General features: G+C 36.8%; 1 protein-coding gene across 9 annotated transcripts; it reads left to right on the top strand.

Annotated features, from left to right (window-relative positions):
- Positions 1-20653: 20653 nt before the first annotated feature.
- LOC126821979 (uncharacterized) lies at positions 20654-119581 on the top strand. 9 transcript variants are annotated; one of them, XM_050550670.2, is made up of 5 exons: positions 20654-21166; positions 60603-60661; positions 101930-102301; positions 115650-115773; positions 118888-119581. In XM_050550670.2, the coding sequence occupies exons 3-5, from the start codon at positions 101955-101957 to the stop codon at positions 119482-119484; spliced, it is 1068 nt and encodes a 355-aa protein (XP_050406627.1). In that variant the 5' UTR covers positions 20654-21166; positions 60603-60661; positions 101930-101954; the 3' UTR covers positions 119485-119581. The 9 variants fall into 9 exon arrangements, with proteins under 9 accessions (XP_050406627.1, XP_050406628.1, XP_050406631.1 ...); XM_050550671.2 differs by lacking the exon at positions 20654-21166 and adding an exon at positions 35042-35392; XM_050550674.1 differs by lacking the exons at positions 20654-21166; positions 60603-60661 and adding an exon at positions 86975-87290.
- The last annotated feature ends 10110 nt before the right edge of the window (positions 119582-129691 follow it).

The following is a 129691-nucleotide window of genomic DNA, read 5'->3' as shown; positions in this document are numbered from 1 at the left end:
AATTTTTTTACGGCTGTAATAGTTGTAGAGAATTGCACGTGCCATGGCTATTTATAGTATCATACTGTCAGAAAGTTGGCCTCGACACCGCGAATGTGCACGCTTCAGTGGTAGTCTCGAACTATCAGCGGTTGACTGTATTTCTGTAATTACATATGTAATTTGGAGAATTTTTCCCAGAAGTAGCGTTTCGACATATTTTTTGTTTTAGAAATTCAAAAGGGTTGAGTTTGTGTGCGCACTAATGGGCACTGTTTCGACATCAGCAGTGTAAGCTTATTTGAAAACTGTGCTTGAAAAGCAAGAGCAATTCTTGATCTAAATGGCTCTCGGTTTTAATAAAACAAAAATCAACTGTTTCTTCGATGGAAGGATTTAAGCCAAGTTGAGCTTTAGTTCAAATCGTATTACTATTTATCTGCTATTTCAGATTTTACAATTACTAAAGTATAATAAACCCAGGTATCAACATCTCGGACGTTACCCTTAATATTCACCATTTCTTAACCTGCTTGCACCCAACAGAACATATCTATAGATTCCAAACCCTATGTTTGCACATACGTTAACTGGTAAATATTAGTTAGGGGGGTCAAGACCCTTTTCTTTACAAGACGAAGACAATGTCAACTAAATGTCGGTAGAACTTATTAAGAAGCGTATTTAATCTACATGCATTTGTGGATACATGTACATGTAGGGATTATTTGAACAGCTTATTGACCATTCTAGCCATCAGTATTATCAATGTAGATTTCGTGGCAAAGAATAGAGAAAAGCTGAGGAAGATCGACACCTTGAGTTCGGAACATGGGCAAATATTTAATCAAAGTTAGTTTATGTTCAGAAATGGGAAGAAATACTTAATTTGTCTTGTCTAAAATATTGAGTCCTTTGGAAAGGGTCATCAAAATAGTTTGTAGTGGTTACGTAATTCTTCTATAGGCACTCGCCCCAAATTTGTCAGTGAATGGCTTGATACACGCGACTATCCATTCCGTTTGCATAATTTGAACAGCCATAGTTAAAACGCAGCTATAAAAAAGACCTAGAAGTATTACTCACGCTTCTGAAATACAACAGGTTTTATTCATTGAGGTGTATCTGCGATTTTTGTGTTAATTGTTTGCAACATAGTCAAAACGTTCCCGCTGCTGCTCATCCGTTAACCGCCGTTACATTTTCAGAACAATCTTTTGACATTCTATGTAAATTTCTATTCATTACATTACAAGAAGCCATTGTGGCTTGGTGAGTAAGACGTTGGCACGCTAACCTGGAGGGCCCGAATTCGATCCCTGTTTTTACCTAGAAAGTCTGGCGTGGTTCCGACTCGTCAGTGGTGCCAGACGGAGGCCCTGGCGAGGGACAACACATGGTCGTTCGGATGGTACGAAAACCCGTGTACACATTGGCCGGCACGCAAAATAACCCTTGAAAGTTGGAATTCGATGTAAGGGTACGCCGTAGAGCCGCTGTCAGAGCAAAATTTCCCTCATATGCCGTCTTCATTAGCCCAGAACAGTAGGACGTTAAACCCCATTTAATATAATAATATTACCTAGTCTTACTTGGTATTCATTCTATCCTGTGTCTATCTCTATTTATTATAATTATTTATGGCCTATCTACATTGAATCCCCCCCTCTTATAGAGGTCTCGTGGTGATAGACTCATCTAAATTGTGAGAATAGAAACTTATTTTCTTGTCAGTAAGTTGGATGAAGTTGGTGGCAAATTAGTTTAGTGAGAAATGGACTATGTGAGTAAACACTGGTTACCCGAATGGGTTGGTCGTTTCATTGAATTAGCACCTCATCTACCCATATAAATTCATTTGTCTTGATTCAATAGAGGGCTAAAAGTATTAGAGAGTAACTATTTACTACCGACAGTAATACAATCACGCTATACGCTTATATCATTTTATTAGATTCCGGATTTAATACACGCTATATACATGAACATGTAAAATGGTATTCCAGTGTGTAAATCCCAACGAATAGCTTGCTCCAGTAAGAAGAAATTTTAATGAAAACTCATGTAATTTTGTAACAACATTCTTGATCATGAATACATTTTACAATGTACAAAATGTTTTATATTAAAGCCGCCGACAGTTGAATCTGTAAAAAGAATTCATATCTGTCCAAAAATGGAGATGATATAAACAAACCAGTTCCTCTTTTTAATACGACCTAAAGGGGGAAAGTCTTTTAACTCAATGGCATCATTTTTGACTCGTAAATTGGCACACGAATCGCGTGCCAGAGATCTTTCGAGCGCCATTTATAATGAAGCGACTCGATGAACGAGGCTAAACATACCCCACATGAGAATACTACTGGTGTTGGCTGGAATAACCAGACAGCAAAGACCGCCATTCATGTATTTCGCCGAATAAAACTGATTGGAAATTACGGTAAAAACACAAACGATTGAATGTAAATAAGATTGAATGTAAATTAGTTTATATACATTTATATTTGTGTCCATTTCTAGGTGCCAAGGAACAGTGATTTATCTCCATGAAAACTAAGATGGGCAATTATCAATAGTTGATATTTTGGCTTTTGTTTTCGTAATTAAATATTAAAGAATCAATTTTAGCGCAGTACTCTTAAGTTACTTTCACATTACAAAATACTAATAATTTGAAATAGAAAACGACTGTAACAATCCGATGATTTAAAAAAAAACCAAGTACAATGGACTAAACCAGATGTCAAATTGCAAATTCCAGTGACCGAATTCAGCCAAATTCGAGTAAAGGCTGTAATGGATATGTGATACTAGATGTTCAATTCAAAGATCGATTGCTGAAAGAAACAAAGAACACTATGTCGCTCATTCTGTTTTATTTAATTTTTTTCCAAATTTCGCTTATTAAATTTCATATTTAACTTAAGTCGTTGGCGCTTATCCAACTCAAAATCGTTTAAGAACAAAAATCCATAATATTGTGAATTAGGTACACAATTACAGAACAGTAACAAAATATAATACGCACAGCTGTCGGACTTGATCTATTTGCAACTCCAACACAAAATATTAGTGAATAAATTTTCTCTAAATCATATTAATACACAATAGTGAATGATTTTACGCTGCTAGGAAAAATCACAAAAAAGACCAAAACGAGAAGAAATCATTAATTGTTGGTTGCGTTTGAAATAGAGCGCTTCAGGTCATGTCGATTAGGAGAAGTCTTTGTGAAAAACTAACAAACATGTTTCCGAGCTTCAAGTTAATCCTCAATCGAATTAGAACAAGTGAACTAGCTAATGTCGATTGACATTACTGGCATAATCTGATTAGGGGACGTAAGTAGGTAATTTTCCTAGTTGGTGTATTCTCTTTTAAAGTTTTAACAGCTACTTACATGGATTGAGAATTGAATTAAGCCAGCCTGTAGAGACAATTACTGAACATTTGTCGTCGCTCTTAGCAATTGTTTTAAGAAAAAGCTTGGGATAAATTGAGACGGGGGTTTAAGAAAAAGCTTGGGATAAATTGAGACCGGGATATTTTATTTTAAGGATTCAAGCTTTACAAAACACATGCAACATGATTAACTTTGCAATTTTAACAGCTCGTCAGCTGGAATCGAAAGTAGTAAAATAAAACAAAACTACTCTAGCCTAGGAGATAAATCAGTGAATTTATATTACCATTCCTTCTGCAGATTGATGTGTAATGTTCGATTAAGAGAAAATTCAGCGGCAGGCTGCCTAAAGCGGCATGTTATTACTAGAAAATTTGCACGTGAATTGCGATTTATAAACGGTCTATATTTGGTTTTCAGAATCAGCTGATTTACTACATAGAGATAATTAAATTATTTAAGTCGATTTCGCATTGGAAAATGATCTATCGTCTATACGAAAAGATTAGGTAATTATAGAGACATTATACCATAGCTAAATTTGCCTATTTCAGAATGTTTTTCTGGCTTAAAATGTGTAGAAAGTTATTCACATGACAAGCCCATACTCAACTCTCTAGACAATCGGATTACTTGGATATTGAGTGGAAAAGACAATATCTTCGTTAAACGTTTATATGACCGGCCTAGTCGAAAATCCCTTCCGGTGGCTGTCGATAAATACAAAAGCCTTCTATTATATATTAAAAATCTTACTTGAATTAAAAGTAAAACAGTTTTAATTGCATCCGCTGTCTGAAACTCGCTCAAGGTAGCCATTCATAATTTCACTCAGAAGAAAGTAATTTGACTCTTTCTCTAAATCTCGCATTATGCATCTTTAAGTAGACATTGCCAGATATTCCGAAACGATGCAAACCAAAATTTAGGACGCTGTTAGCTGTGATTACCCCAATCATAGCATATCTATTTTCACACTGATTCACACCAGGGTCCAGTCTGGCTAGCTAATTGCTAATTCTTTTGCTGAAAACTTTTTAAAGATGGAATTATATCGGCTGTTACATTTAACGGGAGCCGCGTTGGCTCAGTGGGTAGGACGTTGGCTCGCTAACATGGGGGTCCCGTGTTCGATCCCTGCTTTGACCGAGAAAGTTCATCGCGATTTTCCGGCGTGGATCTGTAATGGTGATATAATTTGTGCATTTATTCATTCGCAATTAATTCATTCATTCATTTAATGTCCAATGTATTGTTTTAATAACTTATTTAAATTTCAATAGATTTCTTTTAATACCTGACGCCATTAATATTGTAACTTGGTAACCGATGGTGGACAGCCAACTCATTAATAGTATGATAAGCCTAATCCTTATTATTTCTATTATTTGTGATTACTGTATTTAATGTTTTATTGTATATACTACGTTCGTTAATTGTTTATATTTAATTTAACCCTTAGATACTAGCTTCTTTAAATACCGAATTGTACATTCATTCAAGATTCTAGGTTTCATCCCGTTTCCAGGACAGTTACTCTGCTTGTCGAACGTGCTGTTCTCCGTATATGATGTTTAATGTTTTCCCGTAATAAATAGTTTCAAGGATAGTTCCAGGCTTTAGTTATTATCGAAGATACGCACTGTTACAGATCCCTCTTGTCAGTGATGTAGGACAACGTATAGTCGTTCCGATGTGACTAAAAACCGGGGTCCCGTGTACCCTTGACAGTTGGAATTTGAAATAAGAGTAGGCCGTTGCGCCGCTGAATTTCCCTAATAGCATTTTGCATGGCGTATGCCCGTCCTTATTAGCCCAGTAAGATCAGCACAGTAGGACGTTAAACCCCATTTCATTTATTTCATATTTAACCCGTGAAGAACTATATTTATAGTTTTAAAAATCAGTTTTCTATGGAGATTTATGAAGAATTTCGATCGCCATCCCATGTATTATGAATGACTCAAAATATTTTTTTTTTGCGCTACAGATGTCAAAATTTAAAAAAAAATGAAATATGGGCGTGGTTGGTTCATGTGTAATTTGAAATTCCGTGAACTTTAATGATACTCTGACGGTAATCTGTCAACATTGTTCTGTTTGCTTTATTAACACAAAGCCCGTTCTTCATCCTTACAATAACCTTTAACTGTCACGAATATCGTTGATGAAAATTACTCCACTTTAACTAGGGGCCTCAATTCGGGATCCGGGACAAAAGAATTAAAAACGTCAAGAGTTGATCGAGGCTAATATTTTAATATCAAGACGGTCAATTGCTAGGATCACCCTGTGGAAATTTAATCATCGCTATTTGGATGATTCGTGTTACATGGTCGTAAATTTTGGGACTGTTTGGCGACGACACTACAGATTTTCTTAATTAGAAGTGACTAATTACCCAACCTTTTAACACCAATTTTTACCGCCATCTGTGCAGCCAAGCAAACACAATCGCGGTCTTCGATGGAAAAGTGTTGGGTTTAAAGAGATAAAAAAATAGATTGTTGGTTTTAGCCACGCAGATTGACAACAGCATAAACCCGCATTTTGGTCAATGAATAAATAAACCAAATGAATGAGATATAGTCATTTGATAATGTAAATTGAATAGAACAGTTTATTGGAACAAATGAACTTAATGAATGAAAAATAAATGAAATCTATAGTCATTTGATAATGTAAATTGAATAGAACAATTTATTTGAACAAATGATCTAAATGAATGAAAAATAAATGAAATCGACCTTAACAGCGGTAGACAGGTTCATGCTATGTATGCGTAAACAACGAAGAACTGTTTCTTTAAATTCGTCATATTTCAAACTAACCATTTGGATTTCGGTTGTCAAACTTTAAGTATCTTCAAATTTTCCGACTTTTTAGATTTGACTTACGCAATTCCCCAATGGAATTTCAAAATGTAAAGATTTTAATTGGGCTGTCAGCCCAGTATTTCAATTTAGATCCTCTTGTAATCAATAAATATTTTTTATGAATTAAATTTTCATGACCTATGACATTAGATTTTAGGAATTGACATCCAATAAAAAAATGAACTTATCGAATCGACAATGTGTAAATATGAATTAATTCTATATATATATAAACAATAAGGTTAACATTAGATAATCAATTCGTTTCGTTTTGTCCCCTCGTTTTTACACAGCATTTTAAGCTAACCGATAATATTGTTGATTTTGCATTACACTGCGATTGAACCAAATTCAAATCATTCGGGTCTTCCACCTGGAAAAGTTTTTATATATCGGACTATGTTATTCCCAAAAGTTATAACCCTACCATAACACTTAGTCCTGTATACTAGTAAAGGCAATTTGGTAATCAAGAAGTTTTCTTGATCTGACCACCGACTACCAACAAAATGTTTCCGGCGTGATTCCCCCTTGTGTTGTCAGTGCTGCAGGACGGGAGGAGGGCTAGCAAGGCACAGCGTCTATTCGTTCGGAAGGGACGAAAAACCGAGGTCCAGTTCGCATGCACGTCAAAGAACCCTTGACATTTGGAATTAGAAATCTGAGAAGGAAGTAGTCCCGTGGATCGGACAGAAGTTCCTCTCATGACGAATACCCGTCTTCATTATCCCGTTTGGTGCAGCAAAGTAGGATGTTAAACCCCCACGTGTGAGATTTTAGTGTAATTCAACCTAACACATGGTTATTCTGAAGATCTCATTTCATTTGATATTGAAAACGCCCTAACCCGACCCGAAGAAGTCTTTCGTACTCAGTAAAATATCCAAGGCATTATCACCTTTCATTTCTGGATGAAAAAAGCTACTTTTATAATATCACGTTATCCAGAATCACTAAATAAGGACAGTATCTAGATTTGTTTTTTAACAAAGACTTAAATGTTTATAAATCTAAATAATTAATGTGTAGTTTCTCAACACATTACAATTTCTTATACTTAGGCTTCAATATCTCGATAATTTGGGGAAAAAATTTGATTTAAGCCGATTTATTTAGGTTTTTCATGTAACACGTGTAACAATGTTTGATGAAAGCTTTCTAATTAGAATTGAGAAATGAATAATTTCCTGGCGAGGTGTCAAGGCGAGAAAATGAAAACTGACAGTTGGCTCTCTTAGCAAGTGACTTGTTTAATTGGTAAAGTTGTCAAACGGAACAAGTGTCACTCTATAACAAAGGAAATCTACTCAATGGATGACAAAATTAGACATTTGTATTACATCTAATTTAAACATGGCCTAATTTCGGAAACGTTTTTAATAAATAACCCCTTAAAAGAGATTAGACTGCGAAGACTCATAGAACATTTCTGATTTTTTTTTAGATGTCGGTGTTCCCGACGTAACTGACTGAGTTCATGTAACTCTAAATTGTAATTTGTTATCTTTAAGTTCAATTAGTTTTCTTTATAAAAGGTTCGTGCATCAGTTTATGAAACTGGTGCTGCTTATAGGTCACTGGAACATCGACAAAAATACTGCGAGTTCCAATTCAAGTGTTGACCGAGGAAGACTATATTGGGAATTTAATATCCAAAGTTCTGGAGCCAAATTCCGACACATTTCTTACAAGGATGATAGACGTTCTTTATGCTTTTCCGTATATAACCTCGTGGATTTTCTCCGAATACCTAGGATTACTCCAACTTACAATACAAAGACCAAGGAAAATACATGCAATGAAATAGGGTTTAACTTCCTACTGTTCTGCTTGGAACTGGGCTAATGAAGACGGGCATCCACCATACAGTGTGCTATGAGGGAAATTTTGCTTGGACAGCGGCACTACGGCCTACTCTTATATCGAATTCAAAATGGAAAGGGATCTTTTAAGTGCACGCCAATGTATACACGGGGCCTCGGGTTTTTTGTCCCATCCGAACGACTAGATAGCTGTCCTTGTCAGACCCTCCGTCCTGCTTCACTGACAAGGGGGAACCACGCCGGAAAATCTGGATGAACTTTCTCAGCCAACGCCGGGATGGAACATGCAGGGATCGAATACCCAACCTCCAGGCTACCGAGCAAGCGTCTTACCCCATTAGCCAATGTGACCCCCAAAGACCAAGGAACCCAAAGCACATTAGAGAAATCAGCGGCCAAACATAGCATAGAAATAAACATTTATTATGTTCTATTTTTTATTGATTCATGTATATCATTGAAACAGTTTTTTCCTAGACCTAAGTTATTGCACCATTTATGAGTAGTGACAGGAATTGTTCACGAGGGTGGATATGCCCAGTTTCTAGAACATCTGGTGTCATTTCGCGTACAAAAATGTATTTATAACTCCGTCTAAATGTAAACCATTGGGCCAGTGGCTTTAAGATCATGGGGATCTTCTACGAAGTAGCTTCGACACCTGAAAGCCAGAATATAGCTTGTTTAGATTCTAAAGTCCGTTGGTTAGGCTACTCTTCCTAGACAACCTGCTACCACTCATAACATTTTGTTGTGCTTTTGAATTGAAGGTACACCTGAAAGACCAATTGTAATTAGAATAATCTGGTGCTCACATTTCGACAAAATTGGGATGAGGACTTTAAGACAATAAGATTTAAACAAAATATGCAGGACCATAAAATGCTTGCGTCTACTTTCATGAACTTAATATTCTGTTATAGTACTAAATCAGACGCTTGCCCCTGTGAGTTATAGTCTTAATTAACCAACACGACATTGAAATCTCATCCAAGTTGCTTGGATGCTGACCTCACTTTCTTCAATAGTAGGTCCAATTAACTTAACTACACGTTCTCTCCTCCATTCATTTACATACTTGTAAAACTGGTTCGCTACTGCTTTTGTCAATTACGAAGGTTCGATAAATGTAGTAATTACCATACATATAGTTCCTCACAGCACTTTATTATCGGTTGACGCTAACAACTAGTTCCAGTTCCCAGGAATAGTCTTCAAGATACGTCAAATGCACTTCTTTATTCAGAATTAAGTTCCCGATGACATATATTGATCTAGGTTAAATGTTTGAATGTGCATTTTGGGTACCAGTATTAAAGAGGCCTTCCCACGTTCTATATACTATGTCTTTAGCATTTAATTCGAAACGCTTATCTTGCCACGAAGGAAAGCGCATTAGGGCGCATTCACCCCATGCTGACACAACTTGCCGACTGCTTTTTCCGAAATATATATATATCTAATAAACACACATCCGCGATTACCAGTCCCGGGTATTGACACTTATAATATAACAATTCGTGAACAACTATGGACTGATGTCCGGCACTGGTAACAAAACAGTGAATCTCAAAACGCCTCGACATGATTATTTATGAGGTCGTCCTGATCAAACAGCTCCTCGTAATAATCTAGCTGTGCTATTTTAATCTTTTTTACATAAACAGCATCAACATAATTTGAACAAATCTGAATAAGTACCGCCCTCGCACCATAATACTAACCTGTTATTAAAATCGTACAAGCATCCAGGAGAGGGAGTCGAATTTATAGTCTTTCTTTAGCACCCCACGCATCATAACGTGTTTACAATTTTCTTGAAATCCATCAAGGGCCTCCGAATATGTCGAAAATACGTCTGGCTAAATTCTCATTGATGATCTGCTCTTACCTTGTATATAATATGGAAATCAAAATATAAAGGGAAGAAACACAGTATTATGCAGCTAGCGCTTTCAGTTCCATCGAAATATCTTCAAGCCTTTAATACATATTCTGGCCTATAATACTACCATATATGTAATTGTTATGTAATTACTAATGGAGAATATGTATTAAAGGTCTGATGATGTTCCTTTGGAACTGAAAGCGCTAGCCGCATAATACCGTGTTTCTTTCCTCAATATTTTGAATTCCATATATATACGTTGAAAAAAAGAAATAAACACGTTTATGACTAGCGTTTTCAGTTCTCTTGAACCTCTCCAGGTCATGTTGATATAACATAATGTAATATATGTTATTTGAATAATCGTGACTATGCGAAATCTGGGGTTTGAAGGATTGTGCTCTTCCTATAGGGGAACTGCTAAGAACTCCGTGTCCTGGGACCAGTGCAGCCAGAAAATAGATGTTTAAATCATGGACCTTATAATACGTATTATAAGGTCCATGATGTGATAAATGTACGCATTTAAAGATACATTACGGGAGATAAGATAAAGAGCTCGCAGTTCGCACTATAGTAGTTGAAAACTAGATAATGTAAAGGGAATTTGCTGAAAATTTCAGTCAAATTGATCCGCTCTGAACCGAGAATTTAGCGAATGAATTTTGGGCCTAGCCTCGATCATCATTACTAAAATCTCTACGATAAGGTACATAGTCTCGATTATCCATTTCTTGATTTAATCATGAATGAGCGTAGAACAGCAGATCGGATCCTAATCCAGTAAACATCGCAGGCTAGCGATGACATTGAGAGTTTTATGGTTTGGATAAGTTAATTAATAATTTAGGTAACATTTCAGGCCTAAAGAAAGGTCTGCAATAGGCAGATTTAGCTCTTGCATAATGTGTTTAATGTGTAACTGAGATCATTGTTGAAATTATTAATACGTTTTGTATCCAAGGGCTGTTTCAGAGAACGATTGACGCAATATCTATGTATATAAATTTATTTATTAGCTTATTAAGTTGTGCTTCATCTTGACGTCGGTCGCCATTTTGTTCCCAATAATAGACAAGGAGACGACACTTGGCCCCATGAAGAAGTATCTAAGAGTTGATTGACGTTGAAAAGAGACTTGATTGGCATATAGAATGTGTTCACTGGCAAAGAAGCATAAAGATTTGCAGCACTTCATCCTATCTTTAAGCTTCCAATTTACTGCCATAGTTCGTGTTGATTAATTCGCAGGTTCCCTCTTCACAAACTTACATTACCTCTCACTATACGCCATGACAGAAAGGTGTTAATTGAATTTGGTTAGTAAGACTGTAAAATGCCTGTGTTTAAAGAGACAAGATTATTATTGTCTGTATAAATGTTATGTTGACTGGCCGGGTTCAGCGTATTTTAACTCGATTTTTCACAACCGTTTATTTAAAAAAGGTGTCATCTTTCATTTAATTCAATTGTAAAGGTGAAATTGCAACTCACCAATCCTGGTCATCTGAGTGCTTGTTCAAATGGTACGTTCTTTATATCAGCTTGCATTTTCCTGCCGGAGTTGTGTCTTGCGGTTGTTGTCCATGAAAGGTTGTATCTGGACTAACGATTAATTAGTCAGTGATAAAACCCCCAATATTTTGCAAAATCAACGCATGGAAAAATAGAACAATCATTAATGGCCACACGTAGGCAAATTTGTTTTAAGTAAGTTTTCCAATGTTTAATCTACCATACTTATGAAGCTACCCACATTACTTTCCCGTCGTGTAATTTCTTAAAGACTTACTAGCACCAGTACAGTACAGAGAGATCAGCAATATAAGTTTCTTTCGACTTGACATTGCTGATAGCAATAAATTACATTTACAATAACGCCTTAGTGTTGGTCTGGGTCCTGTTTCTCGAAATCTTAACTAAACATAAAATCCAAATTTTAGTAGATACTTCAATTTTGATTGGCTAAGCACTAAAATCAATCTAATATTATCCAATCAAATTACTAAAATTTGAATTTAATCTTAGTTAAAATTTCGTGAAATAGGCCCCAGGTTAACAGCTATTGTTTTAAAGGAGAGAGAGAGAGAGAGGGAGAGATGGGGTTTAACGTCCACTCGACACAAACTAGGTCATTTCGGGACTAACACATGGTTCAATTTTATTTCAATAATTCGCTTGCGCGTAGGGATCTTTAGCAGTGGGAGGAAACCGGAAGACCCGGAGAAAATTCACGAGGTTGGACAGGCGACCCTTCTCCTTGTCACGTTACTTTAAAGGAGCTAATAGTCCGTTCAGACGCTTATTTGTAAAACAGTTCATAATCGCTAGGGGTTTTTAAGACAGCATCGTGTTGCGTTCACACGCACTATAAGCCAAACCAGTTTAACTATTCTGACCTCTTCGGTCGGAGGTTAGAGTTAACTACGCATGGAAGTGAAATGCAATGGGGTTTAACGTCCTACTGTTCTGCTCCTATACTGGGCTAATGAAGACGGGCATACGCCATACAGGGTGCTATGAGGGAAATTTTGTCCGGGCAGCGGCACTATTGCCTACTCTTATATCGAATTCCAACTGCCACTGGATCTTTTACGTGCATTCCAATATATACACGGGACCTCGGTTTTTCGTCTCATCCGAGGGACTAGACAGCTGTTCATGTCAGGCCCTCCGTCCTGCATCACTGACAAGAGGGAACCACGCCGGAAAATCTGATGAACTTTCTCGGCCAATGCAGGGATCGAACACCCGACCTCCCGGCTAGCGAGCCAGCGTCTTACCCACTTAGCCACGTGATCCCCTAACTACACATGGGTAGCTTCATATTCTTTATTCGGTTCTCGCACGCTTTCGATAACATTGGCACTGTCTTGACTCCGATATTTTCACAGGAATGTAACTTAATGCGTACTGCGCATGCTCAAACCAAACTGGAGCCGGGGTTTTTAAGTCAACCCGTTCAGGCGGCTAAGTTCAACCAGTTTAAAAAAAAAGCCTTCTCGAAGACAGGTCGCGAGCTGGGGGTTTTAAACTGGTTTATTTGCCCCACATTTGCGTCCAGAAGCTTAAGTTAAACTGGTTTAACGATCCCCGTTTGTTTTTTTTAAACCAGTTCAACTTAACGTCTGAACGGGCTATGTCTCTAATTCAATATTTTCCATAATAGTAAAAATTAAAAACACGAGTTAGAATTCAATATTGATCAATTTAAATAAATATTGATGTTTTTATCTTGCAGTGAAAGTACAAATGTATATAGGATCCTAATATCCAATATTTAAGACACAGTTAACATTTTATAATCAGTACACGAGTGTACCCTATGGTTTTGGGTGCCATTTTATAATGGACAAAAAAAACATATCCTACAACACAATGCGGACGTAATTAGTAAAGGCTGATTCACAAAAGACAAAATAATAATTTAAAAAACGTGTAGAATGCACTAAGCAGGTGTAAACGACTACCGTTCAATTTAAACTGTTCAAGTATTTCACCGAACATAATTGATTAGAAATTACAATATATTTTTCAAAAGGTTAATATAAATCTTTTTACATACATTAATAATACATTAATATGTACTTGTATAACCATTTTTGTCTATTTTAAGGTTCCAAAAATAGAACCCTACGCCCTTTAAGGTGAAATAGATAACTTCTGGGGTCTGATCGTAAAGTGAAGAAATGAAATAGGGTTCAGCGTCCCACTGACGACGAACATATTACATGCAGTGTACTGAGAAGGAATGTTGGAAGAAAGAACTGGCTCATTTTTTATACCGATCAGATGAACATCTTCTCAGATATTACAGCCGACTAAAGAGTAATCTATATTAAAACACCGAAAATATTTTCTTTGTGAAGTAACAAAAATCTTTAAAGATTGATGGATGAACACTGTACATCATCAATTCTCGACGCTCTCCGCACAGCCTCCCTAAAACTGCATGATGAAAATTGATTTAGTATCTTAAGAAAACATAAAACCTTGCAAACAAGCTCTAAAAATAACATTCAGGAGAAGAATTACAAATTAATTTAGCGAACATCGGACTTGACATGTTTTGAAAACTTGGTGTGTTGCGTTAAAAGAATCTACCACGATTCCACTGTTGGTTCATCTATAATGGTTTCAATAACACGTTTGGCACCCGTGTTGTAATTTGACTTCAATCATGGGAAAACATGAATCCTTGATGTTCCTATACATATTTAATCTGGATTCTTTAACGAATAGTTCCATACATGCCACATGTCTAACTTTGATATCCTTTTTCGGAGCAATGTCGTTAAATTTCACTCCAGGCGTGGTTAATAAAACCTTTTATATAGTATCTATGGTGTTTAAAACGATGTTCCTTTCCATACATAATATGAAATTTGGATACACATCGGCCTCTGTATGGGTGTCAGTTATGGGATTACTCCTATAAAAGCGTTGCTGTTTTCTGTGTGCATGGCGAAACTCCATTCGAAAATTATGGAATATACCACAACGGACACACTGTAATTTATTGAATCTAATCTGTTCTGGTTATTCTATTGAAGCACGGCCTCATAAAAGGTTTTTAAAGTACTGTCAACAGTAAAAACATATGTACAAACATTAATTGTGTTAAAGATACATTATGGGAGATTCGATAACGAGTTGGCAGTTCTCACTATAATAATTAAAAACTAGATAACGTAAAGCCAATTTGCTGAAAATTTCATTCAAATTGATCCACTATGAACCGAGAACTAAGCGAATAACATTTCTGCCTAGCCTCGGTCATCATTACTAAAGTCAGTACGTTAACAGCTTAGTCTCGATTATCCATTTAATTGTCTAATCGAGAAGGAAAGTTATGCAGTAAATCTGATCACAATTCACTTAAGATCGCAGGCTACGATGCCATCTAGAGTTGATTATGGTCTGGATAAGTTAATTAATGTCTAATTAATAATTTAGATAACATTTCAGGCCTAAAGAAAGACCTGCAATAGACAGATTTAGCTCTTACATAATGTATGTTTATGTTAGCTGTACACGGCAGTCCGTCAACTCTGGGTAACAGTTTAAATTATATTTGTCACAGATATAGTTTATCAAAATACGAACTGACTAATATATCTCTTAGTAAAATTTTATCTACAGTAAATAAAATCGATATCAATTCAAATTCAGACAATGACAAATTTACGGCAGACGCCATCAGAGATTTTATATCTTTATGATATAATTAATGAACTTTGTACGAACTGAATTTAACATAATGTATATATTAAGCTACCAATTATATGTTTGTATTTGAACCACGGAGCTGCTGGATTATCTTCTATTCAGTGGATTGGGCTTCTTTCTTAAATCAGATCAAGCCTATCGCTGAAGTAGCTTCCTATACAAAAATGTCGCTTCCTTAAACAAAAATTTCATACATGGAACAAATATTTGTAGTACTTATGTACCATGCTACTTTCCTAATTCATTAATTTACATGTGCCGGAAATTTGTCTAGAAAAGTGTGTTGGGATAGGGGGCGGAGAAAACCCACGAAGTTTGTCGAGGGGCGACCCTAATCCTTTTCATTTACAAGCCTACAATTGAACTTATGGGTTACAGGCGCCATCCATTCTCTAAAGCCGTGAACTAATAGCCCGTTAAGGCGCTTAAGTTTAAAACCCCTAGCTCCCGACTTGTCTTCGAGGTGGCTTTGTATTTTAAACTGGTTCATCATGGCCGTCTGAACGGGTTGGCTTTAAACCCCCGGCTCCAGCTCACTTTGGACTAGCGCAGTAATCAATAAGTTACATTCCTGGCAAAATGGCAGCGTCATGCAGTGTCAGTGTTATCGAAAGCGGCAATTAAAAATAATCGAGGGGTGAATTGGGCACATAAGGAAACACCCTTTCTCATTTCTGTGTGGGGAGAGGATGTCACCCATATCTTATTTCAAAGTAACACCATTTGAGAATATAATGCCGTCACATGTACAGGCTACATGCAAAATTTCCTTTCCAGAATCGATATTTTTTTTGATTCGACACACGTAAGCATTTTACATAAATCCCCATTTTCTCATATTCTAGTATTTTATATTTTTATCAATCAGTAAAATAGGTACAAAAGTCAGCAGATGTGTGCAAGAACCGAATAGAGAATATGAAGCTACCCATGCGCAATTAATTCTAACCCCCGACCGAAGAGGTCAGAATTGTTAAAACTGGTTTGGATTATAGTATGCGTGAAGGCAACACGGTCCTGTCTTAAAAACCCCTGCGATTTTGAACTGGTTTAAAATTAAGCGTCTGAACGGGGCATTACGTTGGGAAGAGAGTGGTTGAAAACATCAAACAAATAGTGATATAACCAGCCAACGACGTTTTAATGAATTATTTTATTGGTTTTGTTACATACTAAATTTAATATCTCTCTCTTACTGTACAGTACTGAACATTTTTTCCGACTGATAGGAAATGTCACTGGCAACACAGGGCCCGCATTAACGGAAATCAGCGACAGTGATTGGGTTTTAATTCACGGCGGTAAATTCCGATATGTTGATCGAGGAGCATAACAGCGACGTTAAAACGCCAACACAAGAGAGATGTTGTACACACGCCAATGGCTGTATCTTTGTCTATATGTTCAATAATTTTCATTGTAAATCTTTTAATAATAAGCTTAATTTTATATTCGGCTTACGTCATTGTTTGCGGGACAGTCTAAATATATTGGAAATTCTACGTCATCTTTTATTTCTTTATGTATAAGCTAAATCGTAACTTTCTGCTTTTTCTTTTTAAAAGAACATGAATTACCCCAAGAAGGTCTTTTGGCTTTTCAAGGATACGAATTTTCTTTTAAATTGATGCTGCGATCATGTGTTGAGATTTATTAGTTTACAAACCGTCTATTTTAGGAGAGTATACAGACATTGTTGGCTGTTTTCGTTTGGTTGATATTTAGTTAAATGTCTTAATAGATCACTCATTGTGGTCTGTGGCATCGGTTCTTACGTGACGAATATATATTTAACTACAAAATATGTCAAATTCTTTTATATATTCCCTATTTTATGGGCTTTTCTCTCCTTTTTGTCCAAAAATGTATAATGAAATCGAAAAAAGCTTTATAGTACTATGTAAAGTTAATTATTATTCATTCCTTTCCATGTGTATAATTTACTAAATGAACAAACAATCTTTTCTGCCGTAAATAGTAACTTTCAGCATTTTCTATTTATACGACCGTAAATTATACGCCAAGACGGTAATCATATAAATAAGCTTATATAGAATAAATTGCACATATAATTGGTGGAATTAAGCTGTTTCAGGATGGTAATAAATACTGTGAATAGTTGTTTGTGGTGGGTTATGGTATTATATAACACAGCGGAACAACAAATACGCGGTATTAAACACAGGAAGCCCACGGCAAATCATATTTTCTCCCGATACCTGAAAGGTTTCAGGACAATAGAGAAGACCAACTGACCACTCTGGAAATCGATACTGGACATAAAGGGAAGCTATTACGCGAGCTTGTTAATCATTTTGACTATTACGGCTTCTCTGACCTATGGTCAATAGCCTTAAAGCCACCGAAATCGGAAAGGCTAAAAGCCAAGTAACCTCATGCATTCTTCTCTCGGCGTCAGTGGTCACTTAATCAAACGAACACGAGTTAAGTAAAGCTCTCGGAACATTCTAAGAGGTGTTATAAAATATGTCCTCGTGATTGAAAATGGCAAGCAAAGTAGGATTTCATCTGACGCGGGTTGATAGGCCTACTAATTTAGTCACAATTTGGTTACATGTGGATTTAGCAAGTATTCATATTTTCACTATTTTTGTGTTTATGGCTCCGTGACGTTTTACATACTATTTTTGTCTTTATGGCTCCGTGACGTTTTACAAACTTCCGTCCGTCGGATTTTTATCAGACAAATAAAAATGGATTGGAGTTATAATATTTAAAGTGGCCAATTGCCCTGTGCCATAATGTCTACTTTTGTTTATTTGAGAATATTTTATAGGGAGTTTACAGATAATGCGAGAAACGTCCATTATGACCAAGATGCTATAGATTGGGATAAGAACATGGAACTCATTGGCTTCACCCCCAAATTAACCCCAAGACAACAGCTAATAGTTGTCATACAGTTAAGTCTGTCCAAAATGCAAATAAAGTGAGTTTAACTCCAAGAGTATTTAAAGTAAAATTGTAGACTGCATTTCTTTCCTTCAAAGGCTGAACAAATATGATAAGATTCTGGGATAAGCGATGTTCATTTAATGTTCTTAAACACGATTTCGTAACAAAGGGCACGACTCGATGAGTTATTGTCAAAAACTGGCAACAATGGCAAGTCATGTTTCATCCAAGCTGAACTATCTATTAAAATTCAGAAAAGATATAATGATAATTGTGACCTTTGAGCTGTTAAGAATATTTCGTAATCAGGGGGAATAACTCTGAAAGTTATTGTCAAAATATTTCGTAATCAAGGAGAATAACTCTGAAAGTTTTTGTCAGGGATTGGTAAGTTGTGGACAATATACGACAACGTTAAAATGTGGGTGCATAAATCCCAAAAAGCTGGCCAGGTGGCTGTATTCCATTGTAGTTAACACTAACAAAATCTTACTCGTGTCGATGGAAGACCCATGAACTGAAGTTCAGCGATTTACGCCAACCAAACATCACAACTTAATCCAAAGTGATACGATTGACTAATTGGCCTCAAGTTTGGGATTTGACACCTACATCGAAATGTACCTTATTATAAACTACAAAATCACGACATTTAATACCCAGCAAAAGCCGATTTGCCACCTCTATGTTAAAGTAAACTACCACTAAGGTATCTGATATCACCTTATGCTAAAGTTGCACCATGTTTCTAAGCCATAGGCAACACTAAATTTAAAATGTGAGACATAATATTATATCTAAGTATAAAAATATGATAAAGCATTGCATGGCCATTGCAAGAAGATATAATAGAAATCAGCCAGCAACACAGACAGGAAAGATTCTTTACAAAATATAGACAAGACAGTGTTGACACACAGAACAGCCGATTTAAAATAAAACTCAAGGTACCACCACTCCAGTGGGTGGTGCAAACTGTTAGTATATTCTTTCTCACCTAGTGTAATTCACTCCTACCCCGATACCAAACCTTATAAATAACCGCGTAAAAGCAAAGTACTAAACCAAAGAATTGGCTGTTAGTGCTGAACGCTATTCTCAATATCTACCAACATGGATATTATTATCGTCTGTGCATGTCTGTCTTCACATTATTAAATGAGAAAACCCTGCCACCCCACCCTTCCAAGAACACCCACCGCTTTCACACTAGTCACTTTACTTAGCTCACTCCAATTGTCTTTGAATTTAGGAACCAACAAACAATGCATGTAGGGTTTCCCCCAGTCTTTTAATTCTTATAATCAGTAAAAACGAACGTGATGCTTTATCCTTTAATGGCCGTTAAGTGACCGGTCTCTTTGAAGTGAGTTATCCCCTCCATCATCTTTATGATGCATCGCTACTGTATGGTTCTAGTTAAGATTCATTATAATGCCTATGATCGGTTAATGAGACATCTGATCGACTTACAGAACGATTATAAACTATGTATGTAATGGTGATTTATTTGATGGCTTTGTTGCTCATTAATAACTTGTATCAACCATTATTGATGAAGGGTATTAAAAGACATCATTAATTGTGTGGGAATATTGTAAAGATTATAATACCTTGTATGTAAAGCTGATTTATGAGATGGTTTTCTTGATTATTAATTATTCAAAAAAAGTAGATGGGAAACAGTGCCTGATAATTTCTATTGATAATTTTAATTTTCAAACACTCTCCAATACTAATAAGAATCTTTGGACTGCGAAGTAGTCTAGGGGGCCTCTAAAGAAGTAAATGTTCTCACGTAGTTTGTGGACTCTTTTGCTCATGATATACTACAAGAAACATATTTACAGTCAGTTTATAAACAATATTCTCACCCACGGAACTCTCTAGAGATACCATTGGCTGTGTACTCGCGCCCGCACCTCGCTACCATGCTGAGTTAATACAATTAGAACCAAACTACATTTTGTTTGATGAAAGATCAAGTCTCTTTAGACTGACGAGTGGATTGTTAATCCTTGATGATGCTCAATTAAGTTAACCCGGCTAAAATAAATATTTAATTTTTTTAAATGATAAAGTAATTAGCTTTTATAAATAAACACGGCATTCACTTTGCGGAGCATTGGTTTTTCCATTCTAACTTATTAATGAACAAATTTCATGGGCTGGTGGCTTGCTATTTGCTCTAAAACCGGAGTGCATTAGTAACACAATAAGATCATACGGTGAGTGAAAAAAGTAAAAGAGGCCTCGACTCCTTGAACGAGTAAACTAGAATACTAACCATCAAATAATCGAAGAAAAGCTGGTCTGTCACGTGATTATTGCAATTACCCCCCGAACGTTTCCTCGCGGTCGTGTTGAGAGCAATGGACAACTCGCGTTATTCCTCCTCACCGCACAGGAGGCAAAAAGAACGGGGAGAAATGAGGAACCGATGACACGCGGGTATCGGCAATACCACAGTAAAGCTTAGAGGTATTAGAGATTACACTGGTCGTGGATATCTGCCTGTGTGAAATGGAATAGAATCAGTTCTGCGGAGATCGATCGTAGTGGCGTTTACAGTCCAGTAACGTTATGGTTTCACTATCATTATTTTTTCTCCAACAGATAGTTGGCCAGTGTAATATGACCAGCGTATTATAAGATGACTGAGAAGATACTGAATTAAATTCCTTCACATGTGTTATTGTGATGAAGTAGGGCGGGTTTTAGTCTTTGCATGTGCACAAATCAACTGAAATTTGTACAAAGTTATTCTTACAGTGAAGAGTGTCATCCGATTTACCTTACAACGTAAGACAGATTGTTGTTGTTATTTACTAAAGTGTGAGGAGAGTCGTGAAACCCAACTATCCACGGCGGGGGTTCCTTTGAACTCTTATATCATTTAGCTGACGCCAGTGTCAACTACAGTAATCTTGAGGAATGAAATGTACGTTTTTCCGGACATTGATAGGTGTTTTGATGAACTAATATTAAAAGAACTGTAATCAGATGCGTCAAACAATATCTTGGAATATATATTTGAGATCTTCTGAAGGTAAGTTCTAACATACCAATTTATGTTTGCTGTTCTGCCATGGGCATTTCAATGCAGTGTCATGAGGATACCCACTCCCAGATGTAAACAAAGTGTCCACCCAGTTTTCTAGTTGGTCAATTTATATAGTACTTTTCGACTACAAATAGGAAGATCAATTGAATTTTCTTCACCCCGGGTTTGACAAATTACTTCCTTGACTGCAACATGTAATCTAAAGTATTTAAAGGGGTACACACCACGTTTACTTTAGGGATTTAATGGTGACCATGCGTATTTACCAGGCCTTTTTGGGACGTACAGCGATGCGTTTTAAGACACCATTGTTTGTTGACGGAGCTGTAATGGTCATCCCGGGCATGTTTAAGCCACCGAGGGCTTTCCTTGTTTGTTTGCCGCTGGGAGGGGAGGTCATTTGAGACATGCATAAATTTTTTCTAAATATTTTTCAATGTGCCTTGCAAGGGTGATTTAAATGTTTTTTTCAAATTCAAAACAAAATGTCAATTTTTTATACTTTTTTAAAACCATTTGATATCTAGTTTAAAGACACGATTTAAATCAAGAATCACTGCATCAATTCTGACCTTTTCAATATGGTTTTCATCTTTTAAAAAAGATTGCGTTATTTTCTCTGGCATCTTTATCTCGTCAACTGGTAAATTCCTGACTTTAATCTCCTGGTCTTATCAATGACAGCACTGACTACATGCCTAGAAACTGCAAGTTACTTTATAAAACCACTCTCTACGTTTTGTGAATGTAAATGAAGGCATAAAATCGATTAGTATCAGGCTTATCGATGCGGAAAGTGACCAAGTTAACATCAGTCACACATTAAAAGTGATTTAACTAGATTTACTTTTATCAATAAACTTAACTTGGTATCAAGCATCAGATTGACGACTGTGAATGATGATCGTAAGTAGCAGTAGTTGACGGTAAACATGCAATTTACCGTTATAAATGTTCCTATACCCCCGGGAAGGATTATTGAACATATTTTTACACTCTGGTTTAATTTGAACCGATTCATTTGAACAGATTTATCATGCTTAGTTTAACTTAGATAACATATCGTTAATGAACAACCACACAGAATTAATGGAACAATTTTATAAATAAACAAAAACGAATGTAAAAATCTCGACATGTCATTTTCGGTCAGTTGTATCCAGTTGGAATCTATCTATTGCTGTATTCTGCTAGAAGCGATGGGTGTCATGCGAACACAAGTAGCGTTCTAGATAACTGTGCATAGGAAATTAGTTTGCTAGAGCCTGGGTTGCATACTGCCACTTCTTATTTGGGGAGATAAACTGTTGTAGTACAGTTTTGTTGATTCACTGAACTAGTAACTCTTCTAGTTACTAATAACTCATCTTTTACCCAGTAGCATTCGACTTTTGAAATACATGTATGTCCAAACCATTGGGCCGGTTAGCTGTAAGGTGACGGGGGTGTCGTACACGAGATGGGAAAAACAATGATAGTACTATCCATAGCTAAGAATTCTTTGTTGGCGAGATGGACTGGAAGTCCGCGCTATCCTAAGATCCTTTGTAGATGGGAACTGTCTATTAGTTGTAAAATGAAAACACGCAATCGAACGATTGTAAGGAAAAACGCAATAAACGGTATCAGATGTTCGGTTAACATAGACCTTGTAGACAATATATGTCCACCATGTAGCTGTGATTCTAAACGGTTAATAGCAAGAATTCGTAATGAATTTAGAACGCTGAATAATATATGTACGTCAAAGGCAATTTGTCAGACGAAAATGCACCTTTTTCTTTTATAGAAAAGTTAAAATTTAAAGAAAAAAATAATTATGAAATATTTACCATCATACTAGAAATTATTGAAAAGTAAGATGGACATTCAGACAATAACAATAAACTATACAGACGTAGTATTTCTATAGATTCAATAACAGTTTGTCTCTTCTGTCACCTTTATCATGTTGACGCCACCTGATGCCATGGATCAATTAGAACATCTTCAGTTAACTACACATATCCTTCCATTCCTTCCAGCTACACATAAGTTAATTTTACCGTTCAACATATTCTCCTTGTAAATATTTAATGAGATGTAACACTTTTTATATCGAGTAGTTACGTCCAGACGTGTACTATGACAATGGTTAAGATATCCACAATGAAACTGTAGATGGAAAATATTGCGAAACCGACGCGGTCAGGTCATTTCATAAATAACATGTGATAATTTGTTTTAGGGTTTCGTATATTTTATTATAATATATTATATAGCCTATGCCATAGCAAATTAAATATTGAACATGTGTTCTATTGGGAGTAGGAACTATAAATGTGCTACTTTCTGTTGGTAATATATCTGAACTTCCAAGAAAATAATTACGAGCTGGCGAGTACTAATGTAATGAGTTTCGGGTAAACTGTTTTAAAACATCCGTAACTTGTCGGACGTCACCTCGCGCTATGTCTGATGATTACTGCGCTACGTTATGTGGTATATCCTACCTTGCCGCCATATTCGAATGAAGGGTTGATCAAATATTAATACTATAGTTATTTCATTTGTTACAGATTTAATAAACATCTTATTATGGCGTTTTATTTTTCCTGTTCGTTATCATATTATTGCTTTAGCTTCGAATATAAACATAACTAAAACTCTATTATTTGTTTTCTTAATATCTTGATTATCAAAGAAGGAAATCAAGAAACAAAACAAAAAAGTAGTAAGATTTTTTAATAAACCGAATACATATACAGTATATGTAATTTAAAGAAAACCAACCAGTTCATTATAGAACCACAGAAAAGGATTAATTAATAAAAGAATATAAAAGGACATGCACTTGACCATATAAGTGTCGGTCAGATTGGATTGCCACCGCACAACATTATTTTTATTTAGGTGATCCAGACCCGTGCCATCTGTTGTGAGGGCGGTAGAGAAGACTATCAATAGATAGGATTCTGCGAGGTTAAGTGCGATCTAGTGTTTTGGATTATTACTGTCAATCAGTGTAAATATAATAGAGCACAGTAGTGCGCCCTGTAGAACCCCTAGAGGCCATTTATAACAAATAAACAAACTAAATCAATGTTTATTTTCCATCACTTTCATTTATCTCCTTCATAAGCCAATAATTGGACCAACGTTTACTCTAAAAACTATAAATAACTGGTGATAATCAGTAGGAATTAGTATTTAATAGACTTGCTGGATTGTTTGGATTTGAGGATTTAAGTCCGTGAAAAGAGAAAATAAATGAAGCGGATTTATTTACTTTATGAGCATGATGTCCAATGTTTGTATAGACTAAACCTGTAAATATAAATATGTCCAGCTCTTTATAGTCGATAAGCAGACATAGTTATCACTAATTAGATCAGGAGAACAATATCAACAACATAGCTCAGACTGACCTCAGGTCAACCTTCACTCCAGGCTATTCCGGGCTCCATGGGTTGTTGAATAAAAAATGGATCAAAATTTATGTTGTTTGTTGTGCTTATCTGTTGATTAGAGCCAATTCTCAATTTAATGATGTTGCAAACGAATAATGGAAGCGTTTGAGGCTATATACTCATTATCGGGTGTAACCCTGAAAGAGTCAAGAAATGTTTCCAAGCGCAGATTTATAGATCGGGAAAAAAGTTTATGTAAACTTCTGTTCTTTAATTCCTGTTTTGTTTCTTTTCTCTTCTTAATGTTTGTTGTAAAATCTAAATCATTGTTGTTTGAGAAATGTTAAGACGGATAACATCAAGTTTATGTGACTATAAATAAACTCTGGCTATCATTAATTGTCTGGAAAAAATATTAAATCCTCTACTAATTTATAAAATTTACAGGCTTTGAAATGCTAAAGCCCCATTAAAACATATTTATAGGCTTGTAAACCTGGTGCTTTTTCTTAAGACGACAGAATATTAAAAACACAAGGAGGAAGATAAGACGGTCGGTGATGAAAAACCTCCAATTTAGCGCCACCTTTAATAGCTAATTATACACCTCGATAGCGACGCCATATTTGGTTGATCATAAGAAGAAGATGGTGACAGAAGTTTTAAAAGATTTATTTGTCTGGTGAATAAGAACGGGGACGTGTACGATATATTTTACGGTTCCCCTGAGTAGTCGTGTAATTGAAAACAGTAACACTATCATTGGTTAAACATAGGTAATGTCACGGTTTACGTCTCCGCCAGATTACTGTCTGATAGACGCGACACCTGGTGAACAAGAAAAAAGATGTTTTTTATTTTCTTAAATTAATTGAAGTTTATACGTTATTCTTTTTATCTTATCGTTAAATCTTGGCCATGGTCTATCAATGGTTTTACAGTCAGGATAATGTCTTTTAGCCGTCTTTCTTTTATTTCTGCCATCTAGAGATAAAAAAGTGATGTCGTGTTAGTGATACTAGCTACAAGACAGATTGAATTGTCCTACGACGGGATTAATATATGATTCAATTTTATTTCAATAATTCGCTTCTGCGTAGGGGTATTCGGTAGTGGATGGAACCCACAGACTACCCACCAGGTCGGACAGACAACCCCACTCCTTGTCACGTTCACGTTTGTGATCGAAACCAGCCTCTTGACTCAAATGTCGACCGTATGATCTAAAGCGCACTTGTTAGACACGTTGATGTCATGAAAATATAATATGAATACACGCGATATAACTTTAATAGGTATAAAATGCATAACGTATTTAAAATATTATGGCACAGTTTGGAAGTAACAATAAATATAATGCATGTCAATACTGTTGGCATATTTGTGCTGTGACAACACGCGAATTGAATTCAAAGTCGCCCAAGGAAAACATTCAGGGTGTTGCTAATGGCTACAGATCTTACACCAGAATAGCGAGAGTGAGAGAGAGAAATGGGGTTTAACGTCCACTCGACACAATCTAAGTCATTTCGGGACTAACATATGGTTTAATTTTATTTCAATAATTTAGCAGTGGGAGGAAACCGGAGGACCCGGAGAAAACACCAGAATAGCGCCTAGTCGTTTGGATGGAATGACATGTGGTTTTGCGCACGGACGCCTGTATTGTGGAAAATCTTTTTTCAAAAATAACATCAAGATGTGACTAAGTATAATGTTTAACGTCTATTAAGTTTACATTCGTAAGAGAGATTCAGGGGCAAATAACTCGACTGGAACCTATTCTTTATCAGCAGATATGCCTCTAAAAGATAATATATCAAGGTGAGGAACACACTGACAACGGAAGTCTACTATCTTACATTCCGTCAACCAGTCACAATACTCACTGATTCTCTCTAGCTAGTTTACGTTATTAAATAATGATAATCTCCATCAAGGTGTTTAACAAATGGAGTCTTCTTTAAATCAAATGTATGGTAATTAGCACCCAAATCCCAGATTATTACTAGGTAGATCATATAATAATAATACCAGAAGTCCTGTTTTATATAGAAATGAAATAGAGTTTAACGCCCTACTGTTCTGCTCGGACTGGGTTGATGATCGAAGACGGGCATACGCCAGTTTGCTATGAGGGAAATTTTGCCCGGACAGCGGCACTACAACTGCCAAGGGATCTTTTACGTGCACACCGATGTGTACACATTATCTCGGTTTTTCGTACCATACGCTGTCCTGCTCCAATGACAAAGGGGAACCCTGCCGGGAAATCTGGATGAACTTTCTCGAACACCCGACCTCTAGATTAGCGAGCCAGCGTCTTATCCGCCTAGCCACCGTGGATCCATGATTTTATATAATGGTAGCTCTGCGACTTTTGCATACAAATGAGAAGTGACACCATTCTTAATTATGCAATCTTAATTAGCGCTATATAAATCCAGGGAAGTTTCCATAAAACAATTTATATTTCAAGAGTTGAAGTAGAAATGATTGATAAGTAAAACTTTCAATTTTGTACAATCCATCATTTAGCTAATAAGGTGTGGAGTTCAGAATTATATATTTCCCCAAAGTATAATCCAGTTTCTGTGGCATGGAATAATAATTTCTAAACGATCTTGGATAAAACAGATTTTGCTATCTTGCTACTTTTCAAATTTCGGTTCTATATCAGTCGCGGTACATATACTAGACTCTCTGGATGCATTCACGTGCATAAGAGTATTCATCAGAGGACCCTCAAGGGAGATACAAAATATACGATCTTGGTAAAAAGTTCGACAATAACTCACCATCCGCCTATTGAAATAAGTTTACGTGGTAGCCAAAAACCTCAGTCATACGTTGATATATAGCGAGATGATAAAGTGCTTGTTAACGCATCTCAAATCCCAAAAGCATCACACTGTAAATTCTTTCTATCTAATTCTTTATTCAAGGATGCAGTTGAGCTTATTGGGCAAATATAAAGTCAATCAACAGAGGAATACTTAAACCGTTTATTCTCTTACCAATCCTTATATCTGTTTTATTTCCAATACTTTGACAATTCATGATTTATGACTTTCTTTGAAGAGGTGAACTGTTTTTATCGTAAAGTACGATTCTAAAAACAAGCGCTAGAAATTAATTAAATGAAAAACTGGATTTCATTCGGACTTATTAGTAATAAAATATTTTCTTTGTTCTCATAAAACGTTCCGTTTAATTCGACGTTTAATCTAAAACCTACCATAGCAGATTTAATTTCTCACACCATTTGTTTTAATTTGACTTTTTCCAACTGAGTGGCGATTAAAGCTCCATATGATAGTCCCTATATATCATGAAATAACACCGCGCTATTTAGCTGGATAACGCTTTGTTAGCCGTCTCACTGGATAACGGTTGCAAACAAGGCATCATCGTCCGTAACCAGTAACTTGGCTAAAGCGATCCTAATGTCGTAATGCTAAGACTTCGTTGCACTGACACCCTTTTCTAATTTTAAGAAGATCTGTGTCTTCGAATACTTAAATTACAGGAGAGCAGCGCCACACATAAAAAAAAAGAGCTATGAACCAAGAAGGTGATTAAATAGTCAAGACAAAACACAGATATTGTAAGCTATAAAAACACTTCAATTTCAGAAGATGATCCAGCGACGTCCACTGTTTACGGCTGTATAACGTTTCTAAATTCTGGCGATTAATAGTTCATAAATTCATGTTAATCAAAAATGTTTTGTACATCTAGTAAATTACTTTTTGTCCATTCAGATTTTTTGTGTTTTTTGGTTGTAATTACGTGTTCGCTGAATGAACTATTAACAAATGCCATTTATGGTTTTTTTTTGCTCAAAGATTCTATTTAAAGATATAAAGTTCTTTTGACTCCATTTATTAGTGCAAAATCAATAACATGTAAGTCTTTTTTAAACTTTCTGTAAAGCTTGTCTTTTAAACGTAAAAATGATTCCTAGTTCCCTGTGAATATAATATTGACATATTTGATTAACAAACTGCGGGAACAAACTAATTGTTAAATATAAAATAGAGCATTGTGTGAATAACACAAGAGTATTGTGTGCGATATCACCCTCGGTGGAAGCCGGCGTTAACCCCTAGCTAATAGTAGCAGAATGACACAGTTATCCCCAACCTCATTCACACCGCAACGAGTTAGTAGTAACACTTGAATAGGATTTGGTGACAATAACGACCCATTGCGGCTGAACAAAATACCGTTTCGAAGAATTCAAAGACTGAATGAATTGAATGCAATGGGTTAACGTCATAGTTTTCTACTCCATCCGGGATAATGCATACGGGCATACGACGTCTGCCCGGACAGCGGCGCTATCGTCTACACTTATTTCGAATTCTATGTGTCAAGGGTTCTTTTACGGGCATGCATACGTGTACACGGGGCCTCGGTTTTCCGTCCCAACCGAATGACTAGAAGCTGTTCCTTACCAGGTCTTCGGCCCTGTACGACTAACAAGTAAAAACCACGCCGGAAAGTCCGAAGAACTTTCTCGGCCAACACCGGAAGTGAACTTGGGACCTCCAGGTTAGTAAGGCAGTGTCATACAGCGGATTCTGTAAACTTAATATGAAATAGGTTATTATTTTGTTATACGAAACGCCATTTGAACAATTGTATGTTATTGGGGTAAACAAGTTGACTTCAAGCAGAAACAACGTTTTTTTAATATCTGTGAAGTAAATTTTAAGGGGGGGGGGGATTTAAACGAGTATATTTGTATGTATATTTACATAGATCATACTCTTGTGGTTAACGCTCTTAATCACATTAAAATGATTACACGATTGCATAATAAAATTCGCTAAGATTTCATAATCTATTAGGATCCGTTTTGTTGTCTTTAACTTGTTTAGTGCAGACACGTTTCACGTTCTAACGCCGAAGACCAAATATGACGTAATGTGAGAGATGAATGAGTTAATGATACCCGACAAGTTGTCCCTCTAGTATTACCTACAGACGGTGCAGAGGATGTTGGTGCAACGTCATATTATTCCACGTGGTATTAATTAGTACGTGTTAATTAGCTTAAAAGATTAATGATTTTGTCTACGCGTCTTCATCAATTAAACTTGATGTCTCAAGGTTATGCTTCTTTTATTTTTTGGAAGATTCTATACTACCTTAAAGGCACAAAATATCAGTCAAAAATCTGCACCATTTTAATGTACATACGGCTGTTGTCGTGTCACCAAGCACATCTGCGTGTAAAAAAGACCTTCAAGAACTTAAATTTATTATATTTGAATGAGTTTTGTTACAAAATGTTTTTGGGGGGTTTTGTTTAAGAACTTTTGATTGTGTATAAACATGTATGACCGCTGTTCTCTCCATTGTCTAATAGATTGTATAAATTACCCTTTGAAGCACACTGTCCATCTGGTCAAAAGTATCTGGCTATTCATGAATCAAAGTTTGTGGATCAACGATGGTAGGATACACAAGGCATGGTATGCGCACCAGTTCCAGAACGTCCCTGATACCACTTCTAATTTATTGGGGAAGTTCACAAAGATTGCGTAGTGTTCTTGTATTTTGATCGATAATTTAACTACCGCAGTGATGAAGATTTAGATAGGCTCATCCTATATCAAGGCTCATCCTATATCAAACAATTGATAGGATTTGATAAATTTTCATTGATTTTTTTTTATAAGGCCACGAAAAGACAAGATCAAGAGACTAGTTGACAGTAATACAGTTTTGACTCGATTTACAGGGAATTAGAAGTCTTTGATACTGTATGAATGTTCCTTTTGATTATTTCATTTGGTTGGCATAATATACTTACTCTGTCTAATTCTGTTATGACTGGAAGCCATTGCTTTCGTAATATTATTACGACTTACGTCCATCTATCGGTGGGGCCAGACAGGATATTGATGAGCTTTTAAACTGGTCAAGCGGTCAGTTTTCTCATTTAGCCATGTGTTGTCTGGGTATTATAACCAGTTTGTCGAGCCATGAACCGCGTGTACATCAGTTAGTCTGGAAAATAGTATTGAACCGCTTTCGCTTCTCCATAATTTGTTGGTATACACTTGGCACTTATAAGCATCGACGTTTAATATTGACTACATTCTTTAGACACTTGAGTTAATATCTTTAATCTAGTAGTTACACGATATAAACCATAAAATTTAATATTTTTCAATAAATAAATATAAAAGCGGCATGTGTAGAGTTAATAGAGCTACTCAGAACCTAATACCTTTTTTACAATTTTATAAAATTTTATGTAGAAATTAAAGTAATTATCGATAATGTTAAATCGTCTTCCCTCTAATTACGGGGGATCACGTGGCTAAGTGGGTAAGACGCTGGCTCGCTAGCCTGGAGGTCGGGTGTTCGATCCCTGCATTGGCCTAGAAAGTTCATCCAGATTTTCCGGCGTGGTTTCCCCTTGTCAGTGATGCAGGACGGAGGGCCTGACAAGGACAGCTGTCTAGTCGTTCGGATGGGACGAAAAACCGAGGTCCCGTGTACACATTGGCGTGCACTTAAAAGATCCCTTGGCAGTTGGAATTCGATATAAGAGTAGGCCGTAGCGCCGCTGCCCGGGCAAAATTTCTCTCATAGCACACTGTATGGTGTATGCCTGTCTTCATTAGCCCAGGTTAGGAGCAGAACAGTAGGACGTTAAAATCCATTTCATTTCCCTCTAATTACAATTTTTCCAGCCCGGCTCTGCGGTTGGCTTAGAACCCGATTTGGTTAAGTTTTACTTAGCCCGACTGGGCTAATGAAGACAGGACATTTTTGCACGGGCTAATGAAGACGGGACATTTTTGCAAGTGATTAAAACCGGAAAATATATAAATACCATATATAAATTGAGCAATAGGTTGAACCAGAATTATTACAAACGTCGGGTAAAACAGATACCAGTCCTCGAACCGTAACTCGACGCAGATTGTCAAATCAAAAAATCACAGACTGGTGGTGTCTGGTTACTCTTTCAACAGAGCAAGGTGTCGGGCCGTCACTCAAGGTCTTCAGTTTATTTACACGGTCAGTTAATTTAGTGGTCAATTGGTCATCTGGTGAAAGAGGTCACTACTCGTTGAGCGGTCGTCCTTTGATAATAACTTCCGAATGGCGGGTGTTCTCGCTCTCGTTGATAATGCAGCCAGTTTTATTTTTACTGTGAGCTTTATATCAGTACTATGTACTAAACTGGTGTAAGTCGCCCGTACTTTAACCTTAAAATAAGGATTTTTTTTTAAACAGCAATAAGTACGAAATTGACTCCGAATTTAAACCAGGTCATTTCCGGACTAACATGTACAATTTTATTTCACTAATTCGCTTGTGTGAGGAACCGGAAAAAATCCGCGAGGTTGGGAAGGTAACCCAACTCCATGTCACATACAAGCATGGGGGCAAAAACTCACAATTTGACTTAATGCTATTATTTGCATGATGGATATGTGGCCCCTTTCCGAAATAAACATTATTATTAGTATTCTAAAGAATGGACCTACCGATAGCACAGATTCTGTCGAAATAGATTTACAAAATACATAGCTATTAACCCCCTACATTAAAAGGTCACACAGAAGCCGAACTAGCTTGTTAGTGAGTGTCAGAATGGTTAGGGGTAGCATATTGGTCTTTTAAAGAAGCAATTTACACAGTAGGATACCCAGGCCACCAACTACCTCATGCTATATAGTCGTTACTCGGTTCTTCACAGTGATTATTAACTCGCTACAAATTGGCCAATTTTCTAGATCACAGGAACAAATATTGTTGAAGGCTACTCAGTAGGATTTTTGTTCTAATCCGTCACCATCAGTGTCTCTATTTGTTGATCACAGCTGAGATACAAAACACAACATCATGAACGTTCCTATGACCGTGGGCAGTGGGTGTTGCCTTCTATGGATGAAACCCCGTGATGAACTGGTAATCCGTTCCGGTTGCTGAATTTCTAGTGTCATGTCTTATTATAATAATGGAACCGAATTCACTATAGCAGTAGATAGCTTATGAATGGGGTTTAACGTCTTACTTTTCTGCTCCAGTCGGGTTTATGAACACGGGCTTACATCATGCAGTATGCCGTGGGGGGAATTTTGGCCAGACATCAATTGAATAACAAGGGTTATTTTACATGCACCCCACGTGCAGGGGACCCCTGATTTTCGTAACATCCTAACGACTAGACGTTGTTCCATACACCACTGACAAGTGGACACCACATCGTAAAATCCCGAGGAACTTTCTCAGCCAACACCGGGGTCCAATCCGAGATCTCAAGGCTACCGAGTCAGCGCCTTACTCATTCCGCCACCGCGGCTCGCAGATAGCTTAGATCGCGGATTTATTAAAAAAAAAAACAACAAAAACTGGTAACTGTATGCCGCTTAAAAATCAAATTGCAGTGAAATTCAGAACATACTCAATTCTTGTGGTCATTATCAAGAAGAAAACAAACCATATCTTCCAAAGCAACGGGTTAATGTAAAGAGCAAACATGATACAAGCGAGTGGGGCTTCCCAAGATTAGATGTTTTCAATTATATGATCGTAAATAATTTCAGATTTTCAACAGCATGGTCTCGTGTAATTGATGAACTGTTGTCATCTTAATCTACTCATTAGACCAGAGATAGCTTGTTAGATGCTCGTTAAAAAGATAAGAAACCTGCCCTCAAGAGTGTTTAATGTGTGTTTTAATTTATGGGCTGAACAACTGATTCTCCGTGCCAAACCATCCTGAATAATCTTAATTATATTTCAGGAGAATCGCGAAGATATATGGGATTTTCTATTTGTACGCTCTGAAATTTAAATTCCTAGCGTGATATTGGTTATCAATTCATAATGTTTTTTCTCTGTTTTATCTAATTTCCCTTTTCCTTCTTTAGAATTCTTGTGAGGTTTTAATATAGCCATTGGATGCATCTTTCAGTTCTGTTCGGTCCTTTTAACGCCCGCTACCAAAAAAGTGACATCTCCGACAACACCTTTTCGTAAAAGTCCCCCCCCCCCTTTAATAGTAAAAGGCATCAAATTCTGTAGATCACTACACATATCTTAATGTAAAAAACATGTACAGAACACGTCTCTTTGTGTATACAGTATGTTTAAAACAGGGTGGGTGGGTTACTGGTCAAAGAGAACATTTTAAGCATTATTGGGATCAACTGCATGAAGGGCTTGAGTCTCTCTTTACAAACAAACAAAAACAGTAGTGTAACTACATCTGAGGAAAGAGGTGGCCGTCAAACCCCTTATCAGTTTTAACAGACATGAACAGTGGTCACCACAGGGGACACCATTCAGATCCTTACCCTTTCGTGCTGACCATGCCAGGGGTCAGATGTAACCAGAGACACGTGTTTACAAGTGGTCAGTGAAAGTCCAGTGATGCAGTCAAGGGTTTCGTGGTCAGTTGAAAGTGAGCAGTGGTCAGGTTAAGATGAGCGATCTTTGTGTTGTACATGTTGGTATGTGTGTAAAGCTTCTGTTTGACATTTGTGGGATACTTGTTTTCCTCGTGGTGTTAGTCTGTTAAATGATACGTTAAGATATCACAAAGGTTTTCCTGATATCTAGATACATATTGTAAATGGAGATATTTACAAGCAGTATGTTGTGAAAATTATATTGACAGTGTTTAAAAACATCCTGAACTATTCGTAACTGTTATATGCGGTCTCGTCAGTTTTCATGATATCTAGAAACATGTTGTCAATGGATGTTGTGAGAATTATTAATGGCAGTGTTTAAAACATTTTGAACTATTCTGCACAGTTATATGCTGTGTCTTCGATTGATGATCGATTTAAAATAAAGTGCTACTAAAGTGCATAAGCTGTCACGCAGATGTAATTTCGTTGTACCTTCTTTTACTAATAATCAAGAAACATACGAAATTTAGATTTATATTTCCAAGAACCCATGTTAAATGATAAGAAAAGAAAACGATCATTGTACAATAAATATCAACGTAATCCATTTACGATTCTTTACAGATACATGTTTTATACATAATTACATCAGTTAATAATGATTATCTCTGCAAACTTGTCTTAAACATAGAATCAACTTCATAAACTGTGTATAAGTAGGATGCTATTTCATTGCTATATAGAATCCCAACTGCGATCTTTGTAATTCAAGCGAAAGATTTATAGACATGCAATCAGGAGGTTAGTTTAATATTTCATGAGGATAATTTCAAGTTTCAGAATTTTTAAACTATTCACAGCAAGATTGCTCTTCCACAGTGGTAACGGACATGGCCATGATTGAAAAACACGTTTCATTTAGCTACATAAATTTCTGAAATAAAGAAATGGATTATTGGAACAAATTTAAACTTTCTGCTCGCTTATAAATTAATTATTAAGGAATGTTCTAACTATAAGAAATTTGTTAATTCGTCGGTGTGCATCGATTGAACTTTCTCCTTATTTTTAAAGAGTTAAATATTCTGGCACTCGGGAATTTTTCTCCTTCTGAGTTGATAATTCGCTGTAATAACAAGAGCTAGAGGAGTGTTACATTGATGATAACTACAATAACACGACTGCTGTGGGATTCTGTTCATTCGTGTGTTGGACAGAGAAATGTTAGGAATCTGTGAAAATAACTTCAGACATTAATCGTTTATCTTACAAAATTATTGAATGCTTGCTTACAATGAGTCGTGTAGTTTGTTATTAAACACGCTGAAACAATGTACACGATTCAAATAAGTCAGAAACACTTATATACGTGATCATCGTCTGAAGGGAGTCCTGTTAATGTATTCTGGATCTAGTTTCCTATATAACAGGTAAGTACCTTAATTTTGATTTATCTGTGAACATCTCGATTATCGTTCTAAGTTGACTCCAAACCTGGAGACCTGCGTTTAAAGAAGCGTTTCTTAAATATTTTCCCTATTTAAAAAAAAAACAAGCGCTGAAAAATGTTCGGCTCGACTTAAGAATTTGTTCACTACTCATAATGAAATGAAATGAAATGGGGTTTAACGTCCTACTGTTCTGATCCGAACTGGACTAATGAAGAAGGGCATACGTTATACAGTGTGCTATGGGGGGGGGGGGATTTTGCCCGGACAGTGTCACTACGGCCTACTCTTATATCGAATTCCAACTACCAAGGGATCTTTTACGTGGACGCCAATGTGTACACTGGACCTCTGTTTTCGTCCCATCCGAACGACCAGGCAGCTGTTCTTTTCATGCACTCCGTCCTGCATCACTGACAAGGGGAAACCACGCCGGAAAATACTCATATTTGAGGTATTGCACATGATGTGAACACACCCAGCTATAGTATAGTGTTAAACACGTTTTATGTGATAGTGATTTAGATGATTAAAAAAGAAATTTGGATTAGATATCCTGGGCGCTCAGAGGCTTTAATATACCAACTATAAACAATACTTGACAAAAATATGGAAGGCAATTAATGACAATTCCAACAGAGAAACTTTTCTGTTGAAACACAAAGAAATATGTATTCTAGGGCCTTTAAGCATTATACAAGTTTTGTTCTAATTTCTCACAGCAGTATGTTTAAATGTATCTAAATCTTGGTATCTTACAAGTTGTGATTTCGATACATACAGGTTTAAATAGTCTATCTTGCTGAGGCAACCCATCTCTTAAAGCTATTAAACTGGAAAAATAGTTAACTTTCTTAATGTAAGACATAAACATTTACCAGTTTTAATTACTAATTAGTAGCAATAAATCACATTTTAATGACCCCATATCGAGATGCCCATTTGCGTGACAGGGCGTTTAAAATTGGGTTAATCGTTAGGTCCCAGTATGTGTTGATGCAATCCTCGTTAGGGTTTGAGTATGACGGATCTTTCTGTTTATTTATTTATTTATCCGACATTTCCTCCTCTTCGTATTACACGTCATTGGATATCCCCTCCTCCACTCATTGTGTTACCCTCAATTTTCATTTATCTCGTACGAGCCGTGGCGCCGCTGTCCGGGCAAAATTTCCCTCATTGCACGTTGCATGGCGCAAGTCCTTCTTCACTAGCCCAGTTGGTGCAGAACAGTAGGACGTTAAACCCCCATTTCGAAAGACCAATCGGGTCCATTATCGCGTGTGTGTGGGGTGAGGGCGTGGTTAAACAAATACATGGAACCGGAGTGGTATCATAATCCTGCAGAGCATCAGTTTTTCTAAATGATACATTTTAACTTTGCCTATTAGCCAGTTTTGGAATGTTCTTAGCTAATTTACAAGTTTGTCTTTTGTGTATCTTTGACATTTTTAGTGACATGGCTAAAGTGTAAACGCTTCCTAAACCACTATAATGTGACGTCATGGTAAAATTTAATATATTTTATATAAGTTTACCTGAAGACACATTGATATAAAACATAGACTACCTGACAAGTAAAAACCTTGTAAATGTATTCGATATTTCGATAACCTGATGTCCTAAAATACATACATATGCATCCGTCACCATGGTGTGAACAAGTCGATGTAGAACTTTCTCTGTTCCAGCATGTTGGTATATGGATCGGCACAGCAGGTGCTCGCTTTTGCTCTTGTTTTCACGTTTTATGTTTTCCGAAGAGATGTAAAACCTGTCATTGACGTAACTTCGCAATAACCTTTTGATTTGCCCAATCGTTAAAACTAACCGACTATATAAATTACAATTTCTTATTTTTTTGCTCTCTTATCGATGAACAGCATGCCAAGAATTAAATTTGTCATTGAAGAAGGGCAATTTATCCTAAGTGTTCGATTTTAAGTCTCCGGTTGATGTACATGTACAGCTCTGAAAATCAGCCAGATATTGAACGCTTATGTGGCATTATTCATTGCCTGGATGATATTTTTTTACCAGAGAGCTATGTAACCAAGGGTAGATTTATATTGTGTTTATAACGATTTATTAGTCTTGTAAAAGATAATATACAAAATCAGCAATAAATAAGAACATGTAATGAATTAGAAGATAGATGCTGAATTTTCGAAAGGCGTATAATTCAATCGTGGCTAAAAAAAAAACGAGTCTTAATGTTAGAGGAAGTTTGACATGAGAAGAAGCACGCCAATGTCTAGTCAGCCAGCACAAATTGGTTCCGCGTGACTTGGCTGATTGTATAATAATGTCAAACTAAGGGTCACCTTCTTCAGAGTTTGTCACAAGGGACATTTGCGTCTTGAAGATTTTTCTCATCGATATGAACAGTGAAATGACTACTGGAACGAAAGACTTGTTAAATGAGCATGCACAAGGGCACGCTCACACGTGTTGCTGACACTGAAGCCTTCCATGGCGACGGAAGATTACAGTTAATGCATGTTTGTTAATGGCAAACACACGACTTATATGATAGCATTATGAAGTTGGGGACGGACGAGCTGGCTTAAGGAAGGTGACACGGGATTTTAAAAACGGCTGTCTCAGTTTCCATTGGTGAATGTGCAATCTTTAATTATGTCTTTGTTCTGTGTGATTATCAAAACCAGTTCGCTATTAGTCCCCTCATGACTCATACCTTTTACACCACTCATGGGCGCAACTTTTTTCATATTCTTTCGTTTGATGCATTCTTTCAAACATTCTTTCTTAAATTTGGATGCAACAAGAATCAAAATTAAAATTGTAATTAAAAGGACACGAAACGAAATCGTGAATGATTTTAAGATCAAACGATTTTCAGAAATTATTGAACTAAAAATACAAATCTTTAAAGTCATCGTTTAAATTGAAAACTCCCAAATTATTTCAACAATGAAATATCTTAATGATCAAAGTGGCAGAATCTTGTCTGACTTGAGGCTTCAACTCGACACTTTTGGTGCCAACATTGTGGTTTTAGAAAGCAATCAAATAATCATAACACTTGTTTGCATTGCACCTTTTTACACCTAAAATACCCCTTGGGAAATTAGTTTGCTTTTTCATAGTTGATTTAATTTATACCTTTAGACAGTGATGATATTTATGGATAACGTTGACGATTTCATAATTCCCCTTTTCCCTTGCTCTTAAAGTAACTAAGTCTCTAACTCAATATCATCCAAAATCTTCGACATTGAAAACACGATTTATTTGTCGGTTTAAATCAACATTGATGTTGTGATCTTACCGGGAAAAGATGGCCTTCTGATATCCAATATTTAAGACAAAATAAACATTTTACAATTGGTACACGAATCGTGGACCATAATGCGTTTCAGCGCTATTTGTAATAAGGGACCCGAAAAACGAGGCTAGGCATATTCCACAAGTCATGTCAAACGGTGACGCTATATTCTTATCTGTAGACTGGAAAAACCAGACGCAAGAGATTGAAATTCGATTGAGAATACTGGCGTATTTCGCCGAACCTAACTGATTAAAAATTACAGTAAAAACAAACGTTTGAATGTTATCAATTTATATACATTCATATTACATTATTGTATGCGTTGCGACCCATTTGTGTCAATTTCTAGGTCCCAAATATTAGCGACTTAGCTCCTTTAAGACTCACTTGGTTCAATAAATGTATCACCATTCCATGTAAAAAAATACAATTTTTTTTTTAAATCATTACAACCTTATGATAGTCTGTAGAGCCAAATATAGCCCACGAGTAGAATAATCCGCAACACAAATCGTTTATTTGACTAATCGTGGCATCTATTTGATAACAATTTGTCTATTTACCGCTTATAACTCAGAAATCGTTGAATGGACTTGACTCCCTCGGCTATCGCGCGCATCAGATCAAACAGGTCCGCTTCAGCCATATTGACGAGAGGACATATTTTGGCGCCAATATTATTGGTAAGCAAATTAGCGAGCAGACGTTTAGTAACCTTTCAAACAATCTCTACATGGATGTATTTTATCCTCGTATTTACTGATGTCTGTTGGTCAATATTGCCTGGATAGCCAATCCATCAGCAGCACTTCTCGGTTGTTTTATATCACAAACTTTCTATGTGAACAAATAATCCCAGCACTTATATAATATGAGGTGGTGTTATCACCACTAGAGTCTTATGTCTACAAATCTCACTAACGGGAGAAGCTCATGGAAATGATAAGGATGAAGGCTATTGATCCATATAGTAATGGTGTGTCAAGTCAAATACTCTGTTGTGTGCCGATATCAAAGGTCCATCGAATCCGAGTTGTACTCTTTGGTGGAATTAATAACCCTAGACTATCAGTAGTGCTATTTTAAACACACTTTGGCGTGGAAACACCCCGTATTACGTTTAATTTTTCATACACAAATTGTGAAATTAAGCAATGCAGAGATACGAACGAAAAAGAATATTATGCACAATTAAATCACGTTATGTCGCATTTAAAGGACTCGGACATATTGTTTTCGGTAAAAACATTTCGTCAACAGTAGAAACCATTTATGTATAAAGCATGTGAAATAATATGTCTGTTGTGATCTGGTAACAATGATTCACCTTACTACATATCTATGAACAAAATTTCCTAAAAATTGTGTTTTGAACGTTGTTTATTCTGTATACAATCTAGGTCATAGGTATAATTTTATATCAGGGGTCAGGTGGCTAAGCGGGTAAGACGCTGACTCGCTAGCCTGGAGGTCGGGTGTTCGATCCCTGCATTGGCCAGATTTTCTGGCGTGGTTCCCCTTGTCAGTGATGCACAACGGAAGGCATGACATGGACAGCTGTATAGTCGTTCGGATGGGACGAAAAAACGAGGTCCCGTGAACGCATTGGCGTGCACGTAAAAGATCCCTTGACATTTGGAATTCGATATAAGAGTAGGCCATAGTGCCGCTGTCCGGGCAAAATTTCCCTCATAGCACACTGTATGGCGTATGTCCGTCTTTATTAGCCCAATTCGGAGCAGAACAGTAGGATGTTAAACCCCATTTCTTTTCATTTAAATGATTTTATTTCAATAATTCACCTGCGCGTAGGTGTCGTTTGCCTTGGGAGGGCCTGGAGGAAACCCATGAGGCTAGCATCTGCGTGGGAATTCTAGTACAATGAAGTTACTACTCGATAACACTTCTCATTTGAGGAGTTCACGTTGCTAACAAATTTAGTTGCACTTTTATCTTTCATTTGACATTTGTTCTGATACACTTAAACATTCAGACAAACAAACATACAAATTTCCGGCCAACTCTATGATTTCCTCAAAGGAAACGGAAGTGGCTCCATGTATTATTTGTTTTGTGGGTTTTTTTTATATATTTATTCTCAACAATAATTAAAGACTGGTTTGGTTTTCAAACAGCGGCAGGATCACCCCGTGATATTTTTCTTAAAAAACAAGATGGAAGAACAGATGTCAGAATGCATGCTGTATATCAAGGGGATGTAGGCTTGTCTATGACCTAAAATAAACAACACATGTGAATACCCCACTGATAAAGGCAAGAATGTGGATAAACAATAACGTTCGATATCTTCTGGATCCGAACAAAAAAGAACGAAAGGGAAAATGGAATTTTATAACACTGAGGATGTAAAGCTTCCATGCATGAGATGGATTCCCAAGCTTCGACATTGACAATAGACATTCCTTTATGTGGACATTATGTTAACCTTTAAATGGATGCTGATGAAATTTACTCCATTCCATCCATCAATTAAACAGGAATATACATATTGGAATTGACAATTTTGTAAGCGTTTAAATGTCTAAAAGAGTAGTGGTACAGGATGAAGGGCCTCGTGAGGAACAACGCATAGTCGTTCGGATGGTACGAAAAACCGAGGTCCCGTGTACACATTGGCGTGCACGTAAAAGAACCCTTGACAGTTGGAATTCGAAATAAGAGTAGGCCATAGTGCCGCTCTCCCGGCAAAATTTTCCTCACTGCATGACGTATGGCCGTCTTCACTAGCCCAGTAGGAGTAGGATGTTGAACCCCATTTCATTTCATTTTTAAATGTCTCTCCCACTATGAATTTATATATAGTTTTGTGTTACCCATGAACCTTGAAGCATAAACGTTATTTGTTCAAATTATAAACTTAAGCGCCAGGTTCATTAATGCTGGTTTTGGTGGACAGTAGAAGAGCGTTTAATGAATTTACGCCCGTCTAAAGCACGAAAGCGTTCAATTTCGACTTTGAATACTAAGACGATTTTATACTGGAATCTTATTTACAGTGTTGTATGACACATGTATGGTAAATTCCATCAAAGTCCCCGTATTGACATCTTACAAAGACTTAATGATTGGTTGAGCTGATAAAATTCCTTTTGATTCGAGTTCAACTCCCATCATCAAATTGCTTTTTGACCATGCTACGAGGTGTCAATTGACTGGGAATGTATAATTTAGCTTCTGCATCACGCTTCCTTTGATTCCGCAACAAATACATGTAGGGTGACAAAAGGGCGCATGCGTAATTAGGAACTGGAATTGATAAAGATCTGAAAATCATTCATGATAAAATCTGGGTCATGAAGTTTTTATGCATGTTGTTGACTCACTAATTAAGTGTAGCAGATTGTCTTGTTTGAAGGTCCTTTGTTAATTAACATTCCCTTACAGTTTCTTCTCTTTGCTCAAACAGCTGGTAGACGCGGCATTGTAAATGTCAACCAATACTGATTTATTCCCCGTCCCCTTCTGTGGGTCGATAATTTTTGGTCAAATTAAACGTATGGAATGGATGGAATTACTAATGATGATACTGGTCTGGTGAACAAATACCCAAACTTCATCAGAACCAGTATCAGGCCTATTGTCCGTGACCACAGAATAATTATGTATGCTACTAACGAGTCAAGTACAGATGTGTGGATGATGGTCTACATGCATTTTCCTATATTGTCACCAGTCTGGTTTAAACATGGATCTAATAATTTAAGCTATTGTCGGTTTTTGCATGCTATTGGAAGTATAAGATTAGAACTATGACATGTCATAGGATAAATGCTTTTCAGAAAGACATTAAACTTAATGACATGTCTTCTGCTTTATCCATATAGATGCTAATACTGTAACGGTTCTGGCAATGACCACCCCGAACTCCAACGGATAGAATTATGCATCTTAAACAAAGGAACACGTTTGATTTTGTTTACTCTTAAGAGGTCACAATCTAGTAGTATCATGACTATCAAGGTCGATAATTCAGCATACTTTGCCTGGTGTGTTAAATTCGCTAAATAAAAACGTGAACCATCATACACAACGTCGCAGCAGCAGTAGATGACATCATTTTTGTAATTTGTGTATGGAGTCTATAATATTTTGATTCCACATTAAGTTGGTTTGAACGTTACAGACAGTATGTAACTAACGGCTGATGTCTACGGTGGATCATAATGCACATCTTCTCATCAGCAGTAAATAAAAGAACTATTGTTAGTCCCAGATGAAATCAGTTTTGTATACAGTCCACGATATATTAATTGATTCTACGTTCAGTTGGTGTAAAACGCCACAGACAATACACTTCATACACAACTTCACACCAGCAGTCCCAGATGAAATCAGTTCTGTATAAAGTCCACAATATTTTCATTTCACGTTCAGTTGGCGCTCAGACAATATGTAAAGTCTTTGGTGATATTGTTTTAATACGGAATTTAATTAAACTGAAAGCCGATTATAATATTTATGAAAAATATTTCTTGTTTGGTTTTTAGGTTATTATCGTCTAATCACATGGATTGGAAATCCAATAAATATTTGTCACACCCTTCTTAAACTGTTGAATAAGCTAAACTATCATGGTGATCAAATATTATGACAGTCACTAGTGTTTGGAGCATCAGACAAAATATTGAACATGGCCCTTGGAGTGACACCGTTCGCAAAACTTGCAGGAACCAATTGTTTTTGTAAAATAAGATTGTTAAAAAAAAATCGATTGGAATGATCCAATTGTGCGGGATTTTAACATCTTGACACTCGTGATTTGATTGGGGTTGCTCGAGTTATGGTCGTAATGGCTCTTTGGTTAAAAACGATTTCACAAGTTTTAGGTGAAGAAATGCCTCAGCTTCGATGCCTTATGTCACCACAGCTAAAGCATTTTACACCCTTGATAAAAAGTATTGCAATGTTTTGATACCCGGGCGAAAAATTATATGCTACTTTCTAAATTGTGGTTAAAACGTGTTGACTTTGCACTTTCGATAAAGAAATTGAAATGGGGATTAAGGTCCTATTTTTCTGCTCATGCCAGACTATGAAAACGCGCTGTGAGGGCAATTTTGTTTTCCTGGACATCCGCATTTCTGCTTGCCCTTCGTGGAATTATGTTAAGGGTTCTTGTACGTGCACACCAACGACCAGGCCCTCCTGGTTAGTGAAACAGTACCATACTCACTGAGCCAATCTGGCTCCACTTTCGAGAATAGACTGTAACACAACATACATATAAATGAAATATTTATGGGTAAAAAACGTCCTGCTGTTCTGCTTCAACTGGGCTGACCAAGACGGACATACGTCATACATTGTACTATGAGGGGAATTGTGCCACGGCCTACTCATATCGAATTCCGACGACCAAGGGTTCGTTTACGTACTCGCCAAGGTGTACACGATCATCTGTTTTCGTCCCATCCGAACGACTATCCGTTGTCTCTTGGTAGACCCTCCGTCCTGCATCACTGCCAAGTGCGAACCACGCCGGAAAATCCAGATGAACTTTCTCGGACAACGCCGGGATCGAACACATCTTACTTACACGGCCACCGCGGCTTCAAGCATACATATAATACTCAACAAACTACCAGGAAAACGATGAAGCAAACACACAGAAACTTCAGAAGAAAACGGATAACTATTGAATGAATTGAAATGTTCCGGGTCCGACCGTTAAGTAAGCGTTTATGAGGAAAAGGTTTCAGATTTTACCATGTTATTTTACGATGGATACATGGCCTTTGACAAGATGATAGACGGTTGATAAACATCACACAAGATTAACTCCCTTTGTTGATATTAGTAAACACGCGTCCAGACAGAAAGATTACCTTACATAAGTTTTTAATTAGCCGAGCCTCACTAGCTTCGTATTTTTATTATTTGAAAACCAGATATTATTGACTTCTCCGATTAACCAGTCTTAATAATGTCTACTGGATTGTTCTTTTCCCCTTCATTGTCCTGGTTCCTTTCTGGTCGACAAATATTTATTAAAATAACACTGTGTATCTGTATAAAAGTTTGAGAAGTCCGAAGCAGTGGCTAGATCGTTTACACATTGTCGAAAAATAAACTTCATTAAACGACGACTTTCTTAATGATACAGTCATTTAATGTTCTAACATAAAAAGACAAATAAATTTTAAAGGATAAAAAGCTTTTAGGCAAATAAGACGTCCAAATACGATCATTCTGTGATCTAGCATTATTTTTTTTTCAATTAATATAAAACACCCTATTATATTAATCATACAAATTGGCTGTATAAGAAATGTGATATCTGCTACTGGCATCCCATGACTATCCTTAGTAGCATGAAATCCATGGTAATGCGAGCTCTGATGTTATTAATGGAATTGCCGAACAGTCATAATAGTTCGGCATTTAATTTCGTTGTGCGGTCACTGAAACAATGATAGTTCTTTCTACCATCGCACGATCTCTGGTCAGGTGAGTTTGTTATGATCGGTTATTGTAATAACCTTATTTCCAATAAGCCCAACCTTTTGTCTAATCCGTGACTAAAAGTTGTTTCTTTTCCTTTGATGATGTATTGGTAACCAACAGAAATGACTTGAATCAAATTGGAATATTTGCTGTTCTATTTATTATTTGAATAATATGTTGATGATCATTAAAACTGCCAGAACAAGATTAGATTTAAGTATTAGTAAACTGAACCCCAAGCGCTACTCGGCTTGTACTTTGGAGCGACGTTCTTCGAAAAGGCCTAAAGCTTCGCCAATGCAAGTATGATCGACATGAAACTTGACATGCTTGTTCCTTGGACAATTACACACCGATTAGATATATGACGTCACACCATATGGCACCATGCTCGGTTCCTGGTCCGCAGAACTTCGATTAAATGTTTACTCTCATCAACCTTCCATTTCTGCCGATGTTTTGGAATCGATAATTTTTAAGTTTATAATGCCAAATAAAAAAAGTTAAAGTAATGATTTCGTCGATAACTTTAAAATTATATTATATTAGAAAATAAATTATGGAATCTCGATAGTGTTATCGTGGTTTGTCTACAATAATATATGATGAAAGAATATATCTATACACATTAATCTCGACCATAATTATTATGTTCCGTGTTTTACTCTCATTTTATAGAAAAGAAAATGGTATTAATATGAAGTTGCACGAAAATGAAATTGAGATTTTTTTAATGAAATATCTTAAAATATAAGAAGTGGGATAAACCAAACTATTTGTTATGGATGTTTATTGCTTGCAGGGGATCACGTGGCTAAGTGGGTAAGACGCTAGCTCGCTAGCCTGGAGGTCGGGTGTTCGATCCCTGCATTGGCCGAGAAAGTTCATCCAGATTTTCCGGCGTGGTTCTAGTCGTTCGGATGGGACGAAAAACCGAGGTCCCGTGTACACATTGGCGTGCACGTAAAAGATCCCTTGGCAGTTGGAATTCGATATAAGAGTAGGCCGTAGTGCCGCTGTCCGGGCAAAATTTCCGTCATAGCACACTGTATGGTGTATGCCCGTCTTCATTAGCCCAGGTTAGGAGCAGAACAGTAGGACGTTAAACCCCATTTCATTTCATTTCATTTTATTTATTGCTTGCAGTGATATAACGCCTAAAACTAAATTTTAAAAAAAAACATTAGCTATTTTCAGGGAAAAAGGAGTCTGTGGTTTATGCAGACAATCGCCTCGCGCTGTCAAATAATTTAGCATGATGGTGAGACACTTGTATAGAAGTGCATTGTTCACGGTAACTGTTTAAGGAGCTTAAGCTCTAACTTAATATTTTCCATAATATTCGAAATCAAAACCACGAATTAGAATTCAATATTGGCGCATTTCAATCAATATTGATGTTGTTATCTTGCCGTAAAATTATAAGATGCCATGCAATATTTAAACCACAATGAACAGTTTATAATTAGTAAACAATTCGTGTATTCTCTGGTTTCGGGCGCCTTTTATCATGAACAAAGAAAACCATATACAAGACAGTTAGAAAATGCTGATTCACAAACGACAAAATAATAATAAAATAAACGTGTAGAAGAACTAATCAGGTGTAAACGACTGTCATTCAATTTCGACTGTTCGCGTATTTCAGCAAAGATAATTGATTAGAAATTACAATGAATAATTTTGAAATTGAATATAAATTACTTTACATACATTCATATTACATTAATATGTTCTTTTAGGCCCATATTCGTCCCTTTTAAGCTTCCAAAGAATAGAACTTTACGTCCTTTAAACTTATTCACGTCATTTAGATGTTAAGTCAGCATAACTCATCAGAACAAAAAATTAGCTATTGAATTTAGGATAATACACAATTAGTTGCACTCTTACAAAAACAACATGACATTATTCAAATTGGCAAGTTCTAACGTCATTTAAAGATTGTACACCGTCATGTTCATGCGTCAGTAAACGCATGTTGTATATTTTATTAATTTGTATCCACTAACATCGAGGTCAAGAGACTTAAAAGAAGACCTCTATATTTTATTTAATTAAACGTTTAGAGAGCTACGTATAGTTAATCATTGATGTTATCTCAAAATTCCGGACAAACCAAACACTTGTGTAGCTATTTTTCAATATTCCATTTACATTCCTAAACTTCAACTTTGAGTCTAATTGTTTAGAACAATTATTTACTAATTAGTCTAAATTAATGATTTTCCTTTAAGAGTCTTATCCCAAGTTAACCTCATCAATAATGATAACAGTTTTTATTTTAGTTCTAAGATTTCTGAAGAACTCATATTGAAAAAGTGTCTCTTGCCCAACAATTAAGGATAATTCAATATAAATATGCTATATTTCTCAAGTATTTGAAGATTTGATTAGCCAATCTAGTCAGCTACCACAAGTAGGCAAGTTCTTCAATAATTCAGCAACGGAGACACTCATAGTCTATGTTTGGGCATCTCTATAGCAACGCAGAACTCGATATACACAATTCTTTGTTTTTTTAATCTTCGACTGCCTTTGCCTTTTGTCTTTGCTAATTACGAAAAAGTTTACTTGGACTAAGTTAATGTTTTGCTTCTTAAAAAACAAATGGTGAATAGCTCTTTGTTTGCAAATCTGAATTAATCATTTTTTTCTTAACGACATTCACTGTATTGTTTATCTGCACAATATAACTGAAAAAAAACCAATAAGCCAGTGTTCGTAAAAGATATAAAAAAAACTATTTTAATTAGCAAAAATTAAATCCGCAGTTTCGTATGTCCGATAAATTGAATAGTGGTAACTTTAAAGTTATAAATATCTTACATACTCAGAAATGCTAGATATATTTGGGAAACTCGGTTCTTTTAACAGGAAAAGCTTTTTGTTTCGGAAAATAATGTTTTTCTATTAGGTTCGAAAACTGCACTGGCAGTCGGGTTTCTAATCCCGGCGAAGGTTAAAAGAACCTTGCGACTTCGTCAATCCAGATTCTCACCGACCATTGTCTATGCGTTTGCACCTGACGAAACACAGAGGCTCAGTATGAAATTTGTTAGTGCACGTTAAGTATCTATTTGCAATTCGAATGAAAATAAATTGAAATCTGCTGAAAGCGAAACGGTTTGTCTGCTGTCATTGCAAATGTAACTATAGAAAATATTACCATCGATCGAAGTAGTGTGGTAACGTCCCTTCCCTGGTGATAGATTAGAAGGGTTAAAGGACATTAAAGCGACATTATCACTCTCACCAAGTATGGTATCTTTCTGAAAACCATTAATTTGTACTTGAAAACGTCTATATTGCATCATGGTTTGCCAGATTTGTCTCAAATTTTGAACACGATTTAATTTGAGCACCCCATATGTAATTTTATAGATTATCCCCAGTCATCAAGACCCCCAAAGCATTATAATGCCTCTATTGCTGAACCATTGCTTGTGTTTGTTTTATTTTGGCCAGTAAGACTTATCTCCTTTTCAGAACGTCTGTCAAGAAGGAATGCTTCCAAACAATACTTCTTAATCGGAATATTGAGAGACGGTCCTTTCACGGATGCCTATAACATTGAAGACGACCTTTTGTGCTGCTATGTACGATAACTCGAGCAGACATTGTGATGTATTCTCTTTGAAATCAAACAAATTTGTTAAGTCCAAATCGACAATACGAACAATGGCTGGTACCTCGACATATTTAATTTATGACAGTCACATTGTATTGATCTAATCAAACTTAAATAACTCAATTTGGGGCGAAAAATTCTCCGTGACTCATTAAAATAATTTATCATGCTCGTAATTACGATTGTATTCCCCCCTCTGCGATTAACTCAATTCCGTCGTGAATTATAATTCACTTACTTGCAAATTTAAATTTACATGAATTTTAAATTCTTAAAATTTGATTTCGTCATTCTACCCAAAGCTATTAGCGATGTCAGAATATTCACTGGAGGCTAGAATTTCCAATCTCTTTGTGAATAAAGAATCCTATTACTATGACGAAATTAGAAATTAGCCGATGGAATGAAGTATATTAAAGTATATTGTTTACATCTGTTTAATATTAAAAATAATCTATACAAAATATTAATATCGTTTGCGTACCTGTGCGCTGAAAGAAATCGTGGGGGGGGGGGGGGGGGGGGTGATGGTCGAATGGTTAGCACGTGCGTGCTGTATCATAAGGTCTGAGTCAAGTGGCGAGGTTTCGAATCCCCGGTTGTACGTGAAAAGGAGTAGGGTCGCCAGTCCAGCCTCGTGGGTTTTCTCCGGGTCCTCCGGTTTCCTCCCACTGCTAAAGACCCCTACGCGCATGCGAATTATTGAAATAAAATTAAACCATATGTTATTCCCGAAATGGCCTAGGTTGTGTCGTGTGGACGTTAAACCCCATTTCTCTTTTTCTCTCTCTCTGAAAAAAAACCCCGAAAAATCCGTGCATTCTTTATCTTATATATAGGTCTCGCGTGTTCGCTTATACCGCAGGTGCTTAGACTTGATTCGTCTATCAAAGCTCGTAGATTTGCTCCGTGTTCCCCGTTGCTGAACGAATAACGACACTTATACGTAAGCAAACTATTGAACTGAACATAGACCATAGTCCCGAAATAACGTAGTTTGTGTTGAGTAAACCTTAAACCTTATGTTTATCTCTAGTGCTGGGTAAAATGTTATACAAAAAAATACGGAGGTTGCATAGAACTGATTCCAAAGGGAGATAACAGCGCATTTTATCATGTGTCATATCACAAAACTGGAGATTTGCAAAACCCGAAAGGTTTGATTAATCTGAGATTAATTCCGTGCCCTTTCTGAGTCGATTACATGACCTTTCGTTTAAATGATTGTTGTAAATTACCATGTTGACATGACCTGTACAATTCCATTTGTAATTATTTGGTTGTTGATTGATTTAAACGGTCAAGACGACACAACCTGATCTTTAAAATTCATCAGGATGTCTTTTCAAAGTTTGGGAATGGTTAGGGCATTTTGTTTAATTGGATTTAAGGATCGGGTTATCGTGAGTAACACGTATTAATCTCAGATTTTCTTTTACAGGCGACTGGTTTCTATAGCGCTTAAAAAGCTCATGCATCGTTTTGTGTTAAACCTATTCTTAACTCAATGTCCATCATCAACACCCATTGTTTATAAAGTTTAGGAGAAAGGATGGGGGTATGACATATTTGAAAACCAAATACAATATTATTATAAAGGAATGATCTCTGTCTTATAATTAGTCTCTATACTATACAGGGCTGGAACTAAATACGGGAACAACTGGTCAGGTTTCTAATAAGTTTATAGTTAGTAAACGTAACTATGTTTCTTGGGTTTATATATCTTTGAGTTGTTAAAAGTTCCCAAATCTATAGAAACCGTTACTAACTTATAAACAAACCTACCAGTTGCCTCACTACGATTACGTAAAGTGGTTAATCCCCAACAACTTAAACAATTCTAATTACTATATTGTTTAGTTGATTATCACGAGAATAGAAGTTATAATATCTAAATATGCAAATTTCAATAAAGCCTTTTCGGGTGAAAATGTACAATATAATAATATATCGTTGTGAAAGTAGGAATGGTACCGTTAAGCCCAATGATCGGAGGACAAAGGTCAGTGTTTGCTTGACCTCGTAATTTTTTTTATTTTAATAAATAATGACGAAGCTTTGTCTAATGCATGGATTTAAGTACATAAGTGGTAGAGATGTGGGTTTGGATTTCAGGAGATCTGTAAATTGTACATACCGGAATATAAGTCAACTAGTATATCATGAGAGAGAGAGGCTTAGATGGGGTTTAACGTCCACTCGACACAAACTAGGTCATTTCGGGACTAACATATGGTTCAATTGTATTTCAATAATTCGCTTGCCCATAGCGGTCTTTAGCAGTGGGATTAAATCTGAGGACCTGGAGAAAACCCACGAAGTTGGACAGGTAACCCTACTCCTTGTCACAACCGGGTTACTGAAACCACGCCAGTTGACTCAATGACAGACCTTTTGATACAACGCACAGGCGCTAACCATTCGCCCCCCCCCCCCACATATCATTATAGAAAAGGTGACATTGTGGTGCTGGATGGATCAGTTCATTATCTATTATTTGTATTTCTGATTTGTTTACAAGATAAATTCAATTTGAGTCTTTAGCCAGTACTGAGTCCTTAGTAAGTTACTTACTAAAAGTGGGATTAAATCTGAGGACCTTGAGAAAACCCACAAAGTTGGACAGGTAACCCTACTCCTTGTCACAACCGGGTTATTGAAACCACGCCAGTTGACTCAATGACAGACCTTTTGATACAACGCACAGGCGCTAACCATTCGCCCCCCCCCCCCCACATATCATTATAGAAAAGGTGACATTGTGGTGCTGGATGGATCAGTTCATTATCTATTATTTGTATTTCTGATTTGTTTACAAGATAAATTCAATTTGAGTCTTTAGCCAGTACTGAGTCCTTAGTAAGTTACTTACTAAAAGTACCGTGATCAACAACGTAACATAATTACACGAGGATTTGCATGCAGTTATAGAAAGGTCACTCAAACACCTTGATAGGTCAAAGGGCTTGACATTATACCGGCTCATCATTTAATTAGACATCTGTCAGTTGTATAAGGTTGACGTAATTTAACTCGCTTACATACTTACATTTGGGTCGGGGGATTTTTAGGTCGAATGGTCTAACAATAAAGATGCAATCGGCAAACCTCAGCAGATTCCAGTACCCAACACACCTAGCCTCGGCTTTATGACGAAGTCCGCCATTGGAACTGAACTACTTTCAAGTTTCCGGATTACCAACGGCGTTGCCCATGACGACGCATTTGAAGAATGTTTTATCATACAAATATTTCAAAGTCTGAAGCTGTTTTTCTTTCAAGTTTATCCGATTTTCTTCAAACAAGAACAACTGCACTAAAAATTATACACACGCTTGGAACGACGCAATTTTGATAACTTCTTTTTAAAAGCGGCAACTTTTCCTAATAAGTAAACCGGTGCCGCATTGCAATTGTATAGGCGTAGGGACATATCACTTACCGTCATACAGTCGAGGCTACATGTAGAGTAACGGAAACTGCCGAGGTTTGCCAAGTGTACAAAGATGTAGAACATTGGGTCCGCCATTTTGTCATGTGGCGAGGTGACGAGCGGTAGGTTCGCATTTCAACCTGGTGGAATTACTCCGGGACATGCAGTCCAGTTTTCTCCCACGGCTTCAAATTGCTACGCACAAGCATATTTTTAAAATACAATTGTGTCATATGTTAGTGGCGAGATTACCCAGTTTGTGTCGATCAGATGTTACGCCCCGCTTCTTGTTTCTTCGATTCTATATTGGGGTGAACACCCCTCTTTTAGTTACCAAAGTACATCTGAATTATTAAAATGGTTTCAAGTTACCAATTAATCTCCTTTCCAGAGTATATCGTCATCTTCTGAGTCAATTGTTTCAGGAAGTGGACCAATCTCGTGATCTAATTGCGATAGATTCGCTGATAAACCGTTAACATATTGGGACCAGACAATAAAACCAACAAAAGAAATTGCCAGCCCGTATTTAGGGGAGGGATGTGGGAGTATTAGGCCACATTTTAACAAATTAATCAAAATTGTGCTCTTTTGTAACTATTATACTCTGCCTACCAAATTGGATAAAACTTTTAACTCTATATTTTGTTTACTCCCTCACCCCAGCCCTCCCTTTACTAAAACCTGCATACGCTACTGTACATTAATGATATTGTTGGACTCCAGTGTTGTATATCGATGACCGAGCAGTAAAGTAATAAAACTAGTAGCATTTACGGTCTTCATGAACTATAAATTTATATTATCATTGAACATCCACGTTCTAAATGTCACACTGATCTGTACGAGAGACTAGTTTTTGTAGCGATAATCATTGCTATGCATGTATACCTTGTATTTGACAGGGGTGTTCTAAGTGTAAAGTTAAGGTGATGGTGTCAGTTACCACATAACGTGTTAAAATCATACGACTAGTTGTAGAATGTATGATATAGTTGTTTGTGTTTTTTACTAATCGAAATGACATGCTACCTAGTTTTAACAGGTCAACTAAAAATTAGTTACATGTAAACTAACTGTCGTTTATATTCTACCTCAGTGAACAGGATATATGAATTGTATCCTTAATGGAGGCTAAAAACCAACCCTTTCTTAGTAAAACTTCGGTTGGTAGTACTCTCGGGGGTTGGATGGCCGAATGGTTAGCGCATGCACGCTGTATCATAAGGTCTATCATTGTGTCAACTGGCGTGGTTTCGATTACCCGGTTGTACGTGATAAGGAGTAGGGTCGCCTGTCCAACCTCGTGGGTTTTCTCCGGGTCTCTCCCCCCCACTGCTAAAGACCACTACGCGCAAGCGAATTATTGAATTAAAATTGAACCATATGTTAGTCCCGAAATGACCTAGTGTGTTTTGTTTTGTGTATGCTTATATCAAATGTTTCTGGTCCGGTAGTTAGCTATGCCCGTGTTTCCCGATTGTGTATGTCTTTATAATACTTGTTTTCCATTTGTTTGCTATGTCCTTATAAAAGTTGTTTCCTTCCGGTATGTCGTTATAACGATTGCTTTCTGGTTGTTCGATATGTCGCTAGAACAACTGTTTTTGGGTTGTTTGCTGTGTCTTTATAGCTCTTCTTGTCATTTGTTTGATATGCCCGTAGTTATGGAATCTAAACATCAATGTTTTCTAAAACTATACCTGAGGGAGGGGGGGGGGGGCGAGGGTGGATGGCCGAATGGTTAGCTTGTGCGCGCTGTATCATAAGGTCTGTCATTGAGTCAGCTCACATGATTTCGATTCCCCGGTTGTAAGTGACAAGGAGTAGGTCGCCTGTCCAACCTCGTGGGTTTCTCCGGTTACCTCCCACTGCTAATGACAACTACGCCCAAGCGAATTATTAAGATAAAATTGAACCATGTGTTAGGCCCGAAATGACCTAGTTTGTGTCACACTGAGCTGAGATAATCCGGCTGTGGGTATAGTACGGCTAAATGCTAAATCACAGCCATCCTTGTTTTAGTGGGTTCATTGACGGGTGTCCCTCAGGAGGCAGGGTATGCTTATTTGTGCTAGAATACACGAAATCATTTCTCATTTTGAAAGTTCAAATAGCTAACAATATCTTTGTGTTGAGTTGAATCCCTCTTCACGTTTGGTTGCCTGGTTAAAAACGTCACCATTTAGATAACATGGAATCCGCGTGATTATAAATATAATAAGACGCTGTTGTTGACACAAAATCTCAAAGGTATTAGAAACAAGCTGTTATTATTGAAATGAATTAAAAAGTTTAAAAAAATCTTATCTGGAATCGTCGTGTAAATTAAGATTTAGACTTGTGAGAGATATAATTGGAGAGATGGACCAAATCTAACATACTATATGGAGAGAGGGGGGTTGATGGTGTCGCTGGCTAAGTGGGTAAGACGCTGGCTCGCTAGCCTGGAGGTCGGGTGTTCGATCCCTGCATTGGCCGAGAAAGTTCATTCAGATTTCTCGGCGTGGTTCCCCCTTGTCATTGATGCAGGATGGAGGGCCTGACAAGGACAATTGTCTAGTCATTCAGATGAGACGGAAAACCGAGGTCCCGTGTATACATTGGCGTGCACGTAAAATATCCCTTGACAGTTGGAATTCTATATAAATTAGGCCGTAGTGCCGCTGTCCGGGCAAAATTTCCCCTCATAGCACACTGTATGGCGTATGCCCGTCTTCATTAGCCCAGTTCGGAGCAGAACAGTGGGACGTTAAACCCCATTTCATTTCATTTCGGTGTTTAACGTCCACTCGACACAAACTGGGTCATTTCGTGACTAACACTTTTTTTCAATAATCTGATTCTGAACAGGGGCTTTTGACTGTAGGAGGAAACCGAGGGACCCGGAAAAACCCAACGAGGATGTACAGGCGACCCTGATCCTCGTCACGTATATGTTTGGGTTTTAAACTACGCCAATTAGGTTAATAACAGACCTTATGATCTAAAGCACACGCGTTATTCCACTCGACCACCCAACCCCCACTATGTGAAAAAAAACGACCTTTGTTTTCGTTGAAGCAGACAAATTTGATTATACAATATTGACACTGATGTTCGTGAAAACAGATTTATTATGATAGAATAACCAAAAAGCTATAAAAATTTAGTTTACAAATTATTGCTTTCAATAGCTCGACAAGGTTTCTTTCAGTTGACGATGTTTGGTTTGAGATATCGCCTGGAGAAACAGATTAACAAAATGTCGGTTTGTCCAAGTCGAACGTTTGATTTGCTGCGGCTGAATATTGATCGACAAGGATATTGAAAAGAGAGCGGGGGTTCTTTGATATTTGTTCTCAATCTGTGGTTAATTTTAGATTAGAGATTGTAAGATTGAAGAACAGGCATTTAAAGCTGATCATGACAGCAAAAAAAAAATCCCTTACAACAATCTGTGTTAAGTATGAAGATTTATCGCTTTCCATCACTAGCTGTCGTGACTTACATTGATGTCAATCGAGTTCAGTAGGACGAAAGAGAGTTACTCGTGTTTCAGACATTGGAGACAGTATATAGGTTTTAATCATTATGTTAAGGTACGTTAAAATCAAGGAAACTTGGCTAAATGCATCAAATATAAGGGTCTGTCAGCGCTTTAGGTCTGTCTTGGAAGAAGGAAGACGAATAAATGAGGGGGGGGGGGAGGTGGAGAGGAGTAACGTCCGCTCGACGCAAACTCTGTTTGTTATTTCATTACTAACAGATTTTACAAGTTATTTCAATAATTCATTTGCGCTTAGGGGAACCAGAAGAAACCCCATGAAGTTGGACCACACTCTTTTAATTTTATTTTCCTGGTCATTACAAATATTAAAGATTTACGACTTCAAACGCACGATACATTTAAATCTGCATCCATTTACTCTGCCCGATACAGGGGGTTGGGTTGTCTAGTGGTTTAACGCCTGCGCGTGAAACCATCAGGTCTGTCATTGTGTCAAGTGGCGTGCTTTCGATTCCTCGCTTGTATGTTACATGGAGCAGGGTCACCTGTCCAACCTCGTGGGTTTTCTCCGGGTCCTCCGGTTTCATCCCACTGCTAAACACCCCTACGCGCAAGCGAATTATTGAAATCAAAATGAACCATATGTTAGTCCCGAAATGACCTAGTTTGTGTCAGTTGACGTTACTCCCCCCCCCCTCTCTCTCTCTCTCTCTCGCGCCCTCTCTCTCCAATTCTACAAAAATACAAGTTTGAAGGCACTACTCTATTGCAGTTTGTTTTGTTTTTTGATATGTCTTTCCATATAGAAATTCCAAATCGAGAAAGAAGCACCTGCTCAGCTAGTGTGTATTAACTGGGTCGGATTAGAGTAGGCGTCATCGATGTCGGCCATGCTATAATAAAATTCCATCAATAATCTATTTGCAATCTATTTTTGAGCGAATTATTAAATATTTCTTCAAAGACAATATTGACGATGGTCCAAGTAATAAAATACCCAGGAGGAGCCTCGGTTATTACTTTAGGATAACCTACACGAGTTCTTTCATTTCCATCCTTCCATCAGTTTGTTAGTTCAAGCTGATAAGTCGCCATCATCAAGAGGAAGACTATTAGCAATTCAATTCCCTCCATATTCACCGATTTGCCTTTTCATGATTATTATCGCTTGTGGCATCGTTTGTTAAATTTGAAATAATATTGCCACTTTCGCTTTTATCTCTAAGGTCGCTTATGCCCCTGAGCAAATAAAGAAGAATTAATAATATGGCTAGCACGTGCTAGGCATGATATCAGTGAGTAATTAATAAGATATATGAGGATTATGTTTTGACGCGGATGAACTCTTGGTAAGATGTCTTGGCCTCATTACGCGACCTCTATAGTCGTGAGCGGAAGTTTTGTGTCATGGTGGTTTTGTTTCTGACACGGGTTAGGGTAGTTTATTAGCCAAACTTCATGGGCGATTAACTATTGTCAATAGAAGGCTGAGGGGCACGGTGTTCGGTTCTAATATCACCATGATTATAGCATGCCATCAACCCAATGCCGTATATAACGATAATGGACGCTGGATGCAATGATACAGACGAAGATTGTACGTCTGAGTTGAAAGAACCAGAACCTAATGTTTAAAATCAATTTACATGCATGCGACAAGTAGCACATCACGAATTCTAAAGGGTTTGTGGTGTTTCGAACATACTTAATATGTCTGAAACGGTTTTCTTCAAAGGCTTTTTTCGTCGACAATAACAGTAGCATTACTATCATCAATACTACGTCATCTTTAACTTGATTAGACAATCATCTACTAATAATCTAAAAATAAAACGGTAGGAAGTATTGCGGACCAACGTCTTTACGATGCAAAATTATGTGCATGTAACTATTTAGATCTACAGATTACAAAGTTAGGTAAAAGTAGAGTCATCTCTCATTTTAAAAATCTACACGTTGTTTCTGCCTTCATATTATATGGCATCTCTTTTATTTAGCTCATTTACCGAATTCGGACGAAATAGGAGTTCATTTTTCAAAATGGCGCCGAAACAATATGCTGATATGCACAGTAGAACACGACACATGCACTATACTAGGATAAAAACACTTATAAATGAAACGAAATGAAATGAAATGAAATGGGGTTTAACGGTCCTACTGTTCTGGGCTAATAAAGACGGGCATACGCCATACCGTGTGCTATAAGGGGAATTTTGCCCAGGTAGCGGCACTATGGCCTACTCTTATAGGGATCTTTTACGCGCATGCCAATGTATACACGGAACCTCGGTTTTTCGTCCCATCCGAACGATTAGAGAGCTGTCCTTGTCAGGCCATCCATCCTGCACCACTGACAATAAAACAATTATAAGGTCTAGAAAAATATGCAATAATGTCGAACCACTACATTTTTTTTAGCTCAATACAAAGCTGGGACGTGGTCGGATTTAAAATTAATGAAGTTGGGTTAGTATCAGTTTTCTATGATTTTTAATTCTATAATCCTTGTACATTAGGCAAAGTGCTCGAAGATGTATATACACATTTGTTCTCCTTTACTGCATTTATGTTAAAATTAGCAATACGGATGTGTCGCACATATCTCTAGATAAATATCAAGCTTAAGGGCATATATCTAAAAGTCTTATTATTGATCAAGCTTTTAGATATGTAATAACATTTATTCATCTGTATGTACATAAGTATGCAGGAAAGCCCTTGAGGCACAGTAACATTACCACTTACAATATCGCGACTGTTAAATGGCAATATTTAATGTGGATTAAGAAACTCACATGGTTATGAAGTTGGGTGAATTAATTAATTATAGGTGGTTGAATATTTCTTCGGTTAATCTAATAAATGAGCTTGTGTTTATCATGAAATGGGAAGTGTGAAACATGTAAAAGCGTGTATAATAATATGTTATTATATGAAATGAAATGGGGTTTAACGTTCTACTGTCCTGCGATATGTTATTAAATACAGAAATAAAATGAACTGGAGTTTAACGTTCTACTGTTCTGCTCTGATTGGGCTAATGAAGATTTCCATACGCTATGCGGGGAATTTTGCCCGGACAGAGGCGCTACGGTCCACTCTTATTTCGAATTCCATCTGCCAAGGATCATTTACGTGCATGCCAATATGTACACGGAATTTCGGTTTTTTGTCCCATCCGAACGACTAGACAGCCATCCTTGTCAGGCCCTCCGTCCTGCACCACTGGCAAGGGGAAACCACGCCGCCGAAAAATTCCGATAATTTTTCTCGGCCAACACAAAGAGCGAACCCACGACCTCCAGGCTAGAGAACCAGCGTTCTTACTCACTTAACCACCATGTAATTCTCAAGGCAAAGAACTAAGATAATTTGTAAATTAGCAGAGATTCGGGCCCATGTAAAACATTTGCTGTGACGGCTCTTATTCCAAACCCTGGAGTTTTACGGGTCCACAGTTTAGACGGTTACAAAGGACAGGAAGAGAGAGAGAAAGAGAGAAATGGGGTTTAACGTCCACTCGACAAAAACTAGGTCATTTCGGGTTTAATTTTATTTCAATAATTTGCTTGCGCGTAGGGGTCTTTAGCAGTGGGAGGAAACCGGGGGACCCGGAGAAAACCCATGAGGTTGGACAGGCGACCCTCCTCCTTTTCACGTACAACCGGGAATTCGAAACCACGCCAGTTGACTCAATGACAGGCCTTATGATACAGCGCGCGCGTGCTAACCATTCGGCCATCCAACACCCAAGGACAGGAAGAATTTTCACACCAACTATTCGACTATTTTTTTATATATATACTATATCAAGTCACCTTCCTTGGTTATTATACTATTGTTTACAAGTAAACAAATCGTTCCCAGTGTATTTCCTTTACACGCATTTCCTTTCATGAAAGATGATCTGTGGACATGAAGCTTTCTTATTTTTGAAATACGATACCATCGAGGAAAATTTATCACTTATAGTTGACAAAATGTGCGGGGACAAATCCCATTGTTATGAAATGTATTGTTTATGACTGTATAGAGGGGGCGTGGGAAATCTATAAGGGAAATTATAAACTCTTGAAAATGTTGGTTTATATTTTAAAGATTAATAAAAACTGCGTGTTCATGTATGGATGGTTTATGATATTAATATTTGTGGGGTCTGCTGTATAATAATGATATTCTACATGTATGTAAACACGATATGCTATTGTAGAAATAATAACCCGGAAAAGATTAACCACATTTCTCACGTTCTAAAAACTTTGTTTATTGATATATATTTAGAACCAAAAATAGAATGAAATTGGTCCCTTTTTTCAACAGTAAAAGAAAAGAATATTTGCTTCCAATCCTAAACTCTGTTTGAAAAGATGAAAATCAATTTGCTTTTGGACCGATACTCTATAGTAAGGTTTATTGAAACTCTATTTAACATTGTGGGAGATTAGATAAAGAGCTGGTAGTTATGACTATAATAATTAAAAACTAGATAATATAAAGGGGATTTACTGAAAATTTCAGTCAAATTGATCCACTCTGAACCGAGAATTTAGCGATTGAATTTTCGGCCTAGCCTCGATCATCATTACTAAAGTCGGTACAATAAAAAACACAGTCTCGATTATCCATTTCATGATTTAATCATTAATGAAAGCTGAGCTGCAAAAAGGATCCTAAAGCAGTAAATAAGGCAGGCTAGCGATGACATCAAGAATTGATTATGGTCTGGATAAGTTAATTAATTCTAATTAATAATTTTGATAACTTTTCGGACCTAAAGAAAGACCTGCAATAGGCCGATTTAGCTCTTGCATAATGTATGTTTAAACTGAAAGGTTTGGCGTACACGTGTTGATATGCCTATATATTTATTTTCAGATTTGAGGTTATAGGATAAATGTAAAACAAATATAACTGGTGATTTTGAGCAGTAAATGGTGAGTTCATTTTTCTTGTTTCACGATATCAAAAAAAACCAACCTACAAGTCACAGTTCAATCTCAGCACGTACATGGTAAATCCACATTATTCCCGGAGTTGAATCATCTGGACGGATTTATTAAGGCAGAGAGACTTCTGCGATAAAGAAATATAATGTAAATCAATGGAATAATGCCATGTATTTATATCTCATATAACGTCTGTCTGTGATACGACACCTGTAACTCTGTCGATGGTCATTAAGCTAATGATTTCTATGGATTCATCTCCAATTACCGGATTAATAAAGTCTGGTTTGTACATCTCATTTAGTTATTGCATATTACAAGGAACAATTGCCCTTGTAACATTGTATATGTAGGTACAAGGCAATTATTGAAATTGTCACAAGAAATGATTTCGTTGTAACTTTTCCAGTTGTATTAGGAGAAGCCCCTCTCTAAGCTGTAAATACAGCAATGTTAATTATTGTAAATACTCAACGTCGCTCCATAGTTATCTTAGATAATCATCATGACCCAATTATTATCGTAGATATTCCTTGTCGTCTATTCGACGTCGCTCCATTGTTATCGTAGATATGCAACGTCGCTCTAACATTATCGTAGATATCCAGCATCGCTCCATTAGTATAGTAGATCATCAACATCGCTCGTTTAACGTCTCTACATAACCATCGTTGATATTCAACATCACTGCATTATTAGATATAGATATTCTACGTAGACAACGTCGCTCTATAGTTATCATGGTTAGTACGTGCGCGCTGTATCATAAGGTCTGTTATTGAGTCAACTGGCATGGTTTCGATTAGCCGGTTGTACGTGACAAGGAGTGGGATCGTCTGTCCATCCTCGTGGGTTTTCTCCGGGTCCTCTGGTTTCCTCCCACTGCTAAAGACCCCTATGTGCAAGCGAATTATTGAAATAAAATTGGACCATGTGTTAGTCCCAAAATGACATAGTTTGTGTCGAGTGGACTTTAATCCCATCTCTCTCTCTGTAATTATTTTAAAATTTTCCTAATTTCAATGATTGTGATATTCTATTAAAATCATTCTGTTTCCCTTACTGAAATGATTAGTAATAAAACATTCCAGAGTTCAGCTACAAGATACTTGAAACACAATCCAGTGTCATTTACTTAATGAATTCAAGAGTTTATCTCCAGTTACCAGCTTAGTGGAATCAAGTATATTTGATTCCTGGTTAAGGATTACAGAAGCATATTAAAGGTCACATATCATCTATACACCGTTAAAACAATGAGTCGGCTTTAACAATATCAGTTTGTTAATTTCCATTTCCATTTTGATCATTAGAATGGTATTAATTCTACTGAAATTACGTTATTAAATGTCAGAAGTTTCATCAAAGGGGTTGTCTTTCGGTTGGAATCATTGCTCAGCAGTGGTAAATTTACGCAAGAGGGAGAAATGGGGTTTTAACATCCACACGACACAAACTAGGTCATTTCGGGACTAACATATGGTTCAATTTTATTTCCATAATTCGCTTGCGCGTAGGGGTCTTTAGCAGCGGGAGGAAACCGGGGGGCCCGGATTAAACCCACGAGGTTAGACAGGCGACCCTACTCCTTGTCACGTAGTAACTGATTAGGTATTTGGTACCATCCGAACGACTATACAGCTGTCCTTGTCAGGCCCCCACCACAGGCAAAGGGATTAATTATAAATAGATGGGTAAACTTGAAGGCGCAATTTGGGCTGAACATGCTCTTTAATTTATGCGGTTTATCGGGATAGCTTACTCTTTTTTGAGCATTCTGTTCAAGATCACTTTGAGAACTTAGAATTTTGAAATATGATCCGGAATCAGACCCAAAGATATCATGTAAATATCATTGTTGATGTAATGGTATATTATTCAAGTTGGGAAATTACATCATAATAAAAAGCTTTAGCTTTCAGACAATAAAAATACAGTTTTAACGATATCTGACGTCTTATAGTTGTATTTATTCATTACATTAAATCAGACTGAATACAGAAGTCATAATACTAGCTTGGCATCGTCTTATTGAATGATTAAATATGTACATAACAGCGTGGAAAGATCCTTTGTAGACAGTTTATTGGCATGTAGAACAGAAATAGGTAGAAATAATGTAAAGACATTATCTATCAGAATATCTGAGATATTATCGTCTTATATTATCTTAATAAATGCATTTTACGTGTCTTAGAACATTAAAAGTACCACTTGTGAAATTATTCCTTTCTATTACATAAAGGCATCACTGTGAAATCTTTTGATAACATATTCACATTTGCATACCATTTGAGGAATGATTTATTGCGCATTGAACATATAAATAGGACCATTTTGATATTGACATTTATTGACCATTCTTCTTTTGGAAAAGCTTTCTGGTAGTCCAGCGTAGTGCTATGACAGCAGAGCTCTTTACTGGACGTGAACAGTGTGTCAATAGCGCTAGCATATATTCTCTGATTGACGATGATCATGTGCATATTTTTGTACGTTTAATTTTGTGCTTGATTAACTTCTATAAATATGTGCACGATGCATAGTAAACGTGCTAGACAATTCATACAATCCTCGTCTGACAGTTAAAGAGACATGTCATTTGAATTATTTTAAATATGCTATGACTTCACTATCTTGTAAGATATAGCCATATTTGGTCACAAACATATGCGTCCCTTAAGTTGGAACACATTTTCCAGTACATGATTATGTGACCATTCTTAAAGACAAAGGGCTATTAAAAATGTGATAATATCGAACATTTCCAAACCGGCACAATGATAAATTATGACATTTGATAGTCTTCATCCGTTGATTGGTTCAAGCTATATATAGTAGGGGATATTCAGAAACAATACAAAACTGTGGAAATGCACTGCTGTTTTCATTAGAGGTAACCAGTGTATGTTAATAAAAGGCCAATTGCCTACACATGAACATAAACATTTCATATGGGCGGCTTATCTGACGGCCCCATTTCACTCGCAAAGAGATACACCGTCAAAAGTGAAAATGGACGGTTTTTTTTATTTTTGTCTTAATAATGAGTAATTGCTCCACCAGCAATTCGTCGTGGCGTGCTCCTAATCAACCGTCCAATCACGATTTGAGGCAATCTGACCCACTCCTCTTGCAGTGCCACGGCCAATTCTTGCAGTGTTGTCGGTTGACGATGACGTCGACGAACACGTCTCCCGATCAAATTAAACGTAACACACTAAAGCAAAGATACTCTAAACAGTAAATCTTATGCAAGAACCAATAGGAAAGTAAACATGGATAGGATAAACCAGCAAGCGGCAGTTTTCATCAACCCTTCCTTGAAGTGTCAAATTTGACAATGAACCCCTCCCACGTGTATGGCACTATTGCGTGTCGCACATGCAGCTCAGTGGTTCTGTTGAGGCGATACGTTCTTCATCTGTGAACATACTCTCAAAGCATGCCAAGTGTCCATGACTATTTATCATATCACAACCTGCATAGGTATTTGCATTTCAATATCCCCAACTTTTTTGAAGAGTATACTACCGGACAGTATAAGATTCACATTACTTATAGGAAGTGATAAACAAAACTCTCGCTTTATGTACAACGATAACGTACATTACTTATCAGATTTGTGTGCATTTACATAACATATGAAACCTCATTAACCCAAAATAGAGCCGTTCTTATCGGCATTTTATTGCCGTGATTTTATTTCTTCTGTAATAAGAAATAAAAACGATGTACGTGTTTTTCGTCTTAATATCGATCTACACAAAAGATGTAATAGACGTAAAAACAGTAAGAATGTCAACTTAAGAAAGATCGGAATAGCAAAATACCTATTACCTTTGCTAGAATAACTCTTAACATCCGAGCTCATTAACAAGGAACGAGGTTTCATTACTTCCAACAAATTAACTGTATATTTAGGGACTTTTATCGCTGTAAATGGAAATTAGAAATCTTTGACATTTAATAGATTTTGATAAGACAAATGGCTATTAAATAGAAGATGGTAGTCCATCTATTGTAGTAATAAAAGTCCTATTACAGACAGACAATCCTTCAAGATGGCGGCAGTTAATGTTTGTTCCGGTCAAGATGAATGGTGGTCATTACTCTATAGCTTTATTGGTATAACCCTTAGTTTGTAGCATTCAAGACAATCGGTATTGACAAAATGATAGCTTAAATATTATGTATTGCAGTCAAAGATAAATTAAATGGCTATCAGGGCGCGTGGTCGTGTGCTTCAGATTTTAAAATCTGTCATTGAGTCAAGTAGCGTTGTTTCAATCCCAAGGTTATACCTGAGAAAGAGTAATGTCCCCTTGTTTAATCTCATGGGTTTTCTCCGGGTCCCCCGGTTTCCTCCCACTGATAGAGATTCCTACTCGCAAGAGAATTATTGAAATAAAATTGTATTATGTGTTAGTCCAAATGACCTGGTCTGTGTCGAGTGGACATTTTATCACTTAACTAAGAAAGATACCCACTATCATCAACCTATTGGAGTACGTAGATATTTGATTATAAAAGATGTTGTATTTTCAATCCCAGTTGTGGGCTGGTCATTTCTTATGATCTTGTTAGTTTTAACCATTTCCTGCGATCTGGACATTTGTGTTGGGGTTAGGTCAGTAGTTAGGTCAGTTAGATCGTACTATTTCCTGCGATCTGGACATTTGTGATGGGGTTAGGTCAGTATTTAGGTCAGTTAGGTCGTACTTTTAATAATCAGTGCAGTTGCACCCAAGCGTTTCGTACGCCATATTATTATTGAAAATCTCGGAAGTCAAAACACGTCACATTGTTTTCATTTCACGACGTATGTTGATCTTGGTCTTGATGTTTGACAAATCTATGATCTCAACTTTTGTCATTTTTAAAAAAGGATGAAAACCTACTTACGCACAAGACTGGCCTGCTTCTATATTCTTACAAAACCAAGACTTTCGGATTGTGACAGCTCTATTGTGAAAACAGGAAAACCAGGAGACGGTCATGGGCATTTAATTCAATAGTTAGAGATGTGAGAAGTCATAACGATTGATAATTGAGGAAACATTATCACCTAGAGTCTAGAGTAAATATTCAATATCCTTTTTATCAGTTTGTTTTTTAGCTATAATTATATATAATAGATATAATCCGTGTTCAATGTTCAAAGACAGTCATTATCCCTTTAACTCGTATTGGCTTTATCATTCTTATAATGATAGAGGTAAGCTGATAAACTAATTAGCGATTGGTCTATAATAAGATGCACGTGCATCAATCTTTGTGATTGGTTACAATTCAATATGAATGAATGAATGAAATGGTGTTTAACTTCCTAGTTTTCTGCGCCGATCGGGATAATGAAGGCATGCATGCGACATGAGGGAAATATTGCAATTAAATTCCAACTGTCAAGGGGTCTTTTACGTGCACGCCAGGATGTACCCAGGGAGTCGTTTTATTCATCCGAACGACTAGACGATGTTCCTTGCCAGGCACTCAGTCATGCATCACTGGCAAGGAGAAACAATGCGCTGTAAAATTTCGGGGAACTTTCATTGCTTTACTCACTGCGGCGCCATCAAATATGAAAAGCAATAAAGGTGGTTATCCAAAACTATATGGATGGCTTAGCCAATAACTTTCTTATCTGTTTATGGTTAAACGAAATAAAATGGGGGGATAACCTTCTTTCTGCATCAACCGGGACAGCGGTGTTTTAGATTACTCTTCATCGCATTCCCACAATCAGGGCCTCTTTTACTTGTAATGCAATGGGTATACGGGGCGTCGGTATTTCGTTCCATCCGAATGACTAGAGGTCGTTTTTTGCCAGGCCATTGGTCCAGCACCACTGGCAAGTGGACACCACAATCGAAATCCTGACTAGTGTTAGTGCGTCACCGTCTTACTGACAGTGCTACCGTGAAAATGGCTAAAAGCGATAACGATGTAAGCATTGTCTGCATACAACCTTATTATGAGTCAGATCGGCTTCAATTTGCATATAAGTAAATTGTATACAGCTTTTACAAATAATAAATATAGAACACAAATGTCTAAATGGCTTGTTAAATGATTCTATATTCTAGACTAGTCTTCTTCTATAGATCGGAATGTTAAGGTCTTCCGCAGCATATAGAGCATAGTATACAAAACCAATAAAGATGTTCTTTAACAAGAGTTTTATTGACTCCATTCATAATAACCTGTGTCGTTACTGGTAGAAACAACTTATAGTTATTGTTCGATGAATTATGTACCGAGTAGTAAGTTGACTCGGGTTCACAAATTATTAATGGCTTAAAGCATGGATTGTAGATACATTGAACATGAGCAGGTAGGATTACATCGTTATTTTTATTTATTTTTCGGGGTGGGGGATGGGTGAACTATGTGGTTTTGTTAGATTTTATATGCATAGTTGCAGAATCTACATTTAAGATTGAAGATATAGTTTTAGTAATATTCTTTGATTTGTTTATAACACTATATTTGCCTGTAACAGATGCCGCACTCTGAAACCAACGACCAACACGTGTTTGTGTCTTTTGCTAGATTTCTCAGCGTCCATGAAACTTATACAAGTTTCCCGATGAGGATCTAACTGGACACATAGAAAAGAAATGGAATGGGGTTTAACGTCCTACGTTTCAGCGCCAACAGTGCTAATGAATATAGTATGATATGAAGGAAAATATTGTCCGACCAAGGGTACTTTTACATGCACGCCAACGTGTAAACGAGACCTCTGTTTATCGTCTCACCCTAACAACTAGATGCTGTTTTTTCTCTGGTACTCCTTCCTGCACCACTAACAAGGGGAATCACTGGGATCGAACCCCGGATCTTCTGGTTAGTCAGGAGCCAGTGCTTTACTCACGGCGCCACAGCTGCTCCCCTAGTCCCATTGAGAATTGGAGATTCGTGTATCTTTCTCAAGATACATTGTAGCATGAAAAAGGTTTTTCGAGTTACATTCTTCTAGACAAAAAAGATGGCTGGACTAAAAGTAATTCATAACCAATAAATATGTAAAATCTATAAATCTATCACCTCCTACATAATAATCCTTTCATATCTACAAACGTCTACAGCCATATTTCATATATAACTTCACTAAAACTGTCTAAGACCCAAACATTAGCATGGAATTGTAGAAATTTATTGGTCATTTTAGATAGGATGGTCTTGGGTGTCTTCAAATGTAGTGTTGTAAGTGGTCGTGCTAGAAATGTACCAGGAAGTAGGAATGAAGGGAATAAAAATTCCTTAATCCATATTCAGACGGACTTTTTGGGTATCTTAGATGTAATTCGGTGGCATGGGTTTCTAAGAATAATTATCCTATAGTCTTGACATTTTTAGAATGTTAATACATTTAAACATAGATTGGTTCATGTTCCTGAAGCAACGACCGCGAGTTTTACAACACATAGCCGTTGCTATGTACGTATGAACTTCCCAAACTTATAGGTGCGTTATATCGCTTTACTGCAGATACGTGAACAATAGCTTTGTCCAATAAGAGGTCGTGACACAAACACATTCAATCAAATAGGGCGACCTTCACGGAAGCCTTACCATTGTACGAACCTTGAACTTTGCAACTCGATTATCACAGGTAGACATTTTAGCTGGAACGCGCGAGACTTGGTATGCGCGATGATATTTTCTATCGAGGAATCTGATAGATTCCCAGCTGGGTCAGTGACAAAATATGCAGGGTATTACGTGAAGGACTTGTAGGAGTTAAAACGAGATCAAGCCTTCTGTTGAAGATGAGATTGATTGGATTCGTTTTAATGTTTCGTGAATTAGTTTGTGTCAAATTATTTTGGGGAACTAATGGAATGGGTAACAGTGTTTTGTAGTGGAAGGAGAAACCCCTTTAGAGGATATCGAGACATTAAAATGATAATCAGCACTTCTACATCCTTAATTTATACTCCCAGACCAGTCAGGGTTAGAGTTAAAAACCTCTGTGACGAACTGTCGTAATTGCAGGAAGAACCATTTAGAGGATATTGACTCATGAACATGATAATCTATACTCCCAGGCCAATTAGGGTTAGGGTTTAAACATCCGTGACCGAAACGTCGTAATAGAAGAAAGAACAGGGCTTCTAATTTATATTCCCAGACCGTAATGGAAGGGAAGAACCCTGCAGTGAATATCGAGACATAAAAATGATAATCGGGGCTTCTATGTCCTTAATTTATACTCCCAGACCAGTTGTGATATATAGATCCTTATTTCATAGATCTCGTTGTCTGCGATATCACCTCGGTGGAAGCGGACGTAAAATACAACTACCTCACAACAATAGATCTCGTCACGAAGACTAGATATACCTTGATAAGTTATCGTACAGACAGACAGGGGATTATGTTTGTATATATGTATCATTAACACCAGTTTTCTCTACTGGAAGTCTGGAATAATTTCACTCATTTTTATGGCGTCATAAGAAATCACTGTTTTATAATAGAATGCCTTATATCATCCATGATTGCCAATGAACAACCATTTTTGTCAGTTAATAAATTGGCAATCAACAGAAAGTGTAGCGAACATCCCTCCCGCCAACTCCCCCAATGCCATGTTCAGGTGAGTTTGTCTGGAGTTGGAAATAGTCCCCGTCGCCAATTACGATATCGATATTGTTCACGCGTACACTGGGTAGTTTGTCTCGCTGAAATTACTCAATCAGCTCTGTAAGCGCCGATACCACTTTGCCACCCTTGGTCGAAGTTGTTTGTGGCGATCGGTACTTATAGTTCACGGTACAAATTTTAAAGATCTGTACAGTGGGCTCCATTTGTAATAACGATAAATGTGTATACTTTATAGTTGGCTTCGGTGTAAGGTGTACTTTGTGGTGGACATGATAAAGGGTCGTTCGTACTTTGTGGTGATAAACTGATATAACTAATTTTATTTCCATTGAAATGACACCTTTAAGCGATACGGGTGTTGTTTTGTAGCGGAGAGCATGAGTAAAACAAACGATATGGTGTACATTTTGGTCAGTTGCAGTGGAGAAAAAAAACCCATAAGTTGAACTTAATGGTTGGTGGCATAAATACACATCGATGTACTTCCTGATGGATGGAATGAGTAGGAAATAGTAAGATGTAGTTTTTTGTACCGGGTGGCATGCGCATAAAATGATAAAATGTACTTTTGCAATGGATGGGTGGCATGGGTACGTAACCTTAAAGATGTTGTTTTGTGGTGGGTTGGATGGGAAAGAAATGATACAGATATACTTTGTGATTGATTGCATGGCTAAACAAACGATATACTTTTATTCCAACCATTTAGTTTTAATCTAATGCTTCATATATGTTATGGCTATTACCTTAAGTAAATATATCAAATTCTGTATAAGTGAAGACATCATTGATCATTAATACCCCATAGATATCTCATATACCTATTACTGTTATCCGGTTCAACAAGTACAAGGAAATTGATTGAATTATTATAAAAATGATTCCTAATGTTTACATATAAGATTCCTATCTCAATCATTATATATTTACGTCTGGATAACCAAACATCCTGATCTGGTGTGGCGGATATGAACGATACTAATAATATTTTAAAAGCCGTAAAACAATAGGAAAAAAATAGCGCAAACCTCTTTACAAGCCTCGCCATGTTTGCGGAGTATTGATGTTGGAATTTCAGTGTGTTGCCCCTTCATATTTATTGAAAACAAAACACAACGTCGCGCTGTGGGAGTTCGTCTGCCTAATCAATGGCGATCTTTATATTTCCTCTTCAAAAACACGAGTTTTTATTACATACTAAGTAAAATATTAATATTTAATTTCATTTAGTCTGGTTTCTAAAGGCAATAAGTCATTTCTTATAAAGGTCATCCGATTATTTTATCCAACAATTAGAAGATAATTTATTTAGATATCTTAACTTTTTTATTACTTTGTTTCTTACTGACAACAAAAAAGTATTGACCCGCGGGTTAATATATAAGATCTAATCAGAACGACCCATCCCCAAATTAGGAAACTTTAGTTTTAATCTGCCTTGCAATAACTTCAATATGTTTTAGAAAGTAACTATGATCAATTTAATTAAAAATTTATCTTTATTTCGTTTCGTCTTTAAGATTCTGATTTACTCCGCTACAAAAGATCTAACCTATATTCAGAACTACCGATGTCCGTGTTATGCATGGGAATTCAGTGATGAAATTTTAAAATTAATCAGTCGACGATTTCTTGGCGTGATTGGAACATTTGTGATTGACAGTACACAAGAATCCGGTAAACTATTTAATAGTGAATATAAAACGAACAACGAACTGAAAAACTCCTGATTTTAATCATATTGTAACTATTATAAATGTCAACACTTTCTTTTAAAATTGTAGCATTCAATAGCGTTCCGGAAACATAATATTATCCATTACATACTGACGTTATTCAATTAAACAATAGGAAGTTATGAGATTACTGAATAACAGGGACAATTTCTTTAATTCTATCCGGTATTAACCGTGTGCAATCTTTGAAGAATTGTTAGTACCTAGGTATCTTTCAAAAGGTGCGTCAGTCTATCATCTCCGCCTTTGTCTTTGTTTTTTTTTTTCAAGTCCTCCGGTTAGTCCACCACTGCTAAAGATCCCTTCACGGAAGCGAAATATTTTCCCGAAATGGCCCAGTTTGTGCTGAGTGGACGTTAGACTCTAATGCTCTGCCGTTTACCATCACGCTAATGCCTGGATGGTTTACGAAAATAAAGTTGATATCTTTGTAACAGGCTTTAATGTTAACAATTACCGGGGTGTGACTGTTACTAACATTTATCCCTTTCAATTCAAAATCCTTAAACCCGTGCCTTTAAATCCTGAATATGGAAGCAACAATCCGTCAATATGCCTTAATCATTTTCCTCATTCTAAAACATTGATTATATCGATTTGAGTTAGGATAATAAAGACTGGGAACTTCTTTTTTTGCACCAGACTACAAAATTCATGGAGTATTTAGTGACTTGCATTTACGATGCACAGACCAAAGTGTCTTTACTTTTATATAGCACTCACCAGCCAGTAATGTCGATATCTAGGGAATAAATTCAGCATGAATATTACTTTATTTATTCTATGTATTCCAAGTTTTTTTTCTTTCAGACCATCATAGACTGATTTAGCTAATTTACATGTCTAGTTCTGGTTATATGAAGTAAGATGGATAGATATATACATGTCGGTATACCATGATACTAGAACGTGGACTTCTCATACGATGAAACTACTTTTTGCGTCAATACTGTAGACACACCTACTATACGGACCATTAATTGGTGTAGGGAGCCACGTTGGCACTGTTAGTAAGGCACTTGGTCAACCAGGACGTCTCCCGGAGTTGGCCAATACAGTTCCTTGGGATTTTCCAACGTGATTTTCCCTAGCCAATGGTGCAGAACGGGGGACCTGGCAAGGAATAGCGATCTATTGTTCTCGTGGCACAAATAAAGACCGAATGTCCGTGTACACCTTGGCGTGCACGTAAAACGAACCATTGGCAGTCGAATTCGAGAAGGAATAGGCGGAACCGTCGCTGTTTGGGCAACATGTCTCCCTCATAGCAGACTGCATGGCGTATGTCCATCGTCATTGGCCCGGGTCGTGCAGAAAAGTAGGATGTTAAACCCCATTTTATTTCTAATTGATGTATGTAGAACAGGTTAAAATCACATATATATAGTCCATAATTATTTAACCTGGTTTCTGTGAAAAGCAAGATGTTTATTTTAGTCCAATATGTCGTAAAGGACTTCTTGGGTTCAGACCACTATGAAGTGTTAAATTTGATCTAATGCGAAATGTTTATTAGTTTATGGGTAACCTATTTACTACTAAAGTTGAGTTTTGGTAAATTAAGCGGAAGTTAGCACTTTTACTACTGATTTTAGTTTCATTCTTGGCTTTCTGTGTCAACAGTAGAATATAAAATCGGTTACATCTCAGCCCACAAAATAAAACAATATATGAAACCAAGTGAAATTAACAGTGTTATTGTTTGATCTAAATGACAGAGGTATAGTTATTTTAACTCTTTATCTAGTTTATTTGGCGTTGAAGTTGGGTCTGTCATTTTTGCAACGGTTAGGTGTCTGTGGATTTCCAATTGGTTTGTTCATTATTATTATTGACTGATATTCCAAAATGTCCTTGTCAATTTTACACTCATTTATTCATTAATTTCACGTTGAATAGACACTATGATTGACAACTTAAATCCGTAAATAAAACTGATCACGTTTTCACGATGCGTAAAAACCTGATGCAATCGTGTATACCATGAGTTACGTTTGTTTTAAAACACCTTTCCTTACCTCTATGCGCAAATTGCATGTTATACATTGTATGTTACGTGTACTTGAAAGATAATTATTTAATGAGGCTGTCATTAACTTTTGATGTACCGGTAGGATATGTGTGATGTACGTGCAAAATACGTGATGATGTTTTAATCAGGTCATGGTGTTTTCTGGGGTTGTTGATTGTATCTACACGTGCGTGCATATATACAATAAAACATATCTATCTGGTTTAAACTTACTTAATTATTAATATACGATTCATCAAAAAGCTCATTAATTCTCTATCATTGTTTTAATCAGAATGTAGACCTGATGTTGATGGAATCCATGTTACCTGGCGTAAGACTTAAGTCGCCACTACTAAGAAATTATATTTTTTATTTTAAAGTGGGGGGGGGGGGCGTCCACTCGACACAAACTCCAAAGTCGAGCATTTCGAGACAACTGTATTTCAGTAATTCGCTTGTGCGTGGGTGTCTTTAACAATGGGAGGAAATAAAACCTTCTAGGTTCGGAAGGGGACCCTACTCCTCGTCACGCACAATCTTGGGATCGAACTCTTGCCTCTTGTTGTTTATAGAAAGCTTGAGATAAATGGACGGAGACAAGTTACCACCAAGGCAATTTACGACATAGCCCTTATCTGTTACTACCCAGGTATGGGACGACGTTTCGGCCACAGAACTTTTTAACCCTAATCAGTTACTACCCGAATATAGTACGACTTTACCCTAATCGGTTACTACCCAGATATGTTACGACGTTTCGGACACAGAGCTTTTCAACCCTAATCAATTACTCCACGGATATAATACGACTTTACCCTAATCGGTTACGGCCCAGATATTTTACGACGTTTCGTCCGCAGAGCTTTTTAACCCTAATCTGTTCCTACCCGGGTATGGTACAAACTTAACCCTACACAGTTACCACCCAGGTATGTTACAATGTTTTGGCCACAGAGGCTTTTAACTCTAATCCGTTACTACCCAGATATAGTACGACTTGACGCAAATCAGCTACAACCCGGGTATGGTACGACTTAAGCCTAATCAGTTACTACCCGGGTATGGGAGGACGTTTTGGCCACAGGACTGTCTAACCCTAATCGTTATCACTTATCTAAACTCTATGTCCGTAACGTCGGTCTAGCCCTACGAGGTGATCCCATTATAAAATTTCCATACCATTTACCATTACATCGATTAGGGAATCATAATTGCCATTTCATTAATATATGTAAACAGCTTGCGACAAATCAAGATTTACATTCCATCGTCGTGGTAGAGAAGATTGCGATTTTCTATGTATTATTTTTTTCAGCAACTTTTACTTTGTTCTTTATAATATAACTCGTTATATCGTCTTCGTTTTATTTGCTTACACTAGTCGACATGTTACTTTAATCAACAAATTTCCTATTTTAAAATTACCATCATTTTTTAAGACCCTATTATTTTATACAATTTCGATGTTTTGCATCTATAACTGAGGACCACCCAGTTTGAATGACGACTTTTTAATTGACGAAGCTATTGTTGGTAATATCGACAAAACCCACTCTCGGAATAATATGTTGCCCAACAAATCTATCGACTTGTGTATAACACGTCAAGACAGGACCTAATCTCTTTGTCAAATATCAGAGATTGGATTGTGCTTAAACAATATTTGAGTCAATATAAAATATGATTTGACAGCAGGTTCTGCTTGCACAAGTCTTCTACTCGCCTGATTAGATTTGCTTCTACATTTTATTTTTTTACCTCCTCAAAATACAAGGTCGTGTAAGTTATGCAATTTAGGAGCTTATATCGAATATAATATAACCAAGTTTGGTTAGCAGTCGTTAGCGTTATTTTATCGTAATGACAAAATGGTGTCTTAAATTGATCAGTTGGCCAGTTTAAACTTTAGCTGTCGTAAACATCCTTGATAAAAAAAACCTTAAAATGTCCAAAGGATAAAAAGACTATAATTTACGAAAGCGAAGTAGGACTTTTTAATTAGAAGTTAATTAATTAATTCTACCAAATACAATTCAGTTTTTATAACACTAATTATTTTTCTTCGTTTATCTTCACTTTTCAGGTTTTTTTTCTTTATTTTAATTACATCAAATACCCCTTTTCACTGCTGCAGGTTGTGTTTTACGCCACGTATTGCGTAACACTGAAAAAAGCAAGATCCATAACGTAAGGCGTTAGGTCTTCCGGACACTCAACCCCGACATCGCCCACACTAAATCTGCTACATACCATATTAACTGTGCATCAATTTGCGTTTCATTAAGCATTAACTCCAGAACACGGGGGATTGAATTACACTCTTGTATATAAAAGCTTAAAGCGGAAATATATAAGATTCAAATAAAGAGCTGGTAATTCTCGCGACAACAGTTTAAAAATAGATAATGAAAAGGCAATATATTGAAAATTTCAGTCAAATTACATAATTCTGAGCGAAGTTATAAATGTTACAAATGCTTATCCATTTTTAAATTAAATTATTAAATGGCCATCTTGTTTCAATTCATTGAAAATCGCGACCTTCCGATGTTTTAGAGAGTTGATTATGGGCTTGTCATGTGAATAAATGTTTAATTAATAATTGTCCCCCGCCTTTCGAAGAAAGCAGGGGACTATTAAAATGGGTTCGTCCGTCTGTCTGTCTGTCCGTCTGTCTGTCCGTCACACTTTTTGGGACACAATAACTCTCTTCCTAATTGAGCTAGAATGTTCAAACTTGGTGTATGTGTTTATTAGGTCAATGCCTTGATGGAGTTCGAAGATGAGCATTTTCCGCTTAGGGTAAGCAGAGATAAGCAATTTGATTGGTTGATGCTTTGGGACACGATAACTCTCTTCCTAATTGGGCTAGAATGTTCAAACTTGGTGTATGTGTTGATTAGGTCAATGCCTTGATGGAGTTCGAAGATGAGCATTTTCCGCTTAGGGTAAGCAGAGATAAGCAATTTGATTGGTTGATGCTTTGGGACACGATAACTCTCTTCCTAATTGGGCTAGAATGTTCAAACTTGGTGTATGTGTTGATTAGGTCAATGCCTTGATGGAGTTCGAAGATGAGCATTTTCCGCTTAGGGTAAGCAGAGATAAGCAATTTGATTGGTTGATGCTTTGGGACACGATAACTTTTAATTGAGCTAGAATGTTCAAACTTGGTGTATGTGTTTATTAGGTCAATGCCTTGATGGAGTTCGAAGATGAGCATTTTCCGCTTAGGGTAAGCAGAGATAAGCAATTTGATTGGTTGATACTTTGGGGCACGATAACTCTCTTCCTAATTGAGCTAGAATGTTCAAACTTGGTGTATGTGTTGATTAGGTCAATGCCTTGATGGAGTTCGAAGATGAGCATTTTCCGCTTAGGGTAAGCAGAGATAAGCAATTTGATTAGATGAGCATTTTCCGCTTAGGGTAAGCAGAGATAAGCAATTTGATTGGTTGATACTTTGGGGCACGATAACTCTCTTCCTAATTGAGCTAGAATGTTCAAACTTGGTGTATGTGTTGATTAGGTCAATGCCTTGTTGGTTGATGCTTTAGGACAAGATAACTTTGATAGAGAGTGATGAAACTTAAGTGTATAGTTGATAATCAGTTTGATTGCTTGATACTTTAAAAAAAATAAATGTGCGATAAATTAATGTGTCATCTATTTATTTTGGTATTTTGGCGGGGGACATCAGCCTCACTGTTGGCTTGTTTATATAACATTTGGGGCCAAACAAAAGACCCGTGAAATGAAATGAAATGGGGTTTAACGTCCTACTGTTCTGCTCCTATGCTGGGCTTATGAAGACGGGCATACGCCATACAGTGTGCTATGAGGGAAATTTTGCCCGGGCAACGGCACTATCGCTTAATCTTATATCGAATTCCAAATGCTAAGGGATCTTTTACGTGCATTCCAATGTATACACGGGACCTCGGTTTTCCGTCTCATCCGAAGGACTAGACAGCTGTCCTTGTCAGACCTTCCGTCCTGCATCACTGACAAGGGGGAACCACGCCGGAAAATCTGGATAAACTTTCTCGGCCAATGCAGGGATCGAACACCCTACCTCAAGGCTAGCGAGCCAGCGTCTTACCCACTTAGCCACGTGATCCCCCAAAATACCCGTGAGAGGCAGATTTAACTCTTACATTATACGTTTTTAAGAAAATTATTGTGAATTAATGCTCATCTCTGTATGAAGACCGATACACAGTTTTTGGTGATAAACAGGAAGGTTCTTAAATTACCAGCATTTTATGTTTTTTACAAGATGTTATTCAGCCTTTCAATTAAACTAAATGCTCAATTATGTTTTTTATATTACAATAATTGGAATGTCGGTGTTGCATTTGGCGTCATGCATTCGGTGACATAACTTCAAAGAGAACATATTATGTTGCAGTTGAATTTGAATAACGATTATTCTGATCAGGTTTATGGATTTGTCCAATAACGCGGTATAATAACTCATCTCGATTCCGTCAAAGAAATGTTAAAAATACTAAAGTGTAATTGCTTGACTAGAAAAAGTTATGCCATTGCAATTTTTCATTTTTGTTTTTGTCGAAATTACATCCGACTGCCTAATAGTCCATAACGGGAACCAAAGGATATCAAAGCCGTCATTGAATATATCCTTTTTGCCAGGCAAACGTTGAACTTTTTTCATAATTCATAACCCAATTAAAATGTTCACGAAACGCATTCGTTTCAATGTTGTTAGTGTTTTAAGTTTGCTGTATACCGTGTGCTGTTATATTATATTATTTGAAGGAAAAGTACTACACACAAAATGACTAGTCGAAAAGGAATAGGGTCGCCTGTCCAACCTCGTGGGTTTTCTCCAGGTCGTCCGGTTTCCTGCCACTGCTAAAGACCCCTGCGCGCAAGCGAATTATTGAAATAAAATTAAACCATGTTAGTCCCGAAATGACCTAGTTTGTGTCGAGTGGAAGTTAAACCCCATTCCCCTCTCTTTCTCTCTCCAAATGGCTAGTCTAAGTGAAATGAAATGAAATGAAATGAAATGGGGTTTCACGTCCTACTGTTCTGCTCCTATACTGGGCTAATGAAGACGGGCATACGCCATACAGTGTGCTATGAGGGAAATTTTGCCCGGGCAGCGGCACTATCGCCTACTCTTTTATCGAATTCCAACTGCCAAGGGATCTTTTACGTGCATTCTAATGTATACACGGGACCTCGGTTTTTCGTCTCATCCGAAGGACTAGACAACTGTCCTTGCCAGGCCCTCCGTTCTGCACCACTGACAAGAGGAAACCACGTCGGAAGGCTAGTCTAAGAATACAAGTCCAAAAATTAGTCAAATTCAAATCGATTAATCCTAAAGTAAGTTGTGGCTGTCTAAAATTCAGATATATTGAATTCACATATGCTATCTTCATCGTCTTACAATTAATTGTCCGTTAACGTCTAAAGGATACCCCATTTCTATCTAATTGTTTAAATTCATATAAAAAGAACACCTTTCACCCCTTTTATTTGTTACATTTACTGGTGCGTTGCGGTATCAGTGTACGAAGAAGGTCCACTCGACACCGACTAGGTCATTTTGGGACTAACATATGGTTTAATTTCATTTCAGTAATTCGCTTGCGCGTAGGGGTCTTTAGCAGTGGGAGGAAACCGGGGGATCCGGATAAAACCCACAAGATTGGACAGACAACCCCACTCCTTGGCACGTACAACCGGGTAATCGAAACAACGCCAGTTGACTCAATGACAGACTTCATGATACAGCGCGCACACGCTAACCATTCGGCCATCCACCCCCCCCCCCCTCCTACGAATAAGGTAACACAGGTAAGAAATGTACATTTAACTTATACAAGTACCCATAAATATCCGAGTATTGTTAATCTTCCATCTGTGACCTTCAACGATATGGTAGTGATGTTTATTTATGAGATTGTTCAATCTTAAACATTAGAGAACCAGTGGTCGGACAAAAGACTTAAGGTGTCCCAGACATGATGAATTCACACCTGAATATAATCTTGTCTGTCGGCGTAACATATGTTTCTTATTGATTAATTACAACAATAAATAGATTAGATTTTATTAATCATAGTAACGGTACATTTGACATGGCTAATAAAGGATCATGTGTTCATGATTAAACGGATTCAGTATCCTAAAGACCACGTTGATTTTGTGTACCCAATAAAATACCAAGTCTTTCCGTCAGAGATTTTGAAATGAAATGGGGTTTAACGTCTTACTTTTCTGATCCAACCAGGCTAATGAAGACGGACATATGATACAGTGTGCCGTGGGCATACTCTTTTGGAATTCAAACTGCTAAGGGTTCTTTTATATGCACACAAACGTGTAAACGTGACCTTGGTTTTTCGTCTCATCCGAAAGACTAAACGTCGTTCCTGGCAATACCCTCCTTCCTGTGCCACTAACAAGGGAAAGCCATGCCAGAAAATCCCGAAGAACTTCTCGGCCAACACTGGGAGCGAATCCGAGGCTCTCTGGTTAGCACGCCAGTAACTAACCCACTGAGACATCGTGGTTCCACGGAGCTTTGGAGTCTTGGGATAAATACTAATAAAGCAATTAATAACGCTGTACTTACATAACACACGTCTTTAAAGGAGTATACCCTTTCTTTAGCAAACAAAGAAAGTTATACATGTATACATAGAAACATATTATTATAATACATTGAATACTTACAAAGCCAATCAATTATTCAATGTTACTGAACATAACAAACTTGTTAATCTGTGTAAGTTACATTAAATTATTAATTGCTGCCTTGAATTAAATTCAATTGTTCGCCAAGTGTTAGATATCAAAAGGTGTAAGCCGCCATGATGTTATCATTATATTATAAGTGTCTGTTTGAATTTTTTTTAGAAGATTGTGAAATCTTATACAACTGGTTCGGTTGGGTGGTAGAAGGCGCTACATTTAGAGTATATGATGCAAGTGTAGATGTTTCGGTCCCACGCTTGTACGTAACAAAGATTTGTTTCTTCATACTTAACCTCGTGGGTTTTCTCCGGGTGATATGGTTTCCTCCTCTTTTGTTGCTATACCACAAGTTAGTCCCAGGGGGAGGGTGGCCGAATGCATCATAAGTTCTGTCATTGGGTCAACTAGCGTGGTTTCGATTTCCCGGTTGTATGTGACAAGGTCTAAGGTTGACTGCCCAACCTGTTGGGTTTTGTCCGGGTCCTTTCGTTTCCTCCCACTGCTAAAGACTCCTACGCGCAAGCGGATAATTGAAATAAAATTAAACGAGTGGCGTTAAACCCCATTTCTCTGTATGTGTGTATCAGTCCCAGTTTGTAATGGGTGGATGTTAAAACTTTTATGTGTCCGATTTCGTGAATATTTTCAACTCGTGAACAGATAGAGTTTCCAGAATCTCCTTTCACTATATAATGTATTTGTAATATTTTCAAGCGAAACTCCGCTTTTGAGGTTTAAAATGTAACAGAATATGACAATTTCAAATGGTAGATATTTATGTATTCATCTGTTACAGATGTTAATCGAAAGGTTCGGAAGAAACAAATGTTATATGTTCGCAATCTTAAGACAATGAAAAAACCCCAAATAACCTTTAATACATATAAATGATAGGTTTATCACTAGGTCCAATCGTCTATCTATAAGAACAGATCATTGTTTAGACATTCGTATCTTGCAATACTCTATATACATGTGATTTTGTCTGGAATTAACTGAAAAACCTTTTAAAACCAGTAACTTCAAAGAAAGCTTTAAATTTATCCCGCCACATTATCCGTCCAACTGCAGACAAAAACTATTACCAGTAGCAAATAAATCAGCACAATGCTTAATGTGTATTACCTTCCCTTTACTTCTCTAACATATTGCTTTCTAGATTTAAAAGAGAGTCCAAGACGACAAATATAACTTCGTTTGAGGTTACGTTAGATAAAAGAAAAACATTAATAGCCATAATCGGATTACTAATAGAATTGTGGATCCGAATGATCGAATGTTACGCAATAAGTGCCGGAGTGATTGGTCATGGCAAGAACTGAACTCTTTCGTCGTGCATGTCATTTATTTCAGTAAAATATGGTGATTTTAATCAAGTCTGTACCCAGATCAGGGTCATGTCTATTGGGCGTTTCTTTAGATTCTCAGTATCTGTATCAAAGGGAAGAAGAGGAACTCACGATGAACCAAACATCTACTGCGCCCCACCCCTCACCAAAAATTAAAATTGGTAGTGCAATATTAATATAAATCGCAATATTTCGTCCTCCAATACTGTCCCAGTAAGGAGTAACGTACCTAAACGGAGCCGGTTGATGGGGTTAGTCCAGCCCGGGTGACACTCTTTGAGGTAAACTGCATTTACAAAAGGTTTTTTTTCCTGTCAGGCCAGTAAAAGGATACACGGCACCTGGCACAATTTTATTTTTCCACGCAAATACCGCTTAAATACAATCGTGGTAGTTTAGCATGTATTGCATTGTTGTTGTGGGTGGGGTGGGGCAAAATCAAGGACCAATCAGCGGGCACAAACTATAGTTACGCCACTGCCAGTGAAGATTTTTGCACTTTTCCAATTGATTAAAAGGTACACGTAACTATACATCCATACAGCGTTCCTTAGTTTGGACGGGTAATTCCCCGACCTCTAGATACATGTCGATTTGATCAGAAAATATTGACCGTTCTTTCTTCAGCAAACACGTGATCGTGCATTTCCATATTCTAGCAACCTGTTCAATTCAACTTGTCTTCTTATAACCCTTTGCTTTCTTTTCTATACGTTTTCGCATGTTTGTAGATGACCTTTACTGACCTCTTCTCGTACCAATAAATGTCTTTGATGTTTTCAGCTCTAGAAAGCTCTTCGTGTTGAAGAATCTATATTATTCTTAATACATTTTTATTAACTTTTATCCTCGCCCGTCTGTGATGTTGAACCGCGTATTGGAAATAAAGTTCATCATATTTAACCGCGAACATACCAATCAACTTGGACTGGTTTAGGTAGCAGATGGTTCTACGTTCAGTTTCATTGATTGGCACGGTTTATACAATGCTTCTTCCTGCAGTATAAAAAAACACAAGATGGTCTCCTCTTTTTTTTACACATTTGAATACTGCTATTGGTAAAACATGATTGACCAGATTCTTTTAGTTAAATACTAGGAAAAAAATGTCTGCCTTTCGATTCAATATAGCAAATGAGTTGGGGTGGGTTTTCTTTAAGTCAAGTAGTAGAAGTAAATTTAGAAAACAAAAGTAGTGATACATTTCTTTGGTCAATTCCAAACAGAAGAAGGGACACGATTAGAAAGGAGCATATTTTGTGATTAAAGGGATATTGTCACTGACCTACTTGCAGTGAACTGCATTAATAATCGAGTACTATTTTGGTTACCAACCGACAAAGAATCGCAGAGCGCTGATTTCTCTTTAAAAACAGTAGTATGGAAAATCAATTACTTCTGTTGGTTTTGGTGTGCGATAGGGTAAAAAAATAGGAATTATTTAAAATACCTTTAAAAAAAAGGTCTATATTTTTGATGGGGGGGGGGGCATTTCTGAGATCTTTGCATCCATCCCACCCCCTTTAACACCAGACCTTCAAAACCTAACCGGAAAATGGCCATTTTAGTGTCAAATTTAGTACATATTTTATTAATGTATATTTAGATGTTATATATTTATATTTTTAAAAGTGCGGATAAACGGGAAACTTGGATTGTTAAGCGGGTGGAGAACCCCACCGTTACCACGCCCATCCCATACCATATGACAAACGTTTAACAGACGATTGATACGTATTATAGAAATTGCGGATGTTAGGGTGACTTCGGTTTATATAACTTAAATAACGGCAACACTAAAACTATATTGCCTTCGCTTCGCTTGATAAACTTTTATCTTTTTATAAATCAATATAAAAGTAAGCGAGGCTAATATCTATGATAAATCTTTTAAATCGCATTAATCAACCGGCTCACCCATAATAACGCACTGACATTTAGAAATACGGAGAGGAAAATGTTGTTTAATCGTAGTTTGCCGCGTCGACTTGATCAATGACATTTTTTTCTCATATGTCATCTCTATGTAATTTATATTTGAGGGTTACGAAAGTGTAAGGTTTAAAGTGGCATTATGTAAGACTTAAATAAAGAGTTGACTTCTATCTCCATATAATAGTTAAAAAATAGATAATGAAAAGGGAATCTGTTGAAAATTTCATTCAGATTACATGTACTTCATTCTGAGATGAGTTATCGGCGTTAGAAGAACAGTGTAGTCTCGATTGTCATTGCTACCGTTGTTAAGATAATAAACAAAGACTCGATTATCCTTTTTTAAATTAAATCATTTTGACAGCTTTAAATCTGGAGTATCCGATGGCATGGAGATTTGATTATGGTCTTGGTATGTTAATAAATGTCTAATTAATAATCTATATAACATTTAAGACTAAGTAATGCATAAAGAAAGACCTGCAATAGGCAGGTTTACCTCTTGAAAAATATCCCTTTATTGTCCTACTGTTTTCTGCACCAGCTGGAGCTAATGAAGACTGGCGATTCAAAGAAAATGCAGCTTTTAAACAAGCGGTAGTGTATCGGTTGCTTTCCAGCCAAAGCACGAAAGTTCTTGCAAGTGTCGCAGACTTAAACTTCTAGTTTGTTTATTCCGTTTTCCTAAATATGATGATATATAAACGATGTATCTAAAACAAAAACATATTATGGAAAACATAAAATGGTTTTTTGGTGCTTCTCAATCTAGTACCGTGAGGGTTACCTATTAAGTTGCTTTAATGTGACAAAGACTCATCAGTCTCCACTTGATTATGAAAATATCCAACGATATATTTTAATTTAAGCTATCCTATATAGATATATTTTAATTTAAGCTATCCTATCTAGATATATTTTAATTTAAGCTATCCTATCTAGCTGTGAAACCCGTCTGCGTTTCTCCTGTGTGTGTGAAAGTCTTTAGTCGATTTAACCTTAATGTGGTTGCTAAAGCATAATGCTCTTGACATATTGAGATATTATTCTCCTCATTTTATATTCTGGGGGATCACGTGGCTAAGTGGGTAAGGCGCTGGCTCGCTAGTCTGGAGGTCGGGTGTTCGATCCCTGCATTGGCCGAGAAAGTTCATCCCAATTTTCCGGCGTGGTTTCACCTTGTCAGTGATGCAGGACGGAGGGCCTGACAAGGACAGCTGTCTAGTCGTTCGGATGGGACGAAAAACCGAGGTCCCGTGTACACATTGGCGTGCACGTAAACGATCCCTTGCCCGAGCAAAATTTCCCTCATAGCACACTGTATGGCGTATGCCCGTCTTCATTAGCCCAGGTTAGGAGCAGAACAGTAGGACGTTAAACCCCATTTCATTTTTTACATTTTATATTCTCTATTAATATAAAAAAAACATGGCATGGCCAATGCTGCACAATCAACCACATTTCTTATTATAGGACGTTAAACCCCATTTCATTGCACATTCGTCATTTATTATAGTAAAACTTCAAACGGGACTGGTGCTAAAATCACAAGATATTGAACCTAGATATTTATATATAGGGCACGTCCAGTCCATCACCTACATATGGACAAATCTTCACAGTCACTGGTATATTTGTCATCAATTAGATTAAAAAGTTGAAATGGCAATGGTGTTAAAATCACGAGATACTGAACGTAGATTATTTTATATAGGCCATATCCAGCCCAGTGCATTACCTAGTTTTGATCAAGTACAATTTTAACTCAAGGAATCAAATGATGCGTGCGTGCGTCCGTCATTTTTACCACATTCAGCATTTCACCCACCAATCAGGATCCCTTTAAACTTAATTTAAGTTGATCTTTGTGATAGCTGTGGGTTATTTAATTCTTTAAATATCTACTGTCAAAGTCGATGAATAAGAAAATTCGCGTTTTTTAAAGTAATTGTCCACATTGCATGTTGTCTAGTTCAGTAGTTGATTAAATCTGGTCTATCCAGAAGGAGAGCTGTAAACATTCCGAGTTCTAAATGAAGCGTGCTCCTGTGATCTATGTCTAGGGTTAGATCTGTAATAAAGAACTTGCTTAAATATCCCACCGGCTTGATCAGAAAGATCAAGTCTGGCCTATTGACAATCTACCCAACTATTTGTTTATTTTCTAAAGCCCCGCTGCTCCGTACTTAATATTAAATGCTACAAATGTATTTTAAAAACCTTAAATCATGAACAATTGTCTGTATTCAAAGCATGGCAAGAAAAGGCCCTTGGTTTCGTGTTGTGTCTAGCGTGATGAACGACTTAACTGACAGGTTTTCAATAACTCGGTTTGTGTGTACAATCAATTGTAGGCCGACCAAATACATTCTCGATTGCTCTGGCCTTAGATTAACGGCTTTAGAATATACTATTGTTCAGCCATCTTCGATTGTTAGGACCTGTGAATATCACTTGGAACTGTTCTATCTCATGGGTCCATAGATCATAATTCCATTGGTTACCCACCTGGAAACATTTTTCAGAACGGTTAATGTTTTTAAAATGTGTGACTCTACATAAGGTTATTGTTTTGTGTAATAATACTTGTATTTTAAAGCGCGCTGTATCATACGGTCTGTCATTGAGTCAACTGGCGGGGTTTCGATTCCCTGGTGGTACGTGACAAGGAGTAGGGTCGCCTGTCCAACCTGGTGGGTTTTCTCCTGGTCCTCCGGTTTCCTCCCACTGCTAAAGTTCCCTACGCGCAAGCGAATGATTGAAATAAAATTGAACCATGTGTTAGTCCCGAAATGACCTAGTTTGTGTCGAGAGGACGTTAAACCCCATCTCTCTCTCTCTCTCTCTCTCTCTTTGCATTGTAAAGCACAGTAAAATTACCCCCTTGACATGAAATATTGATCGGGACTTGGTAAATCTTAAAGGTTTTGATTGTAGAGTATGTTGAATGTGTCTTTTAATACGAAAAATGGGTTTCACTAAGTGAGCCTGTTAGTATTGAATTATTCCATGTTAACTGTTTTGAAATACACAGAAGTATCATTTCGAGGAGATTTTAAATATATAATACTAATAAGGGAACATGGGCATCGATATCGTCAATTATCGTTGCGTTCTGAACATAAGGATTTGACTCTTTTAAGGAATAAAAGGTATACTGATAAACTAAGCCCTAATGAGTTTGTGAGAATAAGAACTTTTAAATCGTTTCATCTGAAACTGAAGCGTGTTATATTACACTCTCCTTATATTATATTCCAAGTTATTTTCTACAAAATACCATATCTTTTAGAATCCAAAATATCACGTCAAATTAGTTACGTCGAACACGGGGCATGACATACTTACTTTTTCTAGAACAGTTTGTAACACTTCGCCTAGATGTGACAAGTTCATTTCATTCCATTTCTGTGTGGGTTCATGGCTACGTCTTTAACAAAAAAAAAACAGTTCCAAACCAGTTCAAGCATGTAGTGACAGGTTTCATGCTCCATGCAGAGTATACTTAAACCTAGTCCCTATTCCCCTACCATTATGGCCCATTATCTAGATCAAAAGTCCTAAACACTGTGGGACTTTCACAGTATATGTATTAAAACTGTCTAAACCCCGTTTGATGTGAACATGCCATAAATGAGTATCATTGCCGGGGAACTACAAACATTATGTCCTTTAGGCACAGTTCGACGTAAAGTAGGCGGAAACGCTACCTTCGTATTGCACATGTTATAACCATAGCAATAATTTAGCTTAAAATGACCAAAGTAAAGTGCTTGCGAGACGTTAAACCCAATTCCCTTCATCCATCTGTCGTTGCCTTTCTACCTGGTTCGCGATGACTGCATTTCTAATAATGATCTGTATTCAATTTTGCGTCTACTCCCTGCTAACGACCGTCTTTCCATTCATTAGAGCTGTTCTGACGACGACCACACTGACTGAAGTCTATACAGACTATCGCCAGCTTGAAATAACGGAGCGTTATGTATTATTTACTGTTGTATTTTATTATTGGCTTGCTAGCTGGTCGAAACACCAGTCAATTCAATCGTATAGTACACGCGGCTCATTTCCCAATACCACAGAACAGCGGAAAAGACTCACTATCTCAATGACATTTTATGAGTCTCTGAAGACTTTGGTGTTTTATTCCAGCCGTGTCTTAGAGAAGAGTGTTTGATGTTTTATGATGCAAAAGTCTACTGGATGTGAATAGTCTTGCTGCATCGCCTTTGGTATTAGTTTAATTAAGCTTTTTTCAAGCCGAACTTTAGACTAATCTTAACTTTGTTGAGGAGTACTAATGGGTGTACTTAATGCATTAGCCTACCTGTGAAGATCTTGAAGATGCAAATTGTCGGCGCTTTTCATGTCGTTAATGCAAATGCGGCTAATGCTTTGCTAGGATAAAGATATAACTGTAGCAATGATATTATCGTGATCCAAATCAAATAATATTATCTGATGCTATACATGGAAGTTAATGTTCTTTTATTTGATGTTCACCATAACGGGGGTATAAATTTGAGGTGCAATTAATGTGGTAACGTCTGTTGATGTCTAATACTGATTGGGATATTTGTGTTACCTCAGACAGTATATAGATATGAAACCTGTAATTAAGATATAATAAGGAATTTACCTGGCTATTACAACAGGTAAGAAAGTAATATCTAATTACATGAATATAGATAGGGTATGTTATAAAGGGAATGAGTTTCAAATTGTAATGTCATTTCGCTGTCGTGAATATTAATATATCGTATATTTGTGCCATATATATTAGAATCACATTGCTCAAAAACATCGTGGCTTATGATTTCTAGAAACTATAGAAGAAACATGGATTTACCGTATCAATGAAAATTTATATGCCAGATTACCTGTTTCCTTATTTAAACAAACTAATATTTCATATTAAGAATAACAACCTCTGAAGGTCTGATTTTCACATAAATCAGTCATCGAGTTGCGTAATGAACAGTGGGTGTTTGTGTAAGTTACAGGTTGATGTATGTATCTTACCTGTAATATATATTTACCTGTATATAGTTGTTAATGAGATTTGTGTGACGGGTAATTGATATTAACATACCTGTAGTTTATTTACACATACCTGTACAGGTAAATATTTATATTTTAACACGTGGCTGATCATCTAGGTATATAGATTGAGGCGTTATTGATATTAGTATGTATTGATAGGTATATATGATATACTATGCCTAATTACATATAACTAGCTAAGTCTACCTGGGTATATAATGGGTTTTTGTACATGTTAAGATGTTATACGCATGCATACGTTCATTAAATCCCGTGATTGGTTGATAATGACAGGGGAAGTATAAAGCATGTCAGATTGAATAAGTTATGTTTTGACGTCCATCATGACTATCGAAGCACAGCCAAGTATGGTAGGTTATATGTTTGTTATTAGTTCAATTATTTATATTTCGAAGTTTTCAAAGTACGTTAAAGATCCCCGAAACCATTCACGAACTTCAGCACAGTAAATAGAAAGTATATATTAACGAATAGTGTTAAGTCAAAAATAATCATGGTGATCAGTGTACAACCAAGTAGAGTGGGTTAGAAGTTAGTCTTGTCAATTTTCATTCTTTTGTTTTTTGAATAAAATAAAATAAAAGATTCCTAGAAAGTTTAATATATTTTATAATTTGCATTAAATAACCTTAGGATATCGACATTCAGATATAATGTTTTATGTCTTTTTTATAGTATTAATTCCATTTGTTTTAATGTTTATTTCAACGACACGTGAATTATTTACGATGTTCTCTATATGCTAATGTATTTTAAACATGATAGCGCTACAGCGTGGACACATATACAAATATACAAAGCCAATAGTGGTTGATATTGCAATAGGAGTTAAGTACAATTTTATAACAATTTTTACATTTATTACAATAAGGGTTGATGTTACAATAGGGGTTAATTTAGAATTTTATTACATTTATTACAAAAGGGGTTGTTATTACAATAGGGGTTGTAAAAAATCATGCTCATCTATAGTTGTGAAATCTTGTCTGTAATCTCAGTAAATTAATTATCTTAAGTGAGATCGGGAAAAGGAGTGTATACTCTTGTTGGTGGTTAAGTTTTTCTTGGGTGTTTATTTTCTTAGAGCAGGACAGAGCGTCTTGCAGTTGTTCGGGAAACCGAGGTCCCAGGTAGACATTGGCGTGCACGTAAAAGAACCCTTGGCAGTTGGAATTCAGTTGCTGTCCAGGACAAAATTTCTCTCGTAGCACACTGTATGGCGTATGCATTTCTTTATTGGCCCGGTGGGTGCAAAAAAGTAGGACGTTAAACCCCATTTCATTCATCAATTCATTTTTTTTCCTGGAGTGTGATCCCGATACCTCTTAGTATATGGACGGTACTGTTCACAAATTCCACGAAAATGAACTTTTTATTTAATATCATATTCGTCTAAGATGACGGTCTGGGATTTGTTGTTTGATTTTAAAATCTTTCACTGTTGATCTATGACAGCTGAAACTATATTTATAAGATAAGTATTAAATATTTTATATTTTGTTATTTGTGGTATTCCGTATATTGGATTAATATAGTCAGGATAAACACGTACCTTTAATAACTATAAACTTAGTGAACCTATAGGTGTTAGCTTTATTCATAGTTACTTTATTCGTGATAATAGAAACTCGCTAACTTTGGCTTTATGACAATATGTCCATTGAATTAATACAGTAGTACAAATGAAATTGCAATCTTGGGCTCGGCAGGCATTCAGGGAAGCCACAAAGTTATTGTTAAAGCAATCCCATAGCAATTTTTATATGTGTGGGTTTTGTACAGTTATTACAATTGATTGTGAATTGAGAGAGAGAGAGAGAGAGAGAGAGAGAGAGAGAGACAGAGAAATGGGGTTTAACGTCCACTCGACACAAACTAGGTCATATGGTTTTTAATTTTATTGCAATAATTCGCTTGCGCATAGGGGTCTTTAGCAGTGGGAGGAAACCGGGGGGCCCGGAGAAAACCCACGAGGTTGGAAATTGTGAATTGAGAACTGGGCTTTAAACTATATTTCAATCATGAATTATATCAGTAAAAACTTAAGAAATATTCAAATTTATTTATCCATAACAAAGAGTGGCTGTGAAAAAATGGTATATGTTGTATTTTTATCTGGTTAAACTTATATCAGTAAAAATCTTAACAAATATTCGAAATTATTTATCCATAACAAAGAGAGACTGTGAAAAAAAAATTGGAAAAAAAATGGTATATGTTTTATTTGGTTAAACTTTAGCATGTAAATTATGTATTATTATCACATTCGTCATTTTTATATAGATGTAAAAAACATTATTATCTATCATAGCTTTTAAATCATCTCAAAATAACTAAATCTCATAGAACAATATTTCTATATATCGACATATATCTGTTATTATAAAGTATTGGTGTCAGTTTCACTTTTCATTCTTCTGTTATATATTTATCCAGTCGTAAAATTGTATGTTTATCCAGTCGTAAAAAATATGGCAAGCTAACAATCAGTCATCGACATAAATGCCATTTTATTGTTTTATCCGCTTTGCAGTTTTTAACTTAAAGGATGTATAACACATTGGGTCGTTCTGTCTGCACCAAATGTGTAATATTTTCTTTAATTATTACAGGCTTTTCGACTATTTAGATAATCGACAGTAGCCGGTTTGACACTGTTGTTTGGAATGTTATGAATGGGTCTTAAGGGTGTCCTTCTTTTTTAAACTCAACCACTTATCATTTTGTCAGAAATAGATCTCCAATGTACGGTTGTACATTTAACATATAGCTGTCTCCGTCTCAGTTGCTAGTTCGGAATGTTTTGTTTGTTTGTTTATTATACCTTTAGTGTTAATGTGTTTGCGGTTGGTGCAGCCTAATTGTCACTCTGGTTTGGTATGTTATGGATTGGTCTTAGGGTGTCTTTCTTTTTCTTATCCAATTATCAATTGTATGGAATAGATCTCCAATATACGGTGGCGCGTTTAACGTAGCTGTCTCAATTACTAGTTTCGATGCTTTGTTTGTTTGCTTATTATACCTTTGGTGTTAATGTTTTTCCAATCGGTGCAGCCTTGTAATTTGGATTTCTTGATTAACAATTACTCAATTAACACGAGGTGTTCAACTGTAACACCTTATCTCAAGTTGTGTTGTGTGTAAATACCTTGAATTTATTCAGCTCTCTAATTGTTTATATTTTAATTAAGAACTGTCCAGTGTGTCGTCTAAATGTGGATATATATTATGTTTTACTAAAAGGAGTCGTCCTAGATCAATTTTAATGAATACTCCTAAAATACTTACATGTATCGGAAGCTCTGTGGCGCCTCCTCGCAGTATTACAAACTTTCGGTTTTCCGGTTTTCATATCTTTTTGTGATAATTTCCAAAATTCCACGCAATCCTGAAATGTCTAGATAGCTATGTCTATAAACTTGTATGATTAAGTAATAGCGTCCAAAGCGTCGCTATTGTCAAGTCATTTCTTCACACATTTTGTTTATTTTTTCATATTTTGGCATTTGATCTGAATACTGTTAAGCCAAGGTTAATAAACGGGTATCCGGTGAAATCTGGGAATGTCCCTTTACTTATTCATCGAAAGTCCTCAAGTCGGAGTAACCTTTAAGCATACGGTTATCTCAAACGTCTGTGTTTTTGTTCACCATTCAAATGATTCACACTTACTGTGCCCTTTAATCAGCGTGGCAATTTCTTTGTACATTGTATGATGTGCGTTCTTTGTGCAAACTAGTCTTTAATTATTCATGAATAGATGATAAAAGAACAATAACTTGGGCTAAAATTCTTATTCTTTAAAACTAGAGTCTATTTTATACTAGATTGTATCGTGATATCAGATTCCAAACTATTAAAAAACACGGGGAATCCCCAACTTTAGAATCCACTATGTTTAAACACGCCTCTTTTAAATCCATTTATCATCTAGCTGATCTAATGATATACGAGCGTTAATCCGGATTAGGAATAGGGATTAGCGTTATAATCCTTCTCCCCAACGCTTGTCTATCTACTTTAACACATATCGTGCGAACTCCTTTATCATGTTATCGTCCACTTGACCGCTGTGTTCGGACATGTAGCCATGTATTTATTGACCACTTTGGTCACTAGATAAGACTGACCGATCGTTCGTCATATGTTATTGGTCAGCGTAACCGGTAGTAAGTGGTATATGATAGTATACTCTGGGAGGTGAACCATAAGTCGTTTGTTAATGAACGGATAGAGATACTTGGATTGATTTGCAAGTCGATGTCTTTGGTTTGTTATTGTGGACGTATTTTAGAGGATTTATTCAACAGTGTTTCGCTATTTGTTTTTAGATGAAACAGTTTCGTTCGCTTTTATGATTTTGAAAATAACTTTGTGCATATACGTCTTGAGTTATGAAGAAGTTAAATTCATAAAGGATACTTAGAGATATCTTGTAAAATAAACCCCAAGCAGGAATAAACCTAACTCGATTTAATCAAGTAAGTACATATTTAATATATCCTGTTCGTCCCTTGTGAGGCGAGTTGACGTGGACGAGTTAGCCATGGATATTATACTTTCATGTGATAAATATTTATACATTGATTTTAGTTCGAACTAAATGATAAATGGCACCGAGTTTTCTAGGGAAAGTAAGCAAACTGTTCCTCTTTTATTATTTCTTTATTCTACTTCAGTGTGCTATTAACCATTGCTTTCAGATAGGATAATGGTTTGGAGTTTTCTAGGAAGAGTAAGCAAACCGTGTCCCTTGTGCATAAAATCTTTTACGGTGGCCATTGATTCGATGCTATGTTCTATAGTGTAGCCGCGACGCCCGAACTTCAGATCGAAAACATAACGATACATAAGCTAACGATACATGTATGTGTGGTGCGCGGAACGGGACAGGTTAAATCTTTCTAGAACATCCGACCCCACTTCTAATTTACTCGCTGTCGGACCTTTGTGAAACAGCTTGTTAAATCCTCATAGCACAACCTATAACGCTAATTGTTTCTAGGTTGATTGTATGATTCTGTATTGTGAAGCACTGAGATTGTATGTAAACAAGACTGAAATGTCAATCTTACAAGTCCCAAAAGACTCAAGTCTACATAATAAAATATCGTGATTTGTAGTATTATGGCATCGTATATGATATTGTAGTCAATGGTTTATATATTATGGTAGAAGTATGTGCGATGTATAGAGATTTGATTAGATCGTATTGATCTGGCTCGAGATCGTTATAAATAACAACTAGAGCCTTCTCTATATATTGCTAGCCTTTGTATATAACCCAACATCAATAAAGCCAAATCAGCTAAACTATGATCAGTTGGCTTAAGTAAGGAAATACTACTAGACAGAATCGTAGTAAAACCCTCATTCATGGTACAGTGGGCGGAAACTTGTTAATTCTTAATGTAGAGGTCTTAAATACTGATTCCGGTTGCATTAGCACCAGAACTAGTGAATAAGCCCCGGTGCTTTACGTTCAATTCATTGATTAATTTTCTTGCTTTTAAGGTATTTTGTAAGATAATTATACTGTGCCTCTATGACCTACAAAAGAGTGGATCAGAGGTGGTCGAATTGATCATGCATTTAAGCTAAAGGGTGATATGTGGCTAGTGCATTGTAGCTAGTTGACCGATACACAGCTTTCAGGGTTCTTTAAATGAGTAATATTTAGACCTTATAAAGGAAATAATCGTTCTGGTAACACGAATCCCGAGGTACCATGTATCTATTATCAATGTAAGAATCCCCAAAATGCTGAATTCAGGAAGAGTTGTACATATTTAGCTATAAATCGCCCGAGTCTGAAGTATACAACACCAATGTTGAATTCAGAAAGAGTTAGACATTTTAAGCTATAAATCGCCCTAGCCTGGAGTATACAATACCAATGTTGAATTCATAAAAAAAGTTGGGCATTTTAGTTATAAAGGACCAGAGCCTGAAGTATACAATACCAAGGTTGAGTTCAGAAAGAGTTGGGCATTTTAGCTATAAATAACCAGAGCCTAAAGTATCAAATGCCAATGTTTATTTCAGAAAGAGTTGGACATTTTTAGCTGTAAATCGCCAAAGCCCGATGTATACAAAATCCATGAAAGGGGGTCTGTTAACCGATATCCCTTTCAGCAAATTCCTGAGATTCGCCCAGAGTTATCGTATTTATACATTATTACAATGTAGACTAGTACCTTAATGACAATATAGCATACAGATTGATAGATGGATTTACCATGGTCTATAAAATTACTTTCTAGTTCAATATAGAACAATACTCATTATTCCCTACTTCTTTCTAGTCATGTTATCTTTTATTTTGTTTGGATTCTTGTTAACCTATTGTTATCCAATACCATTATTACTTTCTATTATGTTGTCATGGGGCCAATCAGTGCACCGTCGTATAGAAACTTTCCAAGCAGAATTCCCATGTACAAATTGCATTAATCGAACCAACAATAATTTAGTCCGGTATTATAATAAGTTTGCTTATTTTAGAATCGATCAAATGATTGTATAATTTTATAATTAATCAATGATAATTCAGTGATTATTGAATTATTGAATATTTGGTCTACTTGTGTTATTGTTATTGGTATTATGTTAGCAACATGTTGGTATTATGCTGAATATGTTTAACTGAATGTATAACCAAGTCGAATAAGCTGTGGTGACTCAGTGACCAGGAGGTTCGGGGTTTGTCTATAGAGACTAATCCCGGTATTGGTCGCAATAGTTCCCCTTGTCGGTTGCGCAGGGCACAGGGCCTGACAAGGAACGGCGTTTAGTCTTTCGGATGGAACGAAAACCGAGGATGCGTGCGCGTCAATATATCCATGATAGTTGGGATTTTAATGCTGGCCAGGCAATATTTCCCTTCTAGCACACTGTATTGTATGCCCGTCTCATTATCCCGATTGATGAAGAAAATTAGGACGTTAAAGCCCATTTCATTATAACCAAGTTGTATGCGTATTTTCAACCTTTATCGTCGTGTAATCAGCAATTTAAAGTTCTTTACTAATTAATTAATTTAATAAGGTAGGTGATAATATTACGTAAATATTTGACATTAAAGCACGTGTATGATTAATTAACCATTAATTTACATTTATCTAATATTGCCAAAGGGTATCAACTGAAATCTTGTATATGTATGTACATGTGAATGAGAACGGGTAATATTTGCAGAGGTTAATGCACTGGGCAGGGTTATGTTTATACCCCATACAACTATTCTTTTAACTGGCAAGTTTGCGTAGCTAAACACTTTTGTTGTACATACATGTACATGTATGTGTATTGTATATATACAATTTAAAATCGCCATTCTGACCTTTCCAGGTTAAATTGCTTCATTTACAAAAACTGAATGTACAAAAGGGGTACAGAGGTATGAAGGAATTTAGATATCTTATAAATTAAGTTTAAGGTGATCAGTAGAACGTGATTAATATACAATATTCTTCTCTAGCAATGGCACAGGATGGAGAGCCTGGCAAAGATTAGTGTCTAGTCGTTCGGGTGGGACGAAAAATCACGATCCCGTGTACACGGTGGCGTCCACGTACAAAACCATTTTACGGTTAAAATTCGAAAGAAGAGTTGGTCGTAGCACCGCTGCCAGGGCAGTATTTCCCTTATAGCACACAACCCGTCTTTATTAGCCGAGACGGTACGGAAAGTAGGAGATTGAACCTCTGATATATTTTATTCGTGGCTATTGTCAGCTGTATCTACGTAATAAGAGTCATTTGTTATTTACATCAAACGTATCTTATAAGGCAATATGGCCGTACTAAAATAAATGAAACAGATATCCCTTACTATATCTATAAAACAATATTACATGGGGATCCAGTTACTTAACTTTCTTTATTATCGTCTCATGAGACATCAAATTGTCCTAAGTACCATTTCCCTTACTTTTAGTACCGGGTACACATTTTCTACATATTGATGAAAAGTATTCTCCAGCGGTATATTTCTAGTAACGAAAGTGCGTTAGGCCAAACCAATCTATTTCTCAGTTTTTCGGGGTTTTCATATGATATATATGAGAGAGAGAGAGAGAGAGAGAAATGAGGTTTAACGTCCATTCGACACAAACTACGTCATTTCGGGACTAACATATGGTTCATATTTATTTCAATAATTCGCTTGCGCATATGGGTCTTTAGCAGTGGTAGGCAACCGGTGGGCCCGGAGAACACCCACGAGGTACAGACCTTGTGGTTTTGATACATAAATAGCCACTTGAATTACGTGAAAGATTTTTTGTTTAAAATTTCAAAACTTAAAAAAATTGGAACTAAAATCTATTAAATAGTGAAAAAAAGGTAATATTTTGTTTCTAAATTAGTGTTTCTTCTTGAAGAAATAAATCGATTTTTAACACGTGTTCCCGCTTGTCAGTGATGTAGGACAGGGGGGCCTGACAACGGACATCGTATAGTCGTTCGGAAGGAACAAAAAGCCGTGGTTCCGTGTACACATTGGCATGCACATAAAAGAACCCTTAATAGTTGGAGTGAGTTCGGTATAAGAGTAGGTTCTAGCGCCGCTGTCCGGGCAAACTATCCCTCATAACACATAACATGGCGTTTGCCCGTCTTCATTAGCCCAGTCGATGCAGACGTGATGACGTTAAACCCCATTTTATTTCCCGGAAAACAGAAATTCAAATTGGTGTGGCCTTATTGATTTTTATTGGTATAGTGATACTATCGCGGTAGAGTATCGAATACTATCACCAAGGCTAGTTTATTTTTATTGTGTTAAAACCTGAATCTGGAAGCTTTACTCTCAGATTGTAACGAAATCAACCAGCGAGTAATTGATCAGTTGAGAATATTGTCCGCTGATGTACTTTGACAGGCAAATTGTCAGGTTCCCCTTTAAGACTATTATTATAACTTTAGTTTTATGTAAAGGAACTGAGTAGAGGCTGAATCATTTTTTCTCTGGTTCATCGTTTTTATAACATGTGCAATTTTAGCAGTGGGAGTATCGATGGTTGGGCCATCGACCTTACTCCTTTTCACGACCTAGCTTGGAATAGAAAACAATCTACATGACTCAATGACAAACCTTATGACCTAAAGTGCACGCGTTAAACACCCCCTCCCCTTTCCCTTTGCCGAAATCAGTTATAAGCAAACTTGTGTTTGGAATATGTTCAATAGCTCGTATGTCCAATATGCGCTTTTTAATATACTGAGAATATTGAAGACAAAGCGCCACAAAAATGGACAAGTACAGGTATATCGCTATTAGTAAGTAATTACATGTCAACAAAGATTAATTACCTACACAATTAGCGGTGGTGATAATTTGGTGATAAAAATCTGACTCAAAGGTGTTGTAGGTGATAATTATAGGACCGGTGTGTTATCTGTCAATTACGTCACTGTCATTAAATTTGTGCCGTCACTAATATGTTTCCGACGCACCTCGACCAATACTTGCCAGAAGTAACACCTCAGGGACTGTCAAAGATATGTTTAGTCGTGGGTGAATAAAAAACCTGTAACCATTAGCAGTGTCTTTTTAGCAGTTGAAACCCTAAGTGTGAGTAGGCACGCTGGTGTCCGGATACATTTATCATTCGCTATATTATAAACAGACATGTAAAATTACCCTGCGCAGTTTTGACGAGACAATGACTGTATTATAATATATAGTCAAGAGGAAGTAAATTATATTTGAAATAACGTCTGAATGTCTAAACCAAACTCATCATCACATGACATTCTCCCATCATGGTAACATATACATGTAGTGTTCGTGTCGCGCTTTATATCTGATTTGGCCCGCTACCCCATTTATTGTGTTTTTTTTAAAGAAAACACAAATTACCCTGGCTTTTAAATTTCTGTATTTAAAAAGGTAGGCATACATAAAATACTATAAAGAAATATAAAATGACCTAGGTATAAAAAAAAAACTTAAATAACTATAAGAAATGCAACACTAAATCAAAGATTGATTATATAATAATATAGAAAAGTTTTTTTGTTTTTTTATTGGAAACCCCTCTGGTTGAAGGTTTCAATGAAGCAAGATAATAAATCAATTCATTGCTGATGCGAATAGGTTTTATATGAAAACAATGAACACAATAGATGTGGGTTAACTGGATCCCCATGTCCAAACCACATTCTTAGTCAACCTGGGACAGAATCTGAAACCCTTCAAAGTGTATGAAACCTTATATTATCCATTGTGATATTACATGTAGCAATACACTATAGCATAAACAAAACCGACATGCACGGATATTCAAGCTGCATCAGAATAACAATACTCGTGTATTATCTAGAAAGTCGCATGTATCTTTCTAATCATCAAACCGCCATAAATATGGTTTCGAATTCCCAATCCCTTGATATAGTCGAGGAGTACAGATAAGACTGGGCTATGGGCACACTGTGATGTAACTTAACACTGATTATATAGCGATAGTATTATCAATTATAGTTAATGTCACATGTTACATACTGTCACTATCACAGTCATCATGTCAATGTTATGACAAGTGACAATCGGCTTCAACCTGAAGCGTCATTGAATACTAGCTCAATCTGTGCAGACTAGACTTCCGTATCGTGTGAATCACAAGTGTGGCATTGTGAACTGGGATTTGATCTACGACTGGTTGCGCGTATAGTATTTATTTACTCTACTGATGATCGAGTGGAACTATTTCAATCACTGCCTCGTAGGAATGATGTTTGTTATTGATAATGTTTAGTTGGATATTTTGTATATGTTTTTTTCACCTGGCTAAAACATATAGGATGTATCAATTCAAGATTACAAAAGGTATGTCTCTGTTAATTTGTGTTCTGAGCAAACCCTGTCCTCTTCCCTTGGTGCTCATTGTCTATGGTAATCAAAGATTGGTTCTCCGGATTATTGCTTTCTGATTTTCATATCGATAGTCAACATTGTAAGCTTTTAAGACATTTGCGAATCTTCCGTCTTCGTTATATTTGGTGTCTTCTCTTTTCTGAAATCGTCAAAAATTCTTAGCTTTCTTGCTATTTATCAAAATAGTAATATACACCATAACTCTAAGCTCCAATGGTCACATTGTATTCTGCATTTGGGTTCTGATCTTATTTAATGCAATCCTACATATTGTTACGGAGGGGGGGGGGGCTGAATGGTTAGCGTGTGCGCGCTCTATCATAAAGTCTGTCATTGAGTCAACTGGCGTGGTTTCGATTCCCCAGTTGTACGTAAGAAGGAGTAGGGTCGACTGTCCATTCTCGTGGGTTTTCTCGCGAATTATTGAAATAAAATTAAACCATACGTTAGTCCCGAAATGACCTAGTTTGTGTCGAGTGGACCTTAAACCCCATTTCTCTCTCTTTCTCTCACATATTGTTACATCCGTTCATTTTGCCATTAGGTTATTATATGATGAATAATCTTAAGAAACGTGATACCTTATAATGAATGACAAGAAACCCATTTAACTGTACGATTATTGTTGAAGGTATGCGTTATATTTTTTGCGGCTTTCTAAAAAGAATCCTCAAAAGATATAACATACAGGAAAAATTCATTTTGCCATTAGGTTATTATATGATGAATAATCTTAAGAAACGTGATACCTTATAATGAATGACAAGAAACCCATTTTAACTGGACGATTATTGTTGAAGGTATGCGTTATATTTTTTGCGGCTTTCTAAAAAGAATCCTCAAAAGATATAACATACAGGAAAAATTCGCAAATTGTGCACCGATGACTTATAAGTCAAGGGTTCTGTTTGTTGAGAGCTGTAACATTGGTTAAGTATATTAAAACCACTATAGATCGTAGACAAACATTAATACAGCGAGAATAATAAGCGATGGCACGGTGAATAGAAGTTATCTTTTATATTGATTGTATAGTCAAGAACCGATACATCATATAATAGAAAAGTTCTTCAATTAATAGCAATTTGTGTTTAATGAAATCGTGTTTAAAATGGCAGGGATTAGCAAAACTGATATACCGACAGATAAAGCGTCTGTTTAGATTGTTCTGTAGCAAGCGTCGGCGACATTCGGGCACTAGGGTATTTATATAATTTTGACTATATGATGCAGATGCATTAAGCTTTCTATAGACAGACCGGTCACTGGCATGAAAATAACTGTTAATACATAAGACAATATAAACCTTTTTGTTCTAAAATATTGCCAGGAATCGGGAGTGCAATTTTCTCAGGGGATGTTATTCTAAATATTCACAAGTCCATTTACTAACTTTACATTTAAAGTACTGTATGGTTTTGTGCCATGTTTAATGTTGTTTTTGTTGTTGGTGGTGGTGGTGTGGGGCGGGGGGGGGGGGGGGTCACAGAGTTGTCTACATTGCTGTTTCGATCCCTGATTCGTACGTAACAAAGAAGTATGTTTGATTGCCTAACCACGTGGGTTTTCTCCGGATACTTCACACTGCTAAAGACCACAATCGGGAAATTTGAATTATTGAAGTAAAGATATACCATATGTTAGTCCCGAAATGGCCTATTTTGTGTTGATAGAACGTTAAACTCTCTCTCTCTCTCTCTCCCTGTGTGTGTGTGTGTGTGTGTGTGTGTGCACAGATTAATCAGCGATCATAAGGGTTTCTATGCATGTAATTGCCTGTTTACAACTTAATTTATAAATTCAACATTGCTAATAATTCAATTAAAATATAAAGCACAGAACATTGCTTTTCATAGAATTGCGTAGTGTTTAATGTATGTACATAATATATTTATAACTTGTTGTTTTTATCCATTGTGTATCCCGTATGTTTAGCATAAATGTGTATTGATTTAGAAGAACAATTCTATTCAAGTAAAGCTATGCACAATAGTCATTGATTGACACGCTTCATTCAATTACATTATACAATTTACATTTGTTTCTATTCGATTTTAACTGGAATATAAAATATGTCGTGTCAATGTGTGTTTTTATTGAAATGTTTCAACCAATATATTAATTGCCTTTACACGATTAATCACATGTCAGATATAATTCCGAACGGATAAGACAGCGGGCTAGTTCCTGGAACTGCTTTGCTGAAGTAGGGTAAATGTAGAATTTGCTTCTTTGTTTTTTAAAAATGAGCTTACTTTGATCACAATTGCAGTTCAACCAAATTTGTTTAATTTGTGTGTTCTACTTAGTATTGTGATTCCAGAATACACACTATTGTGATATGCATTTGAAACTCTTGAGCAGTCTATGTAGTTTATTTCTTTGTTTTTTAAAATTGAACTTATTTTGATCATTAATTGTTTATTTAGTGTGTACTATATACTTAGCATGGCGATTTGAGAATATACCTCAAGCAGATTGTCTGATACACATCATGGTGGTGTATTGTATCTCTTGGACAGTTCATGTAGTTACAGCAGATCGCCAGCACTGTAGTTGGAAATTTGGTGATTGGAGCATACATCATAATGTAGGTTCTTTTCTTGAACGCACCTGGATCATATACCTGTAGCTCTTCGCGACAGTCCACTTATATGTGCCCCCACAACCCTCCAGGATGTATTTATTAACATAAATAATCACTACCATTGTCGGTGATCGGAGGAAACGTCATGGACGCGATTCCTATCTGGAGCTTGTCATGTGGTACTCCTGAAGCTCCTGCGCTGTCCTCTCCACTATTGGCATTCCTTACGCATTATGTATTTTTCGTTGCTATGGATATTTTTCCAAACTGTGAATTATTATTGAATCACACCTTTAATTATCACCCGTAATTAATACTGATATTTTTTTTTACTTTTTCCAGGTTGTGATCTATAAATGAAGATTTAATGGTTACTGACGGCTACTTCACCTTCCTTCACTTCATAATGGCGGAGCATCTCGACCCCATCTTTAAGGCGTTTTGGGAGGGATTCCCGTGTCCCCCTCCTTGGAATAGTGACTTATTATTTAAAGTGAACACTACGTGCATGTCGTCGCAGGTCGGGGACAGTGTCAAGTTATTTATGGCAGAAAAATGTGGTATAGATCATGGCGGATTTAATATAGTTCCCCACCCCCCTGAGGAAAAGATTATAGTTGAAACTTGTACAACGAACTGTAAAATTGTGATAGTATTGGTTTGTTTGTCTGTTGTGTTAGCGGCAGTTGCTGGAATATTGTATTTAATTAACAGGTAAGGATCCTATACTTTTACAAAATAATAATAATAATAGACAAATGATACAATGAAAATAACTGGATCACTATGATAACACTTCTTATTAGTTTAGGGTCTTTAGGTAGCTAGCACTTAATGTGGCACTTCGCTAGTTCATCAACTTGGGTGGTGATTCTAATGATGGTCACGGGGATAGGGATGTCGTGTGGTGTAACTCCAACGCTTTAAATCATACGATCTGTCATTGACTCAAGTGACGTGGTTTCGACCCCAAGCTCGATACCCTGCCTAACCACGTGGGTTTTCTCTGGGACTTATCTCTCTCTGTTGGTCAAAATATATCGTGATAGGTGTCGTACACAAGGCATTTTTCACTTTTGTGGAAAACTGACATAGATAACACTAATTGTTATGCTTTGGTATGGTATGATCCAGAATCTGTTCAAGCACACAACAGTGCTGTTAATAACCATTGAGAACCACGTGACTTGTGATTGATTGGTACTTCTCAGATAGATTGGACTGTCAACTGACATGAGTCTCATAGTGGAGGTGGTGGGTATCGAGCGCGAGCAGGGTACTCTTTTCAAATCCCCTGACACTACTGCTTGATTGGTACGTTCCCCTGATAAAGTTCAAATACTTTTACACTTAATCTGATTAAATCCAGATATTTTTTAATTCGTTTTTCGTTTTCTTTTGGGCTATTCCTATTTTATATTTTACTGGAATCAATTTGATTAAAATCGGATGTTTTTTAAATTCGTTTTTAATTTTCTCAATTTGATTAAAACAGGAAGTTGTTTTTAATTCGTTTTTTTTCGTTTACTTTATATTCCCATTTTATATTTTACTGGAATCAATTTTAGTTAACACCTAACATCTGTGTCGTGTTCCTACTTGCGTACCGTGAAAGCCAGTGTAATTTTTCCAGTCACTCCAAAACATTGCCTATAAACACGCAATTTGCGAACTTTCCATATTACTATATCTATTAGGGGGTGAGGTGGGGTCGTGTCCGAATTTCCTCCCACTATGTTAGTCTCGAAATAAAATAGTTTGTGTTGAGTGGACGTTAAACCATATTTCTCTCTTGCACTCACTTGCAACATGCAGGCGTGCGCTTTAGATCATAAGTCCTGTCATTAAGTTACTTGGCGTAGTTTCGATCACACACTAACAGTGACAAGGAGTAAGGTTGCCTTCCTAACCTCTCGGTGTTTCTCCGAGTCATCTGGTTTCCCAGCACTATATTAGTCCCGAAATAACATAGTTTGTGTTGATTGGACGTTAAACCCCATTTATCTCTATTTCACTCACTTGCAACATGCAGGCGAAGTCATTCGCTCGAACAACATCTTATGAACTAGGGAAAGTCAGAACCGTATGCTATATTGGATTGTCGTTAGTGACAGCTATTCATGCTACTGGACATAGCATTCGTCCATGTTATTTGTCAGGGATACATCTAGTGTATGTATAATATATAGAATAATACAGTAAGCAATATAAAAGAGTAAACATGCTTTATTATTAATAACTAGGATTAACTCAACATAGACCGCAACTCTACTCTTATTGATTATTATTAAAGGTGAAAAAGCCAGACTCTGATTCTCTTTGACTAAGAATAATTAAACTAAGCTACCTGGATTATAGAAAACTATAGATAGACACAAGGTGAGACCGAATGGCGCCCGTGGAATCGCTTTCCTGGAATCAATAGAGCATCATATGTGAAGCATGACGATAATTCGTAGTAGTATCTTCTCTTAAAAGTATATATATATAGTTTATGGATTATATTGACGCTGTGTTTAATTTGAATTAGTACATGTATTGTATTGTGTCTTCCTACGGAAATAGAATAAAATTTCAGTTGTGGCGAAATATAAACGAGTGTACCATCGTAATTGACTAAGTGTGAAATGAAATGAAATGGGGTTTAACATCCCACTGTTCTGCTCCGATTTGGATAATGAAGACGGACATACTCCCATACAGTGTGGGAAATTTTTGACCGGATAGCAGCACTACGGCCAACTCTTATATCGAATTCCAACTGTCAATGGATCTTTTACGTGCACACCAATTTGTACGTTGTACGTGACAAGGAGTAGGATCGCCTGTCCAACCTCGTGGGTTTTCTCCGGGTCCTCCGGTTTCCTCCCACTGCTAAAGATCCCTACGCGCCAGCGAATTATTGAAATAAAATTAAACCATATGTTAGTCCCGAAATGACCTAGTTTGTGTCGCGTGGACTTTAAACCCCATGTCTCTCCCCCCCCCCCTCTCTCTCTCTCTCTCTCTCTCTCTCTGCGCAGACATGAAACCCTTTCGCATTCAATATAAGACGCAGTCTTTGCAAGCAAGTGTTCCGTTAAAATATATATATTAAACAAGGTCTGGGTTAACTGTAATGCGTTTATCAGAGTTCTAGTTCCTTTACACATTCTTGAAGCACTTGGGTGCATAAACAAAACTTTTCCCCGTGTGTTATATAGACAAGGACGTACTCTAATTCAACCAAGATCGATAGACAGAAAGTTTAAATTTAATCAAGTCGCTGTGATTCAATAAATGTCAATCAAAAAAATATATATAAAGCTTTGATGTTTTTAGTTCAATGGTTTTCCAGAATTTTAGATTGCCTGTATATGTGAAAAGATGCGAATTGCACTCCTTTGGAGCAGTATTTTAAAAGAAAACCATTCCCAATAGAATACATATTAATATATTTATGTCGTTATGATTGAATATACATAATAACTAACTTGTATCGAAACATTTTTTGCCGGCATTCTTTGAGAGAAACGCGGGACCTTTAGAGATGATTCAGTTTTATCCGAGCGTTATTTAGGGAATAGAGTCTCAAATAAATAATTGAATATATTTCTTTGTTTGATACTCCATGTCAAGTAGAACTTTCTTAGATTACATTTTAATGGCAATGATTATGATTCTGACAATAAAACAAGAAACATTAAGTTGTTAATGGAATGAGTCGTCAGACAGAATATTAACTTATTTGTATATACTTTATTAAATTAGAAAGAATATCGATATAACTTATGCAATAAAACCTACTCGGTGGTTTCTGGCGGAATTTCAATCCTTGATTTGTGAGTCTGTGAACTCGGCAGATGGTTGTTGATTCTTACGATTGAATATGATATCGTGCCAATTAATGTCTTAGTTGAATATGATAGTCTATTACTAATTAAAGTCTAGACTGAATATGGTAATATATAGTCTGCAACTCATTAAAGTATAGATTAAATATGACAGTCTGCCACGCATATACGTGTATATTAAATATGATAGTCTACCGCTCATTAAAGTCCAGAATGAATATGGCAGTCTACCACTCATTTCGTCTAGATTGAATATGGCAGTCAAAGGTCATTAATGTCTAGATTGAATATGATAGTTTACCGGTCATTAAAGTTAAGATTGACTAAGATAATATACCACTCATTAAAGTCTGGATTGAATATGATAGTCTACCACTCATTACAGTCTAGGCTGAATATTATAGTCTACACTGATTATCTAGACTGATTATGATAGTCTACACTGATTAAAGTCTAGACTGAATATAGTAGTCTAACACTCATTAAAGTCTAGAATGAATATGATAGTCTAGCACTCACTAAGGCTAGATTTAAGATGACAGTCTGCCACTCATTAAAGTCTAGATTCAATATGATAGTCTACCATTCCTTATGTCTATCTACATGTAGATTGTGTATGATAGTCTACACCCATTATAGTCTAGACTGATTATAGTCCAGATTGAATATAATACTGAGTCGGACCTGTCATTGTGAAAGCAATTGGTCGCAATCCATGCCAGTTTCCTAATTGCTTAAATACAATTTCGTAAACATACAACAAAAGTACCCTTAAATAATTCCTGAGAGTTTATATCCCGTGGGGCCGAGAAAGACTAAGAATACCCCACCTCGCGTAAGACACTTGTTAATCCTATAGCTACAGTTTCTGGTAGATCACGTAGTGTTTAGTACTGTTATAACTCATGAAAGGGTGTTTTAAATGAGTAGGGGATCACGGTGGCTCAGTGATTAAGACGTTTGCTCGCTAACCTGGAGGTCACATGTCCGATCCCTGATTTGGCCGAGATTTTCCACGTGGTTCCCTCTTGCCAGGGCCTGGCAAGGGACAAAGTATACTCGTTCGGATGTGACAAAAACCGAGGTCCTGTTTACACACTGGCGTGCACGTAAAAGATCCCCTGGCCGTAAACACGTTTTTATTAACCCAGTCGGAGAGGAACAGTGGGACGTTAAACCTCGTTTCATTTCATTTTAAATGATTACTGAATGTTTGCTTTGAAGTTCTGAAAAATTCAATATGAAAATGGTACTGCTTCATATGCCAGACATTAATATTTCATTCTAATGTTCATTGAGATTGTCTTTTACAGTTACATGTATTTTTCATACAGTTATATAGTAAAATATCCCCCAATTGACTTCTCGATGGTATTTTCATTTTATCTTGAGAATACCGCGAAATAAAATTGAATTAAATTGCTTGTATACTCAACATGAGACTGAAATAAAGTTGGTGTACATGTATTAATAATTTATACCATGATGCGCTTTGGGTGTCTGTGTGGGAGGTGTTTCCATCCAGACTTCTTTGAATTGCAACTATCAAATGATGCGTTACATGCATTCTCCGTTTTGTACATGAATACATGTAGGACGTCGATTTATTGTTCATAATGCAATGGCTAGAGTGAAATTAGTACCAATGGTTCTAAACGACAAGGGGGCCACGGTAGCTCATTGTGTGTGGCGCTATATTCACTAACCAAGAGGTATCGGGTTCGATACTGATGTTGGTCGAGGATGTTTCTGGGGATTTTCCAGCTCGGTCCCCCCTCGTCAGTGTTCTAGGACCGGGAACGCGACGTACAAATTGGCGTGCAAGTAAAAGAACCACCCGTGACTGTTGGAATTCGCTGCATGGGCAAACTTCCCCCATTGCAGGCTGCATGATGGTCTTTAGTAGCTCGGTTGATGCATAGAAGTAAACTGTTAAACTCCCTTGCATTTCACCTAAAGGACAATAAAATTCCATAAATACAAAATGTGAAAGCAGTATGTGAGCTATATCACTGCAACGTATTCCGGAAAGAATACGCAAACTTCACCTCATGCACGATACCCGTTACTACCTTTCATGTAAACTTGAATTTGCTTGAATAAATATGCTTTCCATTTTATTGTCCACATCAACGACATCAATGTCCAGATTGGGAACTATGCTTCACAAATCAAAGGACATTATTCTAGTAAGTTCCTTGTTTCAAAATGCACATATATCCTTTTCTCATTTGGTGTTAAGCATGTAAATAGGTTATGAGGGCTCTCCGCTTAGCAAGGAATTGACGAGGACATCAGTAAAATTCCCCTTTCTGAGTCTAGCTAAAAAAAAAAGACATGCTATACACTTGGTAATTTTTACCTCATTGAGCACACAGTAACAACCGCGACTTCCTGCTCATATATCACCAGCGACATTTGTGATGGATTATTTAATACATTTACAAAGATTCCAAACAAAATCATTCAAACCACATCGACCGAACATTTCATTCACAAATTTCTTACAAAAACCTCTTGATATTTGCAAGAAAGGCTCTTGTAATGAGGTGCTTTCATTTTGGTTCACAGAGTGCTGTCATTGTTAATATGAATTTTGTCTAATGGCCAATAAAAGGAGTCTTAGAGCCTCGTATCCGAGGTCGGTTCACCTCTCTTGTTCTCTATTACCGCTAATAGCCAATGCATGTGAAGACCTAATGCACTTCGTCTTTAAAAATTTCGACATTTATTTAATCTAAAGGTTGAGAATCTCGAAGCGTGAAGCCTATTCTCTGTATGTCTGAGTTGCACTAGATTACTGAATTCTGTTGACCGGGAAGCAATGCTTCGAAACCAGTTACTGTCTTTTTATAACACAGGACCGAAACTTTTCATTATCGCATTCGATGTATTTTCGCCTCACTGCCTCTACAATCTTGTCTTTAAAATGAATGTAATGACGTGGAAGAAATTGAGGCTCCATTTTGATTACAATCGCCAAGAATTATGTTTTTATTCTTCTACTAAAGCTCTATAAATGTAAACTTTCTGACATATTTTAGATTGGATATATCGACTGTGTTATAAAATTGCAACGGGGAATAAATCAATCCATGTTTAAATCATCCCCGGACCGTTAAATGTGGTTAGAATTAAACGACAATAAATTGATTTGAATCTTGTGTTGATGGTATTCAGGGAAGCGCGCGTATCCCAGTAGTCAGGAAGTGACGTTTTACGGGACGTCAACCGTTTGCCCGAGGGAGGCGTTTACGACTGGCCCCCAGATCAATTCACGTGATTTGATATTGTTGTTTATCGCTTGCAGTGTCTTTGTAGTTTGTGTGTCTTATCTGCAGGTTTGACTTAGTGGTTTTGTTTTGTGTGCACGGCCTTCCTGCACTTACTATTAAGGGTATGGGGGTACCTTTAGGACAAGTGAAATTTCGATGGATCCTTCCTGTTTTAACCTTCCATTATATCAAATATACTTGTTTGGGGAGATATACGTCGTGTATTATGCAGAGTAAGCTTAGTGAAATGGTGTGTGGGGGGTAGTGGGTATTAAGGGGTGTGTGGTGGTGTAAGTCTATTATTCAATCAAATAAATGGCCTGGTTGCGAGTGTACGTGACAATGAGTATCGTCGTCTTCCCAAAGTCATGGCCTTTCTTTAGCATCCCCACCCATTACCCCTCGCTAAAGACACCTGTCCCAAGTGAATTATGTTAATCCGAAATAACCTTGTTTGTGTCCAGTGGACGCTCTCTCTCTCTCTCTCTCTCTCTACCTGGTACAATTTGAAACATTCATATCTCAAGCAAGTTATGTTATATATGCTGTGAATACAACACTACCGTCTTCATTAGCCCTAATGGCGCAAGATACTATGTGCAAGGGATAAATGTCGGTTAAAATATCCATGAGTTCGGATGACTATTCCTCTGTCACGGCACTCTGCTTTATTCTCTTAGGCATCAAAAAGGTGTAGGTGGTGATGGTTCTCTCGAATTCTTCATAACATGGTTGATTCTCTCAATATAATGACAAGTCGCATACATAGAGCCATGGCAGTGAATTTTGACCTAAAATTTCTGGAGTATAGATTTATCCTTTAAATAGGTTTACCTCTCTTTTGAAGACAACGAAGCTGCTTTATATAAAGGACATTTGATAGCAAGAAATTTAATAGTTATACAGAGAAATCTTTTGACGTTTATAATCATCTGTCTTTCGTGGACAAAAAACAACGGTTGTCTTAGTTAAAGGTTGCCTAAAGCATATAATTTCACTACCATTCTATAAGTGCGGAAATTACACATTACTGTTTTACTTGATTTAACGGGAAATATCTCCCTGTTTCTCTATTTTATAAACTTGATTATATATCCCCGTAATAGCTAGAATTACAGCTTCGTATAAACATCAAAGGGAGCATGTTGTTGGTTTTTATAATTCCGGATTCGATTCTCATTATTCAAAAGCAAACCGAAAGAAAAACTTCACCATTCGATTCTTACTATAATCAAATCAAGTTCCATGAAACCTACCAGTAGTTAGTTGATTTTTGATTTGAAGAAACGCTTACTATGTGGTTAGATTGACAATCACAAAACTTTCAACTACTTCTGTAATGGCGTCTTTGCAAAGTTATGGCCGCATTCCTATACTTTGTCTAAACCGTCAATTAAGTTTGATTGCTGGTTAGAACTTATTCTCGCTTTATTTATGTATGTGGTTTTCTTCTTGAGGCAATTTTGGTTTGGGCGAAAATGATAAAGTCTGCAGAAGAATAACGGCCGAATTCTAATACTATAACGTCATTGAAAGGTCGAGAATAGCTTATATAAGAATAATATCTTTTAATGCAAGGAAAACAGCCAGAGGCATAAGGGATCCGAAGTGAACAATACTAATAGCAACAACGGATCTTTAATTTTGACGGATAGATAGAATTAAATAACTCAAAATAACTGATCGACGGCCATAATTGACTGTAAATACACATGACATCAACTGGCAATTGATAGGTTGGCTAAAATGATCGAGCCTTTAGGCAGTGATACCAGTCGATATTCTTGATAGATTTCAGTTTCCAGGTTTCTAGTTTGTTTCTAATTCAATTTAATGGAGTATCGTATGTTTATCTTGGTGCCTATAGAGGATAAAACTCAGTGAATGGAAGACCTGGGGCAATGTTATATTTTACTTAACCTGTTCCTATTCAAACAAGGGAGAGAATCGGTTAATTATATCAACTATCAATCTACAGTCAATAAAGGCTGTTTATTTTGCGTTTTTTTGCTTTATTGAATTATTGACAGAGAACAGAAATGGTCTTTTTTTCTAAGTTTGATGCATGGTACTGATAAGTAAGTTTAAGTGATCACGATTGGCCATAAGGAATGGCAGCCAATCATAAGGAATGCCAGCCAATCCAGTCGTGTTTTTTTTATTATCCTAATAACCTGTCAGCTTGAAGTTTGATTTTAGTTTAGTAGTTTGCAATAACCATTTACTGCCACTGGTGGATGATCCACCGAACTTAACAACGTAACAGGCAACCTTCCCACTGGGTCTTCATAGAGTTCATGAATTATTGTCTATCTAGATCTCAAATAGAACAGAACAAGACAAATTGATTAGCTATGTGAAATGATAAGCGGTATCGTGTATTCTATTGCTTATATCTAACTGGAACAATTATTATGGATTTCAGAATAAACGAGACGTTTAATCTCTAACAATATTAACAATAATTGATCTAAATTCTTTATTTTCATTAATAATACTGAACATTCTTCTCCCAGATGGAGCCGCGGAGGCTGATTGAGTAAGACGGTGCCTCGCTAATCCGTATTCCATCCCGGTGTTGGCTGAGAAAGATCATTGGGATGTTTCCTCGTGTTTCATTCTTGTCAGCGGTGCAGGACGGAGGGTTGGATGATAACCCGAGGTCCCGTGTTCACATTGATCTGTCCGGGTAAATGTTCCCTCATAGCACACTGTATGGCGTATGCCCGTCTTCATTAGTCCAGCAGAAGCTGAATAGCAGGACGCTAAACGCCAATTCCTTTCTTTTTCATTTCTTCTCCGAGAATTATGAGAGGTTTAATTCGCCAGGGTCCAATCAGCTGTCATAAAAGGAAAATATAACCTATTGGTCTCAGCTGAGACGATTCCATGAAACGTCTATACCTTCCTGCACACCTCCACCCCAAATTAACCCACAAGATCTCAGATCTTGCTAGTCTCCAAATATTACCCTAAAAGCTCAATCCGGATCCTCATTTTATCCAATCTGCTCCGCTACATTGACAAGTTATCTCTATATTTTATAATATATTTGGAAGATGAATAGTGCTAATTATGGTTGTCAGAGAGAGGACTTGGTCTTTGTTAGAGAAGACTAAGTAATAGGTTAGGCTGATGTATTAATTAAATAGGTCCTAGGGATAAAACATATAGTCATTGTACGACCACAATTTACTCTCCTACTGCTACCACTATAATTACATGTCAGTTTGTTTAATATCAATATAAACACATATCATTTACTTATCAACATAGTTAACTCATCTTACAAATTATATACATCAATGGTGGGATACATGAGGTATGTAGGGCTTGGTAGGTCGTACTGCTTCTCTCTACTGGAACTCTAATAAATGTTAGTTTGAGTTTATAATTGAAATGAAATGGGGTTTAACGTGCTACTGTTCTGCTCCGAACTGGGCTAATGAAGACGGGCATACGCCATACAGTGTGCTATGAGGGAAATTTTGCCTGAACAGCGGCACTACGGCCTACTCTTATATCGAATTCCAAGTGTCAAGGGATCTTTTACGTGTACGCTAATGTGTACACGGGACCTCGGTTTTTGTCCCATCCTAACGATAAGACAGCTGTCCTTGTCAGGCCCTCCGTCCTGCATCACTGACAAGGGGGAACCACGCTGGAAAATCTTGATGAACTTTCTCGGCCAATGCAGGGAAAGAAGACCCGGCCTCCTGGCTATAGCGAGCCAGCGTCTTAAAACGTCGTCACCTAACAACGTGATTTTATCTAAAACAAATGTAAATCTTAGAATGGCTGGCATTGTACACTAGGCAGGAAATAGACTGTAAATATAAATTGAGATCGATACACGAACCAGGGTGGCTTGGTGGGCATGGCCCTGGCTGACTAGATAGGAGGTCCCAAATTCGATCCCATTTCTCAGCCTGGTTACCCTTGACAGTAGTACAAGACAGAATGCTGGGCAAGTAAAAGCGTCTAGTCCGTCAGTCGGGGCGAAAAACTAAGGTCTCATGTATACCAATGACATCACATCAAAGAATCTTGGAGAATTGTAAATCGTCGGTGCCCTTTGAACATCTCTCCTTATCACAATGTATGGTGTATGCCTTTCTTTATTAACCTGTAGGGTGTAGAAAGAAAAGACGTTAAAGGGCGTATGGCTCTATTCTTTGCAACCTAAAATAGACGGAAATGGGTCTAAAAACGTATATTAATGTAATATGAATATATATAAAGTGATTCATATTCAATTTTTAAAAAAATAATATTGTTATGTATAATCAATTATGTTCGATGAAATATGTGAACTGGATTCCAGACTACACGTATTTTCATTATTATTTTGTCGTTTGTGAATCAGCCATTACTAATTACTTCCGCATTGTCTTGTAGGAGGTGTTTTTCTTTGCTCAATACAAATGGCGCCCGAAACTTTAGAATACAAGACTCGTGTACTGTTAATAAAATATCCCCTGTGTCTTAAATATTAGATATTAAGATCCCATATTAATTGAAATGGACCAATATTGAATTCCAATTCGTGTTTTTAATTTCGAATATTATGGAAAATCTTGTGGTGTTGATTCGACATTTGTGGGTGACAAGGGGTAGGATCGCTTCCTTAACTTCATCGTCTTTCTCCGAGTTCTTCTATTTCCTCCCACTGCTAAAGACCCAAAGCGAATTAATGACATAACAATCTCTCTCTCTCCCTCTATCTCTATCTCTCGTATCTTTACTTTAAAACTATTGATTAAACCTCGTTTCTTTTAAAAGAAAAAATCTTAAATAAGCATGACAATGTGTAAATGATTGAGGGTTGTTCAATCGCCGCAATTGGTGACGAAACTTAAGCTACTGTCAAGTCCATGACATGTTAAGTAGCGCAGAGAAAAATAAGTAGCTCGGAAAAAAATAACTAATCTTGTCAATAGAGGCTTTAGTCCCGTTCATTTCGCGAAATTAAAACAGCGAGAAAGATGTGAAGTTTTCATTAGTTTCTGGCTGTCCTGAAGTCTTTTAAGAAGACAGACATTGCGTGTTCCAATAATTAACCGACGACGAGTTGTCTTTAAGTGAATCTTGGGGGAACCTGTAATTTTTTGCTGATTGCCTCGGGCTGGAATTTTTTTTTGTGATAAATAATTGTCTCTAGAATATGATTAGGACTTACTTAGATTTATATATTCTTCCTTTTTTACGTCTTTAATTGGATATTGAACAAATTAAATGGAATATTTGATTGACATCAAGGGTACTTCATTGCGATTAGTTGAATAGTAAAAGTGGTTGAAGATTTCATTGACCTTTGAGGTTGATTGGACAAAAAACTAACCCTTTCCGACTTCTTTCAAACTTCTAAAATAATAGACATTGGCGGCGCGAACATCCATCTAATTGAGTCATCTACTGAAAATCTAAAAAGTACACATATGCATTCGTTATACTTGTTGATAGCTGCACATTATTTGTAGTTGTTTCGGTTTCTGGGTCCATTAACGGGTGTTGTGCCCGAGATAGGATATATTTTACTCGATTATGCCACCTCACCTTTATTAAACGGGGGTGGGGTGAGGGGGGGAGGTAAGGCACTGGAACTTTCGACTAGAATATCCCAGATTCCAATCCCGTTATGTTTCGGGAAGAATTTGGAGATCTTAAACCCCGGTTCCAATTCTTGTCAGAGATCAGTGAGGTATTGTCTAGTCGTTTGGATGGTACGCGTATAACAAAAAGCTTGGCTGTTGGAATTTGATTCAGAAACGCCATTGCTCGAGCAAAATGTCTCTCGTAGCATTGCCCACGTGATTATATACACGAATATAACTGTATGTTAGTCTCGAAATGACTGAAGTAATGCGTTGAAGAGACGTTAAACTCCCCCCCCCCCCTTTTCTTTCAAATGATGATAAAACACTTTAGCGTTGATGGGACACGGAAGCCATAATATGAGACCATCTGGTTTAATTTGTGTGTAACATTTTTAATTATTCTAAAGGTTACCTTACAAGGTCATCAACTAGGAAAGGAAAAGGAATGATAAAAAACATCTCATTAGCTATTCTATAATTTTGTTGGTATTCCGAAATTGCCCGGTCAGCAATTAATTACATCAGTTTTTGTCTCCAATTAAATGTAGAATTTAAACACAGGTTGTCTCGCCATGTCACGCTGTCAGGGTTCTGTCACGCCATGCATTAATAAATAAAATTCTTCCACCACAAACGATTTCTCGTGTGCTTTTAGAGAATTTGTCTATTATTTTCTCTATTTTTATTTTATTTCAGCCTAAAAAGTATTGTTAATTATCTGTGATTCACAAAAATGAACTATGACTCTTACTTTGCCAACACGAACAATATCCTATTATATACGCCATCATTGTGTTTAAAGATGCATTATGCAACAGCTAAATCTGCCTATTTCAGGTCTTTTTTCTGGCTTCAAACGTACGAACTTTTATTTACACATTTATTCACATGGCAAGTCCACATTGAGTGTGGGTGGATTAGAAATGTCAGCCACTCTCAGATACTACCCATTGAAGGATTGGAAATTAAGACTTCATTTATTATTGTAGCAATGGTACTTGACAATCGAGACAATTTAGACCATTTCTCTCTTGTCAAGCTTTAAACATTCATAATTTCGCTCAGAATAAAGTAATTTGGCTGAAATTGTCAATATATCAATTTTGCATTATCTATTTTTAAACTAAATCTTACATAATGCATCTTTAACAGGATATCTGTTCATGTCAATGAAACCTTACCTCTCTTCATATCATACATGTATTATTTGCTTCTATTCTGGTTGATTTGATCTTACCATATTAGAAAGCTAGCCATAAAAAACAAAATGGGCAATAATGGGGCATGATAAAGTTACCCTACTTTAAACATTTCATTGAGAAATTAAACGATGTTTTTTTTTACTTTTTAATTCCAGGAAATCGTCTGAGAAGCCTCGTTCTAGTCCTAACCACCAGACGGCGCTGAATCCTGGTGCTGAGCCCAAGTATTATTCAACATGTCATTATTCACCTCCATCGGTTTACTCAAGACAATCAGAGGTAACGTACTTTTTTTACCATTAAAATGTTGTCTGTGGGTGTTTCACATGGAAGTGTGAAGTTAGCTCGATATTCATTTTTCGATATTGGCGAATAACGAAAATCAAGCAGCTCATTTTTCGATATCGATATTCGTTTTTCGATATTGGTGATTAATGAAAAACAGGTAACTCGTTTTCAGTATGGGAGAAGAACTTAGAGATCTAAAAGGAAGATGCCTGAGTAGTGGATTCACAACAAACTACTTTTCCCTTTGCTTTCGATATTGGCGAATAACGAAAGTTTGAATTAATAATGAAAAACGAATATCGACCTAACTTCACACTGCCGGTTCACATATTTATTTAAAGATGCATTATGTAAGAGCTAGATCTGCATGTTGCAGGTGTTTCGCTTGGCTTCAAATGTTATATAACTCTGATTAATTAGATATTTATTCACATAAGCCCATAATGAACTCTCTGTGCTATCAATGACAAAGATTTAAATGGATTAAAAGAACCGCGAGATTTAAAAATTTAACGATAAAACCGATAATCGAGATTTAGTCTGGTTTGTTCAGTACCGTTGCTACGATAATAGGCATTCAACGTGGATTTGAATGAAGTTTTCAATACATTTATTTTTCATTATCTATTTTTGAACTGTTATAGCAAGAATGTCATCTCTTTATCTAAATCTTTCATAATTCATCTTTAAGACCCGTTGAAGATGGCCGAATGGTTAGCGTGTATGCGTTGTATCATTAGGTCTGTCGTTGAGTCAACTGCCGTGGTTTCGGTTCCCCGGTTGTACGTGACAAGGAGTATGGTCGCCTGTTCAGTCTCGTGGGTTTTCTCCAGGTCCTCCGGTTTCCTTCCACTGCTAAAAACCCCTATGCGCAAGCGAATTATTGAAATAAAATTAAACCATATGTTAGTCCCGAAATGACCTAGTTTGTGTCGAGTGGACGTTAAACACCATTTCTCTCTCTATATATTAGTGCGCAGTAAAAGCAGGCTCGAAATTTTAAGCGTTAGCGAGAGCAATACATTCATCAAACTAATCCTGCAACTAGAAAAACATATATTTCGTGTACAGTTCATTAAAGCGAAACGTGGATCACGCAATTACATTATCGGCGGAGGTTGGGATGGTATAAATCTAAATTCCTTCCAATGCTAAAGATCCCTGCGTGAATATTAATGAAATAAAGTTATACTGTAGGTTAATTTTTCCCGAAATAGTTTGTGTTGAATAAAGCCCACTGTTCTTCTCCATAATCTGCCCCAACCTGTTACAAGTCATTCAGGAATTCCATGTACAATGAAAACGTGTTATTTTTTGATGTTATTTTGAAAGGTTTAATTGATTTATGTGCACTTAACCCTTACCATTACCCTTACCCTAACTCAAAATCTCGTCAACAATCACGTGCCCTAACCCTGTTAACATCCTGCGACCTTAACGAAATCTGCAGTTGGCCCTAATTTTTAGACTTTTCAATGATCCACTTCCGTTCAGTGTTTGCAACATTCATCATCCTCTGCATACAGACGATATAAGCAAAGCCAACCCCACCTTTTGATGGGCTTCTTTTTAATTCTATTGAATCCACGCAGTGAAAGAGAAAGAGAGGGGGAAATGGGGTTTAACGTCCACTGGAAACAAACTAGGTCATTTCGGGACTAACATATGGTTCAATTTTATTTCAATGATTCGCTAGCGTGTTGGGGTCTTTAGCAGTGGGAGGAAACGGGAGGACCCGGAGAAAACCCTACTCTTTGTCACGTACTACCGCCATGCAGGGAGAGTATCCGGCATTGCTATTAGGGTTTTGTTTTCTGAATTAAATGTTAAATAATCAATTTGAGAAACATTTAATATGGTTCGAAAATAGCAAGACTGGGATCGGCGACTTTAATTCATTAGGTATACCATTTCATAATGGTTTCTGAAAATTGTGTTTTGAATACGAACTGATATTAATCATATTTATTTTGTCAAAATGGGTATATTATAATTTGTTCTTTAATTTATCTAAATAGTACAAATATTGTGGTTGGAGAGTACGTATGTACAGATACAATTACTGAACGCAATATGGTAGATTCGCTTAGATTAGTACACCATTATTTCATTAAGTAAATGACATTTCCCTCCCATAGTATCGAATCTAGTTATTGTGATCTTGTATAGAAGCCATCACTCACGCGAACATCTCATCCAATCCCACAGAAACTATATGTTAATAATTGCATGATGAACCGACCTTGTATATTCGACTTTATTTAGACAACTGCAAACTTTTTGCTTTTCATGATCAATTTGGATTTTTTCTACGAGACTGATTCGATTTAAATTGAACGAAACGTTTTATTGCTTGTACTTTCATGCAACAGTGTGTAATTTTCAAACAGAATTTAAGGGGTGTTTTTTTTAAACCGCGTTTCCATGTGTAATGTTAAGGTTCCAAATGCGGATAAATTAAGTCTGTTTTTATCATGAAATAGCATTCAATCCAATTCCTCATGTTTCAAACAAACAATTTTAGAATCGTGGAAGCAGTAATAATACTATTTTGGTCGATATTTTTACTTTGATCTATTGGCCATGTCGTCATGTATTTCCTAATAGGCGGTCTAATGGTTACAATGTATTAAAGGGAATTTTTATTCTATCTCCGAGTTACATTTCATGGGTCACGTTAAGTACAAGGTAACGTGGTGCATGTGGGATGTGGGCGTTCCAGGCATTCATTTTGAAGACACGGTTTAAAGAGCATCGCCAACGTTACCTTAGACAACTAACCGTTTGAACATCTAAAACACCTGTTCGACCTTCTATTGCTAAACAAAAGGGGTTCCCATGGATGTCTTTGGTTAAATCCACCCCCCCTCCAAATCCAAACTATGCACGAATAATGGACTTCCTAATCAACTCGATTGGTCGTGTTCTCTTGCATGGTTTGCAAATCTAACCCATCCTACTATTGCACAACTTGGTGATATACCCGTGTAGCCCGGTTTACATTAATAATAATCATTAATAATTAAATGGCTGTTTTCCATTATGTATATCTTTATCGTTGTGTGATCCTGATATTTAATGTTATTGCCCTTACTTCTATTTCAGACAAGTGTAAGAGGAAATAAAACTGAAACTAGATTATTGCAACATTACTACCCTCCAATTTCGCCCTATGCTCTACATCCAGATGACAGACGATATGCACACGTGGCGCAGGTCCGAGATTTGCAACTTCCGGTTAGCAACAGTTTTACAAACTATAGAAAATTACCGGACGGTGATTACACGCCCTCTAGTGGTGCAAGCCAATACAGCGATAGATCTCCAATATATGAATATATAGACTCAGATTCCAATATGGACGACAGGCGTCGAAGGGAGACAACTTCAGTGTGCACTTGTAATTGTGGTGAAACTGCATATGGATCTTATTATAGTGACTCAAATAATGCCCAGACATTACAGTTGCGACCTATACGGCACGCAACGTCCTATATCACATATCATGAGAATAGTGATTATGAAGATACGACTCCAAGAAGACATTCTAGAAGTAGTAATCGTAGTCGTTCTAGCCGTAGATCAAGTAGTAGCTATACGGCCATAGAACGAAACAGAGACGGAACTTATAGACGAGCCATTCCAGCCGTTCATTCAAATTATTTCGCGCCAGATTTGCCCTTTAGATCACCCCCGTCATGACCTTGAACTATACAATGAACTTTCCCATCTATAAATATATATTGTGTATGAAGATATATATTTTGTTTATTGATAAAACGTTGTGTTTTGTGTACAAGTTTGTTATATTTTTCATTTATTGAATTAAAAAAATAGCAGTTTCGAGAAGCAGTAATGTTACAATAACAACAGTGAGATATTTGAATATTTTATTAGATTTAAAAGCAACCCCTTCCTTAACAAACAGTAAAATGATCGATAAGAAATGGACGTCATGAGTGGGCATATATTGGGAGTCACTGCACACATCTATACTATTATTTGTGTCTGTCTGTTCAGGGTTGGTGGTTACACTAAGGCTGTCCCGGGGCTGACATTTGGTGTTTAGGGATAGCTCGGACCGACGAGTAACACAGGCCTGGTAGCGATGGACTACCGGTTCCGGTTTCGGAGTTATGCTACTTCCGGTTCATGGCTATAGGCTTACCCGTGCTACGCCGGGTCAACCGCGAGTCATTTATAAGTGTTACATATTATTGGTATATTTTAATCTTAATACAGCTCTGTGTATGAAACCCATTGCGACGTAAATCTTACAATGTTATACAAATGAGTGTCTTCATTAGCCCGATTGGTGTAGAAAAATAGGACGCTAAACCCCATTTTATTTCTTTCCAGTTATGTACGCGGAAATTTGGAAAGACTTGAAAAAGTTTATATATAAAAAAAAATAACTATAGCTAATTAATAGTCACACTCAACCCAACCAAGTTCACAGACAAGAGCTCGTGGTTATAGGCGTACTGGATACTTGCGCGAGGACAAATATGTTTACCCGTTCTAGAATATCGGATATTACGAAGCTAACGCGTTCACTTCAATGGAAATCCTTTTTCACATTTTGTAATTCAAAATATTCCCAGGTTATTAAAGATGCATTACTCGGTGTTCTTATCGGAATTAAACATAAAATATTAATTTACAATAAAACGAGCCTGTCATGCATACCGAATAGGATCTCGATAACAATTCAATTATTTTAGCTGACAGCTTTCAAATGGAATGCGTAACATTTGTTTAAGAATCTATAATGTGGTTTTGCCCCAAGATGGCAGCCTTAAAAGAAACAGTTTGCGTGGTTTTGCTGACAATCTATCTATTAATTGTTTTATAGAAAGGAGAAAAAATATCAATTTTGAACACGAGCGCTTTCTTCTTTGTTTCAAAAATAAAAATTAACGTAATATAATAAGACAAGAAAAGAACATGTTATACAAAAACACATAAGTGGGAATAACTATAGAGTTTCCGGGAAAAAAAGTTAAGTTTTACAATTATCAACAATTGTAAAGTATTTATGTAACTGCGATCTCTGCCAAATTATCTTTATGGCAGTTTAGTATGAATTATTCGTTTGGAACACATATTTTGTACGGTGTGGCTGATATGATTTTAATACAGATATACATTCGGTCTGATTTATGCTTTCGGTGGCCAAATATACCAAGCAGGTCAGGGGTCCTTGACTGAAAGACATAAACTGTTTATATTTAACATGTTTGTCTTGTTCTGTTTCCCATAATTCAGCGCAATCCTCGCCGAAAACCCCCAGATGGGGTCATTTCATTGGCTAATCTTTTATTTGACGACCAATAAACGGAATTTAAATTATAAAAAATTGAAACGAAATTAGATCTGCGTTTAAATCAGATAGGTATATTTTTCCTAATATCTGACAAGTTTGGTTTCAGAAATCTCTTCCCTTTAAAGTAGCTAAGTCTCTAACTCAATATCATCAAAAATCTTCGACATTGAAAACACGAATTATTTGTCAATTCAAATCAACATTGGTCTTGCGATCTTACAGGGAAAAGATGGGCTTCTGATATCCAATATTTAAGACAAAATACACATTTTACCATTGTACACGAATCGTGTACCATAATGCGTTTCAGCACCATTTGGAACAAGGTACTCAAAAAACGCAGCTAGAAATATTCCACAAGTCATGTCAAATGGTGACGCTATGTTCTTATCTGGAGAGCATGTGCAATAAATATCATCGCTAAAGATTGCCAATAAATTGGTACTTCTGGCGTATTTCGCCGAACATAACTGATTAGAAATTACAGTAAAAACAAAAACGGTTGAATGTAAATCAGTTTATATACATTCACATTACATTATTATATGCGTTGCGACCCATTTGTGTCAATGTCTAGGTCCCAAATATTAGCGATTTAGCTCCTTTAAGCTACCCACAAGACAAATTTGGTGACAAAACATTTAGCATTTAGCATTTAATACAATATAGAAAGTATTGTGGTACCATCTGAGTAGCACTACAGTGGATAAAATATTATTTTTAAACTGGCAAACTGTACCTATCGACCAATCGAACTCTGAAGAAAACGTCACGATATTGGTGTACGACTGGGCCCTCTTTATTTTTACTCTACACCCGAGTCTTGAAACAAGTATATAACCCAACGATGGAATTATATGTGGCTTTATCGCTTTCTGACCAAACGAAGTATACAGTTTGCGTCTAGATACAAATTAAAATTAGATGATGCTAAAGCAGAATCCCGATAATAACAACAATATCACAAACGAATGAAGCCTTACAAGCATCGACCATCGCTACTGGAAACCGTACAACCAAAGCCGAAAACCAAGGTTACATTATTCCATTTCACGAATTCCACAGATTAATAGCATGGTTAGTTAAATGCACATGTGAAAACACCTTTTTTGGGGATAGGTCATATACAATAGGCACCTACGTTCAAGCCCTACCCCTTATTAAAGCGATAGTTGCATATTTCTAAGAAAGTCAAAACATAATTATATCTCTATCTATTGCTTAATAAGTTGTCAAATCAATTTTATACGATCATAATTATGTATCATTCTGGCACTTCACATAATAATAACACCGGAAATCGGAAATAACAGCAAAAGTGCCTCCATTGTTTTTTTATATACGCTCTATGGAATTCAAAGCCCAACGTTGATGTTAAATAGGATTATTAGGATCACTCTTTAACAAGCCAGGGCTGTGTATAGATTCATTGTGTTTTAAGTTTAAATTTAACACATTTTAAACATTTGACTTTAAAAAATACTACTATCGCCATATAGTGTGCCATGAAAGAAAATTTACATGGACAACAATTAAAATTCCAACTGTCAAGGGTTCTTTTACGTACCTCACTGGAAAATCCCGGGGAACACTTGGTTCGAACCTATGGCCATCCTGGTCAGTGAGCCAGCGACATACTAACTGAGCCACCGCTGCTCCCTGAAATGTAACATAAAGGCGTACTTTTGAATAGAGAACATTATTTTATCATCAATACAATATTCTCAGTACGAAGAACCAAATCCAAACAGGTTCCTAATAGTAGGTTTTAACCGATTTCAGTGCTTGTAAATTGAGCATGGGCAGAATATATTATTGTATCATCCAATCTGTATCATCACAAATTACTTAATCTACGGACCATTACTATTTGATTTGAACCAACGTAATATGCGTCTGCTCTAGTTTAATTTCTGTCATTCGTTAATTGTGAGAACATGTCAAATTTGTTACTCATTTGTCGCGAAAACGGCGTCATTAAACTGCCATGATTAGTCTACCCCAAACCAGCAATAGAAGGGGTAGCAGAAATGACGGGAGAAGTTCATTAAGGGGGAATAACTGGAGGGTAATTGTTCTCCAGCTGTCAGTCTCCCAGAGGAGTGATATCACCGATGAACGTTGAACGTTATTATCCCCTGGAAACAATAAAATCATTATTTGACTGCATGATGAGAGCCAGGTTTTCATATTGAAGAAGAAATGCGACATATTTAACGAGGAATAATCGACCTCGAGTTGATAATAGTACTCCACTATTTTTGACGGCTACTTATTAATATGTTGTGATCATCAAGACTCCCTATTCTGTCAGAGTTAAAGACTTGGTTTCGAATACCCACCTCCAATTTCACTCTTGAAATGAAGAGGCAGAATCTTGAGTTTAATTAAAGTGCATAGCTTCACTTATTCCAACTACTTGCTCTTGGAATCTGGGCTTAGTTACTGAAGAATAATAGTGTTTTCGATCTTTATCCCTATAATGCGAAGCAATCGGAGTAAATTGGCATCAACGACCATGACTACAGTAGTGTGAGATCGTATATTGACAAATAGAAACGTATGAAATAATGAAAACTTGACTGTCGGAGTCTCTAAGGTCATTTTAAAATTGGTCTACCTGGTTAGAAATGAAATGAAATGAAATGAAAAGAAATCGGGGTTTAGGGTCCTACTGTCCTGCTCCGACTGTACTAATGAAGACGGGCATACGCCAAACAGTGTGCTATGAGGGAAATTTTGCCCTGCCGGCCTACTCGTACACCGAATTCCAACTGTCTAGGGATCTTTTATGTACACGGGACCTCGGTTTTTCATCTCATCCGAACGACTATATGTTGTCACTTGCAAGGCCCTTTGTCCTGCATCCCTGACAGTGGGAACCACGCCGGACAATCCCGATGAACTTTCCGGACCAACGCAGGGATCGAACACAGGAACGCCAGGATAGCGAGCCAACGTCTTACTCACTGATCCACCGTGGCTCCCTACCTGGTTAGAGTATATCTTCTGCATAATAATATAGGCCTATAGTGAAGCAACGGCGAAACGAAACATAAATCGAGGGAGGAGAGCGGGATGGTACAAGAATATGGCACTACCGTGTCGCGGTTAATCTGAATGTCAAGATCTATTCAATACTAATAGCTGCTTACACACGATAGAGGTTTATTCATAAAGTGGTTTCGGATGTTCCGAATAGAGTGATCTTACACTATGTACATCGAAAGTGTGACTCGTCACAACTATGAGGCAAAACCTGGACAGGGTTGTTATTAAATGAATGAAATGGGGTTTACCGTCCTCTTTTCTGCACCTGGCGGTCACGGTGGCTAAGTGGGTAAGACGCTGGCTCGGTAGCCTGGAGGTCGGGTGTTCGATCTCTGCTACTGCATTGGCCGAGAAAGTTCATCCAGATTTCCCGGCGTGGCTCCCCATTGTCAGTGATGCAGGACGGAGGGGCTGTCAAGGAAAGCTGTCTGGTCGTTCGGATAGGACGAAAAACAGAGGTCCCGTGTAAACATTGGCATGCACGTAAAAGATCCCTTGACAATTGGAATTTGATATAAGCGTAGACCGTAGTTCAGCTATCCGGGCAAAATTTCCCTCATTTCATTTTTTTTCTACACTAACCGGGATAATAAAGACAGGCATACGCCATGCGGTGTGCTATGAGGACAATTTTGCCCGACAGCAATTAAATTCCAACTATCAAGGGTTATTTAGATTATTTTACGTGCACGCCAACATATACAAGACACCTAGGCGTTTCTCACCATCCGAACGATTAGACACTGTTCCTTGCCAGGCCTCCGTCCTGCACAACCGACAAGGGGGACTCACCCTGGAAAATGCCGGGATCGAATCTCGGCCTTCTTGGCTAGTGAATCATCGCCTTACTCACTGAGCCACCGCCACTCCCGGTCAGGGTTGTGGCGGTAACAATGATCCAACGGGAAAGCGTATTTTACTATAGTAAGATCTTGCTTGCATGTGTATTATTATAAATTATCAATTTTTCGGAAATACGATCACAACAAGAAAAGCGTTACGTTTTGCCTTTTAGTATTTAATTTACACATACATGTTCGTGCATACAGTTTTTATTGAAACGTATTAGCAATCCGAGTTCAGCAAGTCAGCAGCCAATAAGCTTATTACTTGCAGCCAGCTAGATTGGTCAGTCTTAAACAAATACATCAGGCAGAATTATTGGTCTATAGCTCAAAATTACAGATAAATTGGTGGCCACGGAGCTTCTATTAACTGTTGGTAATCTAATAGAAGTGTTTTATTTCTATCTAAAAGCTGACTGTTGGAGTCTGAGTAAACTCTGTGAAAGTTGGTACGTTTCAAATAATATCAGACACTTTCTATATTTCCCGATAACGGTATCGTTAGCCGTTTTCTGCATTATCTTCACAATAAATAAATCGATAGAGGGTTTCGCATGTATCGTAAGATTTAGTAAATGTAAACTTGAAGATCAGCAAATTTAAGCCATAAAGTCATATGTTTTAAAATATGCTTTAAAAAAAAGTATTAAAAAAGCCTTAAGATGACATATACACATTCCTACCTTATTAAAGAATAATGCTATAATTCAAAAGTGTCATTTAAGAAATGGCCAAATATATCATTTTCTTGTTGAAAACAAAACGTTAACCTTTTGAAAGTGTCATGGAGCCCTCAAAAAGGAAGTAAATTTTGACTCGCTTAACCAGGCATTATTATCCTTACCTGTTTAACCACAGACCTGGACAATCGAAACAGCGCCCCCCTCCCCCCTACCATTATGCAAACTTAGTTTTCCAGTGAAATATGATCCAATTTTAAAACAACGTGGGCGAATGATAGAATTTCTAAGTTCCGTAAGACAGTAGAAATATTTCAAATTTACATGTGAATGTTTTTATTTTTAAACGCTAGAATGATTCATATGATTACATAATAGTGATTTGACACTCTGTTAAGCATATAATTATGTTTGACTTTCATTTCAAACCATAGCTTTAAAAGAAACTCAAATCGGAATCGGTGTGTTAATCCTTCTAAGAGCGAACCCGTAATCTAAATTAGGCTACCTCACTCCAAAAATAATTGTTAACCCGTTCAAGATTGGACTTGTTCGTCCATGATTATACAGTGACCATAGGAAATAATTATATTATGCTTTATGACAATTGATGGTATGGTGTTCGTTTTCCCTTGCCCTGACTGTTAGTAAAAGGTGTCCTTGTATATACACATGCGTATCCACAATGTCTACGGATAACAACTAGCCCCTGGTTGAAATGTCCATTTGATCTGGGTGACTTGCTGTTCAAAATCAGAGAAATTAGACGAAAGTTGGATTACCTTCAACAATAGAATTAGTGGCCCTGAAAATAGGTATATAATCCGATTATTCAGGCCTGATGCTGACTAGCGTTATGAGATAAAAAAAAAGGAAAAAAACCTTGTAAATTAAAATCGGTATTTTGTCTTCTTCCCTGGTCTTTTCTGAATAGTGGATTTCGTAAACTTTCACTCATGATTTGTTTTTTTATATACGGGATCATTTCAGGCACATTTCAATGTGTCTTACCAGCCAACCATTAGTAACTTCTGTCACGATGAGCTGAAATAAAACTCTATTGAACCTGTGTGTTAGCTAGTTTGATAATAATACAAAACTGCAGTCCATGTTTATACCTTTATATATAGAGAGAGAGGAATGGGGTTTAACGTCCACTCGACACAAACTAGGTCATTTCGGGACTAACATATGGTTTAATTTTATTTCAATAATTCGCTTGCGCGTAGGGGTCTTTAGCAGTGGGAGGAAACCGGAGGACCAGGAGAAAACCCACGAGGTTGGACAGGCGACCCTACTCCTTGTCACGTACAACCGGGGATTCGAAACCACGCCAGTTGACTCAATGACAGACTTTATGATACAGCGCGCGCGTGCTAACCATTCAGCCACCCAACCCCCCATACCTTTATATAAGGTATGGCATTATTTCATTTATTCGTGAGCTAGTACTGATCACTGTTTAAATTGTGAGTAAATACGTCATAACGAAAACTGAAGGTCAAAATATATTTTATTAATGCGAAGATTAGATACATGCCGGTCCCGTTTGGAAATATACTCTGTCCGCCCCGGTCGAATACACCTTTGAGACATATATTTTCCCCCCGTCTTCATTAGCCCAGTTCGGAGCAGAACAGTAGGACGTTAAACCCTATTTCATTTCATTTCATTTCGGCTCGAGGATCTGTACAGGTTGTTCTCAATACATATTGATCGTTATTATCGGCTATATTTTTAGGGCCTTAAGGGCGTTTTGCACTAATACGCATTCGAGATAATGGTTTTCAACTGTATTTGAAACACTAACGACTTACAACCGCTCGATCGAAGCCAGAATCGCTCCGGTAAGAGTCCCGTGATCCGAAACGCATGGATGGTACATTGGGGCTCCTACAGAAAATGTTGCCTAGTACATGTTTATTGGCACATAATGACTTACATCCGCGCGATCAAAGCCAAAATCGAACTTGTAAGAGTCTTATACGGAAAATATTGCCTCGTAGTAAGGATGGGATTAAAAACCGAGGTCCACCCCTGAACACATTAGCGTGCACGTAAAGGAACGCACGACAGTTGGAATGCGATTAAAAATTGATGGAAAAGCCACTGTCCGGTCAAAATCCAACCCTAGCATAGTATTCGTAATCATAAACAAGTAACCCTATGTTAGTCCCAGAGTGACGAGACGTTAAACCCTACTCAGTTTATTTCAAACTTAATATGCAGTAGTGCCAAGAAAATAAATTGGGGTCATTACCGTGAGATGATTGGGTGCATTAGTTGCTCGTCGCCGTAGAGTATCAGCTCAAGGCACTGTCCAGTGGTTATATTAGTGGTCATTTAGACCCGCCACTGGCCAATGTAGATATATTAGTGATCAGTAATGGTGAAAGTATGATAAACTAGATATAATGTACAGTAATTGGGGTATGTCTGGACGTAATAGATCTAACACCAGCTCATTAGTAAAACCAATACATCAGACATTTATTACTGTATAAAGTTTATGGGTTAATGTTTGGACACAACATCGTTACTTGCATCCTCATAACTCAGGTTGCATCATCGCAGTGGCGAAAACATCTTCACAAACGCAACGATTATCTGCGCTGGTCTTCATGCGAAAAGGTGCAGCATCCATGTATAAAATACTGACATAGTTAAATCGTTATGCAGGCGGTCACTCAGTGGGTTAGGCAATGGCTTACTAACATCCAAGAGGTCCTGTGTTGGGCCCCGGTTTTAATCCCTCAACAGGACAAGAAACATTGTCCAGTTATTCGGATGGGGCGAAAACCGAGGTCTTGTGTACACTGCGTGTCGTATAATGACCGTCTTCTATAACCCGGTGCAGAAAAATAAGAAGTTAAACGAAGATGATTTTTTAAATAAGTGTTCTCAAGGGAATATTGCCAAATTTCTGGCCGAAAAGATATCTCTTGTTTTCGAATTGACTCATTTCTAACAACGTTTGCGAAAGACCAATCCTTAGAAACAAATTAATAAAAAAAACATTCATTATCAATTCCAACTACTTGAAATGTCCTGACATGGAAGACGGAAAATGCTATCAGATCTAGTCAAAATGCCGTCCATGTATTAATCTTTATCATCACGATTACAATATTTTTATAACTATTTTATAATTGCAAAGATAGTTATCTCGTTTATTTCGAATAATGTATGATTAATTCTTCGGTAGATTACATCATATTATGTTCAAAAAGAGTATCCCTTAATTTAAACCATTTATGTCATTTCTTCCTTCTTTATGATTCATTAAAGTGTGGAGTTGTTGATATGTTTTATTGTAGCCATAAATTACATAAAAAAAAACCTGCATTTAGATATAATCGAATCAACATCCACATTAAAGATGCGTTGTGTGAGAGCTAAACTTGTCTGTTGCTGGGCGTGTTTCTGGACTCAAATGTCATAAAAGAATATTATTTAGACATTTATTCAACTCTCTAGAACATCGGGTGACTTAGATATTGAGTGAATTAGACCATTCTCGCAATATCTGCGTTAAACCATAATATGACCACAGACTGCTAAAAAAAGGTCTGACAATCGGAACGCCGTTTATTATTGTGGGAATGGTACTTGGCAATCGCTAATATATGGCCATTTCTTGTCAAAACTTGAAAAATTCATAACATTGCTCAGAATAACGTTTTTTGGCTTACATTTTCAACATATTCATTTTTCATTATTCATTTTTGAATTGTTTTAATTGCATGATGTACATGTATCTTTAAAGAGGCCTTAACACATTGACTATCTTGGAGTGCTAAAATTGGATTTTATACAAAATATTAGACAAGTCGGAAAATTGACCACAGCAATAACGTGAAAGATTCCCGACATTCTGGACACAATTTCCCTCATAGAATACTGCATGGTTGTCTTTATTCGCTCGGTTCGTGCAGAAAAGTAAGACGTTAAACCCCATTTCATTTCGCTTTCTGCCGAACAGTAAGACGTTGCATCCCATTTTATTT

The sequence above is a fragment of the Patella vulgata genome, chromosome 5 (genome assembly GCF_932274485.2).
Source record: "Patella vulgata chromosome 5, xgPatVulg1.2, whole genome shotgun sequence".
In the NCBI taxonomy this organism is placed as follows: domain Eukaryota; kingdom Metazoa; phylum Mollusca; class Gastropoda; family Patellidae; genus Patella; species Patella vulgata.
This window is presented reverse-complemented; position numbering and strand designations above follow the sequence as displayed.

Bases quoted from the DNA above. Each gene is read 5' to 3' on its own strand.
- LOC126821979 (XM_050550670.2), top strand. From the start codon at position 101,955: ATGGTTACTGACGGCTACTTCACCTTCCTTCACTTCATAATGGCGGAG. The intron at 102,302-115,649 runs GTAAGGATCCTA...TTTTAATTCCAG, and splicing joins ATATTGTATTTAATTAACAG to GAAATCGTCTGAGAAGCCTC. The intron at 115,774-118,887 runs GTAACGTACTTT...CTTCTATTTCAG, and splicing joins TTTACTCAAGACAATCAGAG to ACAAGTGTAAGAGGAAATAA.